Genomic DNA, 115,141 nt, shown 5'->3' with positions numbered 1-115,141 from the left:
CAAAGGCAGGGAAATCACAGCCGTTACTCTTCAAAATAAAGAGGCTTTATCCACTTCACTTATTTAATTACAGTACACATTTCACATTAAAGGGTAACTTCTGCAGTACCGTCCATAGTCAAGTCCAACCCTTGATCCCAAGCCCATCTACAGGATGCGTCTCTTCCTTGATGACCTGAGGTATTATGGGCATGCCAAATTAGAAATAATTCATCCTAATGCTGCCAGTCCAGATCTGCCTCAGCCATTTCAATCCTAGCAGCCTGATCCACCTGCTGGTTGTTGTGATGTTCTTCAGTGGCACGACTCTTGGGTACATGAGCATCTGTGTGATGTACCTTTACAACCATGTTCTCTATCAGGGCAGCAAGATCTTTCCACAGTGCAGTGGCCCAGATGGGTTTGCCTCTGCACTGCCATTTATTCTGCTTCCATAGCTGTAATTACACCCGGAGAGCACCTGCCACCCCCCAGGAGTCAGTATAGACATAGAGCACTGCCACTTCTCTCATTCAGCAATGCCTAAAGCCAGCTGGGTGGCTCTCTGCAAATTGGCTTACTTCACCTTCTCCTTCAGTATCTTCCACAATTTGTTTTCCTTGAGAATTTCTGCCCAAGGCTCCAGGTCTGGCCATTCTGTCCAGCTGTGGTATAGGGCATGTTTTTTATATCTTTTCCATTCCAGATTGGCCCAATGGCTACTACATGAACTATCTCCTATTTAATTTGTTCAAGGCCTGTAGTTGCTCAGCTGCTTCTTCTGGGTCACTTCATGGAGAGGGTTTACAATCAGGCTGTAATCCAGAATACGCATTCTCCAAAAACTCACAAGAACTAAGAAATCTTGTCTTTTTGATAGTTGATGGAGACCTAATAGTTTATTTACTGATCACATCCATGGGGATCTGATCATGTCCATCTTGTCATTTTATTCTTAAGGACTGGATTTCCTGTTCAGGTCCTTTGACCTTACTTTATTTTATAAAAACAAACAAACAAACAAACAAAACAACAAAAAATCCCAGCTTTTGGAAGGATTTGAATTTTTTTTTTCCTTTCTGAAAAACTTTCTTTGCTGTGTTGCCTCATTTAATGATGTCATCAACTTAATGCAGGTTCAGGAGCTTCCCCTGTGTCAGAGCAGTCTGGATCAGCCCACTGGAAACTAGAGCAGCCATTTTCCTGGAAGAACACTCTCTTGTTATGGTTTTTCCCTTGCAATTCACATACATGTGCCTGTAGATTCGAGGTGGGTTTTCCATCCCGCTTCCTCATATCCTCTCCATGGTCATGTGGGTAAAGCCATAGGATGGCACATAGGGTGTACCCACTTACTCCTGTCCCTCAAGTGGTTTGTACATGTGCAGGAGAAAACTTACTCTCTTTTCTTTGGGCCATTTAACCAGTTTTTCTGCAGCTGAGACACAGACTGATCACAGAATCACAGAATTACAGGGGTTGGAATGGATCTCAAGAGATCAAGTCCAACCTCTCTGCTAGAGCAAGTACTCTACAGTAGACAGCACAGGTAGACATCCAGACGGGTCTTGAATATCTCCATATAAGGAGATTCACAACCTCTCTAGGCAGCCTGTTCCAGTGCTCTGTCACTCTTACTATAAAGAAGTCCTTCCTCATGTTTGCATGGAACTTCCTATGTTCAAGTTTTAGGCCACTGCTCTTTGTCCTATCACTACACAGAGAAGAGCCTGGCATTATCCATTTGTGTCCCACGTCACTTTTTGGATATTTATAAACATTAATCAGACCCCCCTCAGTCTTCTTTTCCCCAGGCTGAACAGACCCAGGTTGCTCAACCCTCCCTCATACAGGAAATGTTCTAGACCTTTACTAATCTTTGTAGCCCTCTATTGGACACCTTCATAGAATCATAGAATCATAGAATGGCCTGGGTTGAAAAGGACAAGAAGCATTATCTGGTTCCAACCCCCTGCTATGCACATGGTTGCCAACCACCAGCCCAGGCTGCCCAGAGCCACATCCAGCCTGGCCTTGAATGCCTGCAGGGATGGGGCATCCACAGCCTCCTTGGGCAACCTGTTCAAGTGCCTCACCATCCTCTGTGTGAAGAACTTCCTCCTAATATCCAACATAAACCTCCCCGTCTCAGTTTAAAACCATTCCCCTTGTCCTATCCCTATCACCTTCTAGGAGATCCTTGTCTTTTTTGAATTGGGGAGCCTGGACCTGAACATAGTATACTAAATATGACCTCACCAGGGCAGACCAGAGGAAGAGGATCACCTCCCTCGACCTGCTAGCCACTCTCTTTGTAATGCACCCCAGGATATCATTGGCCTTCTTGACCTCAAGGGCACACTGTTAACTCATGGCCAATGTGTTGTCCACCTGGACCCCCACATCCTCCTCCTACTTTCCTACTTTCCCATCCTCCTACAGAGCTACTTTCCAGCAGGTCATCCCCTAACCTGTACTGACGAACAGAGATTTTCCTCCCCAAATCCAAGACTTATTTGCTCTTTTAAAATCTCATCAGGTTCTTCCCTGACCAGCTCTCCAGTCTGTCCAGGTCTTGTTGCACAGCAGCACAGACTTCTGGTGTGTCAGCCACTCCTACCAGCTTTGTATCATCATCAAACTTTCTGAGGGTGGACTCTATCCCTTCATCCAGGTCACTGACGACTATGTTGAACAAGACTGGACACAGCACTGACATTTGGGGAACACTGCTAGTTACAGGCCTCCAACCAGACTCTATGCTGCTAATAATGGCCCTCTGAACTTTATCAGTCAGCCGGTTCACAATCCATTTCACCATCCACTCATCTATCCCACCATTTTTTAAGTTTAATAACTAGGATGTTGTGAGAGACAGTGTCAAATCCCTTGCTGATGTCAAGGTATGCAAAATCCATTGCTCGCCCCTCCTCTACCCAGCCAGTGATGACATAATAGAAAGCTATCAAGTTGGCTGATCGCGATTTCCCCTTGTTGAATCCATGTTGAATTCTCCCGATTTTCTCTTCCAATTGCTTGGAGATGGCATCCAGAACAAGTCGTGATGCACTCTCTACGTATCTACACTACAAAGACTGTGCGTACATGATGTTATTTGGATCTTGGAATAACATATTATTGCCCAAGTTACTATCATTTATTATCTCTACCACACTAGCTCCCTTAGGTACTGGACACCTTTCTCCATTGTGGTCCATTTTTCTGGGTTAAATACCAACCCTTCCTTGAAGCATATCTTTCCTTCACAGCTGATGAGAGTTGCACCACAGGGTGAAGGTCTATGTCCCTTTTCCTATTATTTTGTCAGTGCCAGCTGTCTTAGAAAGAGATCCCAGCCATTTGGTTTCACTTGCCCACTAAATCCAGACTATGGTCTCCATTATCTCAGCACTGGAGCAGCCAGGTGGTAATGTGTTCACCACAACTATGGCTGAAATCATTAGGGTCAGATGGTTCTCTTCTAGGAGTTCTGTCTCTCTCCTCCTCCTGTTTTTGTGATAGCCCTGCTTCGTCTGCTTCATCTTCATTTTCCCTCTTAGTAAGAGTTTCTTTCCTTACTAAACAATCTGATTTTCGCTAACATTTTTTCCCTGTTGCTTATAGGAGCAACTGACGCTGGCATTGACCAGCTCTCTGGCTCAGCCTCAGGGCCTATTGCAGAGGTTGGTTCAGTCACAGGGCTGTCGCTGGAGTTGAGTCAGATCCAGAGGCATTTCCTTTTGAGGGTGCTGAGTAATGCTGAATAGTGTTTAATTGGTTCAGGCCAGGCACCAACACAGTACTGTTACTCTCTGACATTACCAGGATCACGGCATAACTTTAAAAAACATTCTGTTAGCTGTTTAGGATTCTGCACTTGTTCAGGGGTGAGTTGCAGATCCATCAGAAGTGATCATCTGCCCTTATCTTTCCACACACCTTACCACCCACAGTCATCTTGCCCCAAGGCAGATCTCTGGGTGGTATTTTTGAATAATTTCTTAACCATAAATTAAACAGGATACACATACAGAAGACATAGCAGTAAGATTGTGCCTATTTGAACTCTCCAGGTATATTAAAAATTTTCAACAACTGCTTTAGCTTGCCTGTAGTAGGGAGTTCTTTACTTGATAAGAATTTCTGCAGTAAGGTTCCTGTAGTCAGAGAATGGTGGCAATACTGAATACAACCCAAGACTTGTATAACATGAGAACATGCTACATTCAATCTGGCAAAACCATAAAGAAGCGTAAGTCAGCTCTCAGAGGTAATAACCAACATGGTCAGAGTTAAGAAAAACAACCCTGAAAGCAAATAAAGCAACAGTGAATGAAAAGATCTGCATTGTATCCAGCAGTTGTTAAGCTACTCTACCACTTCGTGATCTGGTCAGATCTGTTGTTATCTCAACCCTCTGAGCCCCACAGGGGGTGGGCAGCAGAGTGAGGGAGGTGATTCTGCACTTCCAGAAGAGTGTAGAACAAAACAGTCCAGGCTGCCATAAAATGCAGTTTCCCTTTTAGGAAGAGTTTCTAAGAGAGTTGAATGGAAGAAAAAAGGCAAGCTGAACCTCTTCAAGAAGACACACTATTCAGTGGAAATGTGTAAAATGTCTGAATGGATGTTTTACCACCTGAGAAACTAGCCATAGAGATATGAACCTTGTAGATGGGCCTAAAATCAGTACAATTTCTGCATGTGCCCAGTTGAAAAGATCTAATCTATCCTGAAGGATGAAGCACATCAACCTGCACAACTGTGAGGTGAGAGGCAACAGAGGCTGCACTACCAGGTGTGCGTGGCTCTCTGCCTTGGTGAAGAGTCTTCTGGAAGGATGGATTGTTAACAGCCTGCTTAGACAGGTCATGCTTTCCTTAAGTATCCATGTCTCTTAAAACACTGGCTGGCGGTGGACAAAATCACTGAATATCCTGAGTTGGATGGGGTCCACAAAGCTCTTGAGTCCATCTCCTGCCTCTGCACAGCACTCCCCCAAAATCAAACCATAATCTGAGAGTGTTTTCCAAATGCTTATCAAACTCTACCAGGCTTGCTGCTGTCACCACCTCCCTGCACTGCCTGTTCAGTCACCCTCTCTGTGGAGAACTTCTTAATTACATTCCATTCCCACAAGCCATATTGCTTGTTCCCTAACAGAAAAGATCAGAGCCTCCCCCGCTACTTACTCCCCTTGTGAGGAAGCTGTAGGCCACATGGAGGTCTCCCTCCATGTCTCAAAATGTGAAAGAAAGCTACTGTGACGTGACAACACAAGAAATATTCTCATCCCAGTAAGTTTCAGAGGATTTACTGCACCATCCTGGGCTGAAAATTTACAAATGAAGCAAGATTTATCAGCAGCCGGAGGCCTAACACCTGCAGTGCTCTGTGACCCTGCCCACACAGGTGCAGGAGCATGTAGGCACGTAAGAAGATTGATGGCTTTCTAGTGAGCAAATCCACCAGACAGTTGCTGGCAGGACAGAGTAAAGCCCTGCAATTGCAAAGACAGCGCCTGCAGCCCCCTCAGGCGGACGCACAGCCAGCAGTGGCAAGGCCCTGCTGCGGTTTCTGCTGCAGTGCCCACCAGGAGCAGGGAGGGAGCAGCAATACCTGCCCTTCTCCAGAGGCAGAGACAATTCCTGGGTCCTGCTAGGGTTGACCTACTGGGGCACTGCTCATCCAAAGTGTAAATTAGTGGTGAAAAAGCCGCTGAAGACAAGGTGCAGGACTGGCTCCTGCCTCAGCCCTCTCTGCACAGATTCCTGCCCTGTGCAGCTTTCTGGGAAAGGGGCTGAGGGTGGAAGCTGGCACCCCACTGGGAGTGGAACAGGAGTTTGATTTTGTTTCTAACCAGAGACAACCGGTTAATGTGTTCCAGAAACACTCCATCGTACAGCCAAACTGTGTGACAGTAACTGATAATGAAGGCATGCCCAAAGACTATGCCTACAGTTAATGCAGACTGTACTGTGATAGCGTGTGCAGACCCTATGTGAGGCAGGGGCTGGGTGACAGCATCCCCCAGAGATGTTGTCCCTGGCCCAAAGGAGAAGTTCCAGACTGCAGATCTCTATGCAGACAAGACTGCAGGCACAGAAGTACACTCTTGCTGCAGTATTCTTAAAATCCTCTCCTTCATAAGGTCTTCTTTCTAATTCCATGGAGACGAGCTAGCCACAACTGCAAGGTATAACTTTGGAAGGCCAAGAAGCAGAGATAGTTACAGTGTTTGCGTGGGCTGCACTTCATGTCCTTGTCTGTGTGGATCACCTCTCCAAGGAGGAGTGAGGATGTACAAATGAGATCTGAGATAAGATGAGAATTAACAGAGGTTGAGATGTCTGATATATGAGGTGGAAAACTGTGGCTACATGTGAAAGAAAAGGATATTAACATTGATGAGGACATTTGGAAATACAAATTGAAGCCAGCTTCAGGGGCAGAAGAATAAGGAAAAAAGATGCTGAGTTTGGGAGAATATAGTAGGTAAGAGTGACAGGAGAAGGTAAGGAACAGGAGACAAAGGTGGCCAATAGGGACAAGAAGATTTGGGGTGTTCTTTATAAGAACTCATAGACTTGAGGCTGCTTTTAAATGTGTAAAGTCGGTACAATTATGATTATATGAACAATTATAACCATAATTATTACATCATTATGCACATGGCAGAACGTAAGAAAGATCCTATCTTTGTTTTTCTTTCTAAGCAATGGTTAAGGTCATTGTAAGCATCTTGGGTGAATGAAAATGTCTAAGTTGAGGATTTGGTGCTTCTGGGGAAAGAAAATTCAGTACACAGTCCGTACAATTTTGGGAAAAGATACGTTTATATTAATTTAAAACTATTTTTACAGTTACTAAACTAAAAAACATAGTGAGTTGGTGTTGCTGCAAAACAATTTGTCTTCTGTCTGCTATCTTGGTGGAATCAAGTGGGCACAATTAATAGCATTCATATGGAAAGGCATGGTGTTATTTTCCAAAGAAATTTTACACACCATGCTGTCAGAGACTTTGCATCTTTGATTTGATACTTTCTTTGAATAGAAGATGAGTACTAATACTAAAAATAAAAGTTTTCACATAGATTATTTTAAAAAGTAAAATATTAAACTGTATCAGTGATTAACAAGCTGCACATGTACAGTGGTGATCATAGAATCGTTTGGGTTGAAAGGGACCTTTAAGATCATTTAGTTCCAATCCTCTGCTATAAGCAGGGAGACCTCCCTCTATTAACTGCTCAACCTGCAGGTGCCACTAGGTTGCATTTGACCAGTAGAAGTCCATAAATATTATGTCTTAAATATTTGTTTAGGTCTTGAGAATCTGGAATTGTTCCTCATTAATTTCAGGAAAATACTCTCATTAATTAATGTAAATGAAACTATATTTTATATCCCATGTATTTGTAGTTCAATGCCATACCTTCAATATTAGAATCAGCTTTCATAAACATCCTGTAGAGTCAGGCTGCTAATTGGCTGATAAGTAATGTAGAGGTCACTGATCTTATAAAAAATAAACATTGGCACATAGATACCATATATGAACAACTCTGAGAGAAAGTTTGACACAGATTCAGTTGGTGTATGGACTCCAGTAGAGCTACATGGATTGCAAAGGCTCTCGGGGGTATGACAATCTGGAGCTCAGCAATGTAAATAACTTTTATTAATGGAACTAGGATTAACTGAAAATATTCCCGTTCTAAAGAAAGAAGCTTCTACTGAGTGAAGACTGACAAACCAATTAATCAGTTCCATTCAAAAGTCTTTCTGAACTCTGGATGTAATTACTAGTTGTGAAAGATCATGCATTTGTCATGAAGGAGAGAAAAAGAAGTCAGTTAAAACATTTTATTCTACTTATTGGATATCCCTTTGGAAGACAAGACAGTATTGCTGGGAACGTATCCTTCGACATACAGAAAGAGTTCAGGCTGGGGATACCAGTAGGTAAAATCCAAGGACAGCAAATGTGCAAGGTAGAGCACGGCGCAGAGCACCAACGCCCGAATTCTTTGCCAGCTTTTCTTAGAAGCCCCTAGGGGTCACCCTGCTCCAGGAAGATGCAGCTCAGCTGGAAAAGTCTCCGAGGGAGCAACAGAGCATTAGCGACTTGACCGCGTGAAGAAATAAGTCAAAGGTTACATCTGTGCACTCGGTAAAGCAGTGATCGAGTGAAATGGTCTTTACAGCTTAAAATGAGTAGGAAATAATCACACGATGTTCAGGCAAATCATAGTTTAGTTGTACTTTCCATGTCTGAGAGTCACACATCAGGGTTACATTCATCTCATGACACTTCACCAATTTTGTGACAGATGAAGGGTCAGCTAAGGAACATGCCACCTAACATCTTCTCTGGAGTCATCTGAGTCCAAATGTTAGTATCATATTAGTAACTCTATTTTCCCTTCCATCTGCCTGCTTGCCCTTCTCTGACTTTTGGCCACCTGTTGTTCCTCTGCTTTCTGCACCTTACCCAGAGGCTTCCAGGCTTTTTCACTGTACTTACCTGTTCTGTAACTGGAGTCACTCAGCTGCTTGAGTGTGTGAAGGAAAGGGTATTCTGAATGTCACCATCTTCATCTAAGAGTCACTTAATACTGTCTGAACTGTAAATCCTGATGGTACAGTACTGCCTATGTTTAATCACAGTTTGCACGTTTATATACCTTTATAGTTTCAGGTGGCTGCTTCAGGACCTTTCCAAGGGACTAATTTGCTTTTAGTTTATGTGAGAAACAGAGTTATTACTGGAAAGAGAAGACTGAGTGTATAGAAGTCCCCTGTGTGAGTACATGGAATATTTGCTTTCCTTTTCATGCAGTAATATTAAATTGAAAACGAACAAGGTATTGCAGATACTAGTTCTTGAGCAGGATTAGGAAAGAGGATGGTCATCTCTGCTGCTGCCTTGTCTGAACTGTGACATAAACTGGTTATCATCCATAATGTCCTCATGAAATTTATGTTGAGCCCAAGAAACTGCAGTTTTCATTGACATGCACAGGCAGATTGTTAGTGCCAACTGTCTTATTACTGGAGAATTAGTCCACAACTCATATTAATAATGGCCATTATTGTTTTTTTCTCAAGAAATCAATGCAAAATCTTTTGTCTCTTCCCACCCTTCTGCCTCAACACATGATTTTTTTATCGTGAACTTTCAAACAGGTTCTTAGTGGACATCTTTAGAAGGCATGGCAACATGTGAAGCTCCACATCTAACAGACATGTTCTGTAGCAAATACAGAAGATGTTCCATGTAATTAATTTAATCTGATCCAGTACTTATCAAATCTAATAAAGAAAGTGTGTCCTTACCATTTCCAGGTCCTGTTCACAGCAACATGTTAGTCAAAGTGTAGCAATGAGAAGATTTGCTCTGAGGGATTAGTGTTCTGGCATTTCTGTTTATCATCTGCCAACATTCCTGGGAGCTCTCCTTTTACCCAGGGAACAGCAGAATGAGGCTACGTTTCCTTCATCATGCCACATACACTGACAGTTTACAGGCCAGATTGATGTTCCCAAGCATGCCCTTCTAATTCTGATAGCATGGCTGACAACAGTGTTTACAAGATACACACCACAGAAAAAACTTTTTTTTTTTTAATCTGAGTGTACCAGTCAGCTCTAGAAAATGCATATTTTGTCCCAGTTTGTTGTTTTTGTTGTTTTTAAAAGGAATGATAGTAGGGGTGCAAACTTCCAGGAAGTGCTGGTGCTCTACAGTCAGCTGACTGATCTCTGAAATGTCGTTCTGTTCTTTATCCATAAGTTGTATTAAACTCACAGTCCTTGTCACTGACAAATATAGGCTGATTTTCTGAAAACTCTTTTTTTCAATGTAATTTGTCAGTGGTCTTAAAGCCAGCATAGAGAAGTATTCACTTCGGCCTAGTTTGACAAACCTATTTTATAATGGGATATTTTATATGGGATGTTGACTGGACAGAGTCAGTTTGTTAAATTTTCTACAACTTGCTCAAATCCTTAGCATTCCATATTTCTAAGGGAAAATAGTTAGTGAGGAAGCATGAAATAAGTGGACACAACACATCACTCTAGTTTCTGTGTTCTCTACAGAGCTACTCTCAAAATCAACTGAACTGGGAACACTAAAATGTCTCAGATGAGAATGTAATGAACTTTCTTGTCACTTAAACCCGTCATAAAAAAAATAGCACATTTTAATTATCTGAAAAAACCTATGGACTTTCTTCTTTCATTCTTCCTCAAATTATAAATTTTTGATGTTTTCTTTTTCACAGAATCACAGAATCACAGAATTGTAGGAGTTGGAAGGGACCTCCAGAGATCATCGAGTCCAACCCCCTGCCAAAGCAGGTTCCCTACACCAGGTCACACAGGTCGGCATCCAGGCAGGTCTTGAACATCTCCAGAGAAGGAGACTCCACCACCTCCCTGGGCAGCCTGTTCCAGTGCTCCGTCACCTCACTGTAAAGAAGTTCTTGCGCATGTTTGTGTGGAACTTCCTATGCTGCAGTTTCCAGCCGTTTCCCCTTGTCCTGTCTCCACTAACCACTGAACAGTCTGGCCTCGCCATTCTGCCCCCCACACCTTAGATATTTATAGACCTGGATCAGTCCCCTCTCAGTCTCCTTTTCTCAAGGCTGAACAGACCCAGTTCACTCAGCCTTTCCTCATAGCAGAGATGCTCCAGGCCCTTCACCATCTTGGTGGCCCTCCGCTGGACTCTTTCCAAGAGATCCCTGTATTTTTTGTACTGGGGAGCCCAGAACTGGACGCAGTACTCCAGATGAGGTCTTACCAGGGCAGAGTAGAGGGGGAGGATCTTTGACCTTTGACCTGCTGGCCACGCTCTTTTTAATGCACCCCAGTAAGCCATTGGCGTTTTCTCTTTACCTGACTCAACCAGATCTAGTGAAGTATGCAGCTTTTTTACTGCCTACTTTACTTACCCCTTCCACAATTAACTGCTATTCATCCATAAAAGCTGTATGACCTAGCTCTTGGGATTTTTAATACCATCAATAGTACTATTCATTAGTTCAACCTTCCCTTCATGTCTCAAACTTTCAAGTTTTCCCTTGAAATGGATGCCTTCACATTTTAATAATAATTGTGTATTTTTATCCTACAACATTTTTTGAAACTTTTGGTCATGGGCACATACTGCTCTTCCAGACTTGTGTATTAGAGAACATTTAACATAACAATTACTTGTTCCACACAAGACTTAAGACTGCCTTCCAATAAATTCCATAAGTACCTAGTGAGCTCTGTGGGTTTCTCTGATCTTTCATTTTTTTTTAACATAATGGTAAATAAATAAATAATGGTCAAACAGCAGAAACTAATTGACAAATGAAGAACAAAGAAAACAACCTCATATCCCATTTGCTGCCTTCTTAGCATTATTGGATTAACTATGTGGACGAGCCAACAGTATAGCTCCCATAAGTAACTGAGTAGTCTCTTTTTCAAAAAGGACTGTTCCACATTTAGTATTACCAGGTTCATGTTTAATGGGATTTTTAACCTTTCTTATTTCAATGTCTATTAGAGAAGGTTTTTTGTGAGTATATCCTGCTTTCAGATCAGTACTTCCCTGTACAAAGACTTGGGCTCCTGAACCTTTTGCTAAAAACTTTCTGATAGTTACCTGGCTTTCAGGATGGCATTCAGGTCATTCTGCTGGAGATTATTAGAACAGATGGAATCTCTCTTCACTAGCAGCTAGCTAATTTATGACAATCAAAGTCATAGATTTATGACCTATGAGTCTTCCTCAAATAGTAGTGTAAGTCATTCTTCCTGTAATTTGCAGAAATCTGTCGGTGTAATGACCATTAATTGGACTGGAAATAAATATAAGACTTTTTTTCTTCTTTTTACACTCTTTTAACAATTAGGACTGTTGTATTTAAGGGAATTAAATCTACTTTCGCCTATTTGTAATGTTGAAGTTTATAATAGCAGAGAGTGACTCTCACTGGCAGTTCACTGTTCTTGTTCCCCTCACTCTCCAGTGATTTTCTTATGGTAAATATTACTTTCTATCTTGTCTTAACTGGACTGGAAGAAGTGCAATAAAATCCGCTAGAGACATTTTGGCAGTCTTAGATAACAAGTGAATAACAAGCATATTTGGAAAGCTCCACAATCTGACTGGCTTGTAAGATACAAACCTTAACATTTCTCGTCTATTTTAAACACATTAACTAACCAGCCAGTGTTGACAGGTAGGAACCTTGCTGGAAAGTAGATCAGTCAAAATAGAAGGGAAAGGAAACCACCAGAATGGATAGGATTCAAGAAGGCAAACTGTCTTTCCAAGGGAAGGTAAATTAATCTGAGTAGAAGGGAAAGGAACTCTTCAAAATAAGTGGGACAAGGAGGTGATCTGTCACGCTCATGGTACTCTGTGTCCCTTATATTCTTTTTGTTCTTTTTGTTCTTTGAGTTCTCCAGTTATCATAGAGTCATAGAATATCATAGGTTGAAAGGGATCCGCAAGGATTATCAACTCCAAATCCTGATTCCACACACAACTACCTAAAAATTAAACCGAATCTCTGAGAGCATTATCTAAGTGATTCTTGGATTCCAGCAGACTTAGTGCCATGATTACATCCCTGGGAAGCCTGTTCCAATGCCCAGCCATCCTCTCAGCGAAGAACATTTTCCTAATATTCAGTCCTCCACTGACATATCTCCACACCATTCACTCGGATCCTATCTTTGTTTCCAGAGAGAGGAGATGCTCACCAGCTTCTATGCTCCCCTTGTGAGGAAGCTGTAGGTTGCCATGAGGCTTCCTCTCAGTCTCCTCTAGGTGACAAACCTCAGCACTTTCTCATATATCTTCCTCTCAAAGCCTTTCATCATCTAAGCAGCCCTCCTTTGGACTCTCTCTAATAGTTTTACGTTCTTATCATTGTCAAAACTGTAAACATTGTTTGAGATGAGGTCGCAGCAGTGCAGAGTGGGAGAATCTCTGCCCTTGCCCAGCTAGCATTATTTTGTCTGACATACCCCAGGATACGTCTGGCTTTTTGGCTGCCGGAGTATATTGTTTACTCAGATTTAACTTGCTGTCAACCAGAAGTCCCAGATCCCTTTCTATGCAGCTGTTCTCTGGCCTTTTACCAGGATTGCTCGATTCCAGTTGCAGAATCATAATCATAGAATCATAGAATGTCTTGGGTTGGAAGGGACCTTAAAATCATCTCGTTCCAACCCCCTGCAGAGGGCAGAGTTGCCAACTGCTAGATCAAGAAGTAGATCAGGTTGCTCAGGATTCCATCCAATTTGACCTTAAGCACCTCCAGGGATGAGGCATCCACAACCTCTCTGGGCAGCCATTTCTTGCACCTCATCACTCTTTGTGAAAACCTTCCCCTTGACATCTAATCCAAATCTAGCACTTAATCTTTTAAAATTTCAGCAGTAGTTGAGCCCTCTAGGCTCTCAGGATCTCTCTGCAAGGTCACTCTACCTTCAACAGAATCAACAAAATATTTTAATTTAGTATCATCTGCAAGCAGTATGTTGATATAAGTTAACAGTGTGCCTTGATGACACTTAGATACATTCAGTTGCAGTAGCAAATACCATCCAAGTTCAGAGTCAGCTAGGAGTTCATAATTCAGATCCACTGAAGTTTGGCCAGATGAATTTTCACTATACAATGATAAATGGCATGTCTGTAGTTCTCCTGTGTCACCTGACTTTGATTGCCAAGTCCCACTTTTCCATCTTAGTTCAAGGAGATCCCTGCTCAGCTGATCCAGTCTTTTGCCCCACCTTGACTTCCAGTATTTTGGGATCATCTGCTCCTGCACTTTAAAGCGAGAAATCACAATCATTAGCATTATCTTACTAGTACATGTTGTGGTGATTATTTTGGCTTGAACCAGCTGTACAGTTCAGGGCAAATGAGAATGCTGATGGAGAGAAGTACTTTAGAAATCACTTGGGCTGAAAGGCCAGACATCTCTAGGGTGGACATATTTGGGAAGCAACAGCTAATGGAACAGAATCTTCTTGGGTACAGAAGAATACTGGAATCACCCATCTGTATAATCCCTGGCTATATTTTATCAATTCTGCCTGATGGTGACTACCAGCCCATGCAATCCCATAGTCCACAGTACCCTACTTCCAATCAGATGGTCTGCATGTCATTGGTTTTCTCTGACTGTTATACATATATATGTATATATGTATATTTTTATCTCTGTGCTGTTTACTCTGAAGACAGTGGGGTGGCATGGCATGTGTTCTGTCTCAGGGAACAGTAGATATTAGTGTGTGGGTGTTGCTGTTCCATTTTCCATAGCTTGCTTGTAAAGAAAAGATTTGGAGTGGGAGGAAAAATTGCAGTTGTTTTTTTTTTTTGACACTGAGCTCATCTGAGTAAATAACAGTCTGTGTGTCTTTCTGCTACACTGCAGATTAAGCAATCTTTCTTGACCTGCAGAGAGTTTATCCATGATTTTTTTAAGGATAGATAGGCTCGTCTGACATTCTAGGAGCAACGTTTATAGTTCCTGGTATTTGATTATGATCACATAACTCAGAGTAATGGGCAATAGGCCATGCTGTCCACAATGCTGACTGTCCGGACATCTTTACAGAGTTTATTGTCTCTTAAGGGAAAGAAGTTATCAGCTTCCCTCATGCAGAAGACTGAATCTTTTTGGACAAATACTAGGAATTCAGCTAGTATAGTTGTTTAGACCACGCATAACCTTCCTGCCTTGCACAACGAGATGGGATTTTTCTTCCTTACTTGACACTCCTGTAGGATTGATTAATCCAAACCACAGGTGCACTCACATAATCCTTTCCGAAAACACCTAAGGATCCTGTACTGGGAGCAAAGTGAAGCACTTTTAAGCACTCACCATGCTTGCATTGTTCAGGAAAGGTTCCCAGGTAGTTTTGTTAAGTTAAGCCTTGTAAGGGACATTGCATGTAGGGACCATGTCTACCACCTTACTACTGCTGCCGAAGGAAGTTAATCCACGTCTCAGTGTAAAACAAGTGCTGGATAAATCTCTGTCCCAGACAATCTTTTATCTGATCAGCTAAAGAAAGCTTCTAGTCTCTTGCACCCAAGAACTTAGTTACTTACCAAAGAGAGCTTTGAATGTGATGGAATGGGAGACAAAGCAACATGAGCTCAGTCATGTTCCAAAAAGTTTGTGGAAGAGTTAGTTAGTCTGTACGTCATGTAGAGATTTTTTCAGGGTGAGGCTTGATCAAGTTGGGACAACCTGATCTAGCTGTGCATGTCCCTATTCATTGCAGGGGAGCTGGACTAAATGACCTTTAAAGGTCCTTTCCAACTCTAAGGATTCTATGATTCTGTGATTCTATGATTTCTTTCCAGGAACACTTCTAGGCTGCACACAGCAAACACGAGACTGACTCCAAAGGCAAAATGGTGTGGAGGCACATGCAGGTATAACTGAGTACATGTGTGTATGTGGGTCCAGGGAGAATCATTTCTTAAAATGCACTTATGATGCTCAAAACAAATGTATAAATCCACAGGTTCTTATGTTTGACTCGGATCACGTTCCCTGAGCAGCTGGCAGAGCCAAATGTTTCACTCCTCCTCGGAGTGCTCATATCTTAACATGTCAGCGAAAGTCTAGCTTCTTCCTGCTGAAACCCAACACCAAGGAGCAATGATACTAACAGCCATAAAAATAACTATCCAGGCTGGAGTCTTTAGAGAAATGTTTGCTATTGGATTCCTGCGCCCAGTATAGAACAGGAATTTTCACAAGTAGGGCTCCCATTCCACTTGGTCCATTTGAAGAAGTCATCACACACTTCACATGTGTGTCAGGGAGAGGAGAAACTTCAACTTGTGTCCCTGTGTGCTCCCAAATCAAAATATATTTCACACACTTCTAGGGTCCTTCCAATCTTTTGCCTACAGTAAACCATGATGACATGAACAGTTGAGAAATTATATTTTTTTGAAAATGACTGTAGTTGATTAGAAAAGCAGTAAGTAATGAATTGAGATGAATACAGATCAAACCTGTATCTTTACCTCTCATTCACTATAGTTACATTCCATTAATCTGGACTTAAATCCACTTGCAGCTGATGTCTTATTTTTAACTGTGGACCAGAGTAGAGTGTAATTTTTTTCTATCCCTAAATCTCCAAAACGACAGAATCCACTCTGATCAAATTATACCAGAAGAGTATTTGTATATTCTATTAATCAGCAAAGAAAATGCAAGTCAGTCTGTTATTTAATCCTATTGCTGTTAAAATTTATTTGCACTGAAAATTATACAAGCCATGCTAATCAGCTTTGATGCAGTACAGTTTTGCAGCTGCACATTCCTTAGTTGCTGATAAGAGGGCTGAGTCAGATGAAGATACAGATCACAACCAATATTTATTTGGACACATTGTATTAATTAAATTCCCACAATTATTACACTCAAGCTGTTGGACCACCCTCTTGGATCTCATCCCAGTTATGCAGCCCACTATTGATATCTTTGTGAGACAGTGGTGTAGGACAAATACGGCAGTTTGGTGGTCTGAGTTCAGACTGGTATCTTTTGGTAACTGTTTCTCCATTCATACTGATGGGTACTAATGCAACCAACCCATTCACACGTTCTAACACAAAGGGGAAATTTGTGACATAGCTAAGGACTTCATTCTATCTACACGTCCTGCACTTCACATACAAAACTGGAAATTTCTCTTCCCTTCCAAACTGGAATTTAAGTGTTACCATTGAGTGTCAGAAGGGTAAAAATGCAGTATATGTGTCTCATATTGGTAGAGTGATACACACTAAAATTGCAAAGATGGTTGGGAAATATAAAGTTTTTGACATAACCTTCCTCACACATGAAAAGTTCCAGTGTCATTTTGCATTGTGTGAATAAGAGGAAAATTATCTCAAAGGCCATTTGGAATGGAAAACTATTATAAAATAATACCACAGAATGGCTTGCATTGGAAGGCATACTAAAAATCAACTCATTCTAGCACCTCTGCCATAGATGCCCAGATCTCCATCCAACTTGGCATTCAGGAATGGGGCATCCACAACTTCTGTAGGTAAATAAAAAAAATTCTTCCTAACATCTCACCTCTTCTAGTATAAAAATGTTCCACTTTGTCCTGTACCTATCTGACCAAGAAAATGTTGCTATCATTTTTTTAAGATCCCCTCCTTAAAGTTAAACTGAGAGAAGGTGCATTTAGCTCCAAGGACTATTCCAATAAGCAGGTTAAATTGAATTACTCCACATCTTTTTTCCTCCTCTTAGGATACCACACCAGGGCTACTACAGAATTGCATGTTGGAAAGGACCTCTAGAGGTCGTCTGGTCCAACCACACTCTTTGTCATCAACTATAAATCTTTTGATTACCTCCAATGAAGAAGACTCCACAACCTTCCTGAGCAACCTAGTTCAGTTCAGCTGGCTACTGATCAGTAGCCTCTGGTACTATTCTTTGGTTCAGCTTTCCAGCCACTGTTCCTCTCACCTGTAGCATTGTATGGCGTTACTATGACAGAAGTGCAGGACCTGACACTTAGCCTGATTGCATCTAATCCTACTGGCCTTGGCCCACCAATCCAGCCTATCCAGATCCCTCTGTAGAGCCTTTCTATCCTCAGGAAAATTCAGTCAGGCAGGTCTTCTTCCCCACCAGCTCAGCCCTCAGCACATGTGTATGACCTGCTCCTGTGTCTTTCATATTTCGTTCTTGAAATGTGCCCAGACTGCCTGCACTCTTTTGCCTTTCAGGACTGCATCCCAAAGTACTCTGTCATCAGGTCCCCAAAATAAGCTAAAGTCTTCCATCCCAAAGTCCAAAGTGTTAGTTTGCTAATTCCTCTCCTTACTTTTCCAGTAACCAAAAACTATAATAATTCATGATTGCTATGCTCAAGGCAGCCTCCAAACTTCACATCTTCCACTAGTCCTTCTCAGTTTGCAAACAAAAGTCCAGCACTGATGCCTTCCCTAGTTGTCTCACACACTATCTGGGTCAGGAAGTTATCTTCCACACTCTCTGGAAACCTCTTGGACTGTTTCTCTCTGCTGTATTGTAGTTCCAGTTGGTGTATTGAAGCCTTTCATGAGAACAAGGGCTAATTATAGTGAGACTTCTCTCAGACATGTTTCATATGTCTATTTATCCTGATTGGGCAGTCTACAACAGACTGACACCTTGACAACTGCCTTGTTGGCCTATCCCCTGATTCTTGCTCATAAAACATATCGTCACCATCACTAAGCTCTATACAATAATCATGATAATCACGATCATCAGATCCAACTCTCTGACCACTTCAGAATTAACCAAAAGCATGTTAGTGAGCACTGACAGGCATGGAAAATCAACCACCTCTTAAGAATCCTGACAGTAAATATTTTTTTCCTAAGGTCCAGTTCAAATCTCCCCTGGTTCCGCTTCGTGCCACTCCCAAGAGTCCTGCCATCAACAACCATGGAGCAGAGACTGGCATTTCCCACTGCTTCCCCTCCTCAGGGAGCTGTAGAGAGCAATGAGATCACCTCTCTACCCAATTGTAGAACATGTCTTCTAGCCCTTTTGTTAGCTTCTTTGCCCTCCTCTGGACAACAAAATGCAAGTATCTTCAAATCCTAAATATAGCAGGTGATTCTCCATCTCATTTGACCAGATGGCTATGTTGTGTTTAATGCACCACAAAATACACCTTTCCCTCTTGGCTGCCAGGGCACATCACTGGTTCACGTTGAGCTTGCTGTCAATCAGCATGCCCATATCTCTTTCTGCTGAGCTGCTCTCCAGTTACTTTTCCCCCAGGGTGTGCTTGTGACTGGCACTACTCTGGCTCGGGTGCAGCACTTACCTTTGCTGGATTTTATGCCATTGTTAATTTCCAGTGCTCTAGATCACTGCAAGGCCTCTTGTCCTTCCACAGACTCAGTGGACTTGCTAAGGATGCATTCAACTCCCCCAGCCAGATCACTGATAAAAATTTTCAGCAGAATGCCCTAGAAATGAGTCGCAGGGAACACAGTTAGTGACTGGCCACCAGCCAGATGTAGGCCCACTCACTGTTACCCTCTGAGCTTTAGTCTGACTTTTGGTTATACCAAGCTAAGCAGTACAGATTAAAGAAGTTCCCTATGCTGGTATTTAGCACATTACACTATGATCTTTCTGATGATCCTTTTCAGCCATTTTTAGTGATCCTCCTACTCTGTCTCATCTGCCTGAGATGGAATCACCAAATTTACCTTTGCTAGTCATGATGTATACGGGCTGTGGATCTACACTGTGGGATAGTAATGGCCTTTGCTGCATGCCTGTTAGGGCAAGACAGCCACAGACTGGGACATGTCTACCAATGCCTTCTTTTCTTAATGAGCCACCACAAAACACAGAAAGTCTAAATGTTTAGGTAAATAAAATAAAACAAACAAAATAAAATAATAAAATAAAAAAGCCTTAGCAGCATATCACCTGATTATTCCAATGCTGTTAAACAGAAAAACTAGAGAAAGGCAGAAGACACAAACATATTACAATTTAAGTGTCCACTTACTTTGGTCTAGGCAATGGCACACTGTAAATCACATTTATCATCTAACTCCACTTGGAGTATCTTGGCATACCCAACCCATAGCTGATCTGTTACATATGTACATAAAAACATTTATATGTGAATAAAGGGTGTATGTTTTTTTTACTAGGTGTAATTTACATAGTTACGATTCAGATTTCCATTGAAACAACCTGCTCACACATCTCTTTAGTAGATGAGAAGGTATGCTTCTGTGTCGGGAGAGACAATGAATGTTGCTACCACAGTTACAGTTGTGGATCAAACTTGAGCTGAGAACTGGATCTGGTATGACTGTGAGTAGGATCTGAGGTAGATGTGTTCTTTGCCTTTCCTACAGTGCTGCTCTGGAACTCTGTACATAGTGTATGTCTGTGCCAGCTCTCTCAGGCAGATCAGCATGTCGTGATTGGTGTCATGACTGGCAGTATTTGTACTGAGTAGGAGTGTGAGAACTGATTTCTATTCATCCATCTGCTGGCAGCAGGGCACAATCCATCAGTGCCACTGAAGACACATTTTCATTCCACCAGCCAGACCATGCTCGTTTTAGGATAAGGGCATTGATTAGAATATCTTTTGGCTGGCTTTAGTCTGCCTTCTCCAAGAGTCTGAAGTGGGAAGTTTTATACTGATAGCAGCAGGCTAAAGCAGTTCTTCCTGTCTGGATCTGAAGTTGACTTCTATGGAAACACTGGAGTGTTCTTTCCTAGTATCGCTGCAGAGGAGTTGTTAATTCCTCAGAAAACAGTCAAATGCTCAGAGAACAGAATGGCAGGGATGTAGGACTTTAATTTTCAAATATTAAATGGCAGTCAAAAAAGCAGAGTACAGTACAGTGATGATCCTTTTACCATTTCACTGAGATCCGTTGCTTTCTCCAGTGATTCCCATAAGCCCTGGGAGGTGAAAATAAATATGAGATGTCAAGCTCAAATGATAATATACTGTAAACATCGTCTCTGAACTGATGTCTTAGAATTTGAGCTTTCTCCTTCATTTCCCCTGTGAGCTATTTTGATGGGTCCATGGAGAAAGTTTACATGTAAAGAATCATTTCCTCTAATATCTGATTTGCTGGTGCAATAATGACTCTCTGAATGACTGTTTTCAGTTTAGATACTGGAAATGCAAACAGAATCCAATTTACAGACTTCTTTCAGCTATATCCAATGAGGAGGTTTTGAAATCCAATAACTTTCTAAGATCAAAACACATTGATCTTGGAGGATTGTTTTGCAGGAGAACTAACAGCTTCAGAACAACTCAGCCTGGTTTATAAACTAACTTTTAATTGAATCTCAGTGAACAAACAATGGAAAAGTGACACCAGTGTTTCAAAAATGTTTCAAGAATGGTTTTATGGATCTCAAATCTGAAGAAGCTATAGCCAGTGATGTAATTACTGAACACATGGTTAAACGTTTATCAGAGGTCTTTGAAGGCACAAGGAACGGCCAGGAATAGTTATCCTCATTCTAGAAGTGCTATTCAGTCTCATATAACTTCTCTTATTAAAAGATGAATGCTCAAAGAATACCTGTTAATCTGGCTTCTTGTCTGAGAGAATCTCAAGCATGGGAAATTCTGGAGCTAAGTCAATGGGAAAATGCAAAGGCCAGTAACCCTCTCACCAATAGACAAGGCTTAAAGCAAGTTCAGAGACTCTTGTCTGCACTCCTGTGTCATCTAGCTACTCCCTGGTATCCTAGCCAATCTGTCTCAACATGTGGGAGAGGTAAATTTCTGTACAGCTCAGCCACTGCTCCAAACTATAGCTGAGCTAAAAGCAGTTACAACCAACTTGGGAGAAGTGGCAAATGAAATTGAGAACTAGTTTCTGGGTTAGCTACCAGAAAACAGCTTCTGTGAACTTCCAGCAGGATAAGTCCTTTTTCTGAGCGCTGTGACCCCCATTCCCATCCAGCATTGGCTCCTCCTGCTTTTCTCCACAGTCTGGTTGCCTCCTGCTCTTTCGCAGGAATCTGTTACAGGACCTCACATTTTGTTTCTGTATGCTCAGCCCAACATTTAGACTCTTGATCATCACTAGCCTTTTTGTTTTTGCCCTCTCTCTGCTTCTGCTTACATGCCCTTCACAAAGCAGTATCTGTGCTGATTAAACCTGGCATCAGTACAGAGTCATCTTTCTTTGCGAATTTTTATCATCTGTTGCCCTAAAACTTGTAGCGTGCATTGGAGTTCTGAGTAGATATGTTCCTCCATCTCATGAGAACACGTTACATAGATATAGCTCACTTTGTGTTGAAGACTAAATGAAAAAGAAATTTCAGATTAGGATGATTTTGGTGTTTTGCCAGCTTCATTGTCACAGTAAGATACTCTTCTGACTCCACTCTGTAACTAGAAGCATGACTAATGGTCTAACTATAGAGGTAAAATTTGTTACAAGAAACCTGTTGTCACCCAACACTACAGAAGACAGACAGTTTTATTAGGGATCTTTGGGAAAATGAGGACTAGCCACAAGGTTGTGGCTATAATTAAAGACATTATTGGATTAAAACAAAAATACATGTATTAGCAGTCAGCATAAACAGACCAGCTTTTCAGTTACCTGGACAGACCCCCAGGTCAAATTCAGATCAATCACAGTAATCGTATCTCAGATTCAGACTTGGAACATCAGTCACTCAATCAGTCTTAAGAGAAAGATGATGAGCATGGAGGCATCCCTAGTTGCTGGGGGCACTGCAATTTTGCTTACCAGCAGCAAAGTTTAGTTAAAATCCTAGTTAGGGCTTCTAACTGCCTGATTTTATAGTGTGCCGTGTGGTGTTATGCTTCCCTGTTCCAGGACAGGTGTCACCATCACCTGACAGCCAAGCACCTGGGAACTGGTAATGTGTTTAATCACTGTATCAATCGTTGTGTTAATCACCCTATCAGTCCCAACAAAACCCATATGCTCTCGGTGACACTGTACTTGGGTCTTGATAACAATAATGCTTGTTACCACCCAGAGAATGGGTGTCCCCACACTCAGGGGCCAGAGAGGGAGAAAGAAGGACCCAGGGATATACATTAACAGCCTACTTACATGTTATAGGTATTGACCTTACTGTTGATTATGCTAAACATAACCAACCGGAGATCAGGAGCAGAGGGTACAGAGGGACCTTCAACAGGTCACACCTGTTAAAGGAGAATTAAGCTACTAGCTGATCTCAACAATTGTACAATTTTGTTTTGCTTGTTGTGAAATGAAATTATGCACTTCTGGAGATGTGTCACAGTCCAGAGACGTCAGTGTGATGCATTTGTTCCATTTTTACAGTTACATAAAGTGTTGAATTTCTTCAGTAATTTAGTAGCATGCAGCGACAACTGCTGATCCAGAAGGAACTCTGGCTCATAAGCATGAACTGTGCTATTAAGAATCAGCATTTTCAGAAATGCTTTTACACATGCTTTTAATGCGTCATGTTGTCCTGGCATTTCTTAACTGTTTGATCTAGATGCATCATTTAAACCCTTGTAATATGTTATCATCATACAAAGAATTGTGAAAATGTTTAGGACCATAGAATGGACTGGAAGGATGCCTATAGGATGCACAGGGATGACAGAGATGGGGAACAGAATGGGTCCTGCATAATCCACAATGAGATGGTCTTGGACCTCCTCTGAAAGCTGGGCCAGATGGACTGCACCCTAGGGGTTGGTGGATGTGGTTTCCAAGCCACTTTCCATCATTCTTTGGCAGTCCTGGCTAACTGGACATGTCCCGGCTGGCAACTAGAGACTGGTAAATGTGACACCCATCTTCAGAAAGGGCCAGAAAGATGATCCTGGTAGCTACAGACCTACAGTCTCACCTCAGTGCCCAGGAAGGTTATAGAATGGATAATCTTTGGAGCCATCATGGATCAACTAAAAGTCACCAGGGGATCAGGCTCAGTCAGCATGAGTGCATGAATGGTTGATCCTGATTTCATTCTATGACAAGGTGACCCGCTTAGTGGATGAAGGTAAGGCTGTTGATCTGTGGTCTACCAGGACTTCAGTAAAGCCTTTGGCACTGGTCCCCACAACATCCTCATGGAGAAGCTGGCTGCCCATGGTTTGATGGGCGTATGCTCTGCTGGGTAAAACACTGGTTGGATGGCCGGGCCCAACGAGTTGCGGTCAATGGAGTTAAATCCAGTTGGCAGCCAGTCACCAGTGGTATCCCCCAGGGCCACTCTTATTTAACATCTTTAATAATGATCTTGATGAGGGAATTGAGTGCATCCTTAGTAAGTTTGCAGACAACACCAAGCTGGGAGGGAGTGTTGATCTGCTTGAGGGAGAAGGGCACTATAGAGGGACCTGGGTAGACTGGATTAATGGGCCAAGGATAACTGTATGAGTAGGGCCAAATGTCAGGTCCTGCGTTTTGGTCACAAGAACCCCAGGCAACACTACAGGCTGGAAAGCTGCCCGATGGAGCTTGGTGTACTGAATGACAGTAGGCTGAATATGAGCCAGCAGTGTGCCCAGGTGACCAAGAAGGCCAATGGCATCCTGGCTTGGATCAGGAATGGAGTGGTGAGCAGGACTGAAGAAGTCATCCTGCCCTGTGCTCAGCACTCATGAGGCCTCACCTCGAGTGCTGTGTTCAGTTTTGGGCATCTCAGTACAGAAAGGACATGGAGGTGCTGGATCAAGTCCAAAGAAGGGCAACAAGGCTGTAAAGGGCTTGGAGAATGTGGCCTATGAGGAGAGACTGAAGGAACCAGGGCTGTTCAGTCTGAGAAAAAGGAGGCTGAGGGGAGACATTATTGCTCTCTTCCAATATCTGAAAGGTGCTTACAGCAGAGTGGGGCTGGTCTCTGCTCACTGGTGACAGGTGACAGGATGAGGGGAAATGGCCTGAAGTTGTGCCAGGAGATGTTTAGGTTGGATATCAGGAAGAATTTCTTTACAAAAAGGGTTGTTAAGCACTGTAATGGGCTGCCCAATTAGGTGGTCGAGTCACCATCCCTGAACGTGTTTAAAAACTGTTTGGATGTGGTGCTCAGGGACATGATTTAGTGGAGGGCTGCTAGAGTTAGGGTAGTTTGGTTAGGTTGTGGTTGGACATGATGATCTTGAAGGTTTTCTCCAACCTGAGCAATTCTATGATTCTATGATTCAAATTTATATCCTAACAGTAATGTGGAAGAAAAATAACTGAGATGTGTGACAGTCAGAGGAAAACCTGTGTACAGAAAAACATGGCACCTCTGTTCCTGGGAAGATCATGGAACAGGTAGTCCTGAACATGCTTGATCACATGAGGAATGAGCATGTGATCCAAGACAGCCAGCACAGCTCACCAGGGGAAGGTCATGCTTAACCAATCTGGTGGCTTTCTATGATGGAGTGACAGCATTAGTGGACATAGGGAAGGTGACCAGTGTCATTTACCTGGACTTGAGCAAGGCCTTTGATATTGTCCCCCACCATGTTCTTATCTCCAAATTGGAGGGCTGTGGATTTGATGTGTGGACCACCTGATGCATAAGAAATTGTTTCAAAGGCTGCAGACAGAGGGTGGTGATCAATGGCTCTGTGTCCAGGTGGAGGCCAGTAACAAGCAGTGTCCCCCAGGGGTCTGTATTGGGATAAGTGCTCTTTAACATCTTCATCAATGCAACTGACAATGGAATCAAGTGCAGCCTCAGAAAGTTTGCTGATGACACCAAACTGAGTGGTGCGGTTGACACGGTGGAAGGAAGGGTTAGGTTGATCTGAGTCTTAAATCCTCCAGATCAAAGTCCAATTTTAAATATTTCTATCAGTCTTTCTACAGGAAAATCATTAATTACAGTGGAAAGCCTAAGGTAATGAAAATCTTCTTTGTCTCATTCTTTACCACCAAGACAGGACTTTCAGAATCCCAAGTCCAAGAGGCCAGGCTGAATGGCTGGAACAAGGAAAATGAATCTTTGGCAAAAGATGATCAAGTCTAGGAATAATTGAGCAAACTGGACACTTGCAGTTCCATGATCCTGATGGGATGCATCCAGGAGCGCTGAGAGAGCAGGCAGATATGTTTGCAAGGCCATCTCCTACAATATTTTTTAGATTGTGGCAGCTGGGAGAAGTGCCTGAAGAATGGAGGAAAACTTATCTCTTCCAAAAGAGAGGACCCAGGAAAATACAGGCCAGTCACTCACTTTAGTCCTTGTGAAGGGGATGGAATAGCTCATCCTGGAAGCCATTTCCAGGCACATAAAGAAGTAAATCATCAGATGTAATCAGCAAGAATTCATCAAGGGGATAACATGCCTGATAAACCTGGTAAGCTTGTATGACAAAACCACCAGCCTAATGGATAAGGGAGAAGTAGTAGATACATCTTTCTACTGTCTTTCTGGATTTCAACATTACCTTTGGCATTGTCCCTCATTAAACAGAGAAGCTGTTGAATTATGGGCTGGATGAGCAGACAGTGTGGTGGATCAAAAACTGTCTGAATACACACTGGACCCAGTGGGTAGTGATCAATGGTGCAAAGTTTAGTTGGAGGTCAGTAATGAACAGAATGCCCCAGGGGTCAATGCTGGGTCCAGTCCTGTTTAACTAATCTTCATTAACCATTTGGAAGATCATGTGGAGTGCACACTCAGTAAAACTGTGGATGACACAAAACTGGCAGGAGTGGCTTACTCACCAGAGGGCCATGCAGCCATCCAGAAGTACCTTGGCAGGCTGGAGAGATGGACTGGAAACAGTTCATGAAGTGAGAATGTAGATGCATTCCTGGTGCCAAGGAATAAATAGGACAAGAGGCGATTAACAGAGACTGGACTCAGAGAGTCCACCTAAATATCAGGAAGTGCTTTTTTACTGTGTGAATGACTGAGTAATGGAACATGCTGACCAGAGAAGTTGTAGAGTCCCCTTCACTGAAGATATTCAAAAGCTGTCTGGACACGGTCTTGGGCAAAATGCTTTAGATGATCTTGCTCAAGGAGGGTTGGACAAGATGACTTCCAGAGGTTCCTTTCCAACCTTAGCTATTCTGTGAGTCTGTAATTGAGTAAGGGTCTAAGACTAAACATCAAGACACTACACTCATAGACTTTTTTCTTGTAAATGGATAGGGTCTTATGAGTGATGTGGCAATTAGCAACCAAGCACAGTGACCTTGAAGAAACTGAGTTAAATACTTTGTTGATAGTGAAAAAACTAGTAACAGAACTTCAACTCTGGATATGGGAAGAGCAGACTTCAAGCTGCTCAGGAATCTAGCTCACAAGCTACCCTGGGAATCTGCTTTTGAAGGTGTTGGCTAAGGGAATTAATTATCCTGCTCTACTCTGCACTGGTGTGGTGCCACCTAGAATACTGCAGTATAAGGGCATAAAACTTCTAACACCCACAGGAAGGCTGCAAAGATGGTGAAGGGTCAAGAGGAGAAGATACACCAGGAACAGCTGGAGTTACTTGGTTTGTTCAACTTCCAGAAAAGGAGACTTCATCATGGCTTCTACAAAGGGGGAGCAGAAGGGCAGTGCTTATCTCTTATCTCTGGAGATAGCAACAGGACCAGAGGAAATGTCATGGAACTGCATCAAGGGAGGGTCAGGTTGGGTGCTAGGAAAAGATTTTTCACTAAGATGATGGTTGGCACTAGAACAGACTCCCCAAAGAAGTGGTCATGAGAATCCTGCTTGAGTTCATAAAATTTGTTTGATTTCTGGGTGGTCTTTTGTGGATTCAGGAACTGGACGCAATGGTACTTGTGGTCACCTTCCAACATGGAATATTTTATTATTCTATGATCTCTCTGGGCAACCTGGGTCAACCTGTTTAACAACTCTCACAATACAAAATGATTTTTCTTATGTTTAAGTGAAATTTCCTACATTTCAATTTGTTTCCAATGGTCTTTGTCATGTCAATAGGTAAGACTTAGAAGAATTTGGCGTTGACTTTTTTGTTTCCTGCTCAGACATTTACAAACATTGAAACGAATCCCTTGAGTCATCTGTTTTTGTGGGAATAACAATGCCATCTTACTCAGCTTCTCTCCATAGTCAGATACCTCAGTCCTTAGACAACTCCCCTGAGGAAACTGCTCAAGAATGTCCATGCATTTCTTACCCTGGGATTCATAGACCATCATACTCACGACCACTTCCCTGGTAAGCCTGTTCCAGTACCCAATCACCTTCTCAGTGAAGAACCTTCTCCTAATATCCAATCTGAATGCAGCTCCATATCATCCCTTGAGTCCTCTTACTGGTCACCAGAGAAAAGAGAACACGCCCCATGCTCCTCCTTATGAGAAAACTGCAGATCATGAGGAGGTAGAATAGGGCCTATTCAGCTATTTAGCAATACTATGCTTAAAGCACCTCAGGATTCAGCCAACCCTTTTGGCTTCCAGGGCATTTGACTCGGATTCTACATTTTTTTTTCACCTAAGTTTACAAACTTTTTACCGAGGGCAAAAAGTTCAACTCTGTAAAGTGTTACTGGGCACTAGTTAAAAGATTTTGTATCTGAATAGTACTATAGTACCAAAATTGGTTGGAGCCATCTCTGTCTTCCACAGGCAGGAAGGAGACAATGCAAAGCCTTTTGGTAGAATCCATAAAACAGTTTGTGCCTAACGGTAGAAAAGGCTGAGGTCTGCTTAGTGAAGAGCAAAGTTTCTAGTCACACTTTGGGGAATTCATAATCAGCTATAATACATTCTGTTTACTTTGGATGATTGAATGAAGAATAGAGAATAAATAACATTTTAAAGCCATCATAAAATATTTTAATATTTATTATTGATTCATTAATAAGCTTTTGTGTTACACTTTTTGCACAAAACACTGACAATTATATGTAAGAAATGTCTGCAGACTTTTTAAGTAAAAATATCAATTAGATTTCCTGTTGTAAATGGTGCTTTCAGGAAACACAAAGTTCCCACACGTTGCACTGTGCTGAACTCCACTAACCAGCCTGTGTAGTCTGCGGGATTATCAGGATAAAAATGGAACATTAATAGAAGTGGAATGGAAAATGAATTTATCCCCACTTGGTGATTTGCTGCCATAGATGGAGGACAGGAGTCATCTTGCATTGAACTACTATTTCTGGAGTTAGGCTGCCTGTCAGCTGCTAAGTGCTGATGCAAAGGTAACTGATCATGGGGAAAACATGGTCCCATAGTAGGCATAAAGGAACATCTCTAAGAGAAAGTTTAAAATAGATGCATCTGATACCTTGTTTGTACTGCATGGACTTTCAAGTTCCAAAGGAAGTATTTTTCCTTGAGAGTTTAGTTCTATGAGACTTCTCAGTGAAACTGCTTTAACCCAAGTAATCTGATGCCCTGATGCCCTGTGTATCTCAGAACTGAGATGTAATTTAACACTTGACAACGGTAAGTTTTTTTCACTGAGAGGAATGTTCACCTTTGGCACGTGTTACTGGGGCTCCTTCAGAATCAAGTGGGTAGCAGCACGAACAGACATTACTTAAGCAGTGATAAGCAGAGATTTGCAAACTTAACAGGCAAAGCACAAGTGTGAAGAATAATGTGGTTGAATCTTTGCGAAAATCCTGAAAAGAAGATCTACCAACCCTGGGCAGATTCTGTATTTTTCCATCCACTTTTCCATGCCTGTTGCCTGACTGTCTGAATGCCTGTCTCACTGAGTGGAGACTGCACCTTGGGAAACACACCCGGCTTCTGCAGAAGGGATGGGTAGGCAGGCTGTGTCTGGTGCCTCCTCACAACCCATACAGCCATCAGACTAAAACAAATGGCTGGAAACAATAAGGCTGAGGTACAGGTGGGAGCTGGGAGGGGATATAGTGTCTAGGACACTCCTGGTAGAGCTGAGAGAGTAAGAGAGTGAGCGTGCACTAGACACTCAGACACAGGTCTGAGGCAGTGCACCCTGTCCAGAAAAAAGTTTGGGGAGTTTTAGGTGGAATGGGAAATACTGTTATGTCACTAAAGAAATACATATCTCCAAACAAAGTGGGCACTGTAGCTGACACTGAGCCATGATGGCATTCCAACACTGCTTCAAACTAGCTTTCCTTTTACTCACCAGCCCATATCTTTCTGGTTCCTTCTGACTTGCTCTCCACTGCACATCTCTGTCTCTCCAGTTTCACCCCACTGATCCACTCTCTTATGAAACCTGCCAGTTGCTCCAGTGTGCACCGGGGAGCACTGCCACCAGAACATTTCTGAAAGACTGAAATTTCTTTCTGTCTTTTCTGCCTAGGTAGTACCAAGCACGAAGCTTTAATGCATTGCCTCTCAGCACTATATGGCCAGTTGTGCATTTGGAGACATTGTGTGTACTGTGGCACCACTGGTCAACCTTCTGACGAGGAATGCTCAGCTTTTGCTTCATCAGCATTCCCACTGCCCTTTGTGTAAAAGAAAACCCAACCATTTACTCTTTATCTTGGGAAAATAATTATTTATTTGCAATTTGAATAGCTTGTGCTACAGAGCTGTATCTGTTACCTGGGAAAGGATTTATTCTTCCTGTGTCCCTTTTTCAATTTCAGTTTCTAAATTTCTGGGATCACTTGAAAAATCTCTTTTAAAGCTCTATGATGTGCCATTCGTATGTGAATGGCAGAACTCCTCTCATACTCATTATCATGCAATGTAGTATATTCTTCTAATTTGACATTGGCCTATTGACAATTACTCCTTCAGAAGTGTGTTTCTTTTTTACAAAACGTTATGATGGCAGTTTCAGGGGCTCTTGCAAATAGGAGCATGATACTCAAATTGGGCATAATGACAAGTGCTAAAAGGCAGGCAAGGAATCTGACCAGGGGACAGTGAGGAGGTGGCATGAATGACAAAGAAGTTTTTGCCAGTGAAAAGCCAAGAGAAAGAATAAAAATCACAGACACTTTGTATCTCTACCTCTCCAAAGGCTAGTGAAGGAGCACATGGAAAAACAGATGCAAGGAAATCTGTAGAAAAAGTCGAAAGGGAGTTGGAAGAAGTAAAAACCATAAATTATAAACAGTCTTAAAGAGATAAACAGTAATTGAGAGTGCTTCAAAACCTATGTTGGATAGGGTTTTTTTGTTTTTTTTCTTTTTTTTTTTCTTTCTTTTTAATTTATTTATAATAATTGTAGATACAAAATATATGTGCATTTAAAATAGTTGGAAATAAAACTAAGGCTGTCTTCTGTATTCTGAGTGCCTGTGCCTTCTTTTTATCTCTGGCCTCTGACTTCTGCATTCCTGCATGTGGCTCCAGCTGGAAGAGAGCTACTTCTAGCAGTATAAATGTTCTGTTGCCTGTGCTGGAGACACAGACACCTTCTTCAGAATTCCAAAATGTGGGTTTAATCCTTTCCAGACTGAGAAACTAGATGTCCATTCTGTGGTCAGTTAACGAATCTATGAAATCGGGAATCATAATACAGCGCTAAAAAGGAAAAAAAAAAAAAAAAAAAAAAAGGCAGTAGCTGTACTGAAGAATGGGGAAAACAATTTTATCATCAAGAATGACTACGAGATTGCAATAAAATAAGGATTGATGAGACAGATCGGAAAGATTCACTTAACTGGAACAAAGGCAGGTCAGTGCTATTAAATGAATCATGAAAACTGAGTTTGTGATGAGTGACTAGAAAAGCTTGGCTTGCTTAATCTAGGGAGAAGAAACTGATGCAAGGTGGACTTATTTGTGTAACTATACTGAAAAGAAGAAAGAAATAAATCATGCTAGCAGTTGAATGAATGATTGTAAAATAGCATATGCTAACGCATTCTGAGAATGAAGACATGTATTTCTGACCCGCAAGCATATGCTGAATCTGTCTTCCAAGAGTCTTAGTGGTAAATAAATAAATTTTATAGAAATACAGAGCTGGAAAGATGCCATCAAATTCTGTTCACTGTAGCAGTAAGCACTATATAAAAAATTCTTGATTCCTCTATTGTACTTCATTACTACTGGTAGCAATCTGTGACTTAATGAGTTTACAGAATTGGTTTTATGACATGTTGATTGACACAAACAGACACTTAGACTGCAAAGTTCTCTAGTTGTGAGTTCCTCTCCTTCTGTTTTTTAAATAACACCATTCTTGCTTCTAATTTTAAGCTTCACTTCTTTTTGGTTCCAGTTGGACTGTCACAAGTGCAGTGCTTTTCTGCAGAACTTCTCAACAGCTTTGGCTCTGTCATGGTTAACAAGTGAATGGCAGGGATAGTTGGTGACTTCCTCCATTGGGACAGATTTTTAGGCCTCTGTAGTATGTTTATGTACATATCTGTATCTATATCTGTAATATGTTTATGTAGACAAATAAATATGCTGACATGCCCACTCAGCAACAGCAGTATGTAAATAACAAAAATCATTTAACAAAAGCTTTCAAGGTATGTCAAACATTTCCCACCCTTTAGGGAGACCATTGCTAGGGGAATAATCCTTTGCCTTCTAAATGCTGAATCTATAACATGGGGTGGGAATACTGTACTGACTGTCATTGGTTTTTGTTCTTCTTAAATGTCTGATGCAGTGCCTCTTCCACAGTTACTGTGGTTCATGTTTTTACTTTCGACACTTCTTTTTGTTTTATAAGTCTCTTAATAGAGCTTTTCCTTTCATTGTTTATGATATTAGCTGCTTACAACTACAGCACCTGCTGACGTTCTTTTCTGGATGAGCTGCTTGATGGAGGTTACACACGCTGCAGAACAGTTCATTCATGCTGCACTGTACTCACCAATCATAACACTATAAGTGGAACCACATTTTCTCTGCACATGCCTACCACTTTGTTGGCCTGTATCAGCAGAGCTCTGAATGCATTGCAGAAGCCAAACTTCCTTGTTATGCAGTTAATGCACTGGTTTAGTGATACTATGGCTGCTCCCAAACAATCCAAGCATCCATTCAATGTGTGGATTGTTTCCTGGGCATGTTAACAAGCCCTGTGCTGCAGGACTGCTTCTGGCAGGACTGCCACATGGACATCTCAGCTGAGGACATGAGGGTATGACTGCTGCTCTGGCAAGAGTGAACTGATGGAGGCCCAGCACCTTCCTCTGAGCCAAATACGGGGTACAGTTACCCACAAGAGGGATATACTCTTATGGCAGCTGACCCGAATTTTTCTACAGGCGGGTAGGCTGTCAGACTGACAGAGGGACAGTGGTGCCTTCATACTTTGGAGAGACTGTGTGACTATCAGCTGTACCAGCTGTGTGACTGGTATCAGCTGTACCACACTGAAGCAGCAATGCAGTTTTAAGGCTCCCCTCCAGCACAACTTTTGCTCCCTTCCATTCCTGCCCCCCTGTGAGAGGCAGCTCTGTTTGATTCTGCCCTGCACCTTAGCTGACTGAGACATGCTGTGTGTGACCATCTGTGGCAGCTCCCAGGCTTTCTCACTCCTACCTGTTCAGTACATCTGTGATGTAGAAAAGTGGACAGAATTCCAGCACCGCAGTGTGGGGAGCTGACATATCTCACCAAAGCCTCATTCTTTCCTTCAAATTGCTGCAGGGATGTCTTTCCCAAACCATACCTTCACTCACTCCTTTTCCCAAAAGTTTTGTGGGCTGCATGGTAATGCTGCAGTGAAGGACATAAAAACACAGAGCACATTGCTGCACAAAATCTTCCTTGATCAAACTCAGGCAGCTCGTTGGCAACTTTGCTGAGTTAGTGCCCGTTACAATCTTTGGTATTGAAGATGGGGCTGGGAAAAGAAGCTGCTGGAGACATTCCTTGGGGTACACATTTTGAGCCCAACACATGATGATCTTGTTTTCAAAGGGAAGTTTGATGCTGTGTTGGAACTCCCTGGAGACCAGGCAAGGGGACATTTCTACAACCTCACTTCTTTTATCAAAGAAGGAATTGAGTCTTCCTCTCCATGCAAAATCAGAAGCAGAGAAATCTTTCCCAGAAAATCTTTTACTTCATCAGACCAATAAAGTTTTCATCCTCTAACATGTGGAAATCTGTTTGTTTTTTTTTTTTAACAACGAGAGCTGTGAATATTTAAACTTGGCAATTTGCGTGGCAGTAAGGGACGAGTGGGAAAAGAAAGAGGGAAATAAAGAGGATTACAGAATTTGTGTTCTGAAACACTGATGGTTATCTCATGACAAGTTGGCCACTCTGTATGTTAATGGAAATATTTCTTCAAAGGAAGCCTCCAGGCTCCACACAGACAGCCCAGAAGGAGAATGTGAGAACACTATAAACAGTGGGTAGGCAAACGTGGGTGTACATTCATTTTTTCCATGTGTGCAGCTCCCTGCATATTGACAAAATAACTATTTTAAAATAACTATGAACTTATGCTGTCTGCAGTTGTATAAATCCTTATATTATTATAAGCACAGATTGTATTTTCTGTGCAGCTGACAGTCAAATGCTGCACTTGCACCTGAAAGAGCCCTAATCTCCCCCTCGAATTTTGAGTGAAGAACAAGCTCCATTTTGTTCAAACCCAACCCTAAGAAGCAAGGATACTAACATCCATTAAAATAACTGCATAGGCTATCCTTAGGGATGTGTTACTGATAGAAATGCTTAGGCCAAGAAAGAGTGAAAATATCCATATCAAATGAAATGTCGCTTGGCTCTTCCAAATCAGGAAAATAAGTTTCAAAAAGATACTCATGTGTGTGGAATATGAACAGCTCTCAGACTCATTTCAGCCTGCAACAGGATCATAAAAACAGGTGATCCTGAGAGTATCTTCTCTGCTCCAAGATGTGGCTCTGCCATGAGGACAACTAGACTGCAGGCTTGCCATCGTTTCTTGGCCTCAGCATTAGTGAGGCTTGCAGACGCTGCCTGAGAGACACTGCTCTGGGTCCATCTTTGGGCTGACCAGAGCAGCTCCCATGTCCTGGCAGGCCTGACACCTGCAGCCGGCACACAGCAGCGGTGCAGGGAGGTCCCTGGTGCCTGGCACAGAGGCTGTGCCACAGAGAGTGTGGAAGCAGGGAGCTGCTGCCATGCCAGGATGGGTGCTGCACCTGGCAGGGGCCAGGCAGGCAGTCTCAGCTTCAGCCGCTGCCCATAGCTCCAGGCACAGAGCTCACCGGGAGTGGAAGGACTCTATACCCCATCCCCGAGCTGCCAAGTCGCAGCCTTGAATGCTCACTGGGTTCAGACATGGAGGTGTGACTGCAGCACAGTTGGGTCTGCTGACAGCTGAGTGAATTCCACTTGTGGGGTGTGATGAGCACTGGGGACACACCAGTGGGGCTCACAGCAAAGCTGTGGGAGCCAGGCCAGCTGGGGTCCTCTTCTTGTCTGGGCAGCATGGCTGCTGCTGAGCCCACTGGGTGGTACTGGCTCCAGTACTGGTGGTGGTACTGGCTCCAGGCTGATGTTGGTTTTGAGTTTATCAAGTCATCGATGTGAAATGCATCTGAGTAGAGCACACAGGATTGTTTTATATGCAACCTGCCTTATCTGAAAACAACTGGGTGGGTTGTCAGTCCCTCTGGGGAGAGTATTCACTTCTCTGCAGCTTCAAAATATGGCAGCAACTACCCTGTGTTTGGAATGAAGGTTACTGACTTTACACCCACATAGCCAGTGTTTGGTTTAGTGAGTTGCCTGGGTGCCAAAGCTCCCTGGCAGACACTGGACTGCTAACCAGGGCCCAGAAGTGAGGAGGAACTGCAGAAGATGAAGCTGTGCCAGCACTTCTTGAGAAGAGGAAGAGCTGAGTGACTGGGACTGATGCAGACCTGAGACAGGCTGAAGTGTGTTGTACAGGTGTTGAGGGACTAGCAAAGTGTCATATCGGGCAGAGGTAGGAACTCACTACAGAGGAAAGGTCAAAGATTGGGCTCACTGGCAGAAGAGACACTAGGAGAGGCTCCCATTTGAGTTTACTGAGTACTTAGGAAGCTTTAATGCTGTTTGATAGAAGATACATTATCATAAAATACAGTAGGAAACTTGAGGTGGAAAAGCAGGATGGACTATAGTGTCCCCAGAGAAACAAGAGGGCTTCAGCTCACCTGTCATATCACCTCATGGCAATCGTGTGAACAAGGAACAGCCACCAAATCTCATAGCAATTAAGAAGCACTGATGATCTTTATGTCAGGTTTGAATATAGCCAATACAGCTGGTGAGAGGGATTGTAGTACCCACTGAATGTAGTAAGTGGTATTTCCACAGGCAGCTTTGCTATTTCCACAGCTGCAGTATCTTCAAAAGTAAATCAGATATCGATAGCACCTTCTTTTCTGCTGGAGCAGGCTGCCCAGTGAGGCTGTGGATTCTCCTTCTCTGGAGATATTGGAGAGCCGCCTGGATGCTGAGCTGTGCAGTCTGCTGTAGGGAGCCTGCTAAGTTCTAGGTGTGCAGGCTTAGGGTAGTTCCAAGGGTGAAAACCTAGGATCACTGTCTTAGAGGAAGAGATCCCTTACTCTCCTGCAAGATCTCCTTCCTTAAAGGGCAAGAAGCATAGAAATGTTTGTGGGTAAGAGTCTCTGGAAGCCTCCAGTCTGACCTGTTTGACGCAGATGAATTCCCAGTCATGTATCACTCTATAGAGAATGATCTTAATTAGCTAAAAATCAAAAACATTCCAGATAGTGTTTTCTCTCTCTCTCTCTCTTCATTTTTACTTTTTTTTTTTTTCCAGGATGGGCTGCAGCCAAACTGCACTTCCCTCCTTGTGGAAACTTTCTTCCCAAATCAATCTGACTCACCCAGTGCTACCCATTTATATATCATCTACTCCTACTTGGTACAGATCTCAGTTTTATAGCTGCCATACAATAGATAGTTGTTACAGATAGTTGATACAATCACAGAATCACAGAATCACAGAATCACAGAATCACCCGGGTTGGAAGGGACCCCAAGGATCATGTAGTTCCAACCCCCCTGCCTAGCAGGGCCACCAAACATACATATTCAGATCAGGTTGCCCAGGACCCCGTCCAACCTGGCCTTAAACACGTCCAAGGACGGGGCATCCACAACCTCCCTGGGCAGCCCGTTCCAGGGCCTAACCACTCTCCTAGTAAAGAACTTCCCCCTAACATCTAACCTAAATCTTCCCTCCTTCAACTTAAAACCATTTCCCCTAGTCCTGCTGTTGTCAGCCCTTTTGAAGAGTTTACTCCCCTCCTGGGTGTAGGTTCCCTTCAGGTATTGATAGGCTGCAATGAGGTCATCCCGCAGCCTTCTCTTCTCCAGGCTGAACAAGCCCAACTCCCTCAGCCTGTCCTCATAGGGGAGGTGCTCCAGCCCCCTGATCATCTTAGTTGCCCTCCTCTGGACCCTTTCCAAAATCTCTATGTCTTTCTTGTACTGAGGGCTCCACACCTGGACACAGTACTCCAGATGGGGCCTCACAAGAGCCGAGTAGAGAGGGACAATCACCTCCCTGTCCCTGCTGGCCACCCCTCTCCTGATGGAGCCCAGGATACCATTTGCCTTTCGAGCTGCCAGAGCGCACTGCTGGCTCATATTCAGTCTCTCGTCCATCAGGACCCCCAGGTCCTTCTCTGCCGAGCTGCTCTCAAGGACCACTCCTCCCAGCCTGTACAGGTGCCTGGGGTTCTTCCGGCCCAAATGCAAAACCCTGCACTTTGCCGTGTTGAACCTCATCAGGTTCACCCGAGCCCAGCCCTCCAGCCTGTCGAGGTCCCTCTGAATGGCATCCCTTCCTTCCACCGTATCAACCGCACCACTCAGCTTGGTGTCGTCAGCAAACTTGCTGAGGGTGCACTCAATTCCCTCATCGATGTCATTAATAAAGATGTTAAAGAGCACCGGTCCCAAGACAGACCCTTGGGGGACACCACTTGTTACCGGCCTCCACCTGGACATAGAGCCATTGACCACCACCCTCTGTCTGCGGGCTTTCAACCAATTGCTTATCCATCGGGTCGTCCACCCATCAAATCCACTTCCCTACAATTTGGAGATGAGGATGTGGTGGGGGACCATGTCAAAGGCCTTGCTCAGGTCCAGGTAAATGACATCGGTCGCCTTCCCTTCGTCCACCAATGCCGTCACTCCATCATAGAAGGCCACAAGATTAGTTAGGCATGACCTTCCTTTGGTGAAGCCGTGCTGGCTGTCTCGGATCACATGCTCATTCTTTATGTGACCGAGCATGTTGTCCAGGAGGATCTGTTCCATGATCTTCCCAGGCACGGAGGTGAGACTCACCGGCCTGTAATACAATAGATACAATACATAGTTAATAATAATACAATAGATACAATAGATAGTTACAGATAGTTGTAGGCTGCCATTAGATCATCCCTTCACCTCTTCACCAGACTAAATAAACCCAGCTGTAGGTGTATTAGCCCAAGTATTTTGCTCTAGGTCAGTCATCATGTTGGCATCCCTTCACTGGATCCCTTCCATGTTTCCACATCCCTCTTGAATTCTAGAACTCAAAATGCAATACTGTATTCCAGGTATGGATGCACCAGCTCCAAATTTAGAGGGGAGGGAATGCCTTCCTTCACTCTGTTGTACACTTTTTTCCTAGCATGTCAGTATGTAATTTGCTTTCCACACAGCAAGAAAACAATCCCAGCTTGTATTTATACCACAGGCCAACACTCATCCCAGCAGGGCTAACAACAGTCCTAGGGGTCATACCGCTTTTCATGGTTTTATGATTTTTGGTTGTAGATATTCAACATCATAAGCATCATGTAGTGCACTGGGAGTTAAAGAATTAATGCTCCAGTTCTGGGCAGCTGTCCCAGAAGAGAAGAAGAGCTATATACTCCAGAGAACTTCGCGTTCGGAGAGGAGACAAAACTCCTGGCAAAGTCACAAGACGAGGCTCTCGTCCTTCTGCTCACCCGACTGCTTGTCTCTCCTCAACATTAGAGTAAGGCCTTCGCTTTTCAGACACATTATATTTATCAGCTCCAATTCAATTATATTGTATTATATCGTATTATAGTGCGTTATCCTGCATTCCCATATCTTATCTAGTAAATCAGTTTGTTTCTCCTCACATCGTTGCTGCTGTTTTGTTTTTGGGCCCATCTCTCTACCCTTCTCCCTTTTCCAGGCGCAGATCCACGGGTTCCTCTGCCCTGCTAGTCACAGAACTGGGCCATCCCAGCCCATACGCTGCTGACGGAAACTCCACGCTTCACCCTACTGAGCTTCTGTTGGTCTGACTCAGGCTTATCAAGGTCCCACCGGATTGAAACTCTTTCATGTGCGGTGTTCATTCACCCCCCTCAATTATATTATCTGGCTGTATTCTGTGTCATGACTTAGGGTGTTAATGAGGACTTTGAAAGATAAGGGCCCAGTATGAAGGTCAGGGGATCTGTTCTCCTTAATAGCCATAAGCCAGCTACTAATTAGCTGCTGATTGCTACCCTTTGAATAGTCTAGACAGTCTTCAAATCTCACACTCAGTGAAGTTTGAAAGAGGACAGGTCAGTACCTGTCCAGCACATGCTTCCTTAGCTTCCAAATAAGATACTTGCAAAATACGCTGAAAAAAACTTACTAATTTTCACAGAATCTGAAGTTCTAACTTTCCTTATCCCCATGCTTATTTCAGCTGAATTAGTTTTCAGATCATAAGATGAATGGCACCAAGACAAAAACACACGATGGGGAAGTTTTTAGAGGGACACAAACCAGCAGACTTGAGATGCCTCCATCTTCCCACTCTACCTGTGCTACCTTGGTAAGACACAGCCTTTCATTCCCATTTCTCATACAGTCACAGAACGTGGGGGAGGGAAAGCTATATTGTCAGGGCTGGCCAAGAGTAAAGCAGCTGCCTGATCTTCATCTCAGGAGGGATCTATTTTCAGCATGACTGAATCCCCTCTCCTCCATGGGAATGTCAGCACTGCTTTGCTCACATCACGCTGCTGTGAAGGACAGTCTGTATGCAGGGACTGCGTTCTGCTTCTTCTGTTTAGATTGTGCCATGCCTTGCTTCCAGTGCCAGGGGACTGCAGCCCTGCAGAGATGGAAGAAGGAATGGAAGAAAGTTAGATTAGGATCCATATCCTTTTTTATTATTTATTTATTTATTTATTTTATTTTTTGCATCAGGTACTGCTTATCTTCCAGTGGTCTTTCTCTTCCCAGGGACAGATATCTCTGTGGCAGCTCAAGAACTTTTTATAGTAAGGCTATGCTACACTAGTAATTAAACATGTCCAGGAACTTAGGCCAACTGGCATAGTACTAGTCATGCTTATAGGAGTAAACTATATCTGTATCAAGAATGGTGCGGCTGGATGCAGGCTGTGCATTGGTAATGGTCCCAGAAAATGCCAAACGTCCAGTTATGCTTTTGAATCTACTTAGGAGAGTGGCAGCTGGCACAGGTCAAAATCTTGACAGGGAATATGCTAATATTTTATCAGTAAAAATGATTGCCTTCATGTACCTGAAAATGTTCCTTGGCATAGTACAGGGCACTAAGAAAACATGAGCCATATTTTTCTCCAGTGTAATTCTCCAAGGTCTGTGGACTTACAGTACACAAGAATTAAAATTGGGTACTTTGTTTTCTAGTCTCTTTGTAAGAAACTTATAGGTCTGCATGCCAGGAAATATAAATTAATTGTTGGTGGGAGGAAGATCAGCTTTGTGAAAGAAAAAAAATGCTGCTGCCAGATGTGAGCAGCTCAAAATCCTTTTGAGGACAATCCTGTGAGCAATTAAGTGTCTGAATTTGAGTCTTCAGAATTTTTTCTTCTAAGGATAGCCTATAACAGGCTGCCTGCAAACTTTCTTTGATTTTACCATGAAAAAACTCAACTTCAGGGAATTAAAGATGTGCTATTTGTATTGATGGGAGCCCTTCATGTTCAGTGTTTTTCCATGATGTTCATCTGTAGCTCATCTCCATCTTTGACCTCTACAAGCTTGTCCAGCTGACTTTTCTTCAGCCACTTTGCCTTGAAAATCTGAATCTAATACATGGTCTATTTCCCCTGCTGGAAAGGCATGTAGAAGGAGAGTATTTGTTCTTTTAGGTGTATCTGGGGAAGGAACTTATCCAATGCAACATAAGAGAATAAGAAGTGGGAACCATGATGAGAGCCAAATCTGATCAATGACACATTGACAAGGGCATGTGAGAATGTGGGAATGATTATTCCAGCAATATGACTGAGGACTTCTCAGTTAGGAGTCAATGGTGACAAATAAACTTGTTCATTTGTACTAATTAATAAGGAAAGAGACAGAATGTGTTAACATTGATACAAGCAGTGTTGTCTAAATAAGAATTTCTGAATTGGGATGATAGGAAGAGAAGTAGGGAGAACAATAAGCAAAACTACTGAGCCATATATCTGACAAAACAGAAATAGAGATAATGACATTAAACAAAACTCTCAGTTCACATACTAGTTGACAAACTTTTCTCAACTCTGCGTGTACCTACATTACTCATCTTCTGCCTTTGCTTTCTGGTCTTGAGGAATGGGACTCAACTGTTCATGTCCATGTTTTGTGTCAGTTCTATGTGTATGTGCTGTTGAAGGCAGACCTTGGCTGGAACAGTTTGTGACCACTCGTGTCACTGTCCTGTCTGTGTGTGTCTCTGAGATACATGCTCAGTTCTGCTTCAAGCTCAGTCTGCAAAGAAAAAAGCAGCAGCCATGTGCCCCAGTGTAGGCAGAGACCCTGTGTCTCAGGCACTGGGCTGAGTCAATGTGGCTGGGCATTAGCACTCCTGAGTTAGAGGAGCTAGAGGAGGTGGATGCACACTTCACATCATTTATCGGTTGCTTGCTTGAGATTGCTTGCTGAAATCTTCAGCCAGTGACCAAGAGCAGATATTCAAATAATAATACTAATAATAAGAGATCAGTGAAATATTTTTGTTTGTGCTTGACCAATGCAAAAAGCAGAAATATTCACTGGCTTTTTTTTCAAGGATCATCTAAGTTTTCAAATGTTTTAACTCATTTTTTTTCCCAGCTGAATTGCTGTTCAATATTTTACACCTGTGTTTCTGTTTTCTTTGTGTTGTCTTTGCTCTCTCAGTTAAAAAAAATAGTGTTCATACTGAATAAATATCTGCTAAATATGTTTGCTATGGACCGTAAATGCATAAATCCACTCTTGGAAGTCTTATGCAGAACCATATTAATGTCATGGGTGCAAGTTCTGGCAAACTTCTGACATACATTGTTATGGAATGATTTTACCAATAAACTATTAACTAAGATCTATAAATAAGCTACTGTTTTAATCTGCATTTCTGATCTTAGCAGTTTTGTTGTACTTAGTCAAAAGTGAAATTTTGATGATATTTTTTAATTGTCTATAGTCCTTTCAGTCAAAATGGCTTTTGTTTTACTGCTGCCTACTAAAATACGAAAGAATTTTCCCTTTTTTTTTTTAAACAGGGGCACTGTTTATATTAGGACAAGAGCCTGGGGTTGCAATCTTCACACAGCTGAAGCAAGATGGCCTCAACCACAGTCTCCCATTTATCAGGCAGGCTATAGTAGACCCTGGCCACCAGATGCTCCTTATCAGTCTGGTCCTTAATTTTTAACCACAAGTTCTCAGTCTGTTTGTAGCTGTTTCTCAGAGGCAGCTCTTCGCAGTCTGTACATTTCTTAACATAGAGGGCAACATCCCCATACCTCCTTCCCTGTCTACCCCTTCTAAAAAGCCTGCAGCCTTTGACTGCAGTTGTGAGATTTGTCCCAGCATGTTTCCATGATAGTGAGTAGTAGTAGTTTTTTAATTGCATCATGGTTTCCTACTCCTACTTGTTTCTCATGTTGAGTGCATTGTTACAGAGGCACTTAACTGAATTGAAGGCCACAATACAGGAACACTTCCTGTATTATATTTATATATATAAATATATATTTATAATATATATAAGTGCTCCTTATACAGGAACGCTTCCTAATTCCTTTGGGATAACTTAGAGGTATTCCCCTTGCCCCTTCTCTGTCATACAGAAATACGTTCCCTTCTACCTGTTGAATCTAGTTTAAAGCTCTGTACGTCTAGCCAGTTTACTGCCCAGAACATTCTTGTCCCAACTGATCAGTTGCATCCCATCCAGTGTCAACATGCTTGGTTCCTTGAAGATGCATCCAAGATCATCGAACCCAAACCCTGAGCATGGTACCATACACACAAGAAATCATTCAACTAATCCAACTGTCTCTTTCCTGAGTCCCAGTCTCCACTTAGGAGGGGAGAGGATTACAATACTTGCATTCCTGATCCCTTCAACATCTGTCCAAGGGACAGATTGTTATTTCAGGGTCTCCTCATTGCAGCCTCATTTAACCCTAATTAAAGAGTAGGAGTTTGTATTAGTCCTCTAGCTTCACCAAGTTTGGTAGTCTCTTTGTGATATTGGGAACGTGGGCCCCCATAAGACAGCAAACCTTCTCTCTTGAGAAGTCCAGACAGTGAATGAGTGCTTCAGTGTCTCTCAGTGAGGGATTTCCAATTACTAACACCCATCCACTGGTTCTAACAGAGGTGGTTAGCTGGACCAACTTTGTGAGGCTGTCCTTCTCAGGGTTTTCCCATTCACAGATTCTCCTTTTTCTAGTCCCACAGCACTGTATCTGTTGCATAGAAGCACTTCAGGAGCAACAGGGAGACCTATCCCTCTGCTCTCAGCAGAGACAAAGATACAGTCTCCCTGGTCTTGTAAGCCAAGTCCATCAACTCAGAGTTAGAACCCAGCTTACCTTTGCCTTGCAAAGACTTAAGGCAGGGCTGTTGCTCAGCCTATGTCAGTGCACCATGCCATGCATCAATCACTCACTTGGATTTGTGGATACTATGCTGCCTGGTGAGTTCCTCTCACAACAGGGCAACTTGCCTGAAAAGTCCATCCAGCTGGATGTACTTGCAGCCATAACACCCATCTCTCTTCAGGCCATAAGAGAGCTAGTAGATTTTGAAACTTCCTGCAATTTAGCATCTAGGCAGTTCTTTCAGTTTTCAGAAGATCTGTTTCTGTGTAAACACGTGCCTGGGGAGATGGCCTCTCTGGGTTACAGCCTCAGCCCAGCAGTGGCAGCAGATGGTTAGCATTTCTAACAGAATTTGTGCTTGTACAGAAGAGACTTGAGAGGGACAAGGAAAACAGTTCAGTTATATGCCTCCCTGGGAATGGTGGCAAATAGCAGGGGACATTAATATCAAAGAGAGGACACAAGAAGGAATTAGTTTCTCCAGCCATCTCCTGCTGTGCTTCCAATAAGTCTTGTCAGTACTGGAAATCAGCTACTACTTTTCTCAGCTGTTGCCTCAAACTGAAAAGAGCTGCGAGAGTCTCCTTCAAGGTCACACTGAGGAGGTGAGTCAGTCCCTCAGCAGGTATGTAGTTTCTGGGAAAGGCAGTACAGTGGTTTATTCTATGAGAAGCCATCATAATTTAGATAACCTCAGTATGTATGAATTTTCCTAAACATTCCTGGCAGAGCATAGATAATAATATTCTTCTATCTGCAGAATGAAAATCAATTGAATTTGGCATATGTATATCATCACATTTAAGTTTTGACTGCTGTACCCAAATCCAATTCATTCTAAGTGTAGAAATTTTGTGTGGCTTTCTCTGTGACATTCTCTATCATTTAATTCTTTAAATATTTGCATAGTCTTTGGACAGTATGATACAATCACAGTGGGGAAAATTGTATATAGTTTTAATCTGTTGATACAATTCAGTAGAAGTACAGTTCTGTAAAGCAGACTTTTAAGTAAAGATGTATACTGGAAAAATTGCAGAGAACTTTAGAGAATTTGAAAAGACAGAGAACTATAATTCTACTGATAACAACACAGGTTGTCACCTGAGTTTAGGACTGTGAAATACATTGGCAAATAACACGTTGCTCATGTACAGAAAAGATATGAAGCAATGTAACTGTTAAGATCTGACTACATACATATAGATATTTTCTGCTATACTGTTGTACAAGTATAGTTATCCCCTGCTGGTAACAGTTACAAATTGCATTGAACTTCATCTAAAATTCTTGATTATCATCTAACTACTGAGAGGATATTAGGAACAAGGAGGAGTGAGGAAGGAATTCTTCTTTCCTTTGGCCTGACTCACATGTGGAAATCTACCCTGGGACTGAGACCAATTCCAGGACAGTCTTTTAGTTCCTAAGCTGGATCTTCTGAACTACATCAAAGCTTATCATCCTAAAAGCACGGATTGTCAACACTTGGAGTCATCTAGACTTGGTAGCTACTTCCTTTTCAAACTAGACCTTCCTTCGGCTGATTTTGTGCTTAGAGCTGCTTGGCCATATGCCACACTCCTGCCTATTACATATCTGGACCCACAACTTGGGCAACCCAACAGCAAAAACACTGAAGAGCTCTACTGAGAAGTCCGGCTTTGTCACTAGCAACTGGAAATTAAAGACTCCCATTCCCCAGAGTCAGGCATCTGGCCTAGGACACTCAGCTGTCCCCATATAGTCCCTGGAGACACAAGCACATCCTGACAGCACTGCATAAGACAGGCTTGCTACCAACTGCTGAAGGCAGGGTCCCACAGAAAAGCAGCTGCAGCTACTTAGTGCTTCATCTGCAGCTGCCAAGGGATGCTGCCTGGACAGTGCAGATGCTGCAGCTTCCCAGGAAGTGGGAAACTGGAGCTCTTTCCTCTACCTGGGGGGAGGAACCCTCAGGTCTGCCATCCTGGGAGTGGTCTCATCCATCTCTGCTCCTCCCAGGCTTTGCTCTTTGTTCACAGTCTTTTGAATCCAGTGCTTGGAGCTGCCAAGGCCCTGTTGTCCCCTCCTTAGCCAGACCTATAACCACTGGGATGCAGGGCTACATGTGACACTCATCATCCTGATTTGGATGAGTTTGAGCTCCAGGTTGAGGCCCAGACACCCAGAATTTGGGTGCTGCACTGACCCTCCTTAGAAAAGCTCTTCATGCACTGTACCAGATTATTTTACCTTGGATCACAGTATCAGTTTTCTGTCCTTGTGCCTGTATTATTTACAGATGTCTTTCAATAATCAAAATGCCAATGACCAGGAGAAGGATGTGTTTAGATCTGTCAGGATTTAGAGCATATCCAGTGACAGTGCCCTTTTCCTAAAACTAGAAGAGTTGCTCTCCATGACTTTCAGCGTGTCTCCCTGGATCCAGTATCAGGATTGTCTACAACATCTAATGCTCAGGCAAGACTATATTGACAATTATTCTTTCTGTATGAATGTGTGTGAAGTATTTGTGATGGGCATTCTGGATTGAGGTTCTACCAGAGTGCAGATCTCAACTGCACTGACCTACATATTAAAAATCACAGAACATCTTATGAACTATCCTAACATTATCTCATTCACAGGCTTACAGAAGTATTTCTTGAAGAATCTCCCACTTCTTTGCAATTTTAAGTACAATGATTGACACATCTGTGCATGAATGTATGCATGTAGTTCTTTCTATATCAGAGGTGACCTCACATCTCTTCTCAAGACACTAGTTCAATTGGACCCCAGCTTCCTACTAGTATGACCAACTCTTTGTCTCAACCAGTCACCTCACCGTGTCCATGGCGCTCTGGCAGTAGCACTGTGAGCTTGAAGGATGCACATCACTCATCTACTTCAGGGTTTTTGCCAACATAACTACCAAATGTTTTTATCAGTACTTATTTTCTCATAATTTTTCTCATAATTATTTCTCATAAATTTCACACCATGACATAAAGAAGATAAATGTTGTCATCCCCATTGTACAGCTGGGGTAGCTGCAGCACACACATACCAAGCAATCCACTCTGGGTCATACAGTGAGTCGGTGGGAAAGCCAGCAATAGAATCCATAAGTCCTGCATCCAAGTTCTCTAAGTGCCTTGACTAGTCCAGATTCCCTCCTTAACACCCTTGTCAAATTATTTATAGGAGATGTATTCATATAGTCGGTAAGACATCAAAATTTTCTAATTATATCTAGTCATGTCAAATGACAATTATGCCCTTAGTTCAGTTTGCCAGACAATGCTTTGCCAAAGAAGGCTTGCCAAAAATTTTTTGACCGAAGAAAGAGTAGGCATCTGTAGCATCTGCAGATGAGATCATATAAAATGTCCCTGCAGCAAGAGTGCCCTGTCTCCACGGAAAGCTCCAAGGTAAGTGGATGGGGTCCGCAGCCATGCAGGAGTCTTTCTGTGTTACAGCATTCCTCTGCCTCCAGTGCTCGTTTCCAGGAGGAAGCTCAATTCCTCAGCTCGAGTTTTAAATCTGCTTTCAAGATACCTGCACATTTTCACTCTGGAATTCTGTGCCAAGTAGGAACTTGCCATTTCTGTTTTGCAGCACTGACCAGCTGCCAGGCTGTGAGCCACCCATCTGGTATCACGAGAGGTAAGAACCTGATTTATTCATGCTTTTGGGTGGGATTTCTGTATGGATGAGCAATCACCTTTTTTACCCTGCATTCAAAGCCAGTGTGATTACAGTAGGCAGCTGGTGGGTGCTCATGGCTGGTGAGGTTTTCAAATGGTTGTGTTTCTATCTTCCTGTCTCTGATGGCAGACCAGAAAATTCCCATTGGAATACTCTTCATTTCTGCTTAACTGACCAAACAGGGAGTGAGGCGTGCCAGCTTCACATCATTGCAGCAGTACAACTGGACCAAGATGAACCAAGGAGAAAATAAAGAAAATAGAAAATAGAAAATTGTATATTTTTCCTCAACATGTTATCAATTAATAAATCATCTGAGAATACAGACCTTCTTACAATCTTTGTAAAATGTCAAAGCCCTCTTATATATTCATTTAATTTAAAAAATAATTAATTTAATAAAATAAAAAAAATATTAGCTGTTGAACAGAGGGAATCAATTTTACTAAAGTATCTAGAAATTTTTCAAGTGCAGCTGGCAAAACTTAGCATCAAAACAAAACATCTAAAGAAACACTCTTATTTTATTAAAATTTTGAAAGCTCACCTGTTCCTAGATTTTTTCCAGTATGTATTTATTTGGGAGCTCCATGCAGGCATAGCAGTTCCAAATTCAGTTTTTGAATTTTGTTTCACCCAAGCTATAACTTCGGAGTTGACATTATTTGGATATTGTGCTTATGAATAGCAATTGTATAAACAAATTAAATTATGACAGAGTATTAAAAGTCACATAACCTATCCTTTTCCTAATCTACAGTTTTTCAGAAATGATCCTCCACTTTTTATCCTTCTATCAAAATGTTCCACATGTAATTCCACTATTAATGATATCTTATTGAAAGTTGCTCAGCAACTTCACTCTCATGTCACAGACACACCGTTCCTAAAGATCCAAAACTGCAGTTGTGAAAGGCTGTAATCTGAAGATCTAGACTACATCAGTTATAACCCTGTTGTCGAAATCAACCTACAGATTAGGATTTCAGTTAGGTCATTTTGTTGTCTTAAATATTGGAGTATGAATAAAAACCACATGACATGGTAAAAGATGTGATGAAAGACACTGAATATAGAAATTTTCCCTGTCTTACAAAAGATATAAATAGTGTTACATTATTTCTTCCCATTAGAGTCTTCAGCTGAGGTGTCTTCAGTGAAGAGCAGCCATGGCTTCTCCAGATGCTGAGATGGCCGCCTTCGGAGAGGCTGCTCCTTACCTCCGAAAGTCAGAGAAGGAAAGAATCGAGGCCCAGAACAAGCCCTTTGATGCCAAGACATCTGTCTTTGTGGTGCATCCCAAAGAATCCTTTGTGAAAGGGACAATCCAAAGCAAAGAATCCGGGAAGGTCACCGTCAAGACTGAAGGTGGAGAAGTGAGTGAAAAGAAAGGCTGAGGGACGCCATTTGATTTCCACAGTGGTCTCTGAGCTGACATGCAGGGATTTGTCTTTTCTTTGGCAGACTCTGACCGTGAAGGAAGATCAAATCTTCTCCATGAACCCTCCCAAGTACGATAAAATTGAGGACATGGCCATGATGACCCACCTCCACGAACCCGCTGTGCTGTACAACCTCAAAGAGCGTTATGCAGCCTGGATGATCTACGTAAGTACCAGCAGCTCTCTTCCTTGGCTGGTAGCTGGGGAGGACTGCTGTGCCAGGCTGAGCGGAAGCCAACGTGCCGTGTCCCTTCCTCGCAGACCTACTCGGGCCTCTTCTGTGTCACTGTCAACCCCTACAAGTGGCTGCCGGTGTACAACCCGGAGGTGGTGTTGGCCTACCGAGGCAAAAAGCGCCAGGAGGCCCCTCCACACATCTTCTCCATCTCTGACAACGCCTATCAGTTCATGCTGACTGGTGAGTGACTCCATCTATCTTGTGTGATTGCTCCACAGAATTCTTACAAAGGAGAATTCTTATGAATATGAGACAGCAATGTGCCCTTTCCACAAGGAAGGAAGGCTAGGGGTAAAATGGACTCCATTAGGCAAAGCATTATCAGCAGATTGAAGGAGGCAATCTTTCCTCTTTACTCAGCACTCATGAGCCACACATGGATAACCATGAGCAATTTTGAGTTCCCTAGTATGAGAGGGACATGGAAGTGTTGGGATGAGTCCAGTGAAAAGCCACTAAACTGATGAAGGGATTGGAGCATATCACCTATGTGCAAAGGCTGGGAAAGTTGAGATTTTTAGCCTGAAGAAGAGAAGGCTTGAGGGAGATCTTTTCAGTGGATATAAAAACTTGAAGGGAGGATGGAAAGAGAACAGAGCCAGGCTCTTATCAGAGGTGCCCAGGGAGAAGACAAGAGGCAAGGGGTACAAACTGAAACACATGTGGTACTCTCTCATCATTAGGAAACACTTCTTTACTATCCAAGTAATTGAGGACTGGAATAGGTTTGCCAGACAGGAAGTTGTAGAGTATTGATCATTGGAAATACTCAAAAACTGCCTGAACAACACATTGGACAACCTGTTCTAGGAGGCCCTGCTTGGGCAAGGTGGTTGATAATAACCCTTCTTGCCTTATTCTGTGATTCTGTCAAATTCTGTAGCAGAAGTACAAATTTTTCAAAGCTTTCATTGTTCTGTCCACAGTTCTAAGCTTTTCTATCTTCACAGCATTCTTACTCCTATTCAAAATGAAAGACAACGTGCAAAGTGTTGTTTTGTTTGTGCTTTTATTTTTTTTTAAGCCTAACTGAAGCATGTAGTCAAAAACATAAAAGGAAGGATTAATAGGAAAACAATTCAGAGGAAGAATTTTTCCTTTTCTGCGCACACATTATTTGCTTTTTTTTTTTTTTTTTTTTAAATTTAAATGAATTGAAACTAATCTGGATTTCTCATTGGTTTGTCTCTGTACTTTAGATGTAAGGCTTGACCTTAGTGAGCTTAAATTTTAATTCACTTAAATTTACCTGTGTACCATTCCTTCTTATTCACTGAGTTTTATGTCCTATATTTCTGTTTCTTTCACAGACCGCGAGAATCAGTCGATCCTGATCACGTAAGTACGCTCCTGCTCGGGTCCCTGTGGGGCTGCCCTGTGCCAGGGGACCTTCTCCCTGACCTCATGCTCTCTGCTTCTCTGGTTCAACAGCGGAGAATCCGGTGCAGGGAAGACTGTGAACACGAAACGTGTCATCCAGTACTTTGCAACAATTGCAGCTAGTGGGGAGAAGAAGAAGGAGGAGCAGCCTGGCAAAATGCAGGTACATTAAGAGATACTGGCTTGAATCAATGCTTTCTTCTGTTCCTCATTTTTAGAAAGTATACCCAGTAACAATTATCATCACGTAGGGAACACTTGAGGATCAAATCATCAGTGCCAACCCACTGCTGGAAGCCTTTGGAAATGCCAAGACTGTGAGGAATGACAACTCCTCACGCTTTGTAAGTTTTGTTTGAGCAAATATTTTCTGAATTATAATAAGCAGGAGTTTATGGCAGTTATCCTTTCCTGTTGTTCAGCCATCCATTTTACAGGAGTAAAACTGAATTTTCTTAGCATGATTTTAACACCCTGAAATTAGTTAGTGAGATTTTGAAATCAGTGCTTCTTTGAAAAAAAATTTATCTGTATTGCATTGGAGTACGTATTAAATTAGCAGATCATCTGCTCATTCTCCTGCACTGTTTTTATACAATATTCTTTAACCTTTCCTCATATTTTTGTTCAGTTACTACAGGACACACAAACAGAAAAAGAAGAGGGAGTGAAGGAAGCAGGGAAGCAGGGAAGGAAGCAAGGAAGGAAAAAAACTTCTACCTGAATATATCTTTTCTGCATATCAAATTGATTTTATCATAATTCAAATCACTTGATACCAAGACAGATTTACACAGCTGTACTAGTTAAATGGATATTCCCATATCATTCAGATGGCTGTTGTGTGTAGGCAGGATAGAATCAGAAGTGTTTGGGATAAGGTATAAATGGGCTAATGAAATCCACTCATTACTTTCCATCTGTATGTTCAGCATACATTAAATATACAGCTGTGTCTCTATTGGTTATTTTTGTAGGCAAAAATTTAAAAGACTTTATCTTAGTGGTGAAAATACATGTGACTCATAAGAAAATATCTTCAGTAAGAAATCTTGCACCCAATAAAGAGCAAAATTCACCATTTCAGATGCATTTTTTATGTCATAAATTTTAAGACAATTTTTATCCATTCAAAGGGGAAATTCATCAGAATTCACTTTGGTGCCACAGGAAAACTAGCTTCTGCAGATATTGAAACATGTAAGACACTTTCCTCAACTATTCACGATCCATACACTCATTCATCAGTATCCATCTATCCTTTTTACCCTGCCATCTAAATACCATTCCCTCTTCGTACCTTCTCCCTGCTTTCTCTTTTGCTGTATCTTTATGTTTCTAATCTTTCTGTTTTCCCTTCAGATCTATTGGAGAAGTCCAGAGTCACTTTTCAGCTGAAGGCAGAAAGAAGCTACCACATATTTTATCAAATTATGTCCAACAAGAAGCCAGAGCTAATTGGTAGGAATGATGACTAACTTGGAGAAGATTGCTGAGCATCAGCTCATGGTATTACACACTTAACTGAACTATATCTGTTTGTTCCCTTTTCTTACTTTCAGACATGCTTCTAATTACTACCAATCCTTATGACTATCACTTTGTGAGTCAAGGTGAGATCACTGTTCCCAGCATTAATGATCAAGAGGAGCTGATGGCTACAGATGTAAGTAACATTTAAAAATGTTGTGTCTATTGTAATCTCTCCCAGACAAATCTTTTACTTTACATTTTCTGTTGTAGAGTGCCATTGACATCCTGGGCTTTACTGCTGATGAAAAAGTGGCTATTTACAAGTTGACAGGAGCTGTTATGCACTATGGCAACCTGAAGTTCAAGCAGAAACAAAGAGAAGAGCAAGCAGAGCCAGATGGCACAGAGGGTACTAGCGAACTCTGTTGCTGACCTATTAGGAATAGAAGCAGTATTAACAGTAATTTAAAACTTAGAAGAGTGGAAATGTGTAAAAAGAGTATCTAGATGGAGCTAGTACCCAATGGAGCTAGTATAAAACTGCCATCCTTTTTTCAAGGACTACCTATCAATCTGATGTATGGATTGTGTGAGTGTCCATTAATTCCGTTCTGGGGTTCATAGTTTTAGATAGCACAGTCTGATGTGCTCATATTGGATAACCGCTAACAGGAAAATGTTTTCATAAAACATATTTCTAGCTGCTTTTTTTTTTTCTCCCAATTAAGTAGGTGCACTAAATTCACTGTTTATAAATACATAATAGAGATTTTTTCTCAGGAATAAAGGGTACTCTAATTTCTTCTCATATGGACATTCAGACTTGAAGCTATCCTTGCATTACAAAATTCTTTGAACAGCAGTCTAAGTGAAGCATAGGTACATATGATAGACTTGGAAAGAAGTGACTTAGATCTTCTGTTTCTCAGCTGATTACTTCATGACTTGAATATTATATAATGTAGACATGACTTAAATAAATTGAGTCCTGACAATTTTTGCCAGTAATTTTGGAATGCATTCTTTTTGAAGGGCATTTTTGCTGCCAAAGAAATATGCAGGGAGCCTAAGTGCCCAAGTATATGTTTTGTATTACAGTCAGGCAGCAATCCTCATAACACCTTGGTGGTTTTGTTCCAGGCTTATAGATACCAATTAGCTCTGGATAGATGGGAAAGCTTTGGTTTTCAGTGTGAATTTTCAGTAAAAAATTTGTTTCTAGATGATTCGGAGAAGATTTGCAAAAACACAAATACCAGGTAGGCATCCTACTCTGAATGATGTTCAAAACAAAGATGAATTTTCATTCAGTGACTGCCATACGTCCCGTGAAACATACAGCAAGTAGAAGTTGATCACAAGAACATTTGATATGGCAATAGCTTCAGAAAGGGTTTATTCTTCAATATTCTGCATATCTTGTTAATCTTAATTTTTCTATTTCCTTCTCTTGCTATTTAGTTGCTGATAAGGCTGCTTATCTGATGGGTCTGAACTCAGCAGACCTGCTCAAAGCCCTGTGCTACCCCCGTGTCAAGGTTGGGAATGAGTATGTGACCAAGGGTCAAACCGTGCAGCAGGTAAGAAACAGCTGATGACTGAGAACCTCTGTCTTGTAAGACTGGCACATTTTGCTTTATATATTGATTTTTCTTCTGCTGCACTCTTCTTTGTTTCAGGTGAACAACTCAGTTGGTGCTCTGGCGAAGGCTGTCTATGAGAAGATGTTCTTGTGGATGGTTGTTCGCATCAACCAGCAGCTGGATACCAAGCAGCCCAGGCAGTACTTCATTGGTGTCCTGGACATCGCTGGCTTTGAGATCTTTGATGTAAGGAGTACATGTTTGAGGTCTGCTTTTAGAGAGTGAGATTATAATGTCAGAGACTTCCAAGCAATAATATTCTAAATATCTTAATCATTTTGCAACTGCCCCTGCCATGAGCTCATTGCCCCCACCAGATCAAGCTGCCCAGGCTCCCATCAACCTGGCCTTGAACACGTCCAGAAATTGGACATCCACAACTTCTCTGGACAACCTGTTCCAGGTCCTCACCAACCTCTGCAATAGCAGTTATGTTGTTTGCATAGAAGTAGCAGTTACAATTCTATATGCGGTAATATTTTAATATTTATCTTAGAGAAACGATAACAATTACAAAAAAAAAAAAACATGCATACATATATGTATGTAAATATGAATATGTATAAAGAGCTTATGGATTCAGATCTTAAGTTTTGGAAATCCAGTGACAAATATATAATAGGTTAAAGATGTGAAATTTGTTTAAAAGACAAGCAAGTTACTGGATAAATGACTGATCAGAGAGATCAGATAATTACTGATAAAACTGAAAGCATACAGTTTTTTTTGTTTTTTTTTTTTGTCTGAATAAAGAAAGGCAGAAGTACTTTAATAATTTTAGGAGATTCATCAGGAATCCTGTCCTCATTAAGTAGGTATTTCTTCAGGGAACTGCTGTGATGCAGTGATGTTATGTAACTACATTTTAACAAGAGAGGTGTATAAAAGATTAAAATTATAAAGAAATCATACAGTAATTGTTCATCTTAATAACTGACATGTTGTTTATTTTGTTTTGTTATGTTTTGTTTTGTTTTTGGCTCTGGAAAGTTCAACAGCTTGGAGCAGCTGTGCATCAATTTCACCAATGAGAAACTGCAACAGTTCTTCAACCACCACATGTTCGTGCTGGAACAGGAGGAGTACAAGAAGGAAGGCATTGAATGGGAATTCATTGACTTTGGGATGGACCTGGCTGCCTGCATTGAGCTCATTGAAAAGGTAAATTTTTAATTCAGAATGTCCTGCATTTTCAGAAGGTAATTGTTGGAGGTTAACTGTTAAAAAAGTCCTCCTTTCTTCCTTGATCAGTTTAATGCACTCATTTTTAGTTAATGAAGTATCTCTTGACGTCTGCATTTGCTTATTTTTCATTACAGTGTTCATGAATAACTATGGAAGTCATTCTTTACACACCTTCTCTGCATGCAAGATGTCTGCTTATTTTATTAAAGGATACTATTTCAAAAATATACGGCAGCTCCTAAAGTAAAATAAATGAATTTCCTTAAGGTTCTGGAATTAATTTATTTGTTGAACAATACTCTTTTTTTTCTTGATGGTTCATAGTAAAGTTCAATCTCAGTCTGTTCTTTTAGAGCAACAGAATGAAAGATATTTCTTGTAGTGCTGTATAATTTAGGTAGTTGCTTAAAAATACAAAAATGAACTAAACATAAAATGGAAACATTTGTGAATGTTTTTAAATATGATTATGGATTTTGTGATTTTTTTTAACTTGATTTTTTGCATTAAAAAAAGTCCTAAATGATCGTGCCAAATTTAGAGTCAAGCAGGTGAACCTCAGGTGATGTAAACTCACTTTTTAGAATGAAATTTACTTCACATCAAGGATGTAAGTTTCTTCTTCAGCTTCCTCTTCTACTACATTCACTTGAAGACCAAGTGGTGATCATATTATATTCTATATAATATTCTATTGTATGTATTGTAATATTTCCAGCCCATGGGCATCTTCTCCATCCTGGAAGAGGAGTGCATGTTCCCCAAGGCAACTGACACCTCTTTCAAGAACAAGCTCTATGACCAGCATCTGGGCAAGTCCAGCAACTTCCAGAAGCCCAAGCCTGCCAAAGGCAAGGCTGAGGCCCACTTCTCCTTGGTGCACTACGCTGGCACAGTGGACTACAACATCACTGGTTGGCTTGAGAAGAACAAGGACCCCCTGAATGAAACTGTCATTGGGTTGTACCAAAAGTCATCTGTGAAGACACTGGCCTTACTGTTTGCCAACTATGGTGGAGCAGAAGCAGGTCAGATTTCTAAAATTCTGAAGTTCTCACTTTCATAATACGTAAAGATTAACCTTACAAAAATGAATATAAAACACATTTGTTTTTAAAGAGGCTAGTGGTGGTGGTGGCAAGAAAGGTGGCAAGAAGAAGGGTTCTTCATTCCAGACTGTCTCAGCTCTTTTCCGGGTAAAGTATGAATCTCATAATCATTAAAATGACATGAAAACAGTTATGGATCTGAGTTGTCTGAACTTCCATTCTTCTCACAACGTTTTTTTTATGATGAAAAACCAATAAGTATAAATTGCGCAGATGTTATTTCACTGCATTTTCATCTTTATTTTCTGCTCACATTTATGATATGTTTCGAGTACTCTTCTGGTGACTCCCTGAATTTGTTTCAAAATTTCACCTATATTGTCTATGAAAAAATTCGTTTTACCTGTGATGTAGTAAAAACAATGTTTATATATTGTCTTAAAATTTTTCATTTCCTCCAGATTATGATTCAGAGATTTAAACGTTCTGTTAATAAGATTACATAGAAGATTTCATTACATTTAAAGTTTGGATCTGAAAGCTACATTCTCCAAAGATTCATTATATTCTTTTCACCTATATACAGAGTGTGTAGAAGTAAAAAAAATTTAATCTAAACTTCTACTCATGATCCCACAGGAGAACTTAAATAAGCTGATGACCAACCTACGGAGTACTCACCCTCATTTTGTCCGCTGCATCATCCCAAATGAAACAAAAACACCAGGTAAGATGCTCCAGCAGAGACACTAAAGTTGTCTCCCTCGGTGGTGGAAACGGTGGCATTCATTTGTAAAATTAATTGTTAGGTGCCATGGAGCATGAACTGGTGCTGCACCAGCTGCGCTGTAACGGCGTGCTGGAGGGAATCAGGATTTGCAGGAAAGGATTCCCCAGCAGGGTCCTCTATGCAGACTTCAAACAGAGGTAAGAGCACTCTGCCTGTTAGCATGACTGTAAGTAATGTCGAGATTTGGGAAGAATGGCCTTAGCTTTCTCTTTTGCTTGTCCCAGGTACAAGGTGCTTAATGCCAGTGCCATCCCCGAGGGACAGTTCATTGATAGCAAGAAAGCTTCTGAGAAGCTTCTTGGGTCAATCGATGTGGACCACACCCAGTACAAATTTGGTCACACCAAGGTACCAACTCTCCTCAACTCAGTCCCTGTATCTGTGTTTTGTTCTCCCTGACAGTGATGCACTGCAATGTTCTGTTTCTCCAGGTGTTCTTCAAAGCTGGGCTGCTGGGACTCCTGGAGGAGATGAGGGATGAGAAGCTGGCACAGCTCATCACTCGCACACAGGCCAGGTGCAGGGGCTTCCTGATGAGAGTGGAGTACCAGAGAATGGTGGAGAGGAGGTAGGTGTTCCCCATCTTCACTTAAAGGCACTTTGGGGAAAGTCCTAGTGATCATATCACACAAAATAATCAAATGTGCATTTTAATTATGCTTCAGAGAGTCCATCTTCTGCATCCAGTACAACGTTCGTGCATTCATGAATGTCAAGCACTGGCCCTGGATGAAGCTGTTCTTCAAGATCAAACCCCTGCTGAAGAGTGCAGAGTCTGAGAAGGAGATGGCCAACATGAAGGAAGAGTTTGAGAAGACCAAGGAAGAGCTTGCAAAGTCTGAGGCCAAGAGGAAGGAGCTGGAGGAGAAAATGGTGAAGCTGGTGCAGGAGAAAAATGATCTGCAGCTCCAAGTGCAGGCTGTGAGCATCATTATTATTATTTTTGTTTTTATTAAGTGAAATCATTCAGTAAGTTTTAAGCCTTCTACTAGAGAGGAAACTACATTCTGTACTGCTTTAGTAAAATTTTTTAAGCCAAATAGCATGTATCTGAGGGTAAAATTCAGGCCACTTCCTTTCCACAGTCAGTGTTACTATTAAAACTGTTGGTTCAGCTCAAAAATAAATTCAAATTTCAATCTTAAATCCTACATGTAGCATCTTCATAATGTTCATGGCAGAAAACATAATTGTCACTGCTCTGTGCTTAGTTAAGTGGGATAATCATTCCATTGACAACTACTTCATCTTAGTTAAGTTATACATGTTAATAGCCTGGTGCCATTTCTTTTGGCATATCTCCTGAGCTACTGATCCCAGAAGATGTATGTGGAAATCCCATGATACTTGTAGTTTGTGACAATGCCATTTGGCCCCAAGATCATTTTTAAGCAATATCTTTGTGCTGAAGTGTTTGTTTCAGAAAACTATCAGTGGTAATTAGCGTCTGCTAAGTGTAACAGCTGTGTGTCAGTCTCTTAGAGTCACATATCTGGCTTTCATGTAAGCACTCATTTAGTGATGTTAATTTAAAAAACATTTTCAGTATACAGAAAAAAAGCTTCTTAGTGTATATGAGAAAAATTACCAGAAATTTAAAAATATTTTCTCAGTGATGAACAAAGAAAAAGTATTTTCATTTCTCAGTACATCCACATAACTTTGAAAGTGACAATGGTGAAAAATGGAAAATTATGATAAGTGGTAAATTACTGGCATATTTGAATGGACAGTATAAAATGAATCGAATAGCCTACTGGCATACAGGAACTAAACACCATGACTGGGGATGCAAAAGGTCTGAAAAAATAAAGCTAACTGAAAACTTATTCAAAATTTCTAATTTAAATTGTAACTGCACAATATCTCCTTTGCAAATAGAAATTATATGAGTCTTCCAGATCTATTCCTTGAGAATTAAATAGCCTTTATTCTTCTGTGTTAAAGCCAGACATTTTCAAAATAAACTGCTTTTCCCTCAGGAAGCTGATGCTTTGGCAGATGCTGAGGAAAGATGTGACCAGCTCATCAAAACCAAAATCCAGCTGGAAGCCAAAATTAAGGAGGTGACAGAACGGGCTGAGGATGAGGAGGAAATTAATGCTGAGCTGACAGCCAAGAAGAGGAAACTGGAGGATGAATGTTCAGAGCTGAAGAAAGATATAGATGACCTGGAGTTAACGTTGGCTAAGGTTGAGAAGGAAAAGCATGCCACTGAAAATAAGGTATGAGGCAGAAGCTATCAATCACACTCCAGAAAAGAGCTCTGTGCTGTTATGGAAGTCGTGTACCTATTTAGCTTTAATTGAACTTGCTTCTTTCTCTTCAAAGGTGAAAAACCTCACAGAGGAAATGGCAGGCTTGGATGAGACAATTGCCAAGCTGACAAAAGAGAAGAAAGCCCTCCAAGAGGCCCATCAGCAGACTCTGGATGACCTGCAGGCTGAAGAGGACAAAGTCAATACGCTGACCAAAGCTAAAACCAAGCTGGAGCAGCAAGTGGACGATGTAAGAACAAAAGCATATGGCTATTATAGGTTATTATATTTGTGGAAATAAACATGGCTGGCAGAGCACTGATGTTCCCATTCTGTTTAGCTGGAAGGGTCCCTGGAGCAAGAGAAGAAGCTGCGCATGGACCTTGAGAGAGCAAAGAGGAAACTTGAAGGAGACCTGAAGATGTCCCAGGATACCATAATGGATTTGGAAAATGATAAGCAGCAACTGGATGAGAAACTGAAGAAGTAAGTGAGGTTGTGGGACACCTGAGTGCTGGGCAGGTGCACGTAGGAGGTTTTGTTCAGGTGTTAACACAGTTTGTTTTGTGCAAAAGGAAAGACTTTGAAATCAGCCAAATCCAGAGCAAAATTGAGGATGAGCAAGCCCTGGGCATGCAGTTACAGAAGAAGATCAAGGAGCTGCAGGCAAGTCTCTGGTCCTTCCCTTCTGGCCTTCAGAAAACATCTGAAGGAGAAGGACATGGGTGTGAAGGGTTCCTGATGCTCCCCAGGCCCGTATTGAGGAACTGGAGGAGGAAATCGAGGCAGAGCGAACCTCTCGGGCCAAAGCAGAGAAGCACCGAGCTGACCTCTCCAGGGAGCTGGAGGAGATCAGTGAGCGCCTGGAGGAAGCAGGAGGGGCTACGGCAGCTCAGATCGATATGAACAAGAAGCGTGAGACAGAATTTCAGAAGATGCGCCGTGACCTGGAAGAGGCCACGCTGCAGCACGAAGCCACGGCTGCTGCCCTGCGGAAGAAGCATGCGGACAGCACAGCGGAGCTTGGGGAGCAGATCGACAACCTGCAACGAGTCAAGCAGAAGCTGGAGAAGGAGAAGAGTGAGCTGAAGATGGAGATTGATGACTTGGCCAGCAACATGGAGTCTGTCTCCAAAGCCAAGGTACTGAAAATATATTAAAAAAAACCTTGAAAATAAATAATGTTGAATGATACCACTTTAATAATGTGACCTGGTTACAATACATAAATCTGTATAAAAATGTATTTTTAAACTCAAAACCAATAGCGTCATATTGTCTGCTCTGCTGGCCACTTTTTTATGATGAAAATTGTGCTGTTCATAATGCGGTTTACTACAGGTATTAATCTTGTTCATTCCATTTGATCTCCACAGGCAAACCTAGAAAAGATGTGTCGTACTCTAGAAGACCAATTGAGTGAGATTAAGTCAAAGGAGGAGGAGCACCAACGCATGATCAATGATCTCAGCACTCAAAGGGCTCGTCTGCAGACAGAATCAGGTGAGAGTGCATGAATTGTGGAATGGGACGGCATCCTTTAAATTTTTGGTTTTGGTCCCAAGTGGCTAGGTTTCCTTTCTCTATGCTTTCTCAGGTGAATACTCACGCCAGGTGGAGGAGAAAGATGCTCTGATTTCTCAGCTGTCTCGAGGCAAGCAGGCATTCACCCAGCAGATTGAGGAACTCAAGAGGCACTTAGAGGAAGAAATCAAGGTGATATCTTTTCTTACAGCTCACTGATAAAAACATATTTAACTTCTCATTGCCTAATAGGGAAAGGGACTACTGTAGGGAGTAGAGTTTGTCCTCTAGTCTTATATCTATTATTCATTGTAACACACATAATTTCCAGTGGTCGAATTTGAAGTATTAAATTAATTCACTGTGAGAGATTCTCCAGGATGTTCATACTGAATATACAACTAATGTTTATACCCTCAGGCCAAGAATGCCCTGGCCCATGCCTTGCAGTCTGCCCGCCATGACTGTGACTTGCTCCGGGAACAATACGAGGAGGAGCAGGAAGCCAAGGGTGAGCTGCAGCGTGCCCTGTCCAAGGCCAACAGCGAAGTGGCCCAGTGGAGAACCAAATATGAGACGGACGCTATTCAGCGCACAGAGGAGCTGGAGGAGGCCAAGTATGTGGAGGGAAAGTGGGGAAGGCTGGCAGAAAGTTGTAACAGAAAATTGAAAGTACACACCCTGAAGTATTGCCAGGGAGAAGCCAATGTCGTGCTTTGGGATGGATGGCAAGAGGAGGGAAAATGCATCCTTTAATGTGTGTGGACTCGAAAATGAAAATATGCACGGAAGGCAGAAAATGGCAGTCTGAGAACTAAGGGTTGTAGATTACAGACTATGGAGTGGATAGGTGCACTGTTAAGAAAAGCAAGAGAGTAAGATGTACTCTTTGTTTGCTGACTGTGGTATGCGCTTTATTCTTCCCAGGAAGAAGCTGGCACAGCGCCTGCAGGAGGCAGAGGAACACGTTGAAGCCGTGAATGCCAAATGTGCTTCCCTGGAAAAGACAAAGCAGAGGCTGCAGAATGAGGTGGAGGACCTGATGATTGACGTGGAGCGAGCAAATGCTGCCTGCGCAGCTCTGGACAAGAAGCAGAAGAACTTTGACAAGGTATTCTGGGCTCCAGGCCTGTGTTTTCTGAGCAGAACGTGATTGTTGCATCCATACTCATGCTCTGTTGCTCCTCAGATCCTATCAGAGTGGAAGCAGAAGTACGAGGAAACGCAGGCTGAGCTGGAGGCCTCCCAGAAGGAGTCTCGCTCCCTCAGCACAGAGCTGTTCAAGATGAAGAATGCCTATGAGGAGTCCCTGGACCACCTGGAAACGCTGAAGCGTGAGAACAAGAACTTGCAGCGTAAGTCGCTCAGCCTTTCCTGCTGGCAGGGCTTTCTCGGAAGCTTTCCTGCCCACCTCTCCATCTGGGTCTGTGCCTGCAGTGATGGGAGCAGACCTGTTATGCTGGGGTCACAGGGCCTTTCCCTCTATGCTCTATACCTGACCATGTGAATGTTCATTCTTCTCTACAGAGGAGATTTCTGACCTCACGGAGCAGATTGCAGAGGGAGGAAAGGCGATTCATGAGCTGGAGAAAGTCAAGAAGCAGATTGAGCAGGAGAAGTCTGAAATCCAGGCTGCCTTGGAGGAAGCTGAGGTACATGCTCATAATCACTGATTTAGCATGTGGAGTCCTGTTTAACAGTGTGGAAGATAAAAGCATTGAGCAAATGTTATTGCTCTGTTTGTACTGGGTCTGAAGGTCTAGCATTGGTACACCTATCATGCTGAGTATAATAGTGCCTTTCCATTTCTTTCCTGTGAGATAATTTGGAAGAAAACTGTAAGAAAAACATATTTTTGTTATTATTCAGGCCTCCCTGGAACATGAAGAGGGGAAGATTCTGCGCCTTCAGCTGGAGCTCAACCAGGTCAAATCTGAGATTGACAGAAAGATAGCAGAGAAAGATGAGGAAATTGACCAGCTGAAGAGAAACCACCTCAGAATTGTGGAGTCCATGCAGAGCACCCTAGATGCTGAGATCAGGAGCAGGAATGAAGCCCTGAGACTGAAGAAGAAGATGGAGGGAGACCTGAATGAAATGGAGATCCAGCTGAGCCATGCCAACCGTGTTGCTGCAGAGGCACAAAAGAACCTCAGAAACACACAAGGAGTGCTCAAGGTATGTTAAACTAAGAATGTGCATATAGCTATCTGTCTTGCATGGCATTATACTGATATAACAATTACGTATCTAAACTATTATGGAATAGCACTAACTACTATTGTCCAACAGTTGTCTGCCATATTATACTCTTTCCTCTTTTACAGGATACCCAGATACATTTGGATGATGCTCTCAGGACACAGGAGGACCTGAAGGAACAGGTGGCCATGGTGGAGCGCAGAGCAAACTTGCTGCAGGCTGAGATTGAGGAGCTACGGGCAGCCCTGGAGCAGACAGAGAGGTCAAGGAAAGTCGCTGAGCAGGAATTGATGGATGCAAGTGAGAGAGTTCAGCTCCTTCACACTCAGGTTAGATTCTTGGCTGAGAATACGAAAAATAAACATAGATATGTAAATAATGTGTAAGGTGATACATTTGTTGTTGCAATCTCTTCTTCAGAGTTGAACAGGCATTCTATAGGAAAAAAGAAAATTAACCCTGGAATTTTACTTCTCATTTTTCTCAAGATCATGAGGTGCCCTGGTCATCGTTTTCATTTTCTCATTTAAAATAGCCAATTTCAATATATCTTTGAGCAATCTTTTGTTTTTATTTCCAGACTTTTCTTCTTTGTAAGTTCTTGAATCATCCATCCCTTGTAGGAAGGATTTTAATCTAAATCTCAATTTTTGTACTTAGACAAAGAACAGTGTTATAGCTGTGTGAGTAGAATTGCATTCAGGAGTGCTTCTTCTTATTGTCCTTCTGTATATGCTCTGACAACATTAGACATTTAAAGAAGATGGTAATAATAGATTCTTAAATTGTAACTTCAAATTTAAGCAATACAATTCTCAAATTAAGTGTTCTTTTTTGGAACAAAATGCAGAAAATACTTTTGATTTTAAATAGAACACGAGCTTGATCAACACCAAGAAGAAACTGGAAACAGACATTGCCCAAATTCAGAGTGAGATGGAGGATACCATCCAGGAAGCCCGCAATGCTGAAGAGAAGGCCAAGAAGGCCATCACCGATGTGAGTTGGGGCATGCCTCCACTGCTGATGGTGGATGCATTCTCCCCAAACATCTCCAGTCACAAAGGGATTCTTTCTTCTCCAGGCGGCCATGATGGCAGAAGAGCTGAAGAAGGAGCAGGACACCAGTGCCCACCTGGAGAGGATGAAGAAGAACCTGGACCAGACAGTGAAGGACCTGCAGCTCCGTCTGGATGAGGCAGAGCAGCTGGCCCTGAAGGGAGGCAAGAAGCAAATTCAGAAGCTGGAGGCCAGGGTGCGTAGGGCTGGTATTTGTGCAAGTGTGTGCAATGCCAGGTCAGAGATAGCAGGGAAGCTCCAAAATGGGCTTTTCATTGCAGGTGCGGGAGCTGGAAGGGGAGGTTGATGCTGAGCAGAAGCGCAGCGCTGAAGCCGTGAAAGGTGTGCGCAAGTACGAGAGGAGGGTGAAGGAGCTGACCTACCAGGTAAGGCTGATGGCATCTTTGTGTTGACACACACCTATGCCAGAAAGTCAAGGTATTTTTCCATGAAGTCCAAGAAGAAATGTCATTTTGTGGTGTGGGGAAACCAATTCTCTCTCTTTCCTGCTTACCGTCTGCCTTAGTCTGAGGAAGATCGCAAGAACATTCTTAGACTCCAGGATCTGGTGGACAAACTACAGATGAAGGTGAAATCCTACAAGAGACAAGCTGAGGAGGCTGTAAGTATTTCTGGGAAAATAAGCAAGCTTTGCTTTCCATTGGTGGTGATGAATATAAGAAATTTGGAAAATATCGTTGTTCATTGATGGGATGTTTCAGGATCTTTGTCATCCAGACAAACCACTCGTACCCGAGCACCAAATTAGCAGGATTGAGTACATAAATGAAAATATCAAGTAATGAAATAGCTACTCAATTGCAACAAAGAACCAATGCAGTTGGTTGTAGTGGAGTCTTGAATAAGGGAGGAAGAGGAGGTCTTTGTTGGTCTTATGTATAGGCAGCAGTAGGCAGGAGACAGAGGGTCTGCACTCTCTCCCAAGGAATCCTTCTAAGCCTGGCCACAGGAGGACTGAAAACTCTGCCCGGTTCTCACCACATAACTCCTCTCCCTGTACAGGAAGAGCTGTCCAATGTCAACCTCTCCAAGTTCCGCAAGATCCAGCACGAGCTGGAGGAAGCCGAGGAGCGGGCTGACATTGCAGAGTCACAGGTCAACAAGCTCCGAGCAAAGAGCCGGGAGTTTCATGGCAAGAAGATAGAAGAGGAAGAATGAAGATGTCATATTACAGCACAGTGGCCTGAGGAGTGCCCTCTGTTGCTATCCCTTATAATTTGTCGTTATAATCACCTCAACAGCTAGACAATAAAGACCATAGAGTCCTCTGCATACGCAGCAGAAGCAGTGTGGCTTTTTGTTTGTTATAATTCAGTTCTGTAGGTATGTAAATTTGGAACATTTTCAAATGAACCTTTTTTTCAGTTTTATGGTTGGATAACAATTTTCTTAGTCTCATTCCCACAGTTTCTGTACTCTATCATATTATATTACAAATTCTGGATAAACAGTAACAAAGTCTCCATACTGACAATAGGGTAGCATCAGGACAGAGGCAGAAGGATTACATGGTCTGTCCTAGCACAGTAAAAATGCTTCTGCTTTCGGGACCTCTCTCCAAATGGGCAGAGTACACAGAGGCAGTCTGTGGTCTGTGCTGGTCCATTCTCACTTTGGAAGCTGGATTTGGAGCCATGATACCACTCATAAATAAAAAAGAAATAAACAAACACATCAATAAGAAAAATCTGAAGTCCCAAATGTACCTATATGGCTCTGAGCCCTCATGGAGAAACCTATGCAAGGACTGAGCTGCTGCCTTCTCTGAACAAGTGGCCGTTTGTTTGCAAGCAATATTAAAACTATCAGGCAGGATCTATTACACAGTTTATTAGTGAAAGATGTTCTTAAGAATCAATTTTAAAGTAGAACAAATAATTTATTTGGATAAGATGACATGACACTTTCTTACTTCTCTATTCTGTAGACCAACCAGTCCCAAACAGACATTTCCTATTATAAAATAAATGGGGAATGACTGTAGAAGCAAGAAAAAGAGGACTAACTATGGTATAAAGCCCTATGCAAGATAACATATACAGAAAGGATAACAGTGCAGAAACTGCTGCTGTACTGTGGAGCTCTTTTAAGTTTTGAAATATTAATATAAAACTATAATAAATTTTTGTGAAGTGGAATAATGTGGAGCTTTGCATAAATACATATTAAAAAAAAAAAAAGTAAAAGAATAGGTTTTTTAAATCTTGTAAGATAAGACTTGATCTGAGAATAATTCTGGGCACATTACATACTAACAGAACCCTGGATGGACAGAGAAGCAAAAGTCACTCAGGTGCTTGCTGGTCTGGAAGTTTAAAACAGAAGACAGCTGATGATGTGAATGGCAAGCAGCACTGGAGCTAGAAAAATGGAATAGCCATCCTGGCAGCGCTGGACCCTGGTACATCATTTATCTGCTGTGGGTAGTAGTAATGTCAGTATGCTCAGTACAGGAACTCCTATGCCCCTGAGGTACTAGCTAGCTCTGCATCACTGTTTCCATGGAACACTTCAAGGAGCTGTGAAGCTGCTGGAGAAAGGAATTGGAGTTGCTGCCAGAGATGCGGAGGAAGGAGTGTGAGGAAAGACTGACACCAACCACAGCCAGCAGTGTACTTGCAGCACCAGCATTTGGGATCAGGAGGCTCTCTTTCTCCCAGGTACACTGAGCCTTAGACCCATGGAGTCCTCTCATGTTGTAACCAAATATGGACATACTTTGCTAAGCAGCAACTAAATATATTGGAGGAGAAGATGACACCCTGTGTATGACTGCTCTTGAGAGACAGCATCTTTATGTGTGAAACTGTGAAAGTTGTATCCATGCCAGTGATATCTGGGATCCAAAGAAGGGAGACAGCCCCTCTCCAATCTTCATTCCCCAGCATGCTCCAAAAAGACATGAGATTCTTTCTTTGTAGACAAAATCTTTTTTTCCACATATTGAAAGGCAGAAAAAAAAACAATTTCTTAATTAAGATGAACATAACTCTAATCAAGCTCTTTTCATTTTGGTAATGCTATGAAAAACTTTTCCCTTGGATGTTAGCCCAAAGAATATTTCTACACTGTTCAGTTCCTCCCATGAGAATGACAACGCAAAGCTGCACGGTGCAGAAAAGGACACACTGGCCAGTATTCAAGAACATCCTAGATTCATCTTCCCCACGCATGCTGCATGGAAACATCAGACAGCGAGTGCACTCTCCTGGTGGCTTGGTTATTTTATTTAGTTTAAATAACAAGAAAATAAAGCTTAATTCTGGAGACAGTGTCTTTCAATTGACAATGAACCACAGTGGGTTCAGGACCATAGTTTGATCCTTAAAATCCCAGTTGCCCTTGGATGATGTTACAATCCTTGTTCAAAACATGTCATGGCCCGACTGTGAAAGAATCTCAAAGCAGCTGAAAATGTTATGGCTTCTCTCTTGTCTGTAAGCAATTTCGTCTTGAGAATCTGTTACTAAATGCTCATCTGGTAAAAGGTAACATTACAGTTTCTCTGAATTATGACATCTCAATCCAATTCTCTGTTTCAAACTGCGCATTGCACTGGGCTGACCTGGCCTTACCATTGAGCATCCCAGAAGGAAAGATCAGAGACTTCTTGGAATCAGAATGGAAAATTAATGGGAGGAGTAAGGAAAATTAGTTACTCCTCCCTTTGTGGTTTGCTGCCATATATGGAGAACAGGAGTCATTTTGTGTTGACACACTATTTCTGGAGTCAGGATGCTTGTGATTTGATAAGTGCTGATGCAAAGGTAACTGATCTTGGATAAAACTTTGATCCATAATAGGCATAAAGTAATGTCTTAAGAGAAAGTTTAAAATAGATGCAGCTGATGGGCTCCGTTAAAGCTGCTGCCACATATGGAGATCTCTTACCTACTACAGCTTGGAAATGAAAAAATGAGTAAGAATAAAGAAGATAAGAAGACATTAAGAAAGATAAGGAAAGAAGGAAAGAGAGAAAGAGAGAAAGAGAGAAAGAGAGAAAAAGAGAGAGAGAAGAAGGAAAGGAAGGAAAGGAAGGAAAGGAAGGAAAGGAAGGAAAGGAAGGAAAGGAAGGAAAAGAAGGAAAGGAAGGAAGAATGATCTGTCAGTAACATCTGTACTTACAGATAGGAAAGGGGATACACACTGCTTTTATGAACACAGTCTCTCATGACTATTTCCTGACTACTTGAAAACTCGTCTAAATAAACACAATGCCTTGGAAAACATACCTCTTTCTGAGTCTCCTTGGTCCCGGCACTGCTGGAGAGATGAGCAATCCGATGCTTCCTCACAGCCCAAGTCCTTGCAAATCATGGTGTCAAAGTAAGTGAACCAAAACCAATGTAAGTGAGCTGCACTTAGGAAAACAAGACGTACTGGTGGGGAACTGGGAAGGCTGATAGGGAGTGGAATGCTGCTGGAATTGCTGACTGAGTAAGGACAGATAGAAAGACCCTGCATGAGACAGATAGTACATTATAAGCAGATAACTTTCTAAGATACATATATGGTGAATGTGACCTTCATGCAAACATCTACCAAGCGTAGAGCAGTAAGGTCATGGTCCTTCTCCTTGTATCTCCAGTCTGGCCACAGCACTGGCAAAAATTAGTCCTGCATGGCAACTACATTATAGCACAACAGAATCACAATGCTCTGTGTAAGGCAACAGAGAATGTAAATTCCTGTTTCAAGATGTTTTTTCCTTACAGAAAGCTGGATCAAAAGAGATACAGTGCCTGCATAATTTCCATTTATGCCATCAAAACAGTCAGGCTTGAAAATGAAACCAAAATATTTACATGCAAGCATCTTAAAGATCCTACTGTAGAATTAAAGAATCATCTAGTCCAACACCCCTGCCAGGGTCAGGGGCATTTTCAGCAGGTTGGGGAACGGCCTGGAGAGGAGCTCTGCAGAGAAGGACCTAAGTGTTCTGGTGGACATTATGTTGGCCACAAACCAGCATTGTGTCCTTGTGGGCAAGAAGGCCAATGGGACCCTGGGGTGCATTAAAAGGAGTGTGGCCACTTGAATGAGGTGATCCTTCCACCCAGCTCAGCCCTGGTGAGGTGACATTTAGAATATTGTGTCCAGTTCTGGTCTCCCCAGCCCAAAAAAGACAAGATCTCTTTGAAGGAGTCTTAGTGGAGGGTCACAAAGATGATGATGGAGCAGTTCCTGTATGTGGGAAGGATGAGTAACCTGGCTCTGTTCAGGCTGGGAAAAAGGAGACTGAGAGGGTATCTAATTAATTATTCTGAATGTCTAAAAGGAGGTGGGAGGCAAATGGATGAGTCCAGACTAGAGCCTTGGAGGTGTGTAGTGATAGGACAAGGAGCTACGTACTAAGACTTGGCCATAGGAAGTTCCATACAAACATGTGGAAGAACTTCTTTACAGTAAGGTGATGGAGCACTGGAGAGGTTGTGGAGTCTCCTCTGGCGATATTCAAGACCATCTGGATGCCAACTTGTGTGACCTATTGTAGGATACCTACTTCAGCTGGAAGATTGGACTAGATGATCTCTTAAGGTCCCTCCCAAATCCTGCAATTCTGTGATTTTGTGAATGAGATCAAGTTGCTCAAATCCCATTCAACCTGGCTCTGAACCCCTAAGGATGGGATGGCTACAGCATTTTTGAGCAACCCCTTGTGGTACAAAATTTCTTTCTTAATAATCTAAATATGGTCTCTTTCAATTTGAAACCATTACCTCTTGACTGAGCACTAAAAGCCCTGGTAAAAAGCATTTTACTATCTTTTTTGTAGACCTCCCTTAAGTACTGAAGTATCTTGTCTTCCCAGACCTTTGTCTTCACCATGCTAAACAACCACAGCTTTATCAGCCTCTCTTCGTAGGTGAGATGCTTCAGGCCTTGGATCATTTTTTATGACACTTTTCTGGACTTGCTCTAATAAGCCAACATGTCTCTTTTGCTGAGGGCACCAGAGCTGAATGCATTACTCCAGATAGAATCTCATGAGAGTAAAAGAGAGGGAGAAAATCACCTCCCTTGATCTGGAAGCAACACTTCTGTTTATGCAGCCCAGGATACAATTTGCCTTCTGGGAAACAAACACGCTTGGCCAGTTCACATCCTATTTTTCATCTACTAATATCCCTCCGCCCTTCTCTGCAAGGCTTCTGTCAATCAAATCACTACTCAATCTGTACCAATGCTCGGGATTGCAATGGCTGATGTGAAGGACCTTTGGGTAGGACCTGGTCTGGCTGGAAAAATGCCTTCCCTCTGGTATATAAACTAATCCACAAACCTTGGGGCCATCCACAGACTTGCTGAGAGTACACTCCAGTGTATCTACAGTTATCTACATCATTAAAGAAAATGCTGAATAATGTCAGCCCCACAACATACCCTTGAGGAATACTACTTCTTATTGGTTTTTATTTGGACACTGAGGCATTCACTATAACCCTGCAGATGAAACATACCTTATAATTTTTTCTCTCTCTTACTAAAAGCTAGCTGTTTGCTGTTTCTTATTTTGAATGGATACTGGTTTCTGTTGTCTCTGTTTCACTCTTCTACATCTCAGACATTTCCAAAGAGCATCTTCTCCTGCACATGGACTTCTCAGTCTTTATGAACCATCAATTTCTGTGTAACAGTGAGTGGTGGAAAGAACATTCTCTATGTCAGTCTCATTTGAAATCTTCCTCATATGTCATCCTTTCAAATTTGCTGTGGTGTCAGGAGGAATTTAAATAACAAGCTAACTCTGATGCACTTTCAAGAGCTGCTTATCCTGATATTCCAGGACATGATGGTTTTTACCTTGCTTTCCACCACTAAGGTAATTGCCTCCCCACATTATCTGTCACTGTAGCTTTTCAGGAAGCTGCTCAATATTTGCACTGAGAAACGATAGCATAACCTTTACAAAACTGCATTTTTCAATCTTGCATCCTAGAAGTAACTATTTTGATTTCTTTAAATTGAAGTCAGATCACAGATGTACCAAACACTAAGAATAGTGAGACTTGAAGAGAGAAAAAAACACCTGTTCATACCACAGACACAAACAAGAACCACCACCAACAAGCAGTGTCTTGGGGCTCTAGTTCCATGCATTTTGACTAATATGTCAAAGCCCATTCTGAACTGTCTTACATCCTGAACAATGTGTACAAGTGTATCATTAGCAGCTTTCTTCCAGATCAGTTAATGTTTCCTGCATGAGATTCTCTGTTTGGAATGGCAGAACAGATTTATAAAGCACATTTCCTAACCAGACAGCGTGTTGTAGCAGCCACAGTATGGTATACTAATCACCTTCAAGAAACACAAAAAAGTTCCCTCACTTTAACTAGTCTAATTCACTTAGTCTGACCTAATTTCTATCAGTTTCTAAACAGAAAATATGTCCTTACCATTGTCATGGTCCAGTGCTCAGCTGCATCTTAGCAGACGTGTAGGGAAGAGAAGCATTGCTCTAGAAAATTAGAGCACCGGCATTTCTTTTCGGGTTGTACTGACACTCCTGGGAGCTCTCATTTTACACTGAGGGCAGCAGAAACGCTGCTGGCAGCAGAGGCTGGCATTCTCTGTCAGTTGGTTCATCAGAGGTCCACAGGAGGCACTGATCCGTCTGGCATGCCCAGCTCATACTGAGAGTGTGGCAGACAGCAACACATACAAACTGTAAATCTGATAGGGAACATTTTTATTTAAGTCGTATATCAGATAATCTGAAAAAGTGCAAAATTCAGTTTAAATTCAGTGTGTTTCTTTGTTCATGTGTGTTCTCTGTAAACTTTCAAAATGTAGATTATTACATGGCAAGTATGCCTCTGCATCTCTAAGCGTAATAGCGTTTGCCACAACTTCAGTCACACTGAAAGTGACATAACCTAACATGGGAGAGTAATCCCATCAACCAGCATCACTGGGACTAACCTGTTCCAATTTGAATAAAGTATATAAAGGATTATCATGGCCTGGTCTCAAGCATCAATAAATATCTATATTTATAGATGTCAATCATAAGCATTTTATGATCAGTAAAGGAAAAGAAGGGTGTTTCAGAAAAGATAAACATATTATTTGCTCTGTTTTTTACCCCAAAAGAGAGGAAGTTTCTAGAAAAAAATAACATATATTAATTGAAAAAAAATGCAAGGGACCTTATCAACTTAAGACTGGATATTTCAGGTTGTGGGCAAAAATAACATACTTGCTGCAGCAAATTTTACACAATCGGGAATCATTTTTCTAAAAATCAATGATGATGGTTGCTTAATGGTTCTTCAAATCATGCTTAGTACCAAAGGGAATAAAATGTTGCACCTGTAATGTTAGACTTTCAACACTTTGCTAATTGTGGAGAAGTAGGTCAGTGAGTGTTATTTTTGTGTGAGACAAATTGGTAGAAACCACAATAAGAATAGAATTTAAAATGAAAATCATGTTTCACAATAGAGTTGACGCCAAGAGAGTCAACAGGGACGTTGTAAAGAATGATCTGGCCAATGCAGTATGATGTGATTTTGAAAAGTATGTGCATGCTCCCATATTACATGGGAAAAAAACTTCTGTAACAGGGAAAAAAAAAAAAAAGAAAAAAAAAAAAAGGAAAAAAGAAAACAAAAGCCAGCCTCTTCCATGGGCACAGACATCTTCCACTAGATCAGACTGCCCAAAGACATATCCAGCCTGGTCTTGAGCACGTCCAGGAATCCACAATTTCTCTGGGAAATGTGTTCCAACACCCTCATAGTAAAAAAATTTCTTCCTAATATTCAATCAAATCTAGCTTAAACCTCCTTGTACTGTCACTGCACTCTCTGAAAAGGGCCCCTTCCCATGTTTCTTGTTGGTTTCCTTTAAACACAGGAAGGCCACTATATGGTCTCCCTGCTGTCTTCTCTCCTCTGCACTAAACAACCCCAGCTCTCCCAGCCTTTCTTCATAAGGGGGTGCTCCAGTCCTCTTCACCTTTGAAGCCCTCCTCTGAACTCACTCCAACAGCTCTATGTTCTTATGTTGTGCCAGAGCTGAACGCAGTACTGCAGGTGAGGTCTCATTAGAACGGAGCAGAGTGGGAGAATCACCTCCCACAACCTGCTGGCTGTGCAGGGCTTCAAGCAGCCTATGATATGACTGACTTTCTGAGCTGTAAATGCACGCTGCTGGCTAAAATCCACTTTTTCATCTATCGCTACCTATCTATTAGGTAGCGATATAAGGTAGATTCATCTATCTACCTTCAAGCCGTCCTCTGCATGGCTGCTGTCAAACTAGTCATTTCCCAGCCTGTATTCTTGCTTCAGATTGTCCCAGTGCAGGTACACAGTCATACATTTAAGACTGTTGCACTTCATGGGGTTCACATGGGCCCATCTATCAAGACTTTTATGGTTCCTTTGAATGGTATCCCTTCCTTGCAAGCCCTCATATTCCCATAATCTTACCAGGATGTATATCCCCATGTTTTACTTTTTCTAAGAGGTTTTTACTTTGCCAAAATGTTCTCTTACCTTCCTTTCCTGACTTCTCGTACACTGGGACTGAGAGCATCTGGGACCTAAGAAAAATGTCTTTCTTGGCTCACATACACTCCTTTATCTCCAAGAGAAGTTTCCCAACGGATTCCATGAACTAGTGCTCTAAACAGTCCAAAGTTTGCCTGTCTCAATCTAAGAGTCTTGACTCTACATTTTCCTTTTCCCATATCCTTTAAGACTGTGAATTCTACAAGGGCTCAATCACTGCACACCAGGCCACCTCCAATCTTGACCTTTCCAAGAAACTTTTTCCACACTGCTGAGCAACAGGCCTGGTAATACCTCTCTTCTGACAGTGCTTTCTATCATTTATACTAGGAGGTTGTCCTCAATACACTCAAGTAGTTTGCTATACTGCTTGCAATACGCTGTGCTGCCTTTCTAGAAGATGCAAGGGTATCAAAATTACATTGCAGAATCAGGGCCTGTGAACATGTTTCCCAGAGTTGAAAAAAGAGCTCTTCAACATTTTCTCCTGGTCTATACCAGACAAGACCCCTAGAATCATGGAAGGCCTATTAGCTCCCTGCCACAGACAAGTTTGCTGCTCACTGCATCAGGTTGACCATGGTCCTATCCAGCCTGGCCTTTAATGCCTCCAGGGATGGAGCATCCATAGCTTCTTTGGGCAGCCTATGCCAGTGCCTCATCACCCTCCAGTTGAAATTTTTTCCTCTAACATCTAATCTAAATCTCTCTTCATTTAGTTTAGTTTTAAAATCATTCTCCCTTCTCCTATCACTATCAGACTGTGTAAAAAAAATATCTCGTTCCTGATTATTAGCTCCTCTTAAGTACTGGAAGGCTGCAATGAGGTCTCTCCAGAGCCTTCTCTTCTCCAAGCTGAATAAGCCCAGCTCCCTCAGCCTGTCTTTATAGCAGAAGTGCTCCAGTCCTTTGATCATCCCCGTGGCCCTCCTCTGGATGTACTTCAGCACTCCTTATATTTCTCATGCAGGTGGCCTCAAACCTGGATGCTATATTCCAAATGGGGCCTCATGAAGGCAAAGCAGAGGTGGACGGTCACCTGCTTGTCCTGCTGGTCACTCCTGTTTTGATGCAGCCCAGGACACAGTCAAATTTCTGGGCTGCAAGTGCCCACTGCTGGCTCATGTTGAGCTTTTCATCCACCAGAACTCCAAGTCCTTCTCTGTAAAGCTGCTCTCAATGAGATCAATTCCCAGTCTGTCCACATATCTGGGATTTCCTTTCACTTAGCCTTGTCAAATCTCACTAAGTTGTTGTGGGCCCACTTCTCAAGCTTGCCAAGGTCCTACTGGATGTCAAGTATTCCTTCTGTCATCTGAGGTTGCTCTCGATCCTGCTGTCTATGTCACTGATAAAGATATTAAAGAGTACAATGAAGTTTAGTTTGTTAGTTCGATTTCTCATTTTCACACACAAGCTCTCAACCTGTGTATTGCTGTTTTTCAAAGACAACTATGTGCAGCAACTGCTGCTTTCTGTGTAGAATGCAACTCTTCCACCTTTCTTTCCTTGCCTGTCCCTTCTTAATAGCTTTTAGCTATTGATTGCAGCACTTCAATTTTGTGATTCATCCCCCCATGTTTCCAAGATAGCAATCAAATCACAATATTCCAGTTGGACAGTGGTTACCAGCTCCTCCTTTTTCTTCCCCACATTGTAAGCACTTTTATAGAGGCACTTCATTTGGGTCTTTGACTCTCTAATCTTTGTGACTGAACCTTTCTGGAGGGTTGAGAAGCATTTCTCACTACTCTTGAGGGTATAAACTTCCATTCTAGCAAGTGCATGAGTGTGTGAGTGTTATGGTTAAGGTCTCAAACTCTCAGGATGGTTAATTTAAAGAACAGTGTCAGTCGACCAGCCAGAGAAGACTTTCTTCCTTTCCAGAGGATCCCATCTCTCCCCAGTAATCTGTATTTGTCAAAGCACCTTCCATGATCATAGAAGCCTGCTGACAATACTGCTGGTTTTGTTTGGAATACAGTAAATTTTCATCAAAATGCTGTTTTATGGATGGAGCAATGATGTTGGGTTTTTTTGCTGAGCACTTCTAAGTTCACCTTCTCATACTGTCCTGCCAGCAAAGAACATAAAGGAGTGCAAGAAAGTGGGAGGAGACAAAACCAGGAGAGCTGACAAAAGATCAAAAAGGTGTTCCATATCATATGACATTTTTTCCCTCAATTCTTTCTCCTAGCCCAGTGGGTGAGGCAGCAGGAGGGAGCAGGGGAGAGGAGTGAGTGAGTGGCTGCTGGGTTAAAGGAAAACACTGGCAATATAGAGAAGACTGCCTGTGCCACCACCCCATTCACTTCTGCCCCAAGGACCCTGCAGCCCTAGTCAGTCTTGCCAAAGCTATGCTGCAACTAATTGCTGTTGGCCAAAGGCAAGAGAGCTAGATGACTGCAGTCTGCTTTTTACCAGTTGTGACAGTCTCTCTGCAACATTCTAACCGCTGCTTCCTAGCAGGCAGCAGTTATCTCTCAACTGAATGCATCAGGGTGGGAGATGGGAGCCTCAGTGCATCTCAGCAGGAAGGCATTACTATCACCTGCTGCTCCCTTTGTGGCTTTTAGCATGTGTAGCTGTTGTTGTTACATCCTCTCAGATGTGCACGTTATTTTATCCACTGCCAAAAATTTGTATTTGTTGCTGACCGGGACTATTGAGTAAACAAGCAGAATTGTTGCTTTGTGGCCATGAATTACCAGAAACCATGAAATCTCCTATTCCAAGGTCTTATCTCTGTCCCGTTGACATTATTTGTCTGCTAGTCCTTGGAGGAGAGCATGACAGGGCCCCAGTAATCCTCATGTAATGTCACAAGTAATATCAGGCTACTTCTTGTTCCCCCTCCCTAATGCAGCATAACCTGCTGGCTCCCTGCTATAAATCCTCCATTCACTGCCTGAGTGACTCCACCAGAGCACGTCCTCCATGCCCTATTCCACTCAGTAAAAGAGCACAATAGCACTATTTAATAAAGCAAATTCTCAGCTACAAAACACTATTTTTCAACATAGTCACCACCATTTGATATACGTTTTCATCAGTGAAGAAAGAGCCTGCAGGCTATGCTCATCAAATCCACACCAACAGTTGTTACCCACTGCTACTGCCACCACTGCTGGAATACACCACCCACCGCCTCACTGTGCTCACATCCACTGTTTGCTTTCCCTAAATATTTAGCAAGTATCAGTAAATGTCAATGGGTACCATTTTTTCCATGTGCAAGAATTCAGTGACAAACCTTTTCTTCATAAACTCTTCTGTGTTAGGTGCTATTTTGTCAGTGTCCCTCTGTTGCCATCTGTTACAAGTCAACAGCATGTGATGGAATACTGGCAGGAAAGTCCAACCTCTACTGCCATCCCATCAACATCTGCCTCTGACATTGTGTGACAACATGATAAAACAGGAGGCATTACTTTCAGAGCAGCCCTCATCATGAAGACAATATAGTTAATGTATATAAAGTAACAAAACTTATTTTAATTTACTTTCTCTATTAAAATGATTTAAAAAGAGGGCAAAAACTCCCTCACAAAACTAGTGGGATATTAGACCTTGTTTCTGTGAAACAAACAGATCACCCTGGTTTGATAGCAGTGGTTGTAATTCTCAGTGAGCTCTCAAGGTGCTCATCAGAGATGTTTGATGACATTCTGCTCCTCCTGTGCTTCATCCTTCAGAACAGCTGTTCACCAGCATACGCACTGCCAAAAGTGAATGAGGCGTGACTGTGACGCGAGGGGTATTTCTCTCTGGTAAGAGACAGCTGATAATGGTCTGGTGAAGTGACATTGTCACATTTTTGTTTCCAGCTCTAAACATTCCATTTGAAAATTTGCGGATAATGAATTTATGTTGACTGAAAATGGAGTTGCAAATAAATAAAAACATTGATGATTTTTTTTTTTTTTTTTTTTTTTTGTGATCTTGAGACCTATTCCCAAATTCCTTTACGAAACTGGAAGGCATGGCTGCATGTTTTTGCTGTTCAGGATGATGCTTAGCCAGTGTATCAGAATGCATCCAGTCACTGGCCATCAGGTGAGCTGTCCCTGCCCTGCACCCCATCCCTGGGCTCAGCCCAGATGGGCTCATGGCACAGTGAGGTCTGCTTGCTGCTGAGCGGAAGGGCCACCATGATGGCGTGGGGCAGGGATGGCCACAGGGACAGCTGGGCCAGGCTGCATTCAGCCATGAGCTGCTGGTTGGACATGTCTGGAGTAGAGGGTGGGGAAACGGGCTCTGGTCTTAAGCAAGTGGTAATAGCCTGCAACACATTCTGTAAATTACACGAGCTACAAAGAAGAGTGAAGAAAGGCACTTAGTTGAAAGTGGGCGCAGAGAGACAAATCTTTCATCTTCCACTGATGAGAAACCCAAATGAAAGAACAAATGAACTATGACGTTGCTGATCTGACAAATTCATAACCAGTTCTGGAACACAGCCAACAGGAAAAGTGCTGGCAAAGAATGAAAACGTCAGAGGCTGATCATTGTGAGGTGTAGAGAGAGAAGTTTCCCTACAGGACAGACAATCTTCTGGATGACCCCTGTCATCTGGCAGTGCTGCAGCGATCTGCTGTTCAATATACTCTGGCAGTGTCTTAGATAACAAGTGAATGACAAACATAGCTGGAAAGTTCCTGTGTCTGTCCCGGCCAGGAAGGCACAAACCTCACTATTTGTCTTCTATATTAGGAACTTGTAATTTGCTCAGTGCTGACAACAAGGAAGCTTGACGGAAAGCAAATCAATCAAAATAAAAGAGAAGGGAACTGAACAGAATCGTGTGGTTTTATGACCACTATGTCCAAATCAATATTCCCTTAGAAAACTATTGGTAAAGGCCTTGTTCATCAGGGACATTTTCCAGGTTCACATGAAAAGAACAAATGTCCAAAGAAAAGGCTGTGATGAAATTTCACTTCTAAGAGCAAAATGCAGATATATTGGCACAAGGATGACAGTGCAGGTGGCAGGAAAGAGGGAGAGCACTTGGCTCAAGGCTGTAGGAGATTCAAGAGAGTGTGTGGGCAGCCCTGTAGTTGGCTGCACAGACAGTGCACTCACATGCATGTGCACTCCCTCACAAAACTACACAAAGCCCGAAAGGGCTCTTTCTTGTCACCTGAAATTTGGTGCTTACAACCCAAGAAACAGCATTCCAGCGTTTTCTTCCCTACATGGAAGCAATCTTAGGGCAGATCCTTTCCTTTCCCTCCTCCCATCTAAGAGGACAAGGCAGTGCTAGTGTCAATATCCACTCCGTACTCTGTCCTGGTTCAGAACTACCAGCTCTGTGTATGCCTCACACCTACCACACTGAGCCCTTGGCTTGTGCTGGAAGCAGCCTGAATGCTTTGCATTATGTGGAAGCCAAACTGTGTAGGTGCCAAACTTCCTTGTTATGCAGATAATCCACTCTTTAGTAGATTCTATGACACTCAAACAGTTCCCAAACAATCCAAGCAGCCATTCAATGTGTGGATTGTTTCCTGGGCATGTTAACAAGCCCTGTGCTGCAGGACTGCTTCTGGCAGGACTTCCATGTGGGCATTTCAGCTGGGGACATGAGGGTATGACTGCTGCTCTGGTGTGATTGAACTGGTGGAAGCCCAGCACCTTCTCCTATGCTAAATGCAGAGCACTGTCAACTGCCAGGTCTTCTCCAGCCCTGTGTTATGTTGTCAGTTTCCTCATAACACTGCTCCTTCTCCTGCAGTGCTTCTGTGACCTCTGAGCACACGCAGTTTTCTCTAGTATGCATGCAGCATTCTGTGGTGAACAGAAGGACAGAACTCATCTAAACATAAAGTTATTCACAAAATCACAGAATGGTTTGATTTGGAAGGGATCTTAAAGATTGCCTAGGTGCAACGAGCCTTGCCACAGGCACAAACACCTTCCACCAGAACCTGTTGTCCAAAGCTTCTTCCAACCTGGCCTTGAACAATTCCTGGGATCACCTGGAACTTTATCAGCAACTTCTCTGGGCAACCTGTTTCACTGCTTCACCTCCCTCATGTCCATGTGCTTCTTATTCTGTGTACTTCTTATTCTAAGCTGAACAAACTACTGCAGGTGGTATCTCACAAAAGGAGCAGAGAGGGAGAGTCACCTCCCTTGACCTGCTAGCCACACTTCTTGCCGCGCAGCCCGGGATACAGTTGGCTTTCTGGATTGCAAGTGCACATTGCTGGACCATTTTCATGTTTCAATCCACCAGTGCCCTCAAGTCCTCACCTGTAGGTTTGTTATCAGTCCGCTCATTATCCAGGCTGTATTTGTGCTTGCGATTGCCCCAACTCGGGGCTTTGCACCTGGCCTCAATTCTAAAAGATATTATCAATGACAAATACTACTGAAATAAATATGTTTATAATTCATCCAAATGGAAAAGACTGGGTGGAGAAATGTTTATAGTATAAGGAAGGAAACAAGGTTTTTATATGAACAGTAGGAGTATACATGTTTGACAAAGGCAGAAGTGCTTACAATGCTTGTACTTCTGAGCTATAATTCTACAGTAGTCAACCACAAATTGTTTAATTCTAAGTGCTAATATTCTGACGTTTTCAAGGCTATTAAATTGTCCTGTGTTGATTTTAGTCTAAAATTCTGACTTTGAGTCCTGCAAGCCTTTTGAAACTTTAAAACTCCCCATGTGTAACTATCATTTCATTCTTAAATCCTTCTTCCTGACACGTGACTTATCAAACGTGCCAACTTACTGCAGACATTTCTGTACATATATATATCTGAATATGTGCTCATAGCTGCTCTACATCTAGGCACCCAGGTGTATTTTTCAGCAATGTACTGGAGTGCACAGCAAATTGTAACAGGAAAGATCTCCACACAATCTGCCGGCGGGTTCAAAACATACTGGTCATGTCACAAATCTCTATGATACTTGAACATTTATCCCCAGAGAAACCTGAGTTTCTGCTGGAACAAAGTGGTGGTGGGTTTATGCTTGGATTAGATGACCTTAGATGTCTTTTCCAACCTTAACAATTCAGTGATTCCCCTCTGTTCAGCACTGGGGAGGCCACACCTGGAGTATTGTGAGCAGTCCTGGGCACCCCACTGCAAGAGAGACATGGATGTCCTGCAAAGAGTGGAGGGCTACAAGGATTGTGAAGGAATTGGAGCATTTCACATGTGAGGAAAGGCTGAGAGACAGGACTATTCAGTCTAGAGAGCAGAAGATTCAGGGAGGATCTTAATGTCTATAAACACCCAAAGGGAGGCTGCAAAGAGGCAGAGTCAGGCTCTTTACAATTGTGTCCAAGGACAGGACAAGAGGCAATAGGAACAAACTGGAACACAGGAGGTTCTGTGTGAACATCAGGAAATACTTCACCATTCCTGTGACAGAGCACTGACAGAGAGGTCTGGAGATGGAGAAGAGTGAGCATGGTCAACAGTGTCCATGTTTCTCTGAAGAAGAGTAGGCCACCTATGTTAAATGCAGAGCACTGTCAACTGCCGGGTCTTCTCCAGCCCTGTGTTATGTTGTCAGTTTCCTCATAACACTGCTCCTTCTCCTGCAGTGCTTCTGTGACCTCTGAGCACACGCAGTTTTCTCTAGCACGCATGCAGCATTCTGTGATGAACTGTAGCATTGCAGGATGGCAGGATGCAAAAATCTTCCATGACAATAGTCAGGAAACACCCTGGCAACTTTGCTGTGTTAATGTCTGTTACAATCTTTGATACTGAAATCTGAGCAGACAGCAAAGATGCTGTATACATTACTCAGGGGGTATTGTAATCAGCATATTTCCTTAAAAAGCATGGATGCTACATAAAAGACCCCTCTTCATGTGAACTGCATGCTGACCAGACAAGGGGGACATTTCTACCACCTCACCAGCACAAAAAAAAATTGAATAAAGGAAAATTAGCTGGTGGCCAAAGACAGAAGGAAGGAGTTCTTCAAATTACTCGTAGTTAATCTGCACCACTCCTCACCGCCAGTGAAGTGGGTGCCAAATGCTGACATAAGAGACTAATTGCTGGTTTACATGGTGACATGAACACGTGGCAGCTGGGCAAACAAGGTCACCTTCCTTAGCGCTGCACTGTGTCTGGAGCTGAAGGAGGGTGGTCAGCAGCTCCTGTGTAGGACCAGCTGAAGCTCAAGGACATTTCTTCTCTCCACTAGGTTTGGCAGAGATTTTGCAGAATATTTCTGCTCAGGTGCCATCAGGGTTTTATGCACTGTCAATATTGCACCTGCAGTTTCTAAACCTCAGCTAATGCATTCAGCACAATCTTGTCTGTGAAACCCAAAGCACTCCCGCATATTCCGCTGATGCTCTGACCTCTCTGTCTCATACATTCTTTCTGATGAGTTTTCACCTTACTTCAAATAGATTTGGGAGGGTTATAGTTACCCTTGTGTCATGTGGCTCATGTAGATAAAATACCAAATTATCATTTGAGTTTTCATCTTACCCTTTTATATGCCTACCAAGAAAACCTGCCATTATCAAGTTGTTTGTGCCTTATTAATGCCAACACCTTGTTCACACATGGTGATCATCTAGTTCACAGTTACTGGAAATAGGAAAAATTGCCTACTTTCTTATCCAAAAGATTCCAATTTGATTAATATCTCAATAACTATCACAGAATTTTTACATGTCCTCATTTCAGGTTAGATGCAGTGTCCAAGATTCTGAACTTTTTAACACTAACATGTTACAATTTCTTCTGAATACCGTCTCAGAGCTGACTTCTCTGAATGTGTAATGGATTTTTTTTTTTTTTTGTTATTGTGAACAATTCTGTGTATTTTTGTGCAAAAAAAATTTCTGCTTTTCCTTTCACCTGTAAATTTATTGTTTGTTTTCTTTTTGACACAAGAAGTTCAGTCTCCAATAGCGATATGCTTTTCTCTTATATTTTTCTTTTTTTTCTTCCTTTTTTTTTTTTTTATTTTATTTGATGTATCTCCAGTCGCATAGTCGTAGAAACAGCTTTGTGAACTGGGTAAAATCGGGAGTAGTGATAATTTCCACACTAAATTTTCTGAGGCAAGAATGTGTAAAATTACTTCAACTACGAATCTGAACAAACCTCCACTTCTAGCAGTGACTGAAGACCCTCCTGTGTACAATGAGCCATTATTATACCTGCAGTGTAGTGGAAGAATCTCTTGTACTGTCAGCAATCACTGGGCCTTCTGAGAAATGAAAAAAGTGCCTCCATTTTAATCTCAGTCAAATCTCCATGATGGAACTGTAGAACTGTGATTGTCTTTATTCTACTGAATCACAAGATGGAGAACTTTTGCTACAGGATACATTAGATTTTGCACCTGGGTAGCATATGAAATGTTTAACCTCTTGACTGCTGTGTTCTGCACAACTCCAGAAAATGGCCAAAACCATGGAAGAAAAGAATTAATTTCATATTACATATAAAAGCAACAAATCAGAAGGTCTATGGGGATATTCTCAGCAAGCATCACTATACACTTGCTATGTTCCCATAATCAGGCATCTCTTCTTGGTCATTGTCATAGACAAGATCTTGATCTAAGAAGACTCTGGTATAGATATTCTTATGCTCATTTCCATAAGGTCACTAAGGTCATAAGGTCATAAGGTCACTAAGACTCAGGCATTACAGGGACATTTTCAAGGAGCCAGAAATTTGCATTCTCTAGACATTGTTGCTTAATTCAACTACTCAAACTGCATGTGCCCTCACAGGCTCTTCAATAATCACAGAATATGGGGTTTATTTATTTATATTTATTTATTTATATCGTAAGGGGTGGCAGTAAGGGAGGCAGCTGCCCAGTCTCATTCTGAAGAAGGATCCATTTTTAGCAAGATTGAACGCCCTCTCCTTCATGGGGAATGTCAGCCCTCCAGCACCTTGCCCACTCTGTACTGCTGTTGGACAGTCTATATACAGAGATAGCTCTCAGTCCACCTCTTCTCTTTTGCCTGTGCTGTTTTTTCCATTCAGTGCCAGTGGAGTCCAGCCCTGCAGGAAAATAAACAAGAATGATAGAAAATGAACGGTTGGCAGGGACCACTTCATTCTCCTTTTCACTTCAAATTTTGCATCATTCATTAAATATTTCAACATGGTGGCAGTGCAGGCAGTTAAACGGTTTAATCCAATTAAATGAAACCAAACATTGCCCAAATGTATGCATCAGTTTTATGTGATGAATGTTTGACTTCTCATTCTTTTTCGGATATAGGTTTAGAAAAAAAAATGAATGTTTGCTGTTAGAAGCAGGAGTTGTGACAAAAGAACCTTACCTGGCCTTTGAACTTCCTTAGCTGCTTCACACTAAAAATGACAGAGATTTGTCTCTGAAACAACAGCAGAACTTCAGCTGAACATAAAGAAACAGCGCCTTGATAGTGGGAGAGTAGAAATTGGAAAGTGGTCAGCATACCATAGGAAATCCCACTTCTCTGTAACAACTTCTTTTCCAGGACTGAGCAAACCTTAAAAGCATGGGAAAGAACAGGGAGAGCAAAATCAGAAGCCACTGTTCCAGTGGCTCATTATAGTACAGAGACACTGTCACGGATACTGTAAAAATACATATTTATCCAGTGGGAACATGAGGATAGTGAATCTACTGTTCCCCACTCCACCTGGTAGGAAAGGCTAGCCTCTTGTTCACCATGACCTGACATAAATGGCAGCTGTTGGTTAAGAGATTTATGTTATTTTTGAACCATACAGTTCATGCTCAGGAACATAAATGGCATTGACCTACTTATATTGTACAGGATGTTTGCGGATGGTGAGGCCAGGCTACCACATGAAATACAAAACATTGAGATCCTCACTTAGATAAGAAATTGAACCAAAGGGATTTGAAAATCTGCAATGATTCTTTGTAGCTGACAGCTGACTGTTGTCTGGAGCAATGTTGGTGAACACAAGAACATTCAAGTATACAAAATGAGAGAAAGCTCCAGCAGATTGCTCTCTCCTCTGGTGGACTAGAAAAGCACTATTCAAATGTCAGTAGACCAGCTGTGACTAGGTGAGCTGCAGTGCAGTCAAGACAACAGCTACCACCAAGTATGGTTCCAAAGAGATTGGTCCGGTCTGATTTCAGGGAAATGCGAAGCTGAAATTTAAGTAGTCCAGCTGCAGTGCTATGACTAATTTTCCTCAATTTGGAATGCAGTTAGGGACAACAGTGCTAAATGCATTGGAAAATGCATCAGATAGCCAGGAAGACGGTTGGATCCACAGTCTCCTTAGGGATACTTAAATCTGACACCTGTGTTGTGGCATCTGAGATGACCTGTCACCTTAATTCCCCAAAATGGATGGTGGCAGAAGGCCACAGAAAAGGCATGTTCTGTTAAGAGAGTGCCCCAGGCCTGCTATAAAATTCTGATGTTGAAAAAGTTACGTTGGTCTTCCTTTAGAACCCTTTCCTATTTACTATACATATATGTATATATATATGTATTTATTTAATGAGATGTCCACAGTTTCACATGCTATTAAAGCTGTGCCCCAGATAAACATGTTATGTTTACATCTGTATTCTCACTTAGTTTCTAACATTACATATTTGCTTTAACAGTTTCTATCTAGTAACTTGATGTTATTGAAAAATTTCCTGTATTGACCTCTAGAGCTCTGCTGCAAGTGACAATTTATATTGTGTAAATTAAAGTTATTTTCTCCAAAATGCATCACTTGATATACACATACACTGAATTTCCTCTCGCATAAAATGGCTTAGTCACTACCAGGGCATAATTTGTAATTACATACCTATCATTTATAAATAAGTACATAACAACACATTCTAGTATTGCTTACTATGAGATGCTACTGAAAAAGTTCCTCTGTTGGAAAAATTAGATATTTTATTTTATAATTTGATTTATGTCCATTCTTTCCTGTATTGTCTATGTTACAAATATTGATAATGACTTCTCACCTTTTCCCAAAATAGCTTATTTCTTTAACTGATTGTTATTAGGGACTTCACTGAAAAAGTTTCCTATACCCAATGTCACTATTCCAAATGTATTTTCTTCTCTATATCCTTGTGTATTCTTTCAAATATTCCAGTCTTATGAGGTATAGCTTCCCTCTATAAGAAAAGCTTTCTAATTTATCTGTAATTACTTCGATAAACCTAGCTTTTACAAATCCAGCCTCTACTAGAACAAGTTGCTGAAGATCATTCCAAGCTTTGCAATATCCAGCAAGGGAGATTCCACCTCCAAACCTCCCCATAGTGCTCTGTCACCTGAACAGTGAAGAAGTACATCTATCATTCTGAATGTAATGCCTTCTGTTTATTTCCATGGAAACCACAACAGATACAAAGAGTACAATAACACTGTTTGATAGAGAAAACTGTCAGCTACAAAATGCTATTTTTTTCAATATAGTCACCACCATTTTTGCCAGTGATGAACAAGACCCTACATGCTGCACTCATAAAAATCTGCAACAGCAGAAATGACCCATTGTTTCACAGCCACTCTGATGGCATCGTTGCTGCAATGTACTAACATGGGCTACATTCCATAAACATTCACTGAGAGTTGACAAATGGTAAGGTTGCAATTTTTAATGGATGGAAGAATTCAATTCCATGTGGCCCTTTGCTTCACATGCACTTCCAAATCTGATGTCATGTTGTCAGATTGCCTGCTGCCATCTGTCACATGGCAACAAAGTGTAATGGAATATTGGAAGGAAGGTTTACCTTCCTCTGCCATATCACCAACATGTGCCTCTGATATCAAGGACCAACATAATAAAATAGGAGGCATTATTTTCTGAATAGCCCCTTATTTTCTGATATTCAGATGGAACCTACATGTTTCAGCTGGTGCCCATTGCCTGTTGTCCTGTCCATGGGCACTGTTGCAAAGAGCCTGACTCTGTCCTCATTATACCCTCTGTTAAGGTTTTTATAAACATTGATTAGATCCTGTCATGTCTTCTCTTCTCTAGGCAGAACTGATCCAACTTCTCCATCTTTCCTCATATGTGAAATATGCCAGTCCGTTCATCATATTTCTGGCCTTTCATTGGAGTATCTCCAATACATCCAAGTCTGTCTTGCAGCAAGGAGCTGAACTGCTCACAGGACTCCAGATGTGGCCTCCTTTTGCCTTGCACAGCCAAGAGTATCTTTAGCTTTGCTTATGGGAAGGGCTCGTTGCTCACTTATGCTCATTTTGGTGTCCTTGTTGTCTTTGACATTCCTTGCTAGATTCGGTTCCCTTGTGCTTTGGGTTTTCCTAACCTAATTCCTGTATGGTGAGACAATGGCACTGTATTCTTCCCATGCTATTCATCTCTGTTTGCACTTTCTGATTGCTTCCTTATTATGTTTGAGTTAGCCAGGAGCTCCTTGTTTATTCATGCAGACTTCTCTTTGTTGGGATGGATTACTCTTCAGCTTAGAGGAGGCAGTGCTTGAATATTTACAAGCTTCCTTGGGCCCCTCTTCCGTCCAGGGCCTTATCCCATGGAGTTCTTTCAACCTTAAGGAAACCAAAGTCTACTCTTCTGAAGTCCAGCAGTTTTTTCATCGTCCTCTCTGCCTCCAAGTGATCCCTTCCTTGCCTGTGAGTTTAATGAACAGCAAAGCACCTCTCCTCTTTGTGTCCTTGTGACATTTGGGTAGGAAGATGGCACTGAAGTCCCCTAGGAACTTCCTGTATTACTGACTCCCTGGTGGGATGTGTCTCCAGCAGGTTCCAGTATAGTTGAAGTCCCCTATGAGAACTAGGGCCTGGAAACATGAGGCTGTTCCTAACTGTCTGTAGAGGTCATCATCCTTCTTCCTGACCAGACACCATATAGCAGACAGACTATAATGCATGAGTATTATGCAACCTTTTGGCTTGCCTGGGCTGTGCTGAGTGAAAAGGAATTGTCTTGGGCTGCATATACATGGGTTGCACCAAAGTTAACACCTCCTAATTATTTCCACAGAAATCACAATTGACAGGAAGAACATAATAACACTATTTAATAGAGCAATTTCTCAACTACAAAACAATTTTTCAACATAGTCATCAGCATTAGATATACATTTTCACCAGAGCTTACTGGCTGCACTCATCAAAATTTGCACCAGCAGAGGTTACCCACTGCTACTGCCACCACTGCTTAAATGCACCACCTACCACCTCACTGTGCTCACATCCATTGTTTGCTCTCCACAGATGTTCAGCAAGCATTGATGAATGTCAATAGGTGCCATTGTTTCCATGTGCAAGAATTCAGTGACACATCTTTGCTTCATAAACACTTCTACATCAGATGCCATCTTGTCAGATGCCCCCTCTGCTTCCATCTGTCATACAGCAACAAAATGTAATGGAATATTGTCAGAAAGGTTCAATCTCTACTTCCATCCCTCCAACATTGTGACATTGTGGGCCAATGGAGAAAATAGGAGACATTTCCTTTGGAGCAGCCCTCATAAAATATATAATATAGCTAAAGCATATAAGCAACAAGCCTTATTTTTATCAATATTTTTATTTGAACAGAGAAGAAGGCCACAGAACCATAAAAGTAATGGGATATTTAACCCTGTTTTTCTGAACCTAATGCATCATCCTGGTTCAATGGAAGTGATTGCAATTCCTAGTGAGCTCCCAAGGTGTTGGTCAGAGCTTTCTAATGAAATTTTACTCTTTCTGTGCTTCATCCTGGAAAACAATTGGTCACAAATGTATGTAATGAGTAAGACAGGATTGTGAAGTGAGGGATATCTTTCTCTGGTAAGAGAGGTCTTACAGAAAGATGAAAGGGATATGATCCAGTTTTTCTTTGAGCTGAATATCTGACTGCAACTCTACATATTCCATCTGAAAATTGGCAGGGAATGTATTTATGTCAATAGAATGGGGCAGGGTGGCTGCAGGAAGGGCTGGACCATGCCATGTGTGGCCATGGGCTGTGGGTTGGACATGCCTGCAATGTCACCCTTACCTCTCTATTCTTTAATCCTTACCCATAAGCCCTCAGTTAGTTTCTTATCATGAAGAATCTCATGGTATTTTCAATGGGCAATAAAATATTGGTAAGTGCAAAGAAATGCACATTGGAAAAACAGCTCCATTTTATACAGTTGATGGGCAGCCATTAAATCCATGGACTGCAGTATTAACACTACCTTTCATCAAATCTTGAGAGAGATAATATAGAAGTATAAAACTACTGAGGAGAATGAAAAAGCTAATGCAAAGTAAATAATTATTTCCATCCAAGGAGAAATTAAATACATCACCACTACTTGCCTTGTTATGCATAATATTTCTATTATGAGAGGAAGGAATTGACAGGGAATCACAAAAAGAAAATATTTTTCAATAAGCTCATTTAAACTGCAAATCTCATGGTCAGAGAGCAAGCAAAATTGATCCTGAAGTGATTAAATCAAATGAAGAAACATCTAGCAAACACTCCTGAACACAGTCATCTGTCCTACTATAAATCTGTAAACTCAAGATTTCCAGAATGTTGGAAGATACATAAAAGAATGTTATTTTTTACTTATATCCAGAGATGAAATGCAGCTTAATGAACACTTATTTTGGTTTGAGATGGCAATTCTATCTCACATATTATGCTAAATTATGTTGCAAATGGAAGGAGTAATCTGATTAAGTGCAGCCAACAGTAAAATCCACCTCTCATATCCAAAGTCTGTAAGTGGAGAACTTTGTAAAAGGACAGCTGTCATTAGACTTCTGATGCCCTCAAGAAAAAGTTAAGGTATGCACCCAAATGTCACTCTGCCTGCCCAGTGAATGATTGTCCCTGCTGCCGCAGATTCACAGAGCATCCATGGCCTACAGTTAATAGTAGTTACTCTCATCCCTCAAGTCAGCGTTAGCTGAAATTCTCTCCCTAAGAATCTTCTCATATTATTTATAGGAGATTTATCCACATAGCTAGAGCAAGACCAAAAATTTCTAATTATATCTAGCAACATCACTTTCCAGTTTTCAGTTCAGTTTGCCAAACAATGCTTTGCCAAAAACAAGGTTTGCCAAAAATGCTTTGCCCAAAGACAGAGGAGGTATCTGTAGCATGTGCTGAGCAGACTCTATAAAAGATTCCTTGAAGCTCTGCTGTCCTGTCTGCAGAGAAAACTTCATGGTGAGTGCCTGTGACTTGCAGAAAGGGACAGTGTCCCTGCAGCCCACTGCTGTTCTGGTGTATATATCTATGTCTGCAAGCATTTAAAGTCTGTGACATAAAGCACGTTTGTACTTAACTTAAACTGATTTGTGGAATTCTATGCAGTGGTAAGAAGGGTCTAACATTTCTGCTTTACAGCACTGATCATCTTCCAGCCAGCACAAGACCTACTTGTGTCACGAGAGGTAAGAGCCTAATTTACTCATGCTTAAGGGACAGTCAAAAAGATGGGGGATTTCTGCAGATCTGATTTTTTTTTTTTTTTTTTGGTAGTGGCATATTTCTGTGCAGTTGCATGGGCAGTTGACATAAGCCCATATATTCCTGTCCACTGCCCTGTTATGGTAAACACAGCACATTTATGGTTGAACAGGCTGGGCTGCTCATGGCAAGCAAGCTTTTCAAAGTGTATGTGCTGGAAGCTATTAGCCACTGTTGCCATGCCAGGAAATGCTTCCTGGGGATTCCTCATGTTTAATCGTGGATCAGTGAAGAAAATGATCTGTTCTGGCATGAAGTCTAACTAGACAAAGCCAGCCAACAGAACAACTAATGGCAAAATCTTACAGGTTTGCAATAAAATGTAGGAATTACTGTACAGAACATACACTGTATGTTGGCCAGAAATTGCTATGAAAATGCCTACCAGACCATACTGTGGAGCTATAATCTGCATGTGGTATTTGTATTAGGAAACCTGGTAAAAAAGCCAAAAATAAATAACATACTTAAAAAAAACCTGTAGAGATATATTTTTACTTTATATCTGAAATTAAACAGAGTAAGATGGGGGCTCTGCATGCTATTAGGAATTGTGCAAAGTGTTGGCATTTGGTTGATTCATTTCAGCAACTAGAAGTTCTAACATAACATCCAAATATATTGCCTGACTTCCTAGGAACTCAGGTGTTTCCTATTACTAGAAATGCAGTGTTTCCTTGGGAACTCAATACTGCATTTCAATAACCATTTTGATACGTAAATTCTTGAACTGAAGCTGATGAATTTTTAATATAACTATTCTCTGATGATGCAATATTTTAACTTATTGAATTATCCATCCTTATCTACTATTTGCACTATACTATTTTCCAGAGGTAAATCTCTTGTAACTGGTTTCTGCTGTTGTCAATGAAATAACAGTGCAGATTGTTTAAGGTGAGATCCATACTGAAATTTAAGCATGAAATTAAACAGGAATTAAACTGCAACTTATAATGTATGTTCTCAGATGAAATATGGAAAAAGTCTTTGTTTAGATGGAGCAGATCTCTAAATTTTCCTGTATGATTGTTTTAGATCATTGACATTGCCTCCAATAAATTAACAACCAGAATTGTTTTTAAATAGGACCTAGTAAATCTCTCAATTTACGCACAGAAAAAAGTTTTTTTGTAACTCTTAAACACCTAAAGGAGACAAATTCGATAAGCAGAGCTCAGCTAGCACTGACTTGTATGGCTGATACCTCAGCTAACATTTAGAGTTTATGCAGAACTCAATTCAATAGTAGGAAATGTGTTGAACACATCTTATTCACACTTGATAATCAGAATCTATACTAAAAAATATGGAGACTGGAGTCCAAGCTTTCTTTAGCCTGAGGGGGTTTAACTTAGCCCCACTCATGTTTTTAGAAGATTGCCCTCACTGTGGGTTTGGAAAGCATTCTGTATCACAGGATCTTTCTACTGGAGCAAACGCGCCACTGTGCAACCAGGGATGCAACATCCATCAGTATTGCAAGAGGACAAGCAGGATGGATGTTGCTTGAAGATATAGTTGTTTAGAATCAGCAGCTAGTGTTTCTAGTCCTATCACCAGCAAGCATTATATGTGTATGTTTGGTGGCCCTGCCAGGCAGGGGGCTTGGAACTACATGATCCTTGAGGTCCCTTCCAACCCAGGTGATTCTGTGATTCTGTGAAGACACACAGAAAGAGGAGCTGTACATCTTATTTCAAAGCCTGAATTTACAATGCAGGAATCCTTAAGAAACATGTGGGGAGCAAACTCCAGCAAATGATTCAGAGCACCAGCAATAATCATAAAGCAATAGTTAGTCCTCAGAACACCTTCTAGATTCACCCACCTCTATTTTGTGTATAGGCCTGTATAGTTGTTAGTGTGGGCATTTTGGCTGGGTGACTCCACATAGGTGGTATGAATACACGCCTTACTATGATGCTTTATTTCTTTATTGGAACCCAGTGCTTGCTGAAGGACATAAATTATTTAAAAAATGCTTTAATTTAAAAGTTGAGCTTATAAAATTACAGATGCTTTACTGATGTCGATTTCATCAAAGTAGCCTGGTAGTATTCCTCCAGAACTACTCTTAATTAAAAATTTCCTGGTGAAATCCAATCTGAACCTGCTTTGCACAGAAAAAAATGGACCATGGACAGATGTTATGAGAGTCTTCCCAGCCAAATAATTCTATGATGCAGTGTGGAATTCTATGATTCCAGAAAATTGAATGGCAACAGAAATTGTTGATTCATTTGGACAACATATCTGCTCTTCTATAGAGTTCTCTGCTGACAAGACCCTCCATAAAGTGCAGCCATGTCTTCAGATGCTGAGATGGCTGTCTTTGGGGAGGCAGCTCCTTACCTCCGAAAGTCAGAGAAGGAAAGAATCGAGGCCCAGAACAAGCCCTTTGATGCCAAGACATCTGTCTTTGTGGTGCATCCCAAAGAATCCTTTGTGAAAGGGACAATCCAAAGCAAAGAATCCGGGAAGGTCACCGTCAAGACTGAAGGTGGAGAAGTGAGTGAAAAGAAAGGCTGAGGGACGCCATTTGATTTCCACAGTGGTCTCTGAGCTGATATGCAGGGATTTGTCTTTTCTTTGGCAGACTCTGACCGTGAAGGAAGATCAAATCTTCTCCATGAACCCTCCCAAGTACGATAAAATTGAGGACATGGCCATGATGACCCACCTCCATGAACCCGCTGTGCTGTACAACCTCAAAGAGCGTTATGCAGCCTGGATGATCTACGTAAGTACCAGCAGCTCTCTTCCTTGGCTAGTAGCTGGGGAGGACTGCTGTGCCAGGCTGAGCGGAAGCCAACGTGCCGTGTCCCTTCCTCGCAGACCTACTCGGGCCTCTTCTGTGTCACTGTCAACCCCTACAAGTGGCTGCCGGTGTACAACCCGGAGGTGGTGTTGGCCTACCGAGGCAAAAAGCGCCAGGAGGCCCCTCCACACATCTTCTCCATCTCTGACAACGCCTATCAGTTCATGCTGACTGGTGAGTGGTACTCAAAGTAAATGTACTAAAAAGAATATTCCTGATAAATATGTTGATATTATTTTAACACTCAATCTGTGCTTTATTTCCGTCAATTGTTTTTGGCTTGAACAGTTTTTTTTTTTACATCATTACTTCTAGAAAAAAGCTATAGAACCACAGCTAACATGTTATGGGAAATAACAAGCAGGACTTATAAGTCAGGAAGTTATGAACTCTATCTGTTCTGTGAAAATTCTGCATCTGCTGCAAACGCAGTCTAAGTAGCAGAAAGTTAACAAAACTATCAAAATTAACAGAAATGAAAATTATTCTCTCTACTTCATGCAGGAGAAAATAGACTTTAACAGTGAAGTATGGAAAAAAAAACCACATCTGTTCAAGGTTCTTTAAAGTTTATGGAAAATTATTAATTTACAAGGACGATAAATTGAATAAACTATTCATAGTAAAGTAAAAAAAAAAACACATTTTTTGTCAGTGGAATTTAAATTTATTGCACTAATTTTCAGTTTTGCTCTGTTCTCCATTTAAAAAATCTCTTTCCTTTTGCCTCTTTCACAGACCGCGAGAATCAGTCGATCCTGATCACGTAAGTACGCTGCTGCTCGGGTCCCTGCGGGGCTGCCTGTGCCAGGGGACCTTCTCCCTGACCTCACGCTCTCTGCTTCTCTGTTTGGCTCGACAGCGGAGAATCCGGTGCAGGGAAGACTGTGAACACGAAACGTGTCATCCAGTACTTTGCAACAATTGCAGCTAGTGGGGAGAAGAAGAAGGAGGAGCAGTCTGGAAAAATGCAGGTGAGCTCCTACAATGGACAGACTAAAAACTCAGTCTTTAATTGCTACGTGGATCAAATAAACACTGTAAATGAACAACTATCGTCCTGTAGGGAACGCTTGAGGATCAGATCATCAGTGCCAACCCACTGCTGGAGGCCTTTGGAAATGCCAAGACTGTGAGGAATGACAACTCCTCACGCTTTGTAAGTTTGTGATGAAACATTTTGATATTTGTGAGTAAGCAAGAATATCAGAACAGGAGCTGTCACTTCAGAAGTGATGTGATAGGATGGATGTATTTCTTGAACTAATTGATTCCTCATACTTTTTTAAACAAAAACCTATCTAATTCTCTAATTAACTATGTTGTTGTTTTACACAGTTTAGTATTGTCTTTACATGAATATTTTACAGCTAATAAATGTGTAAAAAGAGGCATCATTAAAATATATGCAAATGTATTTATTATTGAGTATTTAGAATTCATATATATGTATATCTAAACACACCCCTAGTATCTGTCATGCAGACTGTTGATATAAAATTGTGTAAATTTTCTATAATGAAAAATTAGAATTTTGTATTTAATCAGTGAAATATTACTGTCACTTCTGTTAGATACAGTACTGGGCAGGTCAAGTAATTTAACTGTTCAGACCTTTATACGAGCTGAGGGATAGGACAAAAAAGGTTTTAAGACATCCTGTAGCAAACTGAACTGCTCTATGACATATTTGTAGCTCTTTTCATTCAAAGGGCTTATTAGTAGATAGGCTGTGAAATATCCTTGAAAAAATTGCAATGCCAATCCACGGTCCCAGCTTCAAATTCTAAATTCTGTGTACCTCCACTATTCAGAAGATAAATGCTACCTTCCATTTTCCATAAGATAAAAAAATAATTTTAACATTTATTCCATCAGTTCTTTTTCTATATCCATCTGAAGCATAAATGACAAAAGGCTGTTAATAATTTTCCCACTCCTCTGCAATCAGGGATATCCAGCAAAACTTGGCCTTTATCTTTATCTTAGTTTTGACAGTTTTTCCTGAATTTCATTCTTCTTTTGCTTGTGGTGGGATTTCTTTGGTTGTGTTTGTTTGGTAGCTTTTGGTTTCTTCTTCTGTTTGTTTGTTTGTTTGTTTGTTTCTATTTCTGTTTTAAGTGGGGACAAAACTCCAAAAAACAAATTCACAGAACTTCTTAGTTCAACATGTGCCCTCTGTGAATAATAGTGTCACAAGATTATGGTCTTTCCTAGTGAAATCTCAAGGCATATTTTTTCCCCTCAACAGGGTAAATTCATCAGAATCCACTTTGGTGCCACAGGCAAGCTGGCTTCTGCTGACATTGAAACTTGTAAGAGACTCTCCAGGCCTGACTGGTCATGTTCTTTCTGACCGTCCTTGCCTTTTGTGCTAAGTTTCTCCTACCATTCTTGACAGATCTGCTGGAGAAGTCCAGGGTCACTTTCCAGCTCAAGGCAGAAAGAAGCTACCACATCTTTTATCAGATCATGTCCAACAAGAAGCCGGAGCTAATTGGTAGGAAGTAGCATTTTTTTTAGTAAAGTCTCAACATAGTTAATATTTGTCTTCATTCTTACGCCCAGATATGTCCTATTCCCTCTTACAGACATGCTCCTCATAACTACCAACCCCTATGACTACCACTTTGTGAGTCAAGGCGAGATCACTGTTCCCAGCATTAATGATCAGGAGGAGCTTATGGCTACAGATGTAAGTTATACATAGAAATTTTAATTGATTTATTAATACATTTAATATATGTGGCGTTTACATTCACTGAATCTGTTGCCAGAGTGCGATTGACATCCTGGGCTTCACTGCTGATGAAAAGACTGCCATTTACAAGCTGACAGGGGCTGTCATGCACTATGGGAACTTGAAGTTCAAGCAGAAACAGCGAGAGGAGCAGGCAGAGCCAGATGGCACAGAAGGTACTACTAATATGGAGAGCTGCCAATAACAGAAATAGTTTCAGAACTGGCAGGTAGCAGTCAGGTATCTTGCTCCAATTCACTTTTATGAAGACATAAATCTCAGTTTCCACAGTAATCATATTTCTAAAATTGCCTTTAAGCTACTGTAAGTATTGCAGTTAAAGAACTTAACTTAAAGTACTTAGCTCTTAGAGAAAATCCACAGTTCACTCATCACTGCCCCTGTATCACTCTTTTCCTATGCATACAGTTGCAGACAAGGCTGCCTACCTGATGGGTTTGAACTCAGCAGACCTGCTCAAGGCCCTGTGCTACCCCCGCGTCAAGGTTGGGAATGAGTATGTGACCAAAGGTCAAACTGTGCAGCAGGTAAGAAACAGATGATGACTGGGAACCTCTAGCATACTGTACTTCTTGCTCTGGGTGCCGTTCTGCTCCTGCTGCATTATTCTCTGTTTTAGGTGAACAACTCAGTTGGTGCTCTGGCAAAGGCTGTCTATGAGAAGATGTTCTTGTGGATGGTTGTTCGCATCAACCAGCAGCTGGACACCAAGCAGCCCAGGCAGTACTTCATTGGTGTCCTGGACATCGCTGGCTTTGAGATCTTTGATGTAAGAAAGTCAGAAATAACGTAAAATCTTTAAAGACCACTGCAGGTCATAAGAAACTGGAGATGTGTTGCTTTTATTCTGTTTTTTGAAAACATGCTGTTCACTTACAATTTCAAATAAAGGTCTGCATTTTATTGCAAGCAGCATATTTCCAGTTTTCTGGAAATGCTTGCCTTTTTGAATATGCCACAGCTTTTGAATATGTGACTGCTTTTTCTCCATCTCAAAGCACTAGCCTCAAATATTTTTCATGTAATAGTATTCTGAAGTACAAAGGGAAGAAATTGCATAGCTGCCTTTTATATAGTTGCCACAAATGTAGTTTCTCACTAGCTAGAGCTTATTATTAAAAAAAAAAAATCCACTGTCAAATAGCATACAACATCTAAATAGAAAGCTAAACCTAAGTCCCATACAAACTTGTCCTAACACTTTGAAAAGAGGGCAGGACATACCCTTTGCTTTTGAAGACCTGTAATGTGATTCCAAGAGGAGGATGCTACTGACTTCCTTCAAAGCAAGCACAGAAGGTGGGCAAGCATGGTTTGTATGAATTAGGGTAAAGAACCTGAGTGCAGGCTGGTATTGGCAAACATTTGTAACATCTAATATATTCTGTTAGTTCAGCAGGAAAATGTACATAATACCAACAAAAAAACAGAAACAAAAAACAGAAAACAGATGTAAATTGAACATTATTAGGGATAAGATTACTAAATTATTTTGAAATTTGCTTTAAAAATAACAGGAACAAAATAAACAACAAAAACAAAACAAACAAACAAAAACCCAAAAAACAAAAAAAAACCCAAAACCCAGAGATCTTTAAACTGTAAAAAAAAAAACTTTAACTGGAGTTAGAACAGGAGTAAGCTCTACAGAGAGTACTTCACCTTGACAAGCAAATCTTATTTTTTTCACAGTTCAACAGCCTGGAGCAGCTCTGCATCAACTTCACCAATGAGAAACTGCAACAGTTTTTCAACCACCACATGTTTGTGCTGGAGCAAGAGGAGTACAAGAAGGAAGGCATTGAATGGGAGTTCATTGACTTTGGGATGGACCTGGCTGCCTGCATTGAGCTCATTGAAAAAGTACGTTCATTATATCTAAGATGGTTTTTGTTGTTTGTGGCTGAATTCCAGGGCTTTTCTTCAGCATCAGTTTTTTGCTCTACTTCAGAAAATAATTTTTAGGGAATGGCAATTTGGTTACAAATTAAGTACCATTAGAATATCCATGAAGTACATTAGTAAACATTTTTAAAAACAAACTGCAATTTCACTCATCTGCAAATAGAAGGATTAACATGTTTCATACATAAGTTGATATGTAGGATTTTTTGCAGCATATTTTAAAGTCTGCAAAGATAAAACAGTTTCTTTATAGAAACTCAAGCTCTTTTATTTTCAGTATTAGGATTATGATCTCAATATTAATGTTGTGATTTCACAAACACAATTCGTAAGTAAAACCAGAGGTGCACACAGAAAAAAAGTATCGGATAAACAGAACCGAATAAATTCATTACTGTAAGACAACACTTTTTTAATAATATCCTCCTGTGCATTAATGAAAAGATAAGGATATTTCATCAAAATATGATTTCAGGAAGTATCTAAAGCATCTATTGATCTGTTGAACAAATGTCAAATTTAATTAGACACCTTTGTCTGTATCTTGTTAGCTAGAGAATGGCTTGATGCAAAAATAAATATCTACTTTTGATCCATTAGAGTTTTCAAAAAAATTTAGAAAAATCTGTGTGTCTCTTGTGATGAGATCTGTTCTGAAATGCAACAATTTCAGACACTATAAATTCACATTTTTTTCAGAAATGTATGTCCAAAGCTTAAAAAAACTCGGATCCTTTTCTCAAATTCCCATGGTTTACTCCAGTCTCCTTATGAAAGCAGATTTATATTTTATCTCTATTCTATTTACTGCTGTTCCTTTCAGCCCATGGGCATCTTCTCCATCCTGGAAGAGGAGTGCATGTTCCCCAAGGCAACTGACACCTCTTTCAAGAACAAGCTCTATGACCAGCATCTGGGCAAGTCCAACAACTTCCAGAAGCCCAAGCCTGCCAAAGGCAAGGCTGAGGCCCACTTCTCCTTGGTGCACTACGCTGGCACAGTGGACTACAACATCACTGGTTGGCTTGAGAAGAACAAGGACCCCCTGAACGAAACTGTCATTGGGTTGTACCAGAAGTCATCTGTGAAGACACTGGCCTTACTGTTTGCCTCTGCTGGTGGAGAGGCAGGTCAGTTCTTCTGAAATGTCAGCTCTTTGGTGTGCAGTGATTCTACAAAATTGCGGAATGATGAATTGGTCTGAAAAAAATAAAAAATATTTTATTATCTTCACTTTATCAGAGGCTGGTGGTGGTGGTGGTGGCAAGAAGGGTGGTAAGAAGAAGGGGTCTTCTTTCCAGACTGTCTCAGCTCTTTTCCGGGTAAGTTTTTTGTTTGTTTGTTTGTTTTTAATATCTGCAAATTAGAATTAAACTAATTTTGCGCCAGTTTCAGGCAAGTACATTTTCATCATTAGGTGTGTGAACCTAAGAGTGAGAATCTAAGCTTTCCTTTAAACAAATACCAACTTGTGGTCCCACAGGAGAACTTAAATAAGCTGATGACCAACCTACGGAGTACTCACCCTCATTTTGTCCGCTGCATCATCCCAAATGAAACAAAAACACCAGGTAAGATGCTCCAGCAGAGACACTAAAGTTGTCTCCCTCGGTGGTGGAAACGGTGGCATTCATTTGTAAAATTAATTGTTAGGTGCCATGGAGCATGAACTGGTGCTGCACCAGCTGCGCTGTAACGGCGTGCTGGAGGGGATCAGGATTTGCAGGAAAGGATTCCCCAGCAGGGTCCTCTATGCAGACTTCAAACAGAGGTAAGAGCACTCTGCCTGTTAGCATGACTGTAAGTAATGTCGAGATTTGGGAAGAATGGCCTTAGCTTTCTCTTTTGCTTGTCCCAGGTACAAGGTGCTTAATGCCAGTGCCATCCCTGAGGGACAGTTCATTGATAGCAAGAAAGCTTCTGAGAAGCTTCTTGGGTCAATCGATGTGGACCACACCCAGTACAAATTTGGTCACACCAAGGTACCAACTCTCCTCAACTCAGTCCCTGTATCTGTGTTTTGTTCTCCCTGACAGTGATGCACTGCAATGTTCTGTTTCTCCAGGTGTTCTTCAAAGCTGGGCTGCTGGGACTCCTGGAGGAGATGAGGGATGAGAAGCTGGCACAGCTCATCACTCGCACACAGGCCAGGTGCAGGGGCTTCCTGATGAGAGTGGAGTACCAGAGAATGGTGGAGAGGAGGTAGGTGTTCCCCATCTTCACTTAAAGGCACTTTGGGGAAAGTCCTAGTGATCATATCACACAAAATAATCAAATGTGCATTTTAATTATGCTTCAGAGAGTCCATCTTCTGCATCCAGTACAACGTTCGTGCATTCATGAATGTCAAGCACTGGCCCTGGATGAAGCTGTTCTTCAAGATCAAACCCCTGCTGAAGAGTGCAGAGTCTGAGAAGGAGATGGCCAACATGAAGGAAGAGTTTGAGAAGACCAAGGAAGAGCTTGCAAAGTCTGAGGCCAAGAGGAAGGAGCTGGAGGAGAAAATGGTGTCCCTGCTGCAAGAGAAAAATGATCTGCAGCTCCAAGTGCAGGCTGTGAGTATTGCCATTTATTTTCCATCCAGAAAAAGGGTGTGTAAAGTCAGATTGCTCTTTCCCAAGATGACATTCAGATTATATATGATGAAATGTCAGCTATTTAGTGAGGTAGGCATCATATTGATTGTGAAGTTGAATAAATTTTTGTCTGGCAATAGCCTGGTGGCCTCTGATATTCACTGCAAAGTAAAACGTAACTTGAGATGTGAGTCAGTTCTCTTGCTTTATGTGGAAGAAGACATCTACAGCTAGTCAACATGAGATACTCAGTGAGTCTTGCAAGATATAGAGCAGTCTCACCGCGATCTAAGGTATACCATGAATTCATTCTGAATATTAAATTCTAGAGTTCAAACTGACGGTTGTAAATTCAGCTGCTCCATAACTAGTGGTTATTCATTTACTGAGAAGTGGGGAAGTATATTTTTAAATTTGCTTCAGTCCAAGAAGAAATGAATACGGAGCTCCCGCTTCTGAAAAAGTCTCATCTCCCAGGATTGTTGAAAGGTGTTTCACTATGCGCAGGAGAGTTCAGTAATCCCTGATAAAGTGAAAGAAAGCACCCTAATACAGGCAGATTTTGTAAAGGTGAAAAGGCTCATGTTTCCTTTAGTTATGTAATTTTTATTGTTCAGTTAGAAAACTGAATATCTATAGCATATTTTTTCTCAGTCTAAATGAGAACACCAGTTTTGAATGTCTTACTAGTAAAGAGGTCTGCAGCTATTTAGTAGAAAGCTATCCCAGTAAAATATCAAAGCCTGAAAGAATATAGAGCAACCTTAAATCAGCATTAAAAACTCCAGACACAGTGGTTAGAAATTCAAGTGTGCCACTATAAGGTGTACAATAATTCTGATGAGTGTAGAAGAGTGATATTCTTCTTTATCTAGCATTCTAAAGAACAGTATCATTACCTCCCATCAATTACAAAAGGGAAGCTGATTACCATGTTTGTAACTTGTAAATTTACTGAGATAAAAGATTAAAAAAAAATAAAGATAGTAGCTATTAAAATTACAGAAAAGAAAGATATCTTGTATCTCCCCATAGGAAGCAGATAGCTTGGCTGATGCTGAGGAAAGATGTGACCAGCTCATCAAAACCAAAATCCAGCTGGAAGCCAAAATTAAGGAAGTGACAGAACGGGCTGAGGATGAGGAGGAAATTAATGCCGAGCTGACAGCCAAGAAGAGGAAACTCGAGGATGAATGTTCAGAGCTGAAGAAAGATATAGATGACCTGGAGTTAACATTGGCTAAGGTTGAGAAGGAAAAGCATGCCACTGAAAACAAGGTACGAGGCAGAAGTTGTCACTCACACTCCAATAAAGAACATTTTGTGTTTTTGTGCTTTTGGAATTACAGAATGTCTTGAGTTGGAAAAGACTCAAGAGGGTTGTAAGTCCAAATGTTACAGGATTCTTGAACCTACTTGCTTTAATTATACTTGCTCCCTTCTTCTGAAAGGTGAAAAACCTTACAGAGGAAATGGCAGCCCTGGATGAGAACATTGCCAAGCTGACAAAAGAGAAGAAAGCCCTCCAAGAGGCCCATCAGCAGACACTGGATGACCTGCAGGCTGAAGAGGACAAAGTCAATACGCTGACCAAAGCTAAAACCAAGCTGGAGCAGCAAGTGGACGATGTAAGAACAAAAGCATATGGCTATTATAGGTTATTATATTTGTGGAAATAAACATGGCTGGCAGAGCACTGATGATCTCATTCTGTTTAGCTGGAAGGGTCTCTGGAGCAAGAGAAGAAGCTGCGCATGGACCTTGAGAGAGCAAAGAGGAAACTTGAAGGAGACCTGAAGTTATCCCATGATAGCATAATGGACTTGGAAAATGATAAGCAGCAACTGGATGAGAAACTGAAGAAGTAAGTGAGGTTGTGGGACACCTGAGTGCTGGGCAGGTGCACGTAGGAGGTTTTGTTCAGGTGTTAACACAGTTTGTTTTGTGCAAAAGGAAAGACTTTGAAATCAGCCAAATCCAGAGCAAAATTGAGGATGAGCAAGCCCTGGGCATGCAGTTACAGAAGAAGATCAAGGAGCTGCAGGCAAGTCTCTGGTCCTTCCCTTCTGGCCTTCAGAAAACATCTGAAGGAGAAGGACATGGGTGTGAAGGGTTCCTGATGCTCCCCAGGCCCGTATTGAGGAACTGGAGGAGGAAATCGAGGCAGAGCGAACCTCTCGGGCCAAAGCAGAGAAGCACCGAGCTGACCTCTCCAGGGAGCTGGAGGAGATCAGTGAGCGCCTGGAGGAAGCAGGAGGGGCTACGGCAGCTCAGATCGATATGAACAAGAAGCGTGAGGCAGAATTTCAGAAGATGCGCCGTGACCTGGAAGAGGCCACGCTGCAGCACGAAGCCACGGCTGCCGCCCTGCGGAAGAAGCATGCGGACAGCACAGCGGAGCTTGGGGAGCAGATCGACAACCTGCAACGAGTCAAGCAGAAGCTGGAGAAGGAGAAGAGTGAGCTGAAGATGGAGATTGATGACTTGGCCAGCAACATGGAGTCTGTCTCCAAAGCCAAGGTATAGTACAGGTCTTACAGAGTGTGTGCGCACAGGAGCAGTCTGTACCTTGCTTCTCTTGAAGACTTAGCAGACCATCATAAAGTAGTATTAGTTTTCTTTGAATAACAGTGACCCAGCTTGTATTGTCTATGTTTATATGTAGGCAAGTCTGGAGAAGACATGCCGAGCATTGGAAGATCAGCTGAGTGAGATTAAGACAAAAGAAGAGGAGCATCAACGGATGATCAATGATCTTAATGCTCAAAGAGCTCGTCTGCAGACAGAATCAGGTGAGACATTTCACAACTCTGATGTTTCCTTGTACAGTATAAGAGAGTTGTAGTAGGAGGACTTTTCTGTCTTTTGAGGATAAAATATATGGAAAAAGATTTTAGTTTCTGTAAGCTCTCCCAAATGTATTGTCTTAGAGCCGTAACTGTCCACAACACTGTAATCAGTGGCAGTTAAAAGCCTATGTATCTACAAACTCTCCCAGGTGAATACTCACGCCAGGTGGAGGAGAAAGATGCTCTCATTTCTCAGCTGTCTCGAGGCAAGCAGGCATTCACCCAACAGATTGAGGAACTCAAGAGGCATCTGGAGGAGGAGATAAAGGTGAGGAGGTTTTCAGACAAACATACAATGATGGAAGCAGTATGATGACATAGAGGAAAACTGTATGTCTTCCCATGTTGGCTCTGCTGCTCATTCACTGTCATCTTTTCTCTAATATTTTTATGAATGCTGGACACTTCCTTCTCCATTGAAAAGACTGTTTTAATTTCATAAAGAAACAATTTTTGAAAACATTTCAGTTTGGAAATTTTCATTCATTTTTCAAACACTCTTGCTACTCTAGGCCAAGAGTGCTCTGGCCCATGGCTTGCAGTCTGCCCGCCATGACTGTGACTTGCTCCGGGAACAATACGAGGAGGAGCAGGAAGCCAAGGGTGAGCTGCAGCGTGCCCTGTCCAAGGCCAACAGCGAAGTGGCCCAGTGGAGAACCAAATATGAGACGGACGCTATTCAGCGCACAGAGGAGCTGGAGGAGGCCAAGTATGTGGGGAGAGTGGGGAAGGCTGGCAGAAAGTTATAACAGAAAACTGAAAGTACACACCCTGAAGTATTGCCAGGGAGAAGCCAATGTCGTGCTTTGGGATGGATGGCAAGAGGAGGGAAAATGCATCCTTTAATGTGTGTGGACTCGAAAATGAAAATATGCACGGAAGGCAGAAAATGGCAGTCTGAGAACTAAGGGTTGTAGATTACAGACTATGGAGTGGATAGGTGCACTGTTAAGAAAAGCAAGAGAGTAAGATGTACTCTTTGTTTGCTGACTGTGGTATGCGCTTTATTCTTCCCAGGAAGAAGCTGGCACAGCGCCTGCAGGAGGCAGAGGAACACGTTGAAGCCGTGAATGCCAAATGTGCTTCCCTGGAAAAGACAAAGCAGAGGCTGCAGAATGAGGTGGAGGACCTGATGATTGACGTGGAGCGAGCAAATGCTGCCTGCGCAGCTCTGGACAAGAAGCAGAAGAACTTTGACAAGGTATTCTGGGCTCCAGGCCTGTGTTTCCTGGGCACACAATGATTGTCGCATCCGAACTCACAATCTGTTTTTCCTCAGATCCTGGCGGAGTGGAAGCAGAAGTACGAGGAAACGCAGGCTGAGCTGGAGGCCTCCCAGAAGGAGTCTCGCTCCCTCAGCACAGAGCTGTTCAAGATGAAGAATGCCTATGAGGAGTCCCTGGACCACCTGGAAACGCTGAAGCGTGAGAACAAGAACTTGCAGCGTAAGTCGCTCAGCCTTTCCTGCTGGCAGGGCTTTCTCAGAAGCTTTCCTGCCCACCTCTCCATCTGGGTCTGTGCCTGCAGTGATGGGAGCAGACCTGTTATGCTGGGGTCACAGGGCCTTTCCCTCTATGCTCTATACCTGACCATGTGAATGTTCATTCTTCTCTACAGAGGAGATTTCTGACCTCACGGAGCAGATTGCAGAGGGAGGAAAGGCGATTCATGAGCTGGAGAAAGTCAAGAAGCAGATTGAGCAGGAGAAGTCTGAAATCCAGGCTGCCTTGGAGGAAGCTGAGGTACATGCTCATAATCACTGATTTAGCATGTGGAGTCCTGTTTAACAGTGTGGAAGATAAAAGCATTGAGCAAATGTTATTGCTCTGTTTGTACTGGGTCTGAAGGTCTAGCATTGGTACACCTATCATGCTGAGTATAATAGTGCCTTTCCATTTCTTTCCTGTGAGATAATTTGGAAGAAAACTGTAAGAAAAACATATTTTTGTTATTATTCAGGCCTCCCTGGAACATGAAGAGGGGAAGATTCTGCGCCTTCAGCTGGAGCTCAACCAGGTCAAATCTGAGATTGACAGAAAGATAGCAGAGAAAGATGAGGAAATTGACCAGCTGAAGAGAAACCACCTCAGAATTGTGGAGTCCATGCAGAGCACCCTAGATGCGGAGATCAGGAGCAGGAATGAAGCCCTGAGACTGAAGAAGAAGATGGAGGGAGACCTGAATGAAATGGAGATCCAGCTGAGCCATGCCAACCGTGTTGCTGCAGAGGCACAAAAGAACCTCAGAAACACACAAGGAGTGCTCAAAGTATGTCTGAACCAAAGATGTGCTCGCCATTTTATTACATTGATAAAAATTTTACTGTCTTCTATCAGCTCCACAGTGATGTGAAAATAGGAAATAAGAAAATAGGAGGAACGTGCCTCACAGTGTCTCATATCTCCAACCAGGATACCCAGATACATTTGGATGATGCTCTCAGGACACAGGAGGACCTGAAGGAGCAGGTGGCCATGGTGGAGCGCAGAGCAAACCTGCTGCAGGCTGAGGTTGAGGAACTACGGGCAGCCCTGGAGCAGACAGAGAGGTCAAGGAAAGTGGCTGAGCAGGAACTTCTGGATGCAAGTGAGCGTGTGCAGCTCCTCCATACTCAGGCAAGTCCATGGGTTGAAAGCATCTCTAATGGTTAAATCTATTTTAATTTTTTAATAAATACAAAACTTCAACAGACCTCTACCATTACTATTATCAACAAGGGTCATTCTTCATATAAAAAAACAATAGAACTCTATGTGAAAGCAGGGAAATGGTATTTTACTGAAAATAAGTGATGACATATATGTATATGATATATATGCCGTGTGGTTTTTCTTCAACAGAACACCAGCTTGATCAACACCAAGAAGAAGCTAGAATCAGACATTTCCCAAATTCAGAGTGAGATGGAGGATACCATCCAGGAAGCCCGCAATGCTGAAGAGAAGGCCAAGAAGGCCATCACCGATGTGAGCTGGGGCATGCCTCCACTGCTGATGGTGGATGCATTCTCCCCAAACGTCTCCAGTCACAAAGGGATTCTTTCTCCTCCAGGCGGCCATGATGGCAGAAGAGCTGAAGAAGGAGCAGGACACCAGTGCCCACCTGGAGAGGATGAAGAAGAACCTGGACCAGACGGTGAAGGACCTGCAGCTCCGTCTGGATGAGGCAGAGCAGCTGGCCCTGAAGGGAGGCAAGAAGCAAATCCAGAAGCTGGAGGCCAGAGTGCGTAGGGCTGGTATTTGTGCAAGTGCGTGCAATACCAGGTCAGAGATAGCAGGGAAGCTCCAAAATGGGCTTTTCATTGCAGGTGCGGGAGCTGGAAGGGGAGGTTGATGCTGAGCAGAAGCGCAGCGCTGAAGCCGTGAAGGGTGTGCGCAAGTACGAGAGGAGGGTGAAGGAGCTGACCTACCAGGTAAGGCTGATGGCATCTTTGTGTTGACATAGCATTCTATAGGAAGCCACTTCATTTCTCTATGAAGTCCAAGAGGAAATGTCATTTTGTGGTGTGGGGAAAATAATTTCTCTCTCTTTCCTGCTTACCATCCGCTTTAGTCTGAGGAAGACCGGAAGAATATTCTTAGACTCCAGGATCTGGTAGACAAACTGCAGATGAAGGTGAAATCCTACAAGAGACAAGCTGAGGAGGCTGTAAGTACCAGGCTGAGTGGGAACAAAAGTCATTTTGCAAGGGAGAATCACACAGTGGCTTATAAGCATGGAAACAGAAGTTTGTGTGAAGTTAAGTGGTCAGCTGTTTGACTTTGTAGTGGTGTCCTGAATAACTGAGATTGAGGAGGCTTATGTTTAACCATTGATAGAGTGCTGAGAAGAAGTCCATGCCTTAACCTGCAAAAGACCTGATAGACCTCAAGATGTAGGGACAGGAGAAGTAAAACGCTTGTCTTTGTTCACCAACTCCCTCTCCCTGTACAGGAGGAGCTGTCCAATGTCAACCTCTCCAAGTTCCGCAAGATCCAGCACGAGCTGGAGGAAGCCGAGGAGCGGGCTGACATTGCAGAGTCACAGGTCAACAAGCTCCGAGTGAAGAGCCGGGAGTTTCACAGTAAGAAGATAGAAGGGGAAGAGTGAGGATGTCATGAGGCAGCAAAGCGGTGTGAGGAGTGCACAAAATGTGAAGCTTCTTCTGCTATGTCTTTGTAACCATGTCAATGTCTAGAGAATAAAGTCTGTAGATTTCTTTGCAGCAGAAGCAGTAGTGCTATTTGTCAGAATTCAAGTCGCTACAGTTACTAATGGGTGTGCATTTTTCAAATGATAATTCTAAGAGAATTAATGTTATAGCGTAGAACACTAAATGTAGCATTCATTGCCAACAGAGCAAGCAAAATGTTGCAGCACTACACAATGTTCCCCAACAATGCAGTTTTACAAGTATAAATGCATAAGGGTAAACAGCAAGAGGAACTCCTTTTTAAAAAAAAAAAAAATTAAACTTGAAATGGGAACAACTCCAGGATCGTGACAATATGACATGAATTTCTTGCCTAACACTATGAGAAAACAGCAGAACACCGACCATGGTAGCCATTTGCACCTTCCTTTCACAGCTAAAACGCAGTGTTCTTCAACCCTAACAGAGTAACAACTAAAAAGAAAAACAAACAAAAAAACAAACAAAACATATGGGAAGGACAAAAATGAGGAAAAATGAGGCTACGAAGAAAATCTTCCAGGTACAGATAGTGCTACTGACTGCAACTTTTTTTGGCAGTGAAGCAAGAGTCTACTCAGCCTTAGGAGACAGCACCTCTGGATTGATTTACTCCGAAGCAAAGAGCGTTGTATTCCAAGTCACTTGTAAAGAAACATCTTTTCTTCATTCACATGGAATATGAGTTTTACAAAGGCAACTGCCTGTCAGGCTAGGGAAGCTAGAAATAAAGAAAAGCCATCCTGGCAGCACTGGACCCTGGTGCATTGTGTATCTGCTAAGGCAGGCATATGTAACCAACAGAATATGGTCTGAATGCAGCCTGGCCCAGCTGTCCCTGTGGCCATCCCTGCCCCACGCCATCATGGTGGCCCTTCCGCTCAGCAGCAAGCAGACCTCACTGTGCCATGAGCCCATCTGGGCTGAGCCCAGGGATGGGGTGCAGGGCAGGGACAGCTCACCTGATGGCCAGTGACTGGATGCATTCTGATACACTGGCTAAGCATCATCCTGAACAGCAAAAACATGCAGCCATGCCTTCCAGTTTCGTAAAGGAATTTGGGAATAGGTCTCAAGATCACAAAAAAAAAAAAAAAAAAAAAAAAAATCATCAATGTTTTTATTTATTTGCAACTCCATTTTCAGTCAACATAAATTCATTATCCGCAAATTTTCAAATTGAATGTTTAGAGCTGGAAACAAAAATGTGACAATGTCACTTCACCAGACCATTATCAGCTGTCTCTTACCAGAGAGAAATACCCCTCGCGTCACAGTCACGCCTCATTCACTTTTGGCAGTGCGTATGCTGGTGAACAGCTGTTCTGAAGGATGAAGCACAGGAGGAGCAAAATGTCATCAAACATCTCTGATGAGCACCTTGAGAGCTCAATGAGAATTACAACCACTGCTATCGAACCAGGGTGATCTGTTTGTTTCACAGAAACAAGGTCTAATATCCCACTAGTTTTGTGAGGGAGTTTTTGCCCTCTTTTTAAATCATTTTAATAGAGAAAGTAAATTAAAATAAGTGTTGTTACTTTATATACATTAACTATATTGTCTTCATGATGAGGGCTGCTCTGAAAGTAATGCCTCCTGTTTTATCATGTTGTCACACAATGTCAGAGGCAGATGTTGATGGGATGGCAGTAGAGGTTGGACCTTCCCACCCATCTCCCTTTACATTCTCTTGTTGTGCAGCAGATGGCAGCAGAGAGGCACTTTGACAAAATGGCGCCTGACATGGAAATGTATATGAAGCAAAGGCCTGGAATTGAATTCCTCCGTGAGGACAAAACGTTGACATTCATTGATGCTCATGAACATTTATGGAGAATAAACAGTGGATGTGGCAGTGGATGTGGAGTGGCATACAGTGAATTTGTGTGGTGTATTTCAGCAGTGATGACAGACAGTGACAGTGGATCACTTCTGCTAGTAGATTATTACAAGTAAAGCATGCAGGCTTTTATTCATTGCTGGCAAAAATTCATAGCTGATGGTGGTGACAGTGGAAAACTTGTGTTATGTATTTGCTCAAACTGTGTTACTGTGCTCTCTGTTTCTGTGGTAGTTTTTGTGGAAATAAATAGGAGGCTTTGGAACAACATACGTGTACACAGGACAAGAAAGTTCCTTTTCACTTAGTGTGGCACATGCAAGCCAAAAGGTTGGACACTCATGTGCTATGGGCTTTACTAATGTCAGTATGCTCAATACAGGGACTCTTATGCCCCTGAGGTCCTAGCTAGCTCTGCATCACTGTTTCCATGGAACACTTCAAGGAGCTGTGAAGCTGCTGGAGAAAGGAATTGGAGTTGCTGCCAAAGAGATGCGGAGGAAGGAGTGTGAGGAAAGACTGACACCAACCACAGCCAGCAGTGTACTTGCAGCACCAGCATTTGGGATCAGGAGGCTCTCTTTCTCCCAGGTACACTGAGCCTTAGACCCATGGAGTCCTCTCATGTTGTAACCAAATATGGACATACTTTGCTAAGCAGCAACTAAATATATTGGAGGAGAAGATGACACCCTGTGTATGACTGCTCTTGAGAGACAGCATCTTTATGTGTGAAACTGTGAAAGTTGCATCAATGCCAGTGATATCTGGGATCCAAAGAAGGGAGACAGCCCCTCTCCAATCTTCATTCCCCAGCATGCTCCAAAAGGACGTGAGATTCTCTCTTTGTAGACAAAATCTTTTTTTCCACATATTGAAAGACAGAAAAAGAACAATAGCTTCTGTATTAAGATGCATATTTCTAGCCAAGCCCTTTTCGTGCATCTTATGCTATGGAAAACTTTTCCCTTGGATGTTAGCCCAAAGAATATTTGCACTGTTCAGTTCCTCCCATGTGAATGATAAAGCCCGCAAAGATGCACAGTGCAGAAGAACACCCTGGGTTAATCACCATCCATGCTGCATGGGGAACATCAGACACAGTGTTCTCCCAGAGGCTTGATTTCGTCCTTGCTTTTGGCTTTTTTTTTCTTTTTCTTTTTTTTTTTTTTTTTTTAAATTAAGAGAAGATTATGCAAACTAAACTTACAAATAAGGCTTAATTCTGAAATCAGTGTACTGCAACTGTGGATCAGTGAAACTGCAGAAATATTTCTAGGTCCATGGGTACCTTATTCAGCCTGTTGACTGGGTAAAGAATACCACAATGAACCCAGAACCATAGTTTGATCCCTGAAGTCCCTCTTCCCCTTGGACAATATTACAATGACTATCCAAAACAAATTATGTATCCCAACTGTGAAAGAGTCATGAAGAAGTTGAAAATGTTATGGCTTCTCATGTGTCAGCAATTATGTCTTGAGAATTTGTTACTAAATGCTCAGCTGGTAAAAGGTAACATTACAGTTTCTCTGAATTATGACATCTCAATCCAGTTATCTGTTCCAAACTGCACACTGCACTGGGCTGAACTGGCCTTACCACTGAGCATCCCAGAAATGACTTCTTGGAATCTGAGTGGAAAATTAATGGCAGGGGTAAGGAAAATTAGTTACTCCTCCCTTTGTGATTTGATGCCATACATGGAGGACAGGAGTCATTTTGTGTTGACACACTATTTCTGGAGTCAGGCTGCTTTGACCTGGTAAGTGCTGATGCAAAGGTAATTGATCTTGGAAAAAAACATGATTCCTACCAGACACCTCTTGTCAATAATGCTAGATTCAGCATTCCTGTTTCCAAAGCATATCCAAGACAAGCACTCAGGCCACTGCTCAGGCCCCATTAGCAGTGCCTTGTCAAAAAATTTAATTCCTTTCTACTGACGGAGGAAGAGAGAAAAATAGAAAAGGCAAAGAAGAAGAAAATGGAGAGAATGAGAAAGATAGTGAAAGGTTGAGAAAGACAAATGCAGAAAGAAAAGATAGAAATGCAGATGTATTAAGGGAGAAATAGACAGGGAGAGCAAGAGAAAGAAAGCAATGAAGTGAGAAAGGAAAAGGGAAAGATAGAAAATAATCAATAAAATATCATCTAGCTGTTGATACATGACCCCACATTTTGCATGTGTTGCTTTTCATCAGCTTTGGGAGCTACAGCCTTGGCAGTCTTCATGTAGTTGGCTCACTGTGCAGGTAGTGCTGTTCCTAAGGATAGAATGGGGCCTCAGTGGCAAAAGGTGAGACGAGAAGTATGCAGGAATGCAGAAGACTCTCTTGGCAGTGTGTTTAACAACTGGACCTATTCAAGAAGGGGGATCCACACTGCTTTTGTGAACCCAGTGTCCCTCCATCCATTTCATGCCCATTTACTAACTATCTGAATACCTAATCATATAATCATAATAGAATGGTTTGGGCTGCATGGCCCGAACTTCCTGTCATGGACAAAGACACTTCAAATCTGTTTTCTGAATTTTTGCATGCCCTGGCACTGCAGAAGTAACGGGCAGGCAGGCTGCGCCTAGAACCTCCTCACATTACAAGTCCCTGTGAAGAACACTGCCAAAACATTAATTGAAAACAACAAAAGGGAGATGCAAATTGGGAAAGCACTGGTAGGGAAGAGGTAGAAGGTAGCATGTGGGACACTCCTGGGATAGTTGAGAGGGTGGGTGTAAACAATGACATGCATAACATACTTCCATTTTACAAGCTGCTAATGCTTTTAGATATAGAGTCTGAAGTGATCTTGATGGCAGGTAGTGAGTGAGTGATGAGAGCATTACAGTTTAGGTCAAGCAGGAAGCTTTCCTTTCCTTCAGTGCTCGGAAATGTTAACACTTTCATCCTCTGATGGCATATGAAATCACAGCATTCTGAAATACTTTTTAATGTTTGTTCTATCCTGAAAGAGACCTTTCTTGGGTAGCTGTGAATCTGGTCTAAAGGATGGACTATGTCCACCATTGCAATAGAAAAGTACTCAAATCATGTAAGTAAACAATCAGGTTAAACACAGGAAAAAAAAAAGAAAAAAAAAAAGAAAGAAAACTTGCTTTCTAGGGGTGATTTGAGGTTGTGGATGAACCCTCATGGCAATTACAGAAAAATCATAGAATCGTAGAATGGTTTGGTTTTGATGAGAAAGGTGATACAAGAACATCCTGCAATAGTTCTCTAAGTCAATGCATGGCACCTTATTCTATTGTTAAGAGATGCTCTAAGTGGTCAAACTTGTTTTATGATCAAAAGCAGTATGAAACTATATCTGAGAAGAGTATAGCCATGGCAGAGATAAGGGATGAAATGCATGTTCTTTGCATTCACAGGTTACTTACAACCAAGTGGTTGTAGACAATCTCTGAAGTTTCCTCCAATTGAATAATTCTATTCTATTCTATTCTATTCTATTCTATTCTATTCTATTCTATTCTATTCTATTCTATTCTACTCTACTCTACTCTACTCTACTCTACTCTACTCTACTCTATATTATATTAATTATTTGACCTTATGGCAACTCTGTTATTTGTCAGAGATTGCAACCTCAGACCTTTTCTGGTCTATTCACTATCTCATTCTAACACTATGCTAGTAAGACTACTCTCCGTTTGCTCCACATCATTCTTGTTCTTCAACTCCTTCTACCACCTGTTGTCTCTCTTTTTGCCTGTTCTACCCAGAGACTCCTAGCCTTCCCATCCCACTTCTCTGTAACAGGAGTTCCTCATCTCGTTTGGTCAGTGATGGAAGGGACATTCTTAATGTCATGTCCTCAGTCAGAACTCACTGTCCTTGATGTTTACCGAGAAGAGAGAAGCCCAATACCCATGCAATTTTTACATTCATTCAGCACTTGTCCAGGTGCTATTTTGAAGATGCTTCTCTATTTCATAATTAAGTGGTGCTCATCTCTTCTAGGAGTCACAAACATTATGTTTGAAACATTACACAATCTTAAGTTTTTTAGTTTTTAAGATTTTTCTATACTATGAAGTACTACCACAAATGCACACCAAAACTAAATCTTGAAACAAAGTCAACAGTAAAATTAAGAGACAGTAAGATCATCACAGACTTTTAATGCTTTGGTGCTTGGTTCAGAGCAGTCTTCAGAAGTGATTCTTAGTCCCATAATGACAGATTATCTTTGCCATGTGAAAAAACACAAATGCCCAAATTGCCCTGCACACATTCTCCCCAAATACATTCAGATTTCTGATAGTTCTGTCCCTCAGTCTGTCCTCCTCAAAAGTTATGTAATTCCTCTAGTCATATTTCATGAGATTAATTTATTTATTATTTAAATTGCAGAAACACTTTAGACTAGATATTTCCCAAAGCTAATAATAAAAGCATGCACTTCATTAGTCAAGAGAAGAGATTTTAACAAGGAAAACATGTCCTACCATCTCCAGAGTCTGGTGCCCAGCTCCATCTTAGTGTTGGGGCGTGTTGAGATGAGAAGTCTTGCTCTGAAAGATCAGTGTTTCAGCAATTCTGTTTCTTTGGTGCTAACATTCCTATGTGCTCTTGTTTTACACAGAGGACAGCAGAAATGCTGCTGCTGGCAGGCTGGGCATTCCCTGTCAGCTGGTTCATCAACTGCTCCAACAGGGTTTACTGATCCCTCTAGCTCTGCTCATACTGAGAGTGTGGCTGACAACAGCATTTGCAAGCTGCAAATCCCTGGGAGAATGTTTCTAAAGTAAAATATTGTACTGAATAAGCCATAGATTTGTATGATCTGGCCACTTTTTTTAACTGTTCACTCTTCTGCCTGACAAGATTTATGTCTGGTACAGCTAAGTGCAAAGAAGAATAATACTGTTTGTTAAGGGGGAGTAAAATGGCTTTTGTGAGTAAGGTAGGCAATGACAGAAAACACAGTGGTTCATATGCTGATTATTCAGAGTAGTCTACTCTAACAGCAAAGATCCAGCAACCAGAATGATGTTTATTAATGGAATCAAGAGAAACATTTCTAGATCTTTAGATAACTTGACTCACATGGGAGGTTTCTTGTGGATATTTTTGTTGTAGTTTGTTTGTTTGTTTTTTTCTTTTTTTGGTACAGTGAAGATTTCAGGCACATTTAGAAAGCCAACAGATAGTCATGGTGTAAAATAAGAAAAGAAGGCCTCTGTGGAAAAGTTGTTTTTTCATTACAGAGAAATTAAGGACATTACCACAGTTATTCACAGAATAGCTTTCAGGACAAAAAAAAAAGAGTAACAATGTACCAGGAATAGATGGTATTTGCCACAATATTGTTAATTAAACTGTGAAGAAAATTATTTCTTTTCTAAGACATATAACTAATGTTTAAATGCCAGATAAATGAAAATGGTTAAGTCGAACACAAGGCTTTAGGAGAGATTCAGGAGTGAATCCAAGACCACATCCAAGCAACTATGAAGTCTGTATCAATAAATACTGCTAAAAATTAGAAAATAAATAAACTGCATAAGTACCAGCACAGCTTTTCTAAAATAAATTCATGGCTGCCAAGTCAGAGAGCATGGGCAGAAGAGTGTCTGAGTAACTGCCTTGGTGCTCACACAAAGCAGTGCTAAGATTGCCGTGTTCGTCTATCACTCCAGATACTGATAGATACCTGTCTTTGTGTTTCAACATAATCTCATCACAGGAACCTCAAATGTCAAACAGCAAATGGAATAGTTCACAATGCAGCATAATATCCAGTGGACAGTCATCATGAAGGTGCCTTTATCTGCAGTAAAGGCAAAATTGCCCTTCTCTGGAGGGCAATGACTCACAAGTCTCTACGTCCTAGAACTAACCTTGTACTGTCCTTCAGTACTACTAGCACACCAGCTTTCAAGAATCCCTCTTATTTTGATCACTCTTCTATCACCAAGGCAAGCACACAGATTGGAGCAACGCAGAGCATGGAGAAATGTTTGACCTGGCTTAACCCAGCAGGTGGCTGAGCACCATACAGTCTTTCGCTCACTCCCACTGTTCCCACTGCGATGGGGGAAAGAATCAGAAAATATCCGAAGGATGTTGAGATAGAACTATTTACTAAGATAGAGAAAAGGATAATAGTTATGACATATATACATGTATATATGAATGTGTATAACAAGTGACACACAAGCAATTGCTCACCACCCCCTGACTGATGCCCAGATAGCTCCCAAGCAGTGGAAGAGAGCAAGATGTTCCCTTGCCCCCTTCAAAACACTTTCTGTATGATGTCATATAGTATGGAATATCCCTGTGGGCAGTGTAAGTCACCTGTCGTAATTCTGTTCCCTCCCTGCACCTTGGGCCCTTCACTGAGAATGGCATTGGCTCTGTACAGCACTGCTTAGCAGCAACTAAAAACACTGGTGCGTTATCAACATCCTTTTTATGCTAGAACCAAAACATAGCATCATTCCAGTCACTCTGAAGAAAACAATCCCATTCCAATTGAAACTAAGACACATTGCTAGTCAGTGCTTTCTGGAATCAGGTCTCTGACCATGTTTATTCAGCTTGAAAAAATTTAGGGGCAGCAAATTAAGCATATTCCCACTTTTCTGGCTGAGGCTAGGTCCAGTCCAGTGCAGAGTTATGCATGTTTAGATTTTAAAATGTATATATACTAAAAGGGTAACAAAGGGATTTATCCATCAGTGGCAGCTCATCATCTTTCTATTTAGATCAGAATACTTTGTCCACACCACTATTACTTTCATCCGAAGACTAAGGTCCTGCTATTTGACTGAAACAGTGGAATTCAATGTAGGCAGTTCAGTTTCCTAGGTCATAAGAGATCTAGGAAAAAAAAATCCCACAGAATATCCATAAAAGTGTAGCCAAAGAGTGTGATCAGACTTGAGAGAAGTACCAACAAAGAGGAAGGCAGGCAAGAATTCCAGGAGACCTCTGTGGATGAACAAGGAAC

At 41.8% G+C, this 115,141-nt stretch overlaps 2 protein-coding genes across 2 annotated transcripts; both read left to right on the top strand.

Moving 5' to 3' along the window:
- Window positions 1-46,887: 46,887 nt before the first annotated feature.
- On the top strand, window positions 46,888-64,416 carry LOC125702288 (myosin heavy chain, skeletal muscle, adult-like). Its single transcript, XM_048965366.1, has 39 exons — window positions 46,888-46,937; window positions 48,113-48,355; window positions 48,444-48,587; window positions 48,683-48,839; window positions 49,970-49,997; window positions 50,091-50,202; window positions 50,291-50,383; window positions 51,176-51,239; window positions 51,402-51,500; window positions 51,602-51,705; window positions 51,783-51,921; window positions 52,974-53,092; window positions 53,192-53,341; window positions 54,146-54,316; window positions 55,059-55,368; window positions 55,460-55,536; window positions 56,029-56,116; window positions 56,199-56,316; window positions 56,404-56,527; window positions 56,611-56,747; window positions 56,845-57,100; window positions 58,162-58,404; window positions 58,511-58,687; window positions 58,778-58,923; window positions 59,013-59,103; window positions 59,190-59,579; window positions 59,814-59,940; window positions 60,035-60,153; window positions 60,382-60,578; window positions 60,889-61,072; window positions 61,151-61,316; window positions 61,489-61,613; window positions 61,831-62,139; window positions 62,289-62,492; window positions 63,037-63,162; window positions 63,248-63,418; window positions 63,504-63,608; window positions 63,749-63,844; window positions 64,246-64,416. Exons 2-39 carry the CDS (start codon window positions 48,149-48,151, stop codon window positions 64,399-64,401), a joined length of 5,829 nt encoding a protein of 1,942 aa, XP_048821323.1. The 5' UTR covers window positions 46,888-46,937; window positions 48,113-48,148; the 3' UTR covers window positions 64,402-64,416.
- Window positions 64,417-91,541: 27,125 nt separating this feature from the next.
- LOC125702290 (myosin heavy chain, skeletal muscle, adult-like) lies at window positions 91,542-106,252 on the top strand. Its single transcript, XM_048965368.1, has 38 exons — window positions 91,542-91,745; window positions 91,834-91,977; window positions 92,073-92,229; window positions 92,794-92,821; window positions 92,918-93,029; window positions 93,122-93,214; window positions 94,307-94,370; window positions 94,457-94,555; window positions 94,647-94,750; window positions 94,833-94,971; window positions 95,225-95,343; window positions 95,436-95,585; window positions 96,509-96,679; window positions 97,545-97,851; window positions 97,964-98,043; window positions 98,205-98,292; window positions 98,375-98,492; window positions 98,580-98,703; window positions 98,787-98,923; window positions 99,021-99,276; window positions 100,333-100,575; window positions 100,749-100,925; window positions 101,016-101,161; window positions 101,251-101,341; window positions 101,428-101,817; window positions 101,963-102,089; window positions 102,296-102,414; window positions 102,659-102,855; window positions 103,164-103,347; window positions 103,426-103,591; window positions 103,764-103,888; window positions 104,106-104,414; window positions 104,558-104,761; window positions 104,987-105,112; window positions 105,198-105,368; window positions 105,454-105,558; window positions 105,699-105,794; window positions 106,080-106,252. Exons 1-38 carry the CDS (start codon window positions 91,542-91,544, stop codon window positions 106,233-106,235), a joined length of 5,826 nt encoding a protein of 1,941 aa, XP_048821325.1. The 3' UTR covers window positions 106,236-106,252.
- The last annotated feature ends 8,889 nt before the right edge of the window (window positions 106,253-115,141 follow it).

The sequence above is a fragment of the Lagopus muta genome, chromosome 18 (assembly GCF_023343835.1).
Source record: "Lagopus muta isolate bLagMut1 chromosome 18, bLagMut1 primary, whole genome shotgun sequence".
In the NCBI taxonomy this organism is placed as follows: Eukaryota; Metazoa; Chordata; class Aves; order Galliformes; family Phasianidae; genus Lagopus; species Lagopus muta.
This window is presented reverse-complemented; position numbering and strand designations above follow the sequence as displayed.

What these genes read in the sequence shown, in the direction of transcription:
- LOC125702288 (XM_048965366.1), top strand. Translation starts at nt 48,149, where the DNA reads ATGGCTTCTCCAGATGCTGAGATGGCCGCCTTCGGAGAGGCTGCTCCT. An exon ending in AGCATGCCACTGAAAATAAG is followed by an intron (nt 58,405 to 58,510) that starts GTATGAGGCAGA and finishes TTCTCTTCAAAG; the next exon opens with GTGAAAAACCTCACAGAGGA. An exon ending in AGTCTGTCTCCAAAGCCAAG is followed by an intron (nt 59,580 to 59,813) that starts GTACTGAAAATA and finishes TGATCTCCACAG; the next exon opens with GCAAACCTAGAAAAGATGTG.
- LOC125702290 (XM_048965368.1), top strand. Translation starts at nt 91,542, where the DNA reads ATGTCTTCAGATGCTGAGATGGCTGTCTTTGGGGAGGCAGCTCCTTAC. An exon ending in AAGGTCAAACTGTGCAGCAG is followed by an intron (nt 95,344 to 95,435) that starts GTAAGAAACAGA and finishes TCTCTGTTTTAG; the next exon opens with GTGAACAACTCAGTTGGTGC. An exon ending in TCGTCTGCAGACAGAATCAG is followed by an intron (nt 102,090 to 102,295) that starts GTGAGACATTTC and finishes AAACTCTCCCAG; the next exon opens with GTGAATACTCACGCCAGGTG.